Consider the following 144,179-nt stretch of genomic DNA (forward strand, 5'->3'; position numbering starts at 1 on the left):
TTTTTTTTTCCTCTGCTAGGAATTTGGGAGCACTGGTGGCCTGTGCTACTTGTTGCGTGTTCACTAACCCAGCACTAAGTCATGTCATTGTGTCAGTTAATGAGCAATTGTACGTCAGACAATAATGGTAAGAATAACTGCCATTCGTTGAGTGATCGTCTTGTGCCAGGCACTGTTCCAAAGCTTCTCATGAATTAACTTATATCATCCTCACCTCAGGGTGAGGAGAGGACTGGTACTCTTGCCATTTTATAGAGGAGGAAATGGAAGCCCAGAGTCACCTGCCCAAGGTCATTACTAGAGAGGGAACCTCAACAGGTGTCCTTTCAACTCAAACAAAGGCAGCTGCAGAGCGGCATGGGGTGTTGGCGTCACTTTGAGTTGTGGTGATGTGGCGCTCACCCAGGTAGGGATAACCTCATACAGGGATCACTTGGATTTCTTTGTTTGTCTTACTGGGCCCTAGAGTCTGGCATTCAACATGATCACCTGTTGAGAGAGGCTCATTTGACCGCACAAGAAATGGTTCCCCGACCCAGAGCAGAAAGGAGTGTGCTCTGAATCGAGGTTTTCACACCAGTGGTTGAGTTCTTCATCTCTTTCTCCGCAATGGCTCCAAACATCCTTACTTGCTGAATTCTATAGCTCTGGGTTCCTCTGATAGCTACTACGTAGGTCCGTGTGGTGAGACAGCAATGAGATCCCTTCCCTGCCCCTTCCCCTCCTGCCCTTCTCCTCCTCCCCTTTCTTCTCCTTCAGGATGCTTTCTGTTAAAGGACAAGTCACTTCTGAATTAGGTTCTTGGACCGAATTTCCACATGTGTACATGTGTAGGGGGTCTTTCCATACAACACCAAGCACTTCTTGGATTCCAGCTGGTGTCCTACAATGCAACTCAATTATCTACCCAGAGACAGCATCAGATTCCACAGGTTAAGGGTTCAGTCCTACAAGACTGCCCCCAGCCCCCTGCCAACTTCAGATGCCAATTGCAAGCCCAGGTTCTTACCTGTGCTTCTGACCGACTGCTACAATTTGGAGTTTCCTATGACCTCCTTTTTTGGACTTCAGACACTAGTTGCAAGCCCAAGTTGTTACCTGTACTTCTGCCGACTGGCTATAAATCAGAGGTTCCTATGACCCACTCCTCAGGTTCAGCTAATTTGCCAGAGTGGCTCACAGAACTCAAAGAAACATTTTACTTACTAAATCACTGGTTTATTATAGAAGGATGTAATGCAGGAATAGCTAGATGGAAAGGATGCATAAGGCAGGGTACGGGGCAAGGAGTTCCCATGACCTCTCTGAGTATGCCACTCTTTGCACATCTCCATGTGTTCACCAACCTGGAAGTTCTCTGAATCTGTCCTCTTGGGTTTTTATGGAGGCTCTACTACATACTCATGGGTGATTAAATCAATGGCCATTGGCGATTGATTCATAGTCTGGGTCTTCTCCAACAGAGGTGAGGTGTGAGGGATGGGGAGGTGGGACTGAGAGTTAACCCTCTAGTCACATGGTTGGCTCCCTTGTCAACCAGGGTGGGGTCCAAAAGTCATCTTATTAACACAACAAGAGACACCTTTATCACTCTCCACACTGAGGAAATTCCAAGGGTTTTGGAACTGTGAGTCTATGAAACTGTAGACAAAGACTAAATATATATGACAAATGTGTTTTGGTCATCTGAATGACCACATGTATATTTTTCTTTTATTTTTTTATTTTATTTTTTTTTTTATTTAAAAAAAAATTTTTTTTTCAATGTTTTTTATTTATTTTTTGGGACAGAGAGAGACAGAGCATGAACGGGGGAGGGGCAGAGAGAGAGGGAGACACAGAATGAGAAACAGGCTCCAGGCTCCGAGCCATCAGCCCAGAGCCTGACGCGGGGCTCGAACTCACGGACCGCGAGATCGTGACCTGGCTGAAGTCGGACGCTTAACCGACTGCGCCACCCAGGCGCCCCTATTTTTCTTTTAAATCACAATGTCGCAACCTCTGAGCAGTGTCTTATGGATTTTGCCCTTCACTTGGTCCATGCTTTTTGCTGTGAAGCCAGGAGTCCACCAATGCTTTTTCTGAGGGAAGATGGCTGCCAACTTGATTACAATCTGAGAAAGGTTGCCACCTGCCCCCAAGTTGCTGAATCTATGATATTCTCTGTTATAAAGAAACATCTCCCTGTCCTTATTTGTTTCTTTTCCTCCCTCAAGTTATCTTCAGCAACCCTAAAGTTTTGCTATTAACCATTTTCTGTCTGCACTGTGTGGGTGACTCCATAGGAGAGCAAAGCTACTACAATTTCTCGATTCTGAAGTGCATGTCCCCCCCCCCCCCCATTTTAATATCTCTGAAATTGAGTGGTATCTTCCAATCAATGGCACACAAGCTTTAAATGGTAGCATTTCCCCCCTTAGAGATACATAAACTAGTATTGTATAATTGATGGACACTTAGATTCAATGAAATGCAATATTATGTATTAGGACACCAGGGGAAAAATCTCTTTTCTAATAAGTATTTGTCAAATACCTGCTAGATGCCAGGCTTTTGCTAAATGTTGGGGATACATACATGAAGAAGGCATAGCTCCTATGCCAAAGGAGAGCATAACCTCCAATTTGATGAAAGTTTAAGAAGTGAGGGCTGGGATGCATTCACACAACCAAAAGGGCTTGTGAAGTCTAAAACAATTGATCGGTATAAGGTATTATTATGATTTCCTGAGTTTTATAATATTAAAAATGTCTTCAGAATTACAGTCAGGACTATCACTCTTGAAGGCTGTCAGTGCGCTTCCTTGAAGGAACATTTTTCTGACAGGAATCTGACAGAAGTCAATGTGTCCTCAGAGCTTTTAGTCTTAGAGTTTCTCTCAGCCTAACGAGGAATCCTTTATCTTAATTAGGTTTAAATATATCTTCTTTTGACCCTAATCAACCTCTAGTGGAGAGCTGTGAATTTCTTAGACTATTTTTTGGTCCTCTTTTGATTGGTTTTTCTTAGCAACTTCTTTCAAAAATGCATAAGTGGTAGGGTAGAGGAGAGAGAGAAAAACAAACTTGCATGGAATGTGCTTTGCATTAGCCATTCTCCTCAGTGTCCTAAATTCTTGCTACTCTCAAGTGTGGTCCAGGGACCAGCGGCTTCAGGATTGCCTGGGAGCTTTGTCAAAATGCTGCATCTCAGGCCCTGCCCTGGACTTACCGAGTCAGAAGCTACATTGGAACAAGAATCCCAAGGAAATTCACATACACATTTAAGTTTGAAAATCACAACCCTACATCATTATTATGTTTAATTTGAAGAGCTACCTGATGATGGAGATTTTGCTATTCCAGTTTTGGGCTGAGGAAACAGATGCTTGGAAAGGGTAAGTGACTTATTTAACATACAAGGTTGAAAAGTAGAGGAGGCAGGACTCATATTCTAGTTTTTTCGGACCCACATTATGTCTTTCTACACTGATTCTTCTGTGTCCCCTAGTGTCGATGAACAGCAAATGATATATTATTATCTTTACCTTTTTATAAGTTTTCTACACCCCCAGACATAACAAAGAACTTATTAAACTCAAATAGTAAAGATAAGCATTTATATCCTGATGATTGCCTTCAAGCACCATATCTCATGTGCTCAAAGGTCCAGAGGGCTCAGGATTATTCCAGAAACTGGACCGGGATGAAGCATGTCAGTTAGGTGGACAAGACCTAATTATGACCGTGATTGTCAAAACAGCTCTGTTTAGAGCTTTGAACTTCATGTTCTGTCCTTCCAATTGTGGGAGGTGATAAGGAGGATGGAAAGGCCTGAATGGGAAGGGGGAGGAGGCCAGGAAGAGAGACATTCCCATGCTGGCTGGCCAGCTGGTGAGTGCACTGGAGAGAATTGTGATGGAGAGAAGGGAAAATTTAGTGTTATGACAATATTATTTATTATTAGTCTAAAGTCTTAATTCTAATTTCACCTATTGTCCCCCAAATTATTCATGTGGAATTTTTAAAGATTCCAATCAAGATCTATACAATTCATGCATTACATTAGGTTTCTGTGACTCTTTATCTTCATTCACGTGCAACATTTCCTCAGCCTTTTTCTGCTTCTCTGGACATTGATATGTTTGAAGAGCACAGGTTCCTTATTTGGTGGAACACACATCAATTTTGGTTTGTCTGATGTTACCTCATGATTTGATTTAGGATATGCATTTTTGGCAGGAACGCCATAGCAGTGATTCTGGGTCCTTCTCAATGCAGCAGTTTCTTTTCAAATACTGACCTTCATGAAGAGGAGTGAGGCCTCCTTAGAGAAAGTCTGATTCTAAGGAAGATTCAGATGATCCTGGAGCATGTTGTTGCCCAGAAAACAAGGAAATGCTTACAAGGTTTCAGGATCCAGCTCTGAAAGCTACCTCTGGTCAAACATGGGACAAGGTGATCATTAAAAGTCAAGGATAGTGATCAACTGGTCATCTGTTGAATGACATCAATATCAATTATCAATGGGAGAACGCTTACAGTAAAATCCCCATAAATATATAGAGAAAGGAACAAGGAAGAAATTACATATCCCAACTTTTAGATATAGAAGAAGGAAATAAATGCCAACTAATAAAAATGTAGAAGTTAGAAAACCACCATTTTGCAACCATGAGTATGATCACTGTTTCAGACAAGGCTCATCCACATGGATGCGAAATCATCCACATGGATGATAAAAAGTTTAATGAGGAACAGGTATTTACATAATCTCAAAGTACCTCCCCACATTGTTTATTGTAACCAAATATGTTTTTTATGAAAAATGACTTTAAGACTAAAATGTGTTAGCTAAAAATGAATATTTCAAGACTGCCATGCCAGACTCAGACTCATCAAATCAGAATGTCTGCTGGGATTAGATCCTGAGAATCAGTTGTTGTTGTTTTTTTTTTCTTTAAGTGGGCTTCACACACAACACAGAGCCCAGCCTGGGGCCTGAACTCAGGACCCTGAGATCAGGACCTGTGCTGAGATCAAGAGTTGGACATGTAACTAACTGAACCACCCAGGCACCCTAGAGAACCAGCTTTTTAATAAGTCCATTTAAATGTTGTCACCACTGACTAAGGACTTCCAATCTCTGCGTTGATGGAAATTCCACTCTTTTCCTCTTACTCCATCCTGGTGGCTTGAAGGGTGATGACAGGTAGCAGAATCACCCATTTCATTTCCTTTTGATTCTGATTTTGATCTGATCATTTCAGACCAGAGTGAAACGCTCTTTATTGACTCGGAGCCCTTGTGTCCACTGCAAAGCATCGTCTTCCTTTTTTTGCCAATCCAGCAACAAAGAATTCACATTACTAAACATACAGTGCTCTTTTTTGTTATCCATGTGGTTTTAATTAAGTTTTAACTAATTTCCTTTATCTTGTCATAATTATTATGATCTTCCAAGTCATGTCACATTAATATGTGAAAACAGCTCCCTGGCATGTCTGGCCAAGGAACAAAGCCATTATGACCTGTCTTACTAAATTAAAGTGGGGAGACCAATCAACTTGCATTTTGTTGCTTTCTTTGATAATTTATGTTAAAGGTAAGCGAAGGTTCAAAGGAGACAACACATTGCAGCCTATCGTCCCCATCACATATACAGCAAATAAAAGTATTGCAGACTTTAAAAATGTACATACATCACCAGAGAAATGAAAAACAAGACAGCATATATCAAGGAAGCTACTGGTAGTGATCAAATTGATCTGTTGCAACCCAAACTTTCAGGTTTATAGAAGTCTCTGTAATGACCATATTTTTGCTAATATAAAGTTGGCAACATATCATTAGACAATGGATTTTATTTTTCTGATTCATGAATTTGTTTAAAAGGAAGGTTTGCAAAGGTAAATGCATGCAATCCCATTTATCTGAATGCTATTTATTGAAAAGAATGAAATGGAAACTCATCTGGGAAAATCTGGGAATAGAGTCACTGCAGGTGGAAACTACATTTTGGGTAAAACAAGACAAGGTAGGTTGGAGAGGATAGTACCTGTTCTCGCTGCTGGTGCAAACAGATGCTGACTACTCTGGGTGTGTTTAATGCAAGCACTTTTGAAGGCTCTTGCTGTGCAAACTCTCAAGTTACTGCACAGGACAGGACTGCTAAGCCTCATTAAATCTTTTTGCTGATAGATATTTTGGCACTTACCAAGTGGCCTGTGTGTGTGCAGTTTAAGAGATCCTTATTTTTTTAAATACAATTCTCATTGATTAATCTTTATATAGCTATCATTTCTTGAGCACCTGCCATAGGCCATGTACCATGCTGAGTCCTATTCCCCACACTAATTTAATTCAAATAGCAGGCCTGGAAGGTAAGCATTACTGTCCCTATACACGTCTAAGGCGCTGAGCTCCCCAAGGTTAAGTAACTTGCTCAGCTTGTCAGTTAATAGAACCAGATTTGAACCCAGGAATCTGACTTCCAAACCCATAGTGTCTGGCTGGCCCTCTCTAGTGCACTTATGAGATGCTTGCAGGAATGATGAGTTCTGGTCATGCTCTCAACCTATCTGTTCTGGGTTCCTGCTAGTTTGCCTTTTTGCTCTGTGAGCAGGACTTTATTTTCTGGTCCCCAGACTAGGTCAGCCATGGTTCTTCCCTGTTATGTTCCCATGGCCCATTTATTTTCTTTATCATAACAAAGAAACATCACAGCTTTTTCTACTACACATTTAATGTTTCTATTTGCCACTAGATTGTAAGCTCCATGAGGGCAGGAACCGAGTCTCTGTTGGTCACAACTATATCTAGCATATCTCATGGCACATGATGGGTGTCCAGAGAATATTGAAAATACAAGTGAGTGAGTGTTGTACTAAAATCATCACAGCGGAGTCTTTTCTCCTTCGGACCTGAGATTGCTCCCTTATATTCGTTACACCTTTTCCTTCTCTTTTACCTTTTTGTCTCATCAGAATATGTAGCAAGTGGAGCAGCCAAGGCCCAGATGTGGGTCTTTCTTATTTCCTTCACCTTATACCACATTTAAAAGTGGAAAGGAGGCTTCTGGCTGCGGGTCTTATCAAACCACCAGCCGATTCTTCTTTTGTTTCTTATTTGCTATCCCTAACACTAATTTTTAACTGGCTGAAGCATCAGAGCCAGAAAGCGCCACCCTTGAATGTCTTGCTTGCTCAGCTGAAAGCAGCAGCTGTTCCAATAAGCAATTTGAGGTTCGGCACCTGAGATTGGCTCCCTCTTTTAAGCAAGACTGCAAGCTCAACAGAATGTAGGAAAGCATGAAAAAGTTTCCTAGCCTGTTTCTCTTAATGTAGCAAGGAAAGCAGCACAGGTTGAGGAAGGATATTTGCATTCTGGACAAGGAGAACTGGCTCCAACATGTACAATTTCAGCTGAACTTCTTTTGATGGGGTCCTGGGAATCACGAATGATTTGTTCATCAAGGGTTATGAAGAAATGACTGTCTGAAAGATGGTTTTGTTATTATCCCTATTGTGTGTCCTAAGTGGTGTACTGGTAAACGTGGCTTTCCCTTCAGCAAAGCCCTGACGTGTGGTGTTTGCCAATTTCTATAGTGTAAATAGTCCCTTTGTGGCTATTTCTTTCTTTTTTTTTTTTAAAGTGAAATATGGTTATTTATTTATTTATTTATTTCAATATATGAAATTTATTGTCAAATTGGTTTCCATACAACACCCAGTGCTCATCCCAAAAGGTTCCCTCCTCAATACCCATCACCCACCCTCCTCTCCCTCCCACCCCCTATCAACCCTCAGTTTGTTCTCAGTTTTTAACAGTCTCCTATGCTTTGGCTCTCTCCTTTGTGGCTATTTCAAACTAGTAACATGATGTCATTAAATGTATAATAGAGAGGTACTGTACATGACCTGTTCGCATATAGTGCTCTAAGTAGATCTAGCACACCCCTGTCTGTCTTAATCCCATTAGCTCCTACTTGGAAACAGAATGGTGGTTTAGGGCCTGAGCCCACCATGGGAGATAATGATGGGTGGTGAGGCAAAGGGCCAAGCTGGTGCTTGAAGCTGACAGACAAGGCCCATGAGCTAGAGAGGACACAGGCAAACATCCCATCTGGTGGGCAGGGGTGAAGGTGTAGAGAGAGTCAAGGTGAGGGTATCGAACCCAAAAGTTTAGCACCAGAGGCTGATAGATTTAGAGTGGAAACATCGATGACATCAATGACATCTGGTTGACCTTGATTATGTTGCTGAAAGTCTCCACGCTTCAGTTTCTTTAGCTATAAAATAGGGATATGTAATAATAGTTCTCATCTTAAAGAGTTTTTGCTGGATGACGGATTATTATAATAGATGTTAAGTGCTTAGCATGGTGCCTGGTGCAGAACAAGGGCTCAATTCATAGTCGCTACTACAGGTAGGTGGGCATGCATGTGAGCAGGTGGGGCTTCCAGAGAAATGGAACATGAGGAGGAACCTTTAAGGAACCTTAAACACGAGGAGATGTTTGCTGCTTATCTTCATGGGCTGGCAGTAGGTCTGCGTGGGTTAGCTGTCCTATAGGGTCAGGCCGGAGGTGGGTTGCTCAGCCTAACTGTTGGTGAGACAAAGAATCAAAACCCTCTTGAAAAATTTTTAGAGCGAGAGAGACAGAACACAAGTGGGGGAAGGGCAGAGAGAAAGGGAGACACAGAATTTGAAGAAAGCTCGAGGCTCTGAGCTGTCAGCACAAAGCCCAATGCAGAGACTGAGCTCACAAACTGTGAGATCATGACCTGAGCTGAAGTTGGATAGAGTTGGAGCCAAAGTCTGACTGAGCCATCCACACTCCCCAAAAGCCTCTTTGATAATTGGTGGTGTGTGTGTGTGTGTGTGTGTGTGTGTGTGTGTGTTTTAATTAATTTATTTTTGTGTGCCTGTTTTCTAAACCGTTGAAAGAAAAATCTCATTCTTCTCTTTGTGGCAGGTTGCACAAAAAATCCTTACATTGAATTTTGGCTCACAAAGAACCCAAGAGTGCATTCTCACATTGGAATCCTGTCAAAGAAGAGATCGGGAGCTCTATGTATAGAGAGGCAGAAGAGGTGAGAGAATTATTGTTCCTGGAACACATGCTTCCCAGTGGGTAAGAAGGAAATATGTGGACATATATGGATGGAATGTGTTACATAGCCCTCACCGCACATGCCAGTTCCTTATGAGAATGCTGTCCTCTCTGTTCTGCTGTTGTTGCTGTTTTTGTTGCTAAATTCCAGTAGATTGCCACATGAAGTACCCATGGCCGTCAGTCTTTCTGATTTTCCAAAGTCTGTAAACTTGAGAAAATCAACCACTGGGAATGTATTGTGCCTTTTCCAAGAAGTGCATCATGCCCTTCTAATAGGACTGGACTTTGACTTCTGCTCTCATTCTTTCTCCAAACAGCAGCACAAGTGATCTTAACATGTACATTGGAACGCTTTGGGAGTTGAACCAAACTCTATGGTGGACTACCTCGAACAGTCTGATTCCAACATCAACTTCAGGCTCCGCCCTGCTTCTGCTGTCTTAGTTCAGCTGCTTCCTCTTTTCTGCCTTTTGCACATGACCTTCCCTTGGCCTGGGTTGATCTCTCGCCCTCTTGCCAGAGATGGCTCCTTCTCTCACTACCCGTTGCTTCCTCAGCCTTCCCAGGTGGCAATTTCTAAAGCAGATTTCATCCCTGTTTGTCTCTCTCTCAGTTTCTTTTTTTGCTTCTCTAACTGGCATTGGAACAAGCTATATTTGGTAAGATAAGATGAGGAAATAACTTTATTTTTCACCTACCACAGCTTCAAACCTGCTTGGGAAGGATTTGCCAAGGATGATATTACAAGCAAATCCCATGGCTTTTATGGTGAATTTTGAGTATTAAGATCATCTTGTTTTTAGATATGAAATAGTCCAGTCCAATTTAATGTCAAAACTTCAGTTCCTTGTCCAGTTTAAGGTGTCTTCCATTCTTTGAGGCTGAAGTTTGACTTAAGGCCCTGTTGACCAGTGTCCCAGTGTACAGAGGCCAGAAGAAAAAGTGGTCAGGGTCTTAATCTTCCATTTTTCACCTTTTTCTACTCCACACTGGACTCCCACTATCATTTTCAGAGTCAGACCGAGAGAGGAATGACAGGCACAAGAAGATCTTTTTAGGTAGCTGGTACCATTTGTAGTTCTTCCTTGATGGTCAAGGGTCTGATGTCAAGGTGGATAAGCAGCTGTTGTTTCTTTCTTGGGACAAGACTCCACTGGTGGCCTCCCTCCTGCCATTCTTACCCCAGAGGATGTTCTCCCGTTCCCCTCTCAGGAATTCCCATCCCTTCAGTCCCTTCTCAACGATTTACCTCACACCACCTCTGTCTGCTGGGGTGGGCACTCCTCTGGGCCGTCCTCTCGAGACAACTTGGACCAGAAGGCTTTCCATGGTGTCCACTCTGCCCACCAGAAGCATTAGGCACCTTGCCCTGTGGCACTCCAGAAGTCCAGGCCACCCCCAAGGCAGCCAGCCTCTCTTTTGCACTTTTTCCCTGGGCACGGGGATACTTGAGAGCTCCCCCCACACTCTGTTATCATGCTCTGTTCTGGTGCCACGGCAGCTCTGGGGACCAGAGAGCTCCCTCACTACCTACCTGCAGCTCTATTCCTTAATCTCTAGGTTCCCCTCATACACCCAGTTTGGGGAAAACAAGTGGACTGTGGGTCACAGGACCAAAGACTGGTTTTAGCTTCCTCTTAGAAAATCCTGAATGGCTGGTCTATACCTTTATACCATTCATTAGAATTTGCTGGGGGAGTGGAGTGGGTTTTCTTTATCATCCATTGTTCACAGTTTGGCACTTTGGCCGAAATCTTGAGAAAACACCAAAAATTCTATCTGATATTTTATTATATTCTATGTAATTATTTTATTTATTGATTTTTGTCAGGGGCTCAGCCTAAGGAGGGAGTGCTAAACTGCCACATATAGGAACAGCTGATTAAAGCATCAAAGAACCAAAATGAAAGCAACAGTGAAGCCTTAGAGATGGCATCTGCAAGAAGCTAAGCCAGAGCAGGTGCTGCCCCCCCTTAATCCACTCCCCCCATGGAATGGTGTCCTGGTGGAGGGTCGGCTGAATCGACACTGATGGGGAGGTGGTCTGGTCCTGGAGGGAGCCCTTAACAAAAGGTTCTTGCAGTTTTATGAATGCTGGTGGAAGAAGAGGGATGCTGAGGGGGAGGGGGAGGAGTAGAAAACTCCTGGGTACTGTGTCAGAGTAGAAAAACTTGTCTTCAGGCTTTTCCCTTTTCTCCCCCCCATGAGGAAGGCGTGGCAGAAGTACCTGAAGACCTTGGATAAAGAGACCTAGGAATGAAGATGCGTAGCTAGGAAAGCAAATATACAGAGTATGGCCAGAGCAGCCAGAGTCCTTGACTACGTCTCCTTTCAGAGGCTGCCCGGTGGTGTTGGCTGTACCCAGGCAGGTGTGAGGAGGACAGCTTTCCTCCATGAGGCCTGCCAGGTAGGGCTGTTGTAATTGCCTGTGGTTGGTTCTGAAAAATCACAGACACTTTTTTAGCCAGGAGCCAGACTCCTCAATTTTATTTATATAGTTATTATCTTTTTTCTCTAGAACGATGCTGGTTTCCCTAGTGCAAAACACAGTGCCTGGCACACGGTAGGTATTGATGAGTGCCGGATGAGTAAGTGGAGGAATGAAGGGTCTGTGGCCTACAGAGAGAAGACCCCTGGTGGCCTTCTGGGAGTGACACCTGTCAAAGTCACAGTGCCTCACCGGGCAGCCCATTCTTAACCTCCAAGAGTCATTGATTATTATTAAAGGAAAGGAAGATGGCAGTGATGGGGGTCCGGGGCGGGGGGGGGGCTTCAAAGGTGGGACATGGCTTGAGTTACTGGGTCTGTTATGGATGGGATTTGGAGAGGGGGAACTCGGAAAACGCCATTTGGCTCATAAACTTGACGTCAGACTCGCCCACACTTACTAGAGCCATCTGTCTCGATATCTCCCACTTCCCCAGCGGAACACTTAGAGCATGCAAATATCTGCTGGCAGCACACTGCTCCCCACCAGCACCAAACAGGGAGGGAAGCGGGAGGGTGGTATTTCGGGACCCAAATCCTGAATCTCATTTAGTCCACTCCTTTTTCTGGCGTGGACATTTCATTTCCTTGGGCTGTAGATCAGTGCTTGTATATTTTTTCCCCCTCTAAATCATTTTTACTCTCTTTCATCCTCTGTCACTGCTTCATGCTTCTACTGGATTTTAAGCTTGTGTTTATTGAATGGGGATGAGCATATATTTGGGTTTGTACAAATGCACAAAGAAAGGAGATTTGCAAATGCGTGACAGTCATCATTGTGTTCTAGGAAACTTTGATTCACACAACCTATGAACTCTAGCCCTCCTGTCCTTGACTGTGGGGGTGGCTAGTGCTCCTTGTTTCTTAAACATTTAGCCATTTGAAAAGAAATCAAGTGAAGCCACAGAATTATAGAATCCTGGCTGCAAAGAACCTTTAAAGTCTACCACATGTTAAAGGCAAAATTTATCTCTTGGGTAGAAAGGATGATGCCTTTGTAGGCCTTTCAGTTGAAGAAGGCAAGCCCCCTCCTACCCCCACCCCACCCCATCCCCACCCTAGGCAGGCACTGGATGGCTAAGGATAAGGTCAGTGGACCTGGGAACATACTTGTATAGTAAACTAAGACAGCATTTTGATTATCCAATTGCAGACAAGACAAGAAGTTGTCAGGGACCCAAGAACCTCGTGCGGGGGCGGGGAGAAGCCTGAGTGACTCTGTAGACTGCCGAACCACAGGGAGGAGCCCCAAAGTCAGGAGGCATTCTCTGTGGCAGGGAAAGGAAAATATATTTCTAGGGTTTAGTGCCTGATTTATAATTTGAAGTTGTTTTCTGCTCTATAAAATGCAGAGCAGAGTTCTGTGAGCCACAGGGTCCAGGGGGTGCAGGCGACAATTCAGGCTTTAGGGTGAAGAGACTCAGAGGCAGATGCAAATGGAGAAGAAAACCACAGTGATGCTTCGTCTTTAGGAGGAAGGTGGCATTCAAAGGAGTAAGACAAACCTGATTTTGAGTTCACCTTACCTGTGAAGTCCATCTTCAAAACACCCATACACTTGATGAGATGCTTTCTTGATTGTCATCCAAATCATTGATACAGAGCAGCAACAGGCCTGAAGAGGCTGGTGTTGCCTGGGGTTACGACATCAGAGGCAGCCTTGGGAGACCTCCAGCCATGTGCCAATCAGAACTCTTAGGGTCTTGGAAATCATCTAGCTACAAACTGCCCGAGCTGTGCCTTCACCAGGCCACACTTGTCCAGTTTCCCCAGAGGGACATTTTGATGTCTTTTTTTCAGATGTATCTGGAAGCCAGAAAGTCCAGGTCTGATGAGTTTCCTCAATTAGGAACCTCATTTGAAATGAAATAGATCAATCAGATATGACCGATTTCTCATCAACATGTTACGTCCCTTTGGCTGTATTTGGTGTTCTAAATGATCACAAACCTGATATCTAATAGACTTCTCATCTGTCAGGGCTGGAAGTGAGTGCAATGATGGATTGTCTAATCCCACAGTCTCATTTTGTAGAATGCCCTGAACTTCGACTTGGCTAAGGTCACACAGCTGGTAAAAAGGAGGGGATTGAACTGAGTTTGTAATAAACATGTTCTTCCCCAGTTTTCTACTACCTGCTTTTTTGAGGGAGAAGATATGCATGTACTTTGCAGCTCAACTGAAATCTTTTTATTTTAGCTTTTGAAATGTGCATGTGCTGTTAAACCAATTGGAGAGTAAATTTGTCTAAGGACAGGTATTTCTACTGTTCATACCAGAGGCTGGGGGTGCTGCTGACCATCCCATAATGCACAGGGCTGGGCCCCAAAGCAAAGAATTATCCAGCCCCAAACTCCTCGAAGAACAGGTCTCTTATCATTTGTATCATGTTCCTTCTTTGTGAGCCTGTACTAAAGAACTTTGAAGAGAACATTCAGTTCTATGTATCTATATTCAACTGAAATTATTTAAGATTTTGCTTCCAACTGATTATAATTCTTCAGATCTACAGTGATGAAATAAGTCATTTTAGACACGCTGTTCGGGCTGAGAACTAGAAAAGCAAACAAATACCTGTAAAAAGGTCCTGGAGGAGCTCTCAGGGAGAGAGAAAGTGTGGGTCCAGGGTTTGTGAGAGGAGGGCCAGGAGAGGTAAGAGACCTGTTGAGAGCAGCTTTCTTCCTCATCCCAGAGAGGCAACAAACAGGCAGAGAAGTGAGTGGACTTTGACAGTCTCAGGGGCTTGGACTTTTGGTGGGGATCCTGTAGGGTTACATCCTAGGACAATGGCTCTCAATGGGGGCACTTTTGCTCCTTCAGGGGGCATTAGACTATGTTTGGAGACGTTTTTGGTTGTCACGACTGAAAGAGTGTTACTTGCTTCTAGTGGGTAGAATCCCACAACAAAGAAATATCTGGTCTAAAATAGTGCTGAGGTGGGGAAGCCCCAGGAAGAAGCCCTTGCTAGAAGTAAAGAAGAACTAGAAACAAACCAGTCCTCATAAAGACGGAAGACTGAGCACAGCTGGACCTCTGAGAATCTCTGGTTGGATTTTCACCTAGGTTCCTGATGGAAGCCAATATGAATCCTCCCTGGAGGAGGACAACACTACCCAGAGCTTCAAATACACACCAATAACTGAACATAAGGTGTGTGTGGGGAGTTGGGGGGGACAGGAGCCAAGGTAAAAGGGGTTTACGTTCCTGGTATTGTCCACTGGTGACATGTTCATTTAGTTAGACTTCAACAAGTTAGGGATGTGTGCGGTAGTCTTTAGAGTAACCCCTGAAAGAATGGTGCTATGTATGCTAGAAATTTTATGTGTATGATATAGATTATAAATTATGTATACAAATTAGATATATTTAAAAGATACATTATAAATCATGTATGTAAAAATACATTTAAAAAATAAGGAAATTGAGTACTTACAATATCCAAAGAAGAGGCAGGAATTCAAAAGAAATAGAAAAAAAGTAACAATAGGTAGGATCAAGCCCAACTGTATCAGTAGTATATTAAGTAATATCTACTATTCCCAGTAGAATGTAAAGATAATCAAACGGAGTGAAGGAAATAAAAGACTGTGATGTTTTTCAAGCTTCCTGACTCTGAACAGCAAATTGTCATGGAAGAATAATATTTATAATGGCTAACATCATACGGAGTAATTTCTGTTTAAACCCTTTACATGTCATCTAACCCTTGGGGTTGGTTCTATTATTTTCATCTTTTTATAGTAGAGGAAACCGTGGCACATTTGCTCAGTGTCACATGGCCAGTATGTGGCAGAATGAGGATTTAAATCAGGCTCTCTGGACTCATGTTCTTATCAACGCTGCTGAATCAATTGAGATGTTAGCCAGGACTATCCTGTATTTTATGGCATTTCTGGGAGAGTTTCAACTGATGGTATTTTGTCCCATAAGTAATTAAATGGTGTTTTTCATAACATATTCCCTTATTATTTTGTTCAGATAATATGACACCTCTCACCATCTCTTTTTTTTAAACACAGTAATATTGCATGTATTTTTCTCACAAGTCTACAGGCCACCTGGGTCATCCTGCTGCTATGGGAGGGACCTAGTTGATCTTGGCTGGACTCACTCCTTGGATCTGCAGTCACAGGAAGTTTAGCCAGGGGTTGTTTGGTCTAGCATGGCGTCAGGATATGTCTTGTCTGATTCATGTAGTTCTCCAATCGAACAGACAATCCTAGATGTGTTCTTGTAGAGCAGACTGGGATTCAAGAGAGTTGAGTAGAAGCACCCAAGGCCTTGGGGCCCAGGCTCAGAATGGGCACATATTAATTTCTTTTTTTGAATGTGTATTTATTTATTTTGAGAGACAGATAGAGCATGAGTGGGTGGAGGGACAGAGAGAGAGAGAGAGAGAGAGAGAGAGAGAAACCCAAGCAGGCTCCACATTGTCAGCGTAGAGCCTGACACAGGGTTCAGACTCACCAACATGAGGTCATGACCTGAGCCAAAATCAGGAGTTGGACACTTAACTGACTGAGCCACCCAGGTGTCCCCATCTTCATTTCTGCTGCATTTTATTGGCCAAAGCAAGTCTCAAGGCCAGCCTAATTCAAGCATGGAGAAATAGACTCTCTCTCCTTAGAGGAGGTGCTAAAATGTCACATTGCCAGCGGCATGCTTACATGGAGGTGTGAAAAATCAGGGCCTTTAGGACAACCAATTTACTGTATCAGCATCCTGGCATAAGAGACTGGTTCTGTGACTAAATTAAAGGAACTTGGTGTACAAGGATGTGGTATCCTGGGAGGACAGCAATGCTTGCTAAGTGATAGCAGGGAAGTTGGCAGATTTTTCCTTGTATCCTGGTTCCTATGCTCTTTTTGGCCACATTTTCACAGGGGGTTCTTTGGTTGCAAACAGCAGAAATGGATTCTTCTTGCTTGAAGCAAAAAGTAAATTTGCTGAAAGGGCACGGGGTCATGCCCTTCTAGTCCTAGCATTGACTAGAAGTTTGGAGAAGGGGGTTGAGGTATAGAAGTGGCAAGAACAACAGAAAAAGTCTTATTTGGAAATTGCACTGTGATGCGTGAGTTTCAACCTTTTTCATTTTTTTTCCCCCCACTTTAGTCAAGGTTCAAATTTCAGCAAGGCAGCATCTGATTGGTCTAACTTGGGTCAGATTCCCTCCTCATGGTTAGGGGCACACAGGACATTCCAAGTGACATTCCCACCAGGTATAGTCAATGGAAAAGTAATACCCAAAAGATATGGGCACAGTTATCAAAGGAAGGCAAAACAGATGTTCGGCAGCCAAAAATAGCATCCATCTACTATATCCTTTTAAAAAGAATTGCAAGTAGCTGTACTCTGATAGTTTTTCAGGAAAGAAATTTAAAAATGGAAGAGTACGTATGTAGGGACAAAAGGACTGGGAAGAATTATAAAAAGATATAAATAATTTTCTGTGAGTTGTGGGACTAGGGTTAGTTCCTCTTTTCTTTTGTTTTTTGTTCCAGTACAGTGTGTATTTATTACTTAATTTTCTTAAAGTTTATTTATTTATTTTGAGAGAGGAAAGCACACGGGAGGGGCAGAGAGAGAGGGAGAGAGAGGGAAAATCCCAGGCAGACTCCACTCTGTCATAGTGTGGAGCCTGACGTGGGGCTTAAACTCACAAAGTGTGAAATCATGACCTGAGCTGAAATCAAAAGTCAGTCGCTTAACTGACTGAGCCACCCAGGCACCCCTTATTACTTTTTAAATAAAAAAGAAACTTTATTTTTGAAGATAAATGGAATGAAGAAGGGGAGTCCCTTTTGATGGTCTGAGGACACAATCACTAGCTACTCTATATTAATAATAGGACCATACGTTTCACTTAAAATGCAACAACCAACTTATATTAAACTCTAAACAGAAACAAAAAGACAAAAACGAAACAAAACAAAACACCCAAAAAGCTCAACACCAAAAGAACACCCAATTTGGAAAAGACTTTGCGTGTGGGTCGGATACAGAAGGAAGAGATTTCCCTCCATTTTCTGCCTGAGCAGTCCTTTTGCACTTTGATATTTGTTTTGCCAATAAGGTGTTTCATTATTCCTCCTACCCAAAAGCCCGTGCTGTTATGAAATGCTGTTGAAGCCTCTGGTTTGCCCAGACGCGTCTCAGTGAATGGGACCTCTGGGGAGACAGGATCCTTTCTCAGGGTTGGAAAAGAGAACAAAAAAAATACAGCCTTTGCCCTGGAGGGATGTTAGAACACACTCTTTCCTAGTCAGAGGGGCACTCACCTCGGTGCTGTGTTGGGGAGAATCATCATCTAATTCCAAGCCTAAGGCTGGGTCATCAGACACACTGTCTTCTCCCGGCCCGTCTTCCAGCTTCTTGCACCAGTTTTCGTGATCCAATTTCTCTGCTCCCTCAGACAGGCTGAGAAGGAAGTTATGAGCTCTCTCCATCATTTGCCACTCTCCTAGGCCCTTCCTCCTTGGTGGTTTTCCCATTTGGGGTCTTTTTTCTCTTCTCTCACTGTTTCTCCTCCTCTCCCCACAACCTCTGTATCTCTTGGGGGGAGTCCTGTCTGTGCCTCTGGGCCTTTCTCTTTCTATTTAGTTCTCAGAGCCCATTCTGGGATTCTATTTTCGTCCATCCATCCATCCAGCTGATCAGGGTTGAAACCAGAAGTGCAATCAGTCCAAGCCGCTGGAGGCACTGGCTGCGGTTCTGCCCCATGTTGCCTTGTTTGTGGGCTATTTTCTGTTTCCCGTCATGCTCTAGGAGAACTGCTTGTCAGAGCGGGGTTGTGCTTTTTTCTCCTCCTGCCAGTGGGCCCTGCCTCTGAAACCCAGATTAGAAAAGATGGGACATTAAAAAAAAAAAAGGATTCTGCCCGATCTTGGCATTTCCTTTTTCAATAGCAGATTTCTTATGCTTTGATAATTCCAGAGTGAGAACACAAATTGGTAAGTGGGCTGTGGGGGGAGGGTTCTAGTCAGAGATAAAGTTCTCCTTTGGGCCTCTTCCTGTGCTCTGAATCCTGTTCCTGGCTTTTTTCACTTAGTACTTATATGGTGCATGTATACACCACCTTCTACCTCCAGCCAGGGGGTCCTGGAGGCCAGGGACTCTGTCTCCCAGGCTTTTGTGCCCAGGAGGTGATCAGCCCCAATATGGATTAAAGAAATTTTTCTCCTCCTGGAGATTTGTCTTCAAGCCCAGCCACCCATCGAATATGTCCTGATATCCTGGGTGGTTGCAACTGAGTCCAGCTGAGAAGACAATGATGGGGGGGGGCAGGGAGGCAAGAAGAGGTGCAGGCTAGAAGGAGGAGAGCAATGCAGGGCCCCAGAGGTCAGGGCCTGAGTTAACGCTGCTGAAGCAGAAAGAGTACAAGAGCCCATTGGTCCTCTCATCTCAGAGGACCTGATCCATTCCTTCAAATCTCACCACATTCAGGGATAATGAAAAGGAAATAATACTGTTAATAGTAATTCATAATTGATGCTAATACCACCATGCAGGGCCTGTTCTAAAGGCTTTACATTTACTTCTTTTTGTCCTCATCACAATCCTAAAATGTGTGTTCTGTTCTTGCCATCTCCACTGTACACGAGGCAACAGAGGCCGAGAAGTTTGCCCGCGGTCACATGGTTGGCGCATGTAGGATGGAAATCGTGAGTCCGGGCAGGTGCTCCAGAGCTCAGTCTTGGTAACCATCAAACCTCTAGTGATTCCCAAGTGTTTATCTCCAGGACCGGCTTGTCTCCTGAGGGTCCACTGACTGCAGCCTTCCTGGGATGACTGCAGACCTGGACACTTGGTCCTACCTTTGTGCTCCCCATGGTCATCTAGAACCGCCCAGGGAGGAAACTGAAGAAGGGTCTGGTGAGCCCGCAGGAGGGAAAGAAGGAATGGGGAGGCCCCACACATGAGCCTATTTCTTCTCCTTCCCACCTCCCCAACAGCACTTCATTCCAAACAACCTGGGACCCAAGGACCCTATGAATTTCCTTGTGCTTCTGTCTCCTGTGCTCTCACTTCTCTGTTACCATGACTTGCTCCTCAATCTCAATTAGGCTCCACACTCAGCATGGAGCCCAACGCGGGGCTTGAACTCACCACCCTGAGATCATGACCTCAGCTGAAATCAAGAGTCGGATGCTCAACTGACTGAGCCACCCAGGCACCCTGCTCCTCTGTCTTCTTAATGCTGTTCACGTCCTCCTCCAGCAGGGACGATCACTGCCCAAATTTCTGGTCCCTTCCTCACTTTCTGGGCCCACTGAGGCAGTGTCCTTTGGGTGTCTCCATCAACTAGAGCAGTATCTAACCCACGCTGGATAAAACACAGACTGCTGGGCCCCTGCCCAGATTCTGACTCACTGGGCCTGGAGCAGGGCCTGGGAACGTGCCTAATGCCACGTCACAGTGCCTGCGTCATTTACCTCACTTCATCTCATCACATGGGCATTTGTTATCTCAAATCATCAGCATCAGCATCATCGGAATGGTGAGTAAGGTACAATGTGGTATTTTGAGGGAGACAGAGACCTCATTCATCTAAGTTATGTTACAGTATATTGTTATAATTGTTCTATTTATTATTGGTTATTGTTATTCATCTCTTACTGTTCCTTATTATAAATTAAGCATTACCATAGGTGTGTATGCATAGGAAAAAACATAGTATGCATAGAATTTGGTACTATTCACGATTTCAAGCATCCCTGGGGATCCTGGAACGTGTCCCCTTCAGAGTAGCGGGGGACAGCTGTATGTGGTAGCATTGTTATTGTAGGGTCAGCACTGATGTCTGCAGGGGTCCTCTTGGGGGCAAGGTCTGACTTTTCTTTAGGTTACAGCCTCGAGAGCCTGTGCAGGGCCTGGCTGCTGCGAGTCCCTCCCACAAACAGAGCTTGCTCCTTGGTCTCACCCTCCCTCTTGCCCAGACTGGGCCAGCCTCTCTCTTTCCCTCTGGATCTAGCTTCTTTAGAAGTGCATGGGGCCATCTGAGACATGAAACACCAGTGTCGTACTGGGCAGCTTCTTTCACGGACTCCCACTAACAATGCTGTTGATCCAACAGTAATCTTGGCTAGACAGGAACTGTGTCTCTCGTCCCTGCAGCTTGTGTCCCGGTGCCTTCTAGGGGGACACTTCCTGCTAGTTGCCCAAGTAATTATTACTGTCACTGTCTGTGTGCTTTTTTTCCTGCCAAACCAGTAGGAGAAGGGAGTGCAGAACTGTGACAAAGAACTCACGGTGCATTCAAAGAAACTGCAGTTGCAGAATTGTTTCCTGACTTGCTCTTATCTGAATATTCAGGTAAATATTCCACACTTTCGAATGGAATTCAAATTTCCGAAGAAGCCTGCATGTGGTCACTGATTAAATCCCCCACCCCCACTGTAAGCCAGTGGACAAGTCCTTGGGTGTCCCCTGAGGCTCCTGCTCCCTCTTCCATGGAATAAGAACTTTAGAGTACATGAACTCTGAGGATTTGTCCTTAGAAGTCCTGAATCCTGTCATTATGGGAATTTTGGCTGTTCCTAATTAACCTTGACCTTGTTCTCTCTGTAGCCTCAGGCTAAGCCTGCCTGCAAGAGAGCTGAAAAAACCTCAGGATACATTACTGCTGGGTAAGAGGGAGAGGAGTCAGCTCTTAGGAAAATCAATTTGGATTCAGCAAATATTTGTTGAGCTTCCTACTCTTATGCCATTTCCTGTGCTAGATTTACCTGCAGATACACAGAGTCTTCAGGAAGGCCTGTCTTGCATCAAGATGGCCCTGTAAATAAGTAAATAAGTAAAGCGACCAGATAGACAACTAGACTCCATTTGTCCACGTGACCATCTGTAACCAGTTGCTTTCTTTGCTGTATTTAAGTTGAATTTGCATGTTTGATTTAGTTTCTTGAGCCTTTGGTTTCCTCCGATCTCGCAATTTAAACATTTGCTTTTAGATTGAAGACATTTCACAAGATGGTCTCTTATTTAAGTATCTTGATATGACCTAGGGAAGAGGCCCAAATAACAGAAAATCCAGACTCTACCCGCAGAGCCTCAGCTCAAGTCCATTGTAAAGCCAGTTGTATGCAGGACTTTCTGCAGCACAGTAGGGCTCCCTGGGGAAGAAAGGAGATCCTGTAGTCTTTGGTGGATCATTGCTGGGCAGAAAGTCAATACTCTGTAAAGTCTGTTGAATTTAGGGTCTTTCTTTTCCACCCAGAGCATCTCTTGGAGAATATAACACTGAGGGGTGAGGTGTTCCCCCACCTCACTTCTCATAGCACCAGGTTCCTCCCTCCCTCCCTCCCCATCCTATACAGCAGCCTTGCTGTCCTTCCCACTGTGGGTTTGGTGGGGCAACTTCCCTTGTTATCGGCCCTCTGTTTTGTGTGCCAAGCACCTGTTCAATGTCTCTAGCTTTTAAAACATAGACAATTAGGGCTTGAAGAAAGATCATAAACTTGGAATTCTTGATTGAGACTTTTGGATTCTGATGGTAGTCAACCATAGGAATTTAGGAGTGAACTGTTTAGTAGAATTTAACCTTGACAGCGGATAGCTGTTTGGGCTGTTATTTAATGTTATTAATATGGCCCCAATTCAACAGAGGAGCCTCTTTTCCCAACCTTATCTTATTATCACTCTCAATGTCCTCTAGGGAGGGTAAACGGAAAAGTGGGTTTATAATGAACATGATGTTTTATATTACAGTTCGTGGTACATAGTAGGCACTTAACAAATGTTAGTTCTCTTGTCTAGCTAAAATGGCATTATCCTGAAATACGGTCTTTCTATAGAGTTTCTGAAACCGAGGTTCCAACCTTTGTTCATGAGTGTGGATGAAAAAGAACAGCACTATTATTTTCACTTATTGCTAACTGAAATTCGGGATGTCTTTTGGTGATGAATGTGAATAACAAACCATAGTAGTATCAGCTTTCATATTCTACTACAGTTGTGGAAGATATGATGAAATATCATTTGTGCTTATTTATTATTATTATACTATTTATTATGACTTATTTATTATTAGGCCCACCACTTACTATTTCAGGCATCAATAAGGAAGCACACATATCACTTAGTCTCGAATTTGTGTGCTTTAACATTTTGTTAGCTTTATTTCAATATAATTTGTTTCTTTTGTAAGCATATGCATTTATTTTGTATACTCAGAACTTTATTCTGAGAAGGGCTCCATAGGACTCACCAGATGGCCTTAATCTTGGCACAAAGATCAAGGACTTGTTTTCTTATGATATTCTCCTGGTCTTTATATGGCTTATATGTTTCTTGTTCCATCCCTTCCTCTTTAATGTTGCTTAGGATACTTAAATACTTCCTTCTTTTCCTGATTACCCCCACCTTCTCTTTCTTGGTAGAAATAATACATGCACTTTAAAGTTTCAGGGAATAGAGAAAAATGACCATTACCTAACTATATTCACTGTCAACATCTTGGTAAATTCTGAGAAATATTTATTTTTTTAACGTATTTGTAATTAAATGGTTAATCCCAATTTTGCAATATGCTTCATCTATTTTTTAAAAAAAACTAGTGAAATACTCTGTGTCATTTTAGTTTGTGCTTGCCCCCTACACCCCCGCCCTGTTAACAAGGTTAAGGATTATACTGTTGCTTATTTTTTCTGAGTTATAGATGACTCTTCTTTGCTTTTTGAAAGTAGGTAGGTATGCTGTCCTCGAATGTATTTGGCTTCCTTTGGATCAATCTATTCTTGGTTTATATGTATTTTTGGATCTTGCATATTCAACACCACTTTTAGTAATGTCTTCATCATTCTAATAAGATAGACTTTGGGAGAATTATAGTGGGAAATTTAAATCCCTAACAGTTTAATTGGTGGAGTCAATAGTTTTTTAAATATGCCATCCGATGCCTTCTCTCAGATAACCAGGCTCCAGGGTTCTGATATTGTGGGAATTTATATCAGCCATTGGGGGGATATGAGGCATCTCCCTCCTGAAGCTGCACTATACAGAGCTTAGAGATAGAGGTGGAAGACAGCATTTGAGGGAGATGGCAAATCAAAACCAGATAAACTGCTGGCATGAAAGGCCAGTCCCCAAGAAGCTAGGCCAAGAGGGGGTAGGGGTGGAAAATTCACATACTTTTGAACCCAAAGACTTTCGCTTAAATCCATTCACTCACATAGTGACCCTGAGAGAGCCAAAGATTATGAGCTCAATTTTTCCATCTGTAAAAACAGAGCAATGTTAACACCCATATTTCAGAGCTGGTTGTGTGGATCAAATGGAATAGTATACATACTAGTAATGTGTTGGTGTTATTTTATGACTATTCCTGGTTGATATACCAAAAAAATGTGATGGTATTTGGATGAGATATTACAGACTATTCAAATAACTCCCCTTTCCATGAAGACTTTCAAATCCCCCCAGTGGTTAGTTGTTCCTTGTCTTTGTCCTCAAACTACTTTGTTCATGTCACTGTAGTAGTACTTGCCACTGTATTGTCATATCTGATCCGTGTCTTTCTCTCCCTCCACCAGACTCTGAGGACAGACATCTGTGTCATTTATTATTCTGACCTTAGCACCTAGCACAGTACCTGGCACATAAAGGTCCTCAATAAGTCCATGAGTATGGCACCTGGTGGCTCAGTCAGTTGAGCATCTGACTCTTGATTTCAGCTCAGGTCATGATCCCAGAGTCATGGGTTTGAGCCCCACATCGGACCCCACACTGAGTGTGGAATCTGCTTAAGATTCTCTCTCTCTCTCCTTCTGCTCCTCCCCCCTGCTCTCACCCTCTCTCTCTCTCTCTCTCTCTCTAAAAAAATAAGCCAATGAGTGAAGAGACATCAGTGTATAAACTGGCAGAAGAGAGAAGTTGTACACAGATGCCTATCCAGGAAAGTGGAGGACACTTAGGGAGACCGATTGCATAACAGGGCTGCACAAAGAGAGACTGGTTAGTGTTGTAGGAAGAGTTCAGGGAAGACTTCTTGGGGAAGGCAGATTTTGAGCTAAAACATGAATGTCATTTGCATATCAACTGTGCTATAACAGATAGATATATAGATATAATTTGTATATATTTTCATAAGAGCCTCAAAATGCATCTAAATTCAATGTGCATGAAATTCAACATGTGTGCCTTTGCCTGGTTAAGTGAGTCCCAAGGGAGCACTGTTAGGATTACTATATGGTATTAAGAGAAAACACACATTCTGGAAGTTCCTTGTTGCTTTACACATCCAATGATTTGAAAACCCAGCTCTACACATTTGATGTGGAAAACAAAGAAACAAGCCCAGAATCTGTTAATTGGGATAATGGCTAACCTGCTGTAACAAAGATACCCTCAATACCATGACTTAAGGAAGAGGAGTTTATTGTACTCTCATGAAACATCCCTGAGGTGAATAATAAGGGTTGATGTGCTGCTCTACTTCATGTGGCCATTCGTGGACCCAGTTTCCTTTCTTTCGTGTTATTGGTGTGCATTCCTTAAGGCTTTGTCCTCATTTGCATGGTCCCCCTGTGATGCTGTTCATGGTAAAGGAATTAGAAACTCTCTAGGACCAGTGACTTGGCGATGGTGCAGAAGGTCCACATGTCACTGCCATTCACATCCCATTGGTCTAAACTTAGTCGTGCACTTAGCATGCATAGCTAGCTGTAAGGAGGTCTGGGAAATGTGGGCATAACCTAGAAATGCCCATGCTTAAATTTTATTCCTATGGAAGAAGGAATACATGGATTCTGGTGGATAGCCACTAGTGTTTGCCAAAGGAGGACTACAAACAAAATGATCAGCCCTTTATGAGCATATACAGGGAATTTGGGCAAACATTTAGATCAGTGTTTTATTGCAGGCCTAAGCAATACAAATATTCTAAACCATCCAGAATCCACAAGGGGGTAGGTGTTCTGATGGCTTCTCTAGTCCAATTCTAGATGGGGGATTTAGTTGGAGTCTCTTAGGACACACCCAGAACTTCTTCCTTTCCCTCTCTTCCCACACGAGCCTTTGCCCATTTTCATCCATTACTCTTTTCTTAAATCTGCCTGCTTCCAGTGTCTTACCTTAAACTTGTGTCATTCCCTGCTCCACGTGGTCCCACTGCTGGGAAGGGGCATGGGGCAGACGGAGGATTTCACGTGTTGCCATTAAAAGGAAGGGAAAAGGTAGAGAAGTCCTCACCAAGGTCTGGCTTCAAGACCTTAAAGACATTTAACCTCTTACACTTTAAGGGTCGACTTCTGGTAGGTGATACTCTCAAAGAGTCTGTGAGTCTTTCTCCTCTCTGAGTTCAAGGCATAGTCCTTTCTTGTAGGCAGTAGCAGAGAGCAGGTGATGGAAAGAGGAGAGAAATGCCCACTCTACCACAATGGAAAGAGCTGATGAATGAATGAGTGAGTGAGTGGATGAATAAATGGGATTCCTGCCTTGCTTCTGATTCCTCATTGTGTAGGGATATAGCAGGACGCAAGTGAGAGGTGGTCCCCTCTCCCATGGGGGTTCAGTCTGGAGGTGAAGAGAGCCCTGAATGAGTCATTCGGAGTGTCCTGAATTTTACAAGGGGATTTGACACCCATAATTGGGTGACCTTGGTTGGCATATAAGGTAAGGACAGACTCATCCTCAAGGCGAGATTCAGACTAAGATTTAAATGGCCTGAAAGAGTTAACCAGATGAGGAATGAGTGAGTGAGTGAGTGTGGTGGAGGATGGGCAGGAAAGAAGAACATTCCAGGAACAGAGAAAAATATCATGAGAACCCTGAGGCAAGGGTGAGTGTGGCCCCTTAATGGAACCAAGAGACGTTCACTCTGGCTGGAGAGCCGGAAATGATGGGGTGAGGGCACCCTGGCTGTGTAATTCTCTCCAAGGAGTTTGAACTGATTCTGAGGGCAAGAGGAAACGACTGGAGAATTTTAAGTAGGCAAGTGATATGAATAGATTTGCACTTTAAAAGAAATCCATCTGGAATCCGAGTGGAGAATAAATTGGTGGAGGGAAGGGAGAAGGGCAAAGCAGAAGGCCATTGCCACGAACTCAGAATGAGAGGGTGACCAGGAAAGATGGTGGAGAGATTGGAGGGAGGGAGGTTCAAGAGCCTTTGGGTTCTAGTCAGAGGATGCACTGGAAACCAGGGAGAGGACAGAGGATTTGCCCCGGGGAATCTCGTTCATGGGCAGGGGAGCCCTAAGACCCTAAGCTTTAACTGCACTGTCCCTGTCAACCAGTGGCTGGTGAGAACAAATCTTCTGACCAAGTGGCAATGGGTGGTTATTGATGAGGAAACCGAGGCTGTGAACGGCTACCTAATTAGACTAACGTCAAATAGGCAAAAGTGGTTGATCGGGACTCAAACCCACCCAGGTGGACTCACAAAGCCCACGTCCTTCTCCATTGTAGCTGCGTCTGGGGAGAAACCCCAGTGCTGCTCTGCCTCTGAGTCTGCTTTCTCTGCACACATCCTCTCTTGCACCATGAATATTAACTCCTGCCATGTGTTATACTCAACAACATTGTGGCTCCTTCTCTCTGAGTTATAGAGCACGGTACTCTCTTACAGCTTTAGTCTCCTAAGGTAGCAGAAAAAGAGTGATGGAAAGAGGAGAGATGTGACCACTTCACCAAAATTGAAACTGTGGCCATCCTGGGGTTTGGGAGTGGAGAAAGAAATTAGAAATAGAGGGAATGTAACAAGAGAGCTAAGAGTGGGAGAAATCTCACCCTGAGTCTAGAGAACCATGACCTTTCTCATTTCCTAATCTTCCCCATGATCCAACCACATGGCAGCATAGAAAGTGCAGGGCTTTGGATTCAGGCAGTCTGGGACATGAGTCTAGTTTTACTTATTAGTGGCTCTGAGGTTTTCAGCCATTTGTATCAACTTACTGAGCCTCAATTTCTTTATCTGGACAATGGGGATAATAACATTCATATTAAGGGTTCTGAGGTAGATTGAAAAAGAACATGCATGGAGAATGGCTGATCGAGGCATCTGGTGCATGGTCAGTACTGAAAACACTAAGTTCCCTCATTCCTGGGTGACCATTTAACTTATCATCCCATGGGGACCCTTGTGAGGAAAAAAGGAGATGCTATAATAATTTCACTAGGACAATAGACAAAAACTGGAACTGTCCCAGCAAACTGGGAAATATGGGCAGCCTGTTCACATCCAACTCTGTCACCAGGAGCCATAAAATCACTGCTATACCAATTCTTCCTGGGTCCAGATTTCTGCTCTGGGGTTGCTGGAACTCTTCATTCCTTCAGATCATTCATTCATACATTCAGCAAAATAATGCTGAGTGAAAAGGAGGCAGTAGCCAACAAGATCCACTGCACGATACATCTCTTGCAGGAGCTCAGAGTTTCATGGAGGAGCCAGGCAGTGACACCACACTATGATCATTGCAAGCTTATGTGTGATGGCAGTGTGTCTGGAGGTGGGGCATGGATGCATGGAATTCAGTCTTGGAAGAGTCCCTTGAGACTTAGTGCATTTCTTTCATTTTACAATTAAAGATACCAAGGCCCAGAGAGGTAAACTGACTTGATTAAAATCACCCAGCTAATTAGTATCCACATGGCTGACTAGAGCCCACAAGGTTTATTTTAATGCATGACACCCAGGATATTGGTGACACAACAGCTCTGGCCGGCCAGACATCCTCTCTGGGCTCTGTCTTATCTTATCCCCCATTGGGCTCATCTCTGAACCATCTCTTCTCTTCTCACTCCCTCTCTTCCTTTTCTCTCTTCTATGTATTCAGTTAGATATTGTGGGAGATGCAGACATGAACGAATGAGGTTGTAGCCCTTTGGGAGATGAATGAATGAAAGGTAAATGAAAAAAATTGTTCATTGGAGATAAAAGTGATGTGCACTGGTAATTTAAGAAGATTAATTCTGGTGGTGGGATTGGAGAAAGCTTCTTTTGAAAGGTGGCATTGACACTGAGTTGGACATTTATTAGGAACTTTTTCCATAGGTAGAGAGATGGGAAAGGCAGACTGAGACCAATGTGATCAGGAGCATGAAAATGGAAACACATTTCCTATTTATGTGATTGTTGATAGGGGCCCAGGAAGACATTAGGTTTGAGGAACAATGAGGTAAATAGGTCATAAGGAATCTGAAATGCCTTTTGAAGTTTTTTTTTGAAATGACAATAACAAGTAACACCACCACCACCACCACCAATAATAATTCAGTGACTGCCAAAGGCAGCCATGCTCGTGACTGTATTTAGATGTATACCTCATGGCAAATACTTGCGTTGGACATTGTAGCCCCATTGTACAGATGAGGAAATATAAGCTCACAGAAGCTCCCTGTTCGTCTGAGTTCATGACAAGCAGATGAGCTATTTGAATGCAGGCCCCGTTGGAATAGGCAGAGGCCTCAGAGAAATGTGGAGTGAGGTGTGGGGATGGGCTTTGCCACCAAAGTGACCTGGGTTTGAATCTTGCTGATGCCACTTCCCAACCATGTGGCCTTGGCTGTGTCACCTTACCTCTCTCAGCCTCACCTTTCCCATCTCGTAGGCAGGCATAATTATAGTGTGCATTCCAGGAGTGATACTAAAAGTATATAGGAACTGGTTGGCATGAATGGCACTGACCCATCAGGATGGATACAATTCATATATGAGCACCAGCTCCGCCCACTTCATCAGGCTGTTGTGAAAATTAAGTGATTTTAAATCATTGGGAACAGTACTTAGCACATTGTGAGCACTCAAATCTTGGCAAGTTAGAGAGCTTAGGGTAGAAAGAGCCGAGTTTGGAAAGGAGAGGTCAGATGGGGAGACACTGTGGAGTGGATTCTGAAGGACCCGCACTGGGACATATCTCTATACAGGAACAAGAGGTTAGGAGTTAGGCTTTAACAAAGCCAAGTTTGAATTTCTGCTTCTTGCTTGGTAACTAATTTGTGATATGACTCTAGGCATATCACTTAACTGCTTTGAGCTGAAGAGTCCTCACACGTAAACAAGATGAAAACAACCTTCCTTATAGAGTGATTGCAAAGACCACATGTTATGGACTGAGTATATGTGTCTGCTCCAAATTCACATGTTAAAATCCTAACTGGATGGGATAGTATTAAGAAGCGGGGTCTTTGGGAGGTGCTAGATCTGTGAGTGGTGTCCTCATGGATGAGTATTTGGTCTCTTTCTCTCTGCTCTCTGCTCTGTGAGGCTACCCCAGAACATGACTATCTGCAAACCAGGGAGAGGGCTGTCATCAGACACGGGACCTGCCAGCACCCTGATCTTGGACTTACCAATCTCCACAACTGTGAGAAATAAACGTTGTTGTTTAAGCCAGCCACTCTGTGGTAATTTGTTACAGCAGCCTGAGCTAAGATACCATGTTAATGAAACCTGGAAGGGGCTGACTTCATGGCTTCACACATAGTCACAGAAGGTGACTTCTCTCACTATGCAGTAGCCCATCACTCATTGGCAAGGGGGATGTTCACTTTCTCTTCCCTGCCATGGGAGGAAATATTTCCCAAATGGTGGTTGAATATATCTTGATGTATCATAGTAACGTAGGTCATTGTGATATTACATTTTTTTTCTTGTTTTACTGGGTTCAAGATGTTGAATGTTCGGTTCAGTTGGCATTTTCCATATGTTATTATAAATTGACACAGATGAGAAGTTTAGGTGGGGCAATGCATGGGGTGGCTACTGATTTGTTTCTGACTTAAAATTGCACCAAGAAGTAGAAAGAACAAAGGCCAATTGGCAGAATGAAGCTTGAGCTTCTTCTTTTTTCCCAGAGCTGCTGGTTGCCTAGCAAGGTGTGGGTGGGATGCGTGGATGCTGGGCTCCCAGGATAGTTAAAAGTCAAGGAGACAGATTCTAGTGGGGGAGGCAAGGGGATGTGGGCAGCTTGATCTTGGCTGAGCGGAGGCTTTGAAATGATAGAGATTTCAGTTTGAATCCAGGCTCTGAAACATGGATGCCCTTGGGCAGGTGGCTTTGTATGTGTCAGTAACTAAGCATAAACATAGCACAGGGTGGGAGGGAAAGAATGAGGCAGTGTGGGATAAAACATGCTGCCTCAACATGCAGAAGTCATGTCTGCATCCCAACGTCATGTTTCAACATCCCGGAGGAAAGAGTCCTTTGTGCCTTCTAAGAAGATGTTTGAATTGGCTTAATCAGCTAGTGTTTGAAACTGAGTCTTTCAGTTTGCAAAGCCCAAGTTCTGGGTTTCATTTTCTGAACTATTTTGTGCTTTATCATTTTGGCATGTTTATTCATGAGTTCCCTTTCTAGGGATGCCTTCATCTTTGCAAGTCTAAATCTTACCAATATTTCAAAACCAGCTCAAATGTTACCTTCTCAAAAAAAAAACCTCATCTTTTTCTCTCTTTAAGTACTTGTATATTTTTACATTTTGTTAGATTACATGAATTAGCTCCCCTGATACACTATAAACTCTCAGATAAGCTCAGCTCTGGATCTTACATAGCACCTAGGACAGTGTAATGTCCATGATAGGTGTTTTATGCTTGTTTGTTGTATTGCTGAATATTTCCAGAGAGACAGGCTATTTGTTGAAAGGACTCAGGAAGCAAAGAAATGCAGGACATAGAAAGGCAGTGGAATTCTGGAAAAGTAGGTTTTATGATGCTTCCCATCCAAATATTTGCCCATTAAGGCTTCTTAGATTTCTCATTTTCGTAATGTTTGAAGGGGAGATCATGCTTCTGCACAATGATTCTATTTGTCTTAATATTTGTTTTTCTCACTGCCAAGGCAAAGTAGATCTCCATTAGATGTATTTCCTCATAACAAGCTCCTACACTGTTACTGGCTTCTTATTGTGGTGATCAGAAATTCTCTATACTTGAATAATTTGAAATGAAACAAGAAGGAAAGGAGAATAGGACCAGTGTTAGAGATATTTGCCATGAATTTCTGAAGCTTTTTTTCTTGATTTGTTAGAGTGATTAAAATTCTTAGCTAAAACAAAGGCCAGAATTAAGAATTAAAGAAAACAGATTTGGATCGAAACCAACCTTATGAGATGGATATTGAAAGTAAAACTACAACCAAAAGAAAAGATATGTTGTATATTGTAGATGATGAAAATATTCAAGATGCATTGCTGGAGGCAGCCATTAACTCATGAGTTTAATGAAAACACTTTTGGTTTTGCAAATAGTCTTCTGGTTTGTACACACATACGCATTGCTAAAAAACATGTATGTGTTAACCTTAAATGTGTGAAAGATACAGACATTCGTGTCGTGGTGAGAGCCCCATTCCAGAGAGCTTGAAATATCATAAAATCCCTAATTACATCTTTAGTTTTAGTCATAATCTTCAACAATACATTATTGATGATATTTTGTACGTTAATCTTTCACTTCTTTCCCTTCGCAATTAATCACATGTCTGGTTGGCCCATGATACGTTCATTAAACATTGAATTGAAATGAAGCTCGGCTGCTCTGGGTGATCTTAAAGATTTCCATCTTAATTTTGATTGTAATATGTTTATGAGGCTTATGTTTTCTCTCACTTGTGTCAAGACCGTTTTCCAATTTCCTATTTTTATTAAGAAAAGGACAAAATGTAATAACACAGTGGTTTGGTGGAAAAACACAAGCAAACAAACAATGGAATTCTCTTCAAATAAAGTCTTCCCAGGATCCCAGTCTGTAAAACATACAGAAATGGAGTGATCTCGATTGGAAAGGGGAGAGGAACACAGGATCTCAGAGGCCCCCCTGGGGGCTCTCCAGAACCCGTTTGAAGATCTTTGCAATATTGCACTCATATTTATGCATTAAACACTACTGTACAGCCCAAGGTGGTGACATTGTTAGAATGGACCTTGGCAAGTGCTAGTATTAAATAGTTCAAAGTGTTCATTTGTCAGCTCATGGAGGAAAGTCTTTCCTGGGTAGATCAAAGGCAGTTATGGTGTTGGTGTGTGCTCTATGAACAGGAAGGTTGTCTGAAAATACAACTTTTAGAAGTGGACGACTGTCTGCATTTCACTGGTCTAGAACCACCTGTCTAGCTGTAGTCCTGGACAGCTCTGCCCTCTTCTCTCCTCTGATGGGTGAGCCCTTGCCCTGAGCTCCATCCTTGTACTCACCTGTCCTTCAACCCAAGACCATGTCCCTCTGCTCTGTACTCTCTGGGCACCATGCTGCTTCACAGGTATAGAATGAGGAGGCTGACTTTTCAAGGCTTTGAAGTTCTTAAGGCCTGTGCAGTATGTGGCCAGTTTGACCTTCGACACCAACCCTACACAATTTTTTGTGTTGGAATTGCTGTGATGTCAGGTGTTTCCTTAAGTCTTCACTCTGCTCATTTGGAAAATTAGTTCTTTGTTCACGTGTGTTAGCTTTTTATTCAACACACATTTGCTAGTGCCCGATATAGGTAAAGCACTGTGCTAAACGTTGTGGGTCCCCTTCCTCTTTCAAAAGCCTATGCAGACAGCACCTCCTCTGTGAACTTTTCCCATCTTTAGTCTGTAAAATTAGTGTTCCTGGCTCTGGATGGTGCTTTGTATATAACTACATGCAGGCATTTATTACAAGCTACAATTTAGCCATTCCCAGGACTGTGTTTTCCACTTGTATATGTCCTTCTTGAGGATAGGGGCTTGCCTTAATCATTTTTGTTTCACTCATCATGGTGTGATTTATACATATCAGGCCATCTACATATTGAAGGAAGGAGGGAAGCCTACATACAGTGGACATGCCCAAAGGGGGCCCCCAATGAATACACCTTTGTATATCCCCTCCCCTGGAGTGTGGGTGACACCTGTGACTTCTTCAGACAACAGAATATGTTAAGGCTGGTATATGCAGAATATGGTAATCATTTCCACCATTGTGTTAAGTTATATAAAACTCTGAGCAGATTGGAGTGAGAGATACTTCTTCTGGTTTTGAAGAAGCGATGTGCAGTTTGTGGGAGGGCCTATAGAGGACCCATGTGGCAAGGAACTGAGGGTGGCTGAGGACCAGTCCCGGCCCCTGGATGACAGAAAGCAAGAAAACATGGACCTGAATCATACACCTGCAAGGAAATGAATTTTTGTGAAAACTTGAGTAGGTTTGCAAGGAGATTCTTCCCCAGTCAAGCCTCCAGATACAAATAGAGCTGAGCTGATGGCTTTATTGTAGCCTTCTGAAAGCCTGAGTGGAGGTCCAAGATAAACTGTGCCTGGACTCCTGACCCATGGAAACTGTGAGATGGTGGATGTATGTTATTTCAAGCCTAGGATTTGTAACAATCTGTTACGCAGTAGTAGAAGATTTATACTGTGGGAGAGGATATTGAGCAGGACTTCATCCTGTGGCTGTAGAAGAACTACCTCAAGTCCAGAGTAGAGGGCAAAGAGGCAGCGGTTCCATCAACCTAAAAAGAGCTGCTAGCACTCCTCACAGGGGACAAGACAGACCTCACCAAAACCCCTCCCTGGTTCCTCACCCAGACTATAAAGGAGAGGATGGGGAGGTAGAAGAGAGAGAGCCTATGGGTTGTGCTGATGGAGAGTGTTCAGGTGAGAAGTGACTATCCCCACCTTCCCCCTCAAAGTCAAATGATAGGAATCACCAGAGTCCCTTGTAGGATTGGGGCTAGCCATAAGAGGTGGTAATGGTCATCTTGGTCCTTAGTTAGATCTGTTCTTTGGTAGTGGGTCTGCCTCTTGAGTAGAAGAAAAAGGAATGGGAATGAGTCGGCAAGGCTTAGGAAAGGCTGACAACCAGGCAATCAGCACTCTCATCATTGGCATGCCCCATGTTGTAGTTTTCCTGGAGATTGAGAAGATGCTGCACAGCAAGCTGGGATGGATCAACTCAGGCTGTTTACTGATAGGGAGACTGCAACACCAGTGGGAGCTGAGTGGGGGGCCAGAGAGGCAATCCATGTTTCCCATGGAAGAGATCTGTGCTTCACAGAAGGGGAGACTTCACAGGGCCCTGGAGGGAGCCACTTAGGAGAGTCAGCACATAAACACCCTCCACATAAAGGGTGGTTTTCTGGTTAAAAGCAGCAAATCAAATGAGAGGATTCAACCATGTTAGTTGAGTAAGGAAACCTTTACCCCTTTCCTGTTCCTCCCATGTCTTCTCTAGTCCCAACTATTGAAGAGCTAAGGGTCTGTCTTGAGGGAGAAGAGGGAGGAAGTGAAAAATTAGATCAAACACCCTCTCCCTCAATTTCTTTCAAACCGTGTGTCCATCCCATAGGATGGAGGAGGGTAGTTTTGCATTTGAGATGAAATTGAAATTTTAAAGTAGAAAGGACTTTTAATTACTGAAAGTAACCACGAAGTGATGTATTCTACCCAATCATCATCAAGGGATGGAAGACAGGGCTTCAACAGAGTATGGCTGAAAGCAGTGATTGGAAAAGAGAATGATCATTTCATGTATGTGACCCCAATGAGTTAAGAGTCCCTAATACACTTAGGCTTTGCCTTCAGTGAGCTCACAGGTGAGTAGGGGAGATTTAATAAAGTTAGAAATAATTTAACACGTACTAGAGAGGATGAGAATGAATGTACCATATCAAGTGTTCTGGGAATTCAGAGGATAGATGGAATTTTCTGATTGGGAGACCAAAGGAGGTATCACATGTTGTCCATAAATTTTCTTTTAACATCATCTCAATAATTATGACATATGTTTGAAAGCAAAAAGTTCTCCATGGCTAACATCCCCAAATCATAAAAGATGTTGGACTCTCTTTGTTTCATTTATTTTATATATTGATGGATTTTTTTACAGGATTGGACTCTGCACAATTGGCTGAGTATCAAGCTAAAAAACCCTGAGCTATGTTCTACCTTTTCTTCCACTGCTAAGAAATGGCCAATTAAAGTAACAGCTTAAACTGTCTTTTCTTCCTCCTTGTCCTCTCAAATGTAACCTTAGTGAGGATAGAAAAAGCAGAAATGAAGTATGTTCTTGGTATTATGGTAATTCAAAATGATAATGAACTCAATCCCTTTCTGATAGCTGTGTTTTAATGCTGAGTCCTGGAAAATAAGGAAATAGGAGTCAAAGCATCATATAAAGTTGAGTTGGCAAGGATATTAGAGTTTATTTCACATGACCTAACTGAGAGAGTGACAATGAGAATTGAGAGGAGGGATGGATTTTCAAGTTCTTCAGGGCTTGGAGAAATGTAGGAGAAATATGTTGCACTGCTTTGAGTTCCTGTGAAGGTTTGTTGAAATCAGGAAAGACGGGTTCTATGAGCTCAGTGACCGCCTCCCAAGGTCATGGTTATCAAAGTGCTTTAGTTTTGGTGGGTTTTTCTGATTGTCAAGTTGAATACCAAACTACCACAAAGGGTACAAAGGCAGAACAGGTACGTACATGGGTACATTCATGCATGTGCTCATTCAATAATATTCTTTGTGTGCCACTATGTGTCAGGCATTTTTCTGGTGCCAGGAATAGCCTTGTGAGGCAATGGTCAACACCTTTGTCCTCCTGCAGCTTACATTTGCATGGGTGTATGAGATAATAAATGAATAAGTGGACAAGAGAAATATGAGATTGAACTCAGTTCCATATAGAAATGAAAAGCTTCCTTGTGCTAAAGAGTGAGTGCCTGGGGCTATGTAACATTGGATGTTGTAGTCACTACTGAATGTCCTTTACTTATTTATTTATTTATTTATTTATCTTTTAAAATTAATTAATTAATTAATTAATTTTTAAATCTAGATCCAAGTTAGTATATAGTGCAACAATGATTTCAGGAGTAGATTCCAGTGATTCATCCCCTCTGATTGTCTTTTAATAGCCATTCCTGCTCCAACCCCAGCCTTCCTCCTTGTTCTTGCTGGCACAACTTTGATTTTCTCTGGGTGCTTACCCTCTGGTCATCATAAGAATATGACCTTGCCCCAGAGCCCTCCCAATGTCTGTCATGGTTGTCTCTTCCTTCTTGCCAGTGATTAGTTTGAGTAAAACTAAGTCCTGGCCAGTATGGTCAGAGAGTTGGCAGTTGGGAGGCCTCCAATATAGATTTTTCTTGCTCATCAGAACTGCATAGAGAAAAATGTCTATCTTCTTCAGTGAACACAATTGTGTCCTCATGATGTATAGAACTTGTGACCCCAAAGGGAGCGTTTTTGGCATCTTGAAGTCTCAGAGTGGAAAGTTGGAAAGGACCTAGGTCTTTGATGAAGTCCCAATGCCAATGACTTATCCAACCACAGAACTATCCTTCCCTTGTGCTATATGTTGTGTGAAGCTTTGTTTTCACTATTTCTGGCTGGGTCTTCTTTGTTACTTGTTGCTGAAAATATCTTAAATGATACATGTGGGTCAAGGAAGGACTTGTTGAGAAGGTGAATTTCAATCTGATATATGACTTCATGAAGGAATGAAGTTTTGTGAAGTCCTTGGGGTAGGGGAGGGGGGAAGAGAGCATCCTAGGCAGTGGGAACAGCAAATGCAGAGTCCTAGAGTTGGAAGCAGGCATGATGGGTTCGAAACAATGAGAGCTGACCACTAAGGCGGTATGTTGAGTGATGGGAACATACGTGGAAATAAGGTCAGAGAGGTAGGACATCGCCCACCCACACAAGGAGCTTGGTCTTCCCCCTCTCCCCCCAAACTTTTCTTATTGTAGTAAAATAGAGGAGCATTAATCTACATGCAGTGGAAGCCACTGGAAGGGCAGTTCCATTTCTTTCATTTCTCTATCCTCTGCACCCAGCACGTAGTTGAACTAAATTCTAGCTTACAGGTTTTTAGTTTGATCAAAATAATTCCAATAACAGAAAGATCACTTGAAAGTGAATATTTTTCTCTAATGCTCCAGTGTAAAGAGATAAGACCTTTTCCTTGACAACAGGCAAAGGGGTTTCTCACAATTCTTTGATCAGACACAACTTCAGAAACTAAGTTTACAGGTAAAGAAAGTCAGGAGCACGTGCAAAACTGCAGATATGATGACTGCTAATTAGCTGCATCAAATGACTCTTGGCATTCCTAATTTTCACCTTTTTGTAACAATTCAATTCATTCCAAGGTTTTACCAGAGTAGACAGGCATGAAATGAATTCTCCACGGTAGGTTACCAATGGCAGAGAAATTGCGAGCTCTGAAATGGCTGGAAGAAATCATATGAGCTCTGGCTCTTGCTTTTCCCTAAACTCTGTGGATTCTGTCAACATTAATTCTGTGAAATATGTAGGCTGCACTATTTGGGAGAAATGAACAGTTTTTATTTTCTCTAAGCCTTATCTGTATTCCATCTTTTCCCCAAGCACCCCTGTCTTGGGGAGGGTATTCACTAGTGGGCACGTAGAGTAGTGGATGAGAACTAGGAATCAGGATGGCTGGGTGCTAGTTGGGTCTGGATGTGGGGAAAAGATAGAGACAGGGGGTTTCAGCTGACAGTGTGCTCTCTGGAAATCAGTAGTGTGATGGGGCTGCCATTATCTGACCTGCTGAGTTTTTCCCCTGCTCTCATTCTCTGATACTTCCCCATATGCCAGCCGCATGTTACTGTTTGCACTCCATTAAAAGGTCATACTATTTCCTCCCATTGGGTCTTAAAATTTTTTTAAATTATTTATTTTTGAGAGAGAGAGAAGAGAAAAAGAGAGAGAGAGATAATCAGAGAGAGAGGGGGACAGAGAATTCCAAGCAGGCTCCACGCTGACAGCAGAGAGCCCCATGTGGAGCTCCAACTCAGGAACTGTGAGAGCATGACCTGAGCCAAAGTTGGTTGCTTAACTGACTGAGCCACCCAGTTTATCATGTTTATCTCCCTCCTCCTCCCATTGGGTCTTTTAAAATGCACCATTCCTTCTACCTGGAACATCCTTACTTCGATTCTCTGTCCTTTAAAATGCAAAGCTTTCTCTGTCAAGCTTCCTGTGTTGGGCATAAACCTTCTGTGCCTTCTCAGATTCTCTTGAGCACCTCCTTCTTTCCCATGTGGTTGCACACTTTCTGGATAATGTCATCCCCTCCTTCGCTGGCATCCTTATGAGATCCCTGAGCTGGTTGGAGTCTGAACTGAAGCCCCAGACTTGCATCACCTTTATGCATCACATGCTAAGCCCCTCTCCTTTCAAGCTTCTGAGGCTGAGGCTGAAAAGTCCTACTGTTTGGATATGGGATCTGGTTTCTTGATTGGATGCTGAGGGGCTGGAAGATGCACTTGAGGTATAGAGGAATCAAGTCACTGTGGGGTGACCCTGCACTAGTGGAAGCCAGCAGATTAGAGAGAGGAGCAGGGTCAATAAATTTCAACTCCTTTTGCCCTTTTTTGGGTTGCCCAGAGATGTAGTTTGTCTTCGCGAACTTTCCAGATAAATCTTGCAAGGTGAGTAAACCTGCCTCTTGAGTTGCCAGCTATGTGCTGCACTGTACTGTGATGTTCAGTATCTTTCTTTATTTCACATCCCCTTTCTCCCCTAACCCTTAATACCCTGGGCTTGCACCTCCTAAGTGGCAAGACTTTAATTCTTTTGGGACATCCTTCTTCTTCTTCTTTTTTTTTTTTTTAGAAAGAATCTTAAGGATTTTTTTTTCATGTTTATTTATTTGAGAGAGAGAGAAAGAGAGAGAGAGAGAAGGGAAGGGGCAGAGAGAGGACGATGAGGATCCAAAGCAGGTTCCGTGCTGACAGCAGTGAGCTCATTACAGGGCTTGAACTCACGAGTTGTGAGATCAGTACCTGAGCCGAAGTTGGTCGCTCAACCGACTGAACCACACAGGTGCCCCTTGTCTTAGGATCTTCTTGACCTCTTCCCACATGGCTTTGTTCCTTTACTGTAGGACAGAGAAGCTCTCTTAACCCTTATCTTCTTAACCTACTCTTGGATTGCCCAATGCTTTCCATTTCTTCTGCAAACCACGCTCTGAATGCTCATTGCCAGTAGACCTCTTGCTGGAGTCTAGATGCACTAATTCTCCCACCTGAGTTGTATGCTTATCAAGAGTCAGTTGGGAGCACTTGGGTGGCTCAGTTGGTTACATATCCAACTCTTAGTTTTGGCTCAGGTCATGATCTCATGACTCCTGAGTTTGAACCCTGCATTGAGCTCTGCGCTGACAGCGGGGAGCCTGCTTGGGATTCTCTGTCACCCTCTCCTTCTACCCCTCCCCCACCTCACACCCTCTGTCTCAAAAATAAATAAGTAAACATTGAAAAAAGGAGTCAGTTATACTTTCTCTAATTTTGTGTACACGATGTCCACTTATTATTATCATTGAATGATGTAATTAAATGTTACATAAGCTAATACATTATGGGTGTGAAAATAAGAAAAAGGGTTGTTTCTATGAAAATCCAGTTGAATAATTTAGATTTTAGGGAATGCTGCTTAAGAAGGAACTAGAATCAAATGACATGTGGTAAGATAATTGTAAAAGTTTAGGGGAACTCTGTAGCATCTAGAAGGACTCTAATCATATGGCTTTCCAAGTATGTTTAAATTCTTATTCTACTTTAAAAACAAATCCTAAAACTAATTATCAGAGCCGATATATTATTGGTGTTTTCTCATGCAAGAAAAAATACACAGAATGCCGATTTGTGGACCAATAGTTACAGAAAAGGCCTTGGCCCTGCACCAAAAGATTGGCCTCTCTGAAAGCTTTACAGCAGTTGATGGATGACTTCTACGTAGAAAAAAGCCATGCTACCCAGGCATTGGGCCCTGGAGTGCACAAATTACCTGTGGATCAATCTGCTGCTTGAAAATTTACAGAGGAGTTGAAGTCACTTATCAATAGGGAAAATTTTCTTAGGGAAAAACTCTCCAATAGAGTTGAAACAGTTCTAAATTATAAGGTGTTTTCCAGAAACCATGGTAGAAAAGGTGAAGCGAGTGCCAGTATGTATGAAGTCCCAGCAAAGATTCTCAGCAGCTGCCCGTGGCAATGCTTCTGGAATTCCAAATTCTGACTTTTTATTAGTGGCAAAAGTAAAAGTCTCCAAGATTTAAGAGATATAAATTGTTTTTTTCGAGATAGGAACTCTTCACAAAAATCAGTGTTGACAGACCCTGAATTATTCTATAAATTGATAGTTTTTGCCCCATGAATTTATTCATTCTGTGAGGAAACACTTGAAGAAAATAGACATCTGGGGGTGCCTGGGTGGCGTCCGACGTCAGCTCAGGTCATAATCTCACAGTTCGTGAGTTCGTGCCCTGTACCAGGCTGTCAGTATAAGGCCCACTTCGGATTCTGTGTCTCCCTCTCTCTATGCCCCTCCCCTGCTTGTGCTCTCTCTCTCTCTCTCTTTCAAAAATAAATAAACATTAAAAAGAGTTTAAAAAAAAGACAACAGACATCTGGAAACCTAATTCTTTATCAATGTTTTTCAAATTGTGGGTCTTGATTCTAGTGGGGGAGGATCATAAAATTTACTGGGAGAAAGATTTTAAAAAATGAAATAGAATAAAGCAGAATGGAAAATATCAGTGTGCATTGTGTGCTGTGAAGGCATTTCATGAGAATTGTTCTTATAGGTATGTACGTGTGAGTGTGGCATGTATGTTATACGTGATAGGAAATTTCTAACTGTTGTAAAATTTCTCTTGCCTTGTATTACTGGCAAAAACTTTGAGAGCCTGTGTTATAGAATGTTTTGGTTATGAATAAAGAAAGTGATTTAAATAAGCGCCAGGTTTTTATAACAGAATGCATTTCTTTGTTCCAAGGTAGGGATCAAGGGCTATGAAATGTTTTTAAAAATAATATTGGAGTCTCATTTTAGGAGAAACAAAAGACAAGAATAGAGATTACATACAATCATTAAAAATTGTTAACGTTAAAGGAGATTTTTTTCTTTTTTTCCCCAAAGTAGCAGTTAGTGGGGAGTGAAACTCCCAGTTCGACATTTACTAAATCTCAGAGAAGGGAAAAATGTTGCCTGAGGTTGACAGTATTGGAAAAACTCTGAACTACAAGACAATAATTAAGAACATGGTTTAGTAACCTATCCCAGACAAATTGGCGGTTCCAATGATTTACAGACAGATGATACATAACAATGAACTAATGATTCCTATTTATTGCAGTATAAACTTAGCATCAGGGAAGAAGTCCTTCAGGCTATGACAGAAACAGACAAGTCAAAAAAACGAAGAATACAGGGAAAAGGACGTGTGATATCAAATCTAGAGGCCAAATCTCATCATTCAGAAGCCAAAGCGGCCCTGGGAGGAGTTTGTTATATTGAATTGCTAGTCAACTATGTTATGACATACAAAAAATGTACATGCTTCAAAAATATGCTCCAAAACCTGTGTTTCTTTTTCTAATCAACTTTCAAACATTGATTTTATTAAATGAATTAATATTATGTATATTAAGTGAAAGTAAAAATATGTACAGTTTACATGTATCATTTTTTTTTTTTTTTTTTAAATTTTTTTTTTTTTTTTTTAACGTTTATTTATTTTTGAGACAGAGAGAGAGAGACAGAGCATGAACGGGGGAGGAGCAGAGAGAGAGGGAGACACAGAATCGGAAGCAGGCTCCAGGCTCTGGGCCATCAGCCCAGAGCCCGACGCGGGGCTCGAACTCACGGACCGCGAGATCGTGACCTGGCTGAAGTCGGACGCTTAACCGACTGCGCCACCCAGGCGCCCCTACATGTATCATTTTGATGATTCTCCATTTTAATTGACTTTCCATTGATATGATCAATACAAGGTTTTCCATTGGCCTTGTTGATCTTTCTGCCTTTCATGCTAGGGCCTGATGTCACTGAAATGGGCAGATTCTGGATTCAGACCTCCTGGTGGGACCCTACCTCCCCAAACCACCCACTGATGAGACCTTGGACACGTAACTCAGTCTCTCTGAGCCCGGGTTCTCCTTTTGGAAGGATGGGGCTGGGATATCATTCAACTTCATTGGATTAAAGCCCAGGTAATGTATGTATGTACAGCTCTAAGCATAGGGTCAGGTACACAGTAGATACTCAATCAATGATAGTTTTCCCCACTATGATGTCTTAAATTTACCATAAATGTAATCAGTATTATCTTGTATAATTTCAAAACATTTTTTCCAGCATAAGTTTTAGAGTGCCTGGCATGGGCTAAACATCATTCTCATTGCTCCCAGAATCTCAGGATTTTTCTCAGAATAGTAACAGTCAAAAATGATAACATTAGCTTATGTTTTCATGGCATTTTATAACTTTTAAATTCCACATGAGTGACACAATAGGCCTGATTTTCCAGGTTTCATAGTTCAGGATGACAAGACTCAGAGAGGTTAATTTACTCACCCAAGGTCACCCAGCTTGTGGATGGGGAGAGAGGACTGACCCCAGATCCCCTGATACCAAGGCTGGTTCCTTCCAACCAATGTTGTCCTGTGTATAGTCCCGTGTGTGAGCCAACGATGTGCCGCATGGAAAAAGCAGCCTTCCCTGAGAACCTGGAAACTGGTCCAACTTGGAGAAATCTCATTATCACTTTTTGAAGCTTTACCCTGACGGCATGTTAAGTTGTATAATTTTTCTGGATTTGGATCTCGGTTGGGACGCTGGTGATTGGCACGTACTGTGTCTCAATCGGGAAAAATTTCCCTCAACTTATATTAAAAGACTGGAAAAGAAAAACAAAACAAAACCCCTTTGAATAAAAGGCATTTAGGGACTGTACTGCTATTTGACCTACAAAGAGAATGACAATGATTCAGTAAGTTTATTATCTAATTTTTTGTTTTTAAGACCTAAGGATTTATGCCATCTGGACCCCTTGATTGGTCTCTGTTCAGTTTCTCCATGAAGCCCCTTACTCCTTTTAGCCATAGCGGAAATAAAGCCCACAGCTGGGCTTCTCTTATTGTCCACATATACAACAGTTGCTGACTTTTTTTATTATTATTATTATTTCAGTTTATTATTTCGGATTTCAGTTGCTTGGAAATTTGTGACGTTAGTGATGTTTGCTACTTTTTATCTTGATATATATTTTTTAATCCCATCTAAATTTTCTACATTGTTGGCTGGGGTCAAATCATCCTGCATTTTTGCTGCTTTGTTTGCTTTCCCAGGCCTTCCTAGATTTGGAAAGCTTAATTTATTCTTTTCTCTGTTTTTATTATGCTCACTTTCACCCTTAAAAGAATCAAAATCTCATCCAGAAACAACTTGCTGGCTCCCTCCTAGAATTTATATGGTTTTAGGAGAGCAGCAAACTGATTTAATAAAAAGGAAGTTCTTTTATGAAAGTGTTTTTGCCATTGTCTGTGTTCATTTCTGTTCTGGTGTTTTCACCCCGTCACACTACAGCATGAACCCAGCTAGACCTGGGTTTGAGTCCCCAGCTCCTTTTCCATTCTTGTGTGTTTTTAGGGTCCTGGAAGGAATGTTTCTAGGAAGGAATTTCCCATGTCCTCTCCGTTGTTTAGGGTGGCCTGCTCTCTTCACTCATGTTCTAGAATGATCCCTTGCATATGGCCATTTAGGGAGTGGTGAGGGAAAGTCAGGGTCAAGAGAAACACAAGGAGGAAAGAGTAGGAGCATTTAGGAAAGACTGTTTCCCTCAACAGCACACAATCAGGTTAAACACAGAGGCAAGTGGGGAGGATTTGGGTGCGCCTCAAGTCCACAAGAGAGGTGGTTAGAGCTTAAAGTTAAAAGCCCTGTTTTTCCAGAATAAAGACTCCCCCAGATCTTAAGGACCCAAACCATTTGGGGTCTACCTATCTTCACTTGTAACTTAGAATTAACATTTGTCTTGAAAATGCACAACGCAGCCTTTTCTGGAGGATGAGATGTTTAGGAATTTTTCTGCAGTGGTAGACATTAGTGACTCTTTTTGTATATATAGAGCCTTTGAACACCCTTCATCTATTTGGAAGATTCCACTCTGTACAGTTTATTCCTCCTAAGGTAGAAACCAGAAGTCTCTTCCCCAGACTCCCTTATAGCTTTGGTACATTCACGTTAGCAAAAATCTCTCTGCAGGGGTGCCTGGATGGCTCTGTCAGTTAAGTTTCTGACTCTTGGTTTTGGCTCAGGTCATGATTTCATGGTTCGTGAGTTCAAGCCCCACATCGGTGCAGAGCCTGCTTGGGGTTCTCCCTCTCCTTCTTTCTCTGTCCCTCCCCTGCTTGCTCTCTCTGTCTCTCAAAATAAATAAATAAACTTCAAAAAAAATTAATAAAATCTATCTGCAGACGGCCTGTCAATTAGAAGCCAGTGATACCCAAAATGTGGGGTCCCAAAGAATCCGTGCTGTGAGGATGGCACAGATGTATCCAGGATCCAGGGACCGCAGGGGCCGCAGGGGTGGAGTTCCTGGTGGTGTTAGAGGCTGGGGGCCAGTATTGCAAATTATAGTGCTCTTTCTGCAGGTTTCCAGCTGCAGTGGGGTTACAAAGTGATTTGGGTTTATTCCTGGGGGTGTCACCTTTACTTGGTTTCCACAGTGATAAGAACAGAGCTGCTCATGGAAACTCCTAGAATCAGTAGCTAGTTGTCCCATGACTTTAAGTCCTGAGCTGATCAGACAAGATTCTGCCAGATGTAAGTCCCCAGTTCTATGGCAACACAAAGGAGGAGCATTCTAGCAGCCAAAGGGGTAAAGACAAAAGGGCAGGGAAAGAGGCTTCTAGGTGGAGGCGCTGGGGGGGGCGGGCAGCAACAAGAGTGAAGAGTAAGCTCCAAACCATCTGGCCAGGAGAAAGGTGAGAACCAGGAATGCAAGCTGGTGGCCTGGAGGGCTTCGCATGGGCTTCGGGCTGTTCTCTTGCGGTCTGTTTTGGTGTTGCATAATTGCTGACATGGAAAGTTGTTTACAGTATGTTCTTAAATGATAAAAGCAGGTTACAGAGCAGTAAATGCAATATGAAATGGTTTTTGTGTAGTATAGATGTACATACACATGCATGCATAAATGTGTGTATTATGTGTATGTATGGATAGTTATGGTATATACACACATAAAAATACTTAATATTGGGTTGTTATATTACAAGCGACATTTAAAAAGAATCTTTTTAATTACCTAGAGTTGATGATTTGCCTTAAATGAATCTAGATTATTTGTGTAATAAAAATAAAAGTTAAAAGAGAGAAAAATATCATGTTCCTAAGTTGTCCTCAAACACATGACACTTTATTTCACTGAGGTCTGTTGTTGGATATTGGGTGGTGTTCAGGTTTCCCTATTCTAAAAAATGCTGGCTTTAATCAACTGGCATTTTGTTGGTTTATTCTCTCTCTTTTTTTTTTTTTGGAGGTATCTTTGAGGGGCCCCTGGGTGTCTCAGTCACTTAAGTGTCCGGCTTTGGCTCAGGTCATGATCTCACGGTTCATGGGCTTGAGCCGTGAATTGGGCTCTGTGCTGACAGCTCAGCGCCTGGAGCCTGCTTCAGATTCTGGGTCTCCCTCTCTCTCTCTGCCTCTCCCCACTCACACTCTGTCTCTCACTCTCTCAAAAATAAATAAACAACAAAATAAAAGAAAGGTATCTTTGATTACTTAAGTGACTTGGTTTGGCTGTTCTATATCTTTTTCAATATATTTTGAAGGAAGGAATTTTTTTTTTTTTTTTACATTCCCTCTCTCCTGCTTCTTTATAAAATGTCCTTGAATTTCCAGAATAGATGAAGCTCCAAGGTAAACTGGAACTCTAATTTTCTGGACATTCATGAAACGAGATAATACATGCCAAATTGCAAACGGAGCATAAGTGTTGCAAGGTGCTCTCTCCATCCTTAAGAAAAGAGAACACTTAACACAGAAACTAAAGATGAAATACCCAAACTGAAAAGGCTCTTTAAAATAGCAGACATTCTACATTTTCTCACTTGATCATCAAAACAAAACCAAACTAAACCAGAAAGAATATTTCTTTACTACACGTTCGTTTTGCCAACACATTCCTTTATATTAAAAATGAAAAGACCTTAAAATACCCTAACAGATAGCAAAGCCTTGGAGAGCAAGTTTACATGCAGGGCTGGAGATATTCATTAAAATTGTAATTAGACTCACAATTAAATTCATTCACAGTAGAAACTTTGCTTGTAAGTGTTGCTACAGGAAGAAACCTCCGTCTGAAAATTAGTTCAGCAGTCTGAGCGATTTTAATTATGCAGAGTTGATTATCGCTAGAGAAGGAAACCTTTATTGCAGCCACAGAATGAAGACCTTCCCCCCCACACTTTTTTTTTTTTTTTTTTTTTTTTGGTTTCCTGAGCTAATATGAGGTCCATATTTTGATATCCAAATGTTTCTCTAGGCAAAGAAAATGTGAGAAAATTTCCACAGCAGGACAGGAGAAATTCCAACATGGTCCCCGGCTAAATAAGATATGCAACACTACACCCTGCATCTTTTTTTCATTATACGCCTCGAACCTCGTCATTTGGTGAAGGGAAAGGCAAGGAGACAGAAATAGCATTTATTTGACATTTACTATGTGCCATCCTCTGTGCAGTTTCTTTTCCCAGGTCCCCCCTTTGGATCATTGTTCCATTTCACAGATGGAGAAACTGGTGAAGGGGAGGTGAAGTGAGTGTCCTAGAAGGGGAGCTGCATTTCAGCACTTCTCTTCCTCATTCGGAGCCTGCTCTCACATGCTGTGTTACCCTTCCCGCAGTCACACGCTATCTTAGCAAGTGCTTGCACGCCAGCCCTGCTTTGAGCCGTGAGTCCGGGTGAGGCTGAGGGCAGCACTTCTACAGGCCCAGCCCCACTCCTCACTCCCCCAAACCTCAGAGGCTGCAGGACTGTGCTGGGTAGAGTGGAAATGGGGTGGAGGAGGCAGCGGGAAGATTGCCCACGTGATTTGGGAAAGTCACTTTGTCTGTCTGGAGTTCCATTTGTCCTCTGTAAAATGCTTGCTTGGTATGGGAGGCCCTCAGGGCAGCGAGATTCCAGGATTCCCTGATGTAGGAGTGTTGGCAACACTGACTCCATCTTTGGCCTTCCATCTTGTTCGTGCCAGAGCAGTGACCTCCCCTGGGGCTACACGTTCCAGACCCCTTGGAGGTAAATGTGTGCCTTGACGGGAACCCAGGGAGGCTTGTTCTCATCTTTCCTACAGTTATTCAGATATCTAGTAGAGATGACATAGTTTCTGCCCCTCCCCCGCTCTGGCACACGGATGGCACCATGAGGTCTGTTACATATTAAACTCTTTGACCTCACTACAGTGACTTCTGCACCTCCCCTTGTTCTACAAAATCTGTGGACTAAGTTCCTGACTTTGGGGAGAATAGCTGGATTGTCACCTGCCCCACCCCCTCGGTCCGTAAGTTAACTTGAAAAACTTTTGAATGTTTTATTTATTTTTAAGAGAAAGGGTGCAAGTGGGGTGCAAGTGGGGGAGGAAGAGAGTAGAGAGAGAGGGACGGAAGATCTGAAGTGGGCTCTGTGCCGACAGGAGCAAGCCGGACGCGGGGCTCAAATTCACGAACCTTGAGATCGTGACCTGAGCCGAAGTCGGACACTCAACCGACTGAGCCACCCAGGCGCCCCAGTAAGTTATCTTAAGTAAAACTCTGTAAATGGAATGGAGTTGCCTGCTTCGTTTTCAGGTCTCAAAGTGACTTCTCAGTTTGGAAGATACTTTATGGTCCCTCCTCCACCTTCTGATATGTGTCCGTTGAACTTTCAAAGCAACCGCAGGCAGAATCTTGCTGAAACTCGAGTGCCTCTCCTCCAGAACCCAAAGCCCTGCGGAGTGCTCCTATTTCTAAAAATAGGCTAGTTCAGTCTGTAGAGCATGCAATTCCTGATCTCAGGGTCCTGAGTTCAAGTCTCACTTTGGGCATAGAGCTTACTTAAAAAAAATATTTATGAAAGTGTGAAGCAGTAGAGAGGAGGAAGTTTAATGAACCCTCATATACCCATTATGTGGATTTAACAACTGTTTACATTTCCCACATATACCCACCACATTGGTTGTAAGTATAACGTTGTGCTGAAATCTAAAGGAAATTACAGACACAGTATCATTTCAACCACAAATACTTCAGCATACATCTCTAAAAAGCAAAGGTCATTTTTCTACATAATAGTCACAGAATTTTCACACCTAATATAATTAATAATAATTTCTTCAGATCATCAAATAGCCAGTTCACTCTCAGATTTCTCTAATTGCCCCCAGATATTACAGCTGGTTTGTTTCAAGGAGGATCCCATCAATGCCCCTACATTACATTGTTTCTTGTGTTTCTTAAGTCGTTTTTAATCGCGTATAGTCTCCCTCTATTTTTTTTTCCCCAGGACATTGACTTGTGGAGGAGTTTCAGGAAACTGGGGCTCATTGTCCGCTTGAAAGTTTCTCTTTCTGAATTGTCTGATTGCTTCCTCATGGTGTTAGCTTTCTTGTTCTGCTGTAAGTCCTGCCTAAACTGAAAATTAGAACTAAACACTGAGTGGATCCAAGATCAACATTTTGTCGAGAACATGTCATGGACGATGCTGTGTCCTGCATATTTAATCACTTCAGGAGACAAGTGAGGCAGTGGTAGCTTGGCCCCACCTCTGGAAAGTTACATTCCCTTTGTCACCAGCTTGTAGCCTGTGAGTGATACTTTGCCATCAGGTCAATATCTAATTCCCCATCAATCTTTCGGCTACACGTCTTAGCATCATTGATAATCCTTGCCCTTATCAGCTGACCAATGGTGATTATCCAATTCTGTATTTCCTTTTGATTTATTAGCTGACATTGTTCCATGCAAAAGTGTTTTCTGGAAACTCATCTTGACAAAAGCATGGTCTAGAACCCCAAGGCTGGGCTCCTTGGCTTCTTGCATTAAGTCTTAAACTGGGTTTTAACTTAATTGGCCTTAATTTGGATTTGAGAAGAATGTTTCTCAGGATTGCTGGATTCAGGATCCCTGTTTCCATAAGCTTGGCTTCCAAGGAAACAAAGGCAAGCCTGGCTTATATAATTGGAAGAATTTCCTTTTTCTCTTGAAAACCAAAGAAACACTAGGAAACAGACAATGCAGTGCCTGCAGAATATTTTGAAAGTATACATTGTCAACGAAGCTCACATAGAATTGTAAAAAATTGTCTTCCCCAGAACAACTTTCTTCTTCAAGTTGAACTGTTAACTTCTGACATACCACATGCAGATGTGTTAGCCATATTCTTAGGAGACACAGACTAAATCAGCTTGTCTCTGCCATCTTTGATGTTAGCTGGAGGCTGTCTTCTTGTCTTTTCCTTGTGAGTTATAGGCATCTTGCCTCACTCTGCCCCAAAGCTCCAAAAGATGTGAAAATTTATAGGCAACCAGGGCTTGAGTCTGTGGCCCATGATGATATGAATTCCAACCTTTCGGAGCTTCCATGAAACAACCAGTGGGAAAGACAAAAGCTTCTGTAAAGTGGTGCATATGTAGGACATCAATTCAGTGGATGCCTCCGCTTGATTGATGATGTGCAAGCAAGAAATCAGTGAGAACATGTATTCCTGAATTATCTGGGCTTCAGACCTCCAAATCTTGAATGGAGAGCCTAGATTGAACTCTGAGATATACTCTGAAGGTCAGAAGGAAAATAGAACTTTGATACAACCAAAGACTCTTTGAAGGGGTGCCACATAAACTGTTCAGTGCATTCTCTGAGATGGTGTGGCTTGAAGTTAGGCAGATCTGAGGTTCCAATTTCCAATCTTTACCAGCTGGGTCAATTTATTAGCCTTTAAAAGGTGAGTTGCTTCATTTGTCTGTAGCTGGAGCCCCATGTGAGCAAAAGTTGGAACTCAGAGATGTCTTTGTGTATCTGATGAAATCATGGGCCTGTCATGCTAGGAATCACTTGGCATGAGGCATTTTGGCCCAAGGAAAATGAGAGCAGAGGGTTTTACAGATGCTTGAGTATGGAGAAGGGAAAGTGAGGTTTATAAGGAGTCTGGGTCAGATGAGTCTTTAAGCTTAGCCTCAAGGCTGTGTCTAATCTCAAGGTGGCAGTGGTCACAAATTGAAGGGGATGCTTGCACTGTGGCTCTGAAGGTTAATTTTGGTGCCCAGGAGTCAAAGTGAGACACACGGGGTGGACCTCCGTGGTCCTTACCCACACTCTGCATGGAGCTCAGCATGCTCACAATACAGTGAGGACAACAGAAAACAAGTCCTTTTCTTTTCTTTTCTTTTCTTTTCTTTTCTTCTTTTCCTTTCCCTTTCTTTTCCTTTCTTTTCTTTTCTTTCTTTCTTTCTTTCTTTCTTTTTTTTTTTTTTTTGCAATTTAAGGTCTGATGACTTTGGGAGCCTCATAGGGTGAGATGCTTGTTAGGATTACCAGTTTTCTTGTGGAGAGAGCCAGTAGACGGGAACTGAGGTGAGTTTCCAACTTCAAGGGTTTTCATGGGCAACAGGCCTCATGGAGTAAGTGCCCAGAGCTTGAGAAGGGTGGCTGTGAGTCAGGTGAAGCACTCCTGCATCTTAGAGATCCTGTAGAAAGGATGCAGGGAGCCTGCAAGATTTATATTTCAAGTGTTAATGTTGGTTTGAACCTACTGCATTTACAGACTTGTGTGATAATCTTGCTAGGGCTAGATTTAGAGGAGTTAGCCCTACTGCAAAGAATTGCCTTCGGGCTGAAATAAAGAAAGTGTGTAACACAATACTTGGCACAAAGCAGCAGTTTCAGAACTGTTAGCTCCCTCATGTTTTATTTTTATCCCCATCTCCATGGAGATACATAAGGTCTTCTTTTGAGGTCTAACTTCTGGGTAGGTATTGTCATTGTTATGTTCATTGGTTTATTTATTTTGCTGAGTTTTCTATACAAGAACACATTTTCTCATTGCCCTTTTGATTCCTTTCCACTGTTCTTAGAAACAATGGCAATAACAACCAAACATGGGTGGCCTTCCATTAAAATCCCACAACTGTAAATGGAACTGGTAAAAAAAGAAAAAAAAAAGGATAGGTCCAAATTAAAGCGATAAATGTATTCCCGTATTCTTGTTAATGCACAGATATCCAACCTGCATAACTTTTTCTTCTAGTCATGCAAGAGGCAAAGATAATTTAGAAACACTCATGCTCTCTTTGTCACGCTATTGACAAAAAGGCTCAGAGAAAACATAATACACCCTTGTTGAAAATAAACATGAAAAAGCCCTTAAGACATGCAAAGGAAGGTCTATAATTTAGAGCAAATTTTTTAGCCTGAATAAATCACATCTGTTATTTCCTTAGTGCCAAAGAAAGGCTAGGCTGTTCCTGGAACAGGGCGATTCCTTCTACATATGTTTCCCAAAGGGCCTTGATGATGTCAGGAAGTAGTACCCTCTGTGATATGGTCAGGCAGAAACTGGCCAGTAATATTAATTATGGAAAAGGATCATTTCTTATGGATCTGAGTCCAGTCATTTGGCTTGAATGATACAACTGAATCTCCTGAAAACACATTACAAATATAGTTTCAGAATTTTAGTAAGTTCTCTCTTATTTAGAATCTCTCATGTCTTCTTCCCATCCTCTGCTGTCCTTTAGAGGCAGATTCCATCACCTCCCACCATCTCCAGTGGACTTTACCACCCATTTTCCATGATGCTTCTGCACTCTGTATTTACTTCTGTTGGGGCATCTGTCAGGCATGTTACAGATGCACCCCAACTTACCGTGATTCGACTTGTAATTTTTAAAAATATTTTTTTGTTTTCAGGCAGGTGCAAGCAGGGGAGGGGCAGACAGAGGGGGACAGAGGATCCAAAGTGGGCTCTGCGCTGACAGACTGTCAGCAGCAAGCCCCACGTGGGGCTTGAACTCATGAACTGAGAGATCAGGACCTGAGCCAAAGTCAGACGCTCAGATGACTGAGCCACCCAGGTGCCCCTTGACTTATAATTTTTTGACTTTATCATGGTGTGAAAGCTACGCCCAGTGGAAACCATACTTCAGATTTTGAATCTGATCTTTTCCTGGGCTAGTGACATGCAGTGCATGCTCTCTTGTGATGCTGGGCAGAGGCAGCCACACGATCACGAGGGTCAGCTGGATCCTACACTGACAACCATTCTGTGCCCATGCAACCATTCTGTTTTTCACTTTCATACAGTATTCAATAAATGATACGAACTGTTCAACACGGTGTTATCAAATAGGCTTTGTGTTAGACGATTTTGCCTAACTATGGGCTAATGTAAGTGCTCTGAGCATGTTTGAGGTAGGCTAGGCTAAGCTATGATGTTCAGTAGGTTAGATGTAGTAAACGCATTGTCGACTTATGATATTTTCAACTTAGAGTACGTTTATCAGGATATAACCCCATCATAAGTCAAAGAAGAGCTGCATGGATTTTTGTTTTTATGACTGTGTCTCTCACTAAAGAGTTATTTCCTTGAGGGACATCTGGGTGGCTCAGTTGGTTAGGAGTCCGACTCAGGCTCAGATCACGATCTCGTGGTTTGTGGGTTCAAGCCCCATGTCAGACTCTGTGCTGACAGCTCAGAGCCTGGAGCCTTGTTTCAGATTCTGTGTCTCCCTCTCCCTGCCCCTCCCTCACTTGCACTCTGTCTCTCTCTCCCTCTAAAAAATAAAGAAACATTAAAAAAAAGAGTTATTTCCTTGAGGAGAGGGCCTCATTTTTCTATTATTTTGCCCCCAGAAATGAACTCAGTTCCTACCTGCAGCGTAATGTTCAATGAATATTTGCTGGAGGGGTTCATAGAGTCTTGGGTTTGGAAGGAAACCTTTTGGTCATTTTAGGAAACAGAATAGTGGAGCAGATAACATCCGAGCCATGCCCTCCCCTCATTTAGCAGAGGGAGGCGTGGGACTGGATCAGGATCGCACAGTGAGCTAGAGGCAAGCGGAAGCCAGAATTCAGAAGTCCCGTATCAGTTCACGGACATAACGTTCTGTGGAACATTTGGATGTTATCAGTTACTTTGAGAAAACAAATGGGCTGTATATTCCAGTTAGTTGGCCAGCTTTATTCATTGTAAAACTTCCTTGTGATGTTTCTAGACTGAGCTATGGTTTATAGCGCTTCATAAACATATTTCCTCATGAACCCTTTCCTCATGTACCGTCTCACTGAACTGATGTTCCCCAAAATGCACTTTGGAAAACCCAATTGTGGTAGGCAGAATAATGCCCCCTCCCCAATGTTCAAGTTATAGAACCTATATATATGTTAGGTTACAAGGTTATAGAACCTGTAGGCACGTTAGGTTACAAAACAAAGGGGAATTTAAGGTATTGGATGGAATTAAATTTACAAATCAGCTGATCTTCAGCCACGGAGATTATCCTGGGCTATTGGGGTGGATCCAACATAATCAGATCCTTAAAAGTGGAAGAGGGAGACAGAAGAGGAGGTCAGAGTGATGCATTGTGGGAAGTAGTCCCTGAGCCATTGCTGGCTTTCAAGTTTCAGGAAGGGACCAGGAGCCAAGGAATGCAGGTGGCCTTTAGAAGCTGGAAAGCATGGAATGGATTATCCCTTAGAATCTTGAGAATGAAAATGTAGTGCTGCTCCGTAGTGGCTATCATCATTTTAGCCAAGTCTATAGCCGAACTATGCCAGACTTCTGACCTCCAGAACTATTAGGTAATAAATTTGTGTTCTTTCAAGCCACTAAGAGTGTGGTAATCTGTTATAGCAGCAATAGAAATTTAATGCAATTTTGCTGATGTCGTAAACTGCATGTTTAACATGCTCCCAGATAAGCTTGGAAATTGTTTATATTCATGAGTATATTGTTTGTATTGATGTCTCTATGGTGAGTTGGAATGATTCGCCTAATTGGCTGCAAACTGATCCCAAAAAACCATATTTTATTCAATTTTTATAACTTTTGCTAAATTCAATTTTTTAGAAGAAAGGAACTAGGTCCAGCTACATTCTAAGGGAGGAAATGACCAACCACCTGAGTACCAAGAGACAGGGATCATTGGGAGTCATTCTAGAAGCTGCCTACTGTAGACAGAAAGGGATTAGTGGATTTGTTTTTCAAGTTTATATTTCTATTCTTACCAGTGAGTTTGGAAGTTTCTTAAAGTTCTACTACAGCTGAGGTGACCATGTAAGTTATCATCCAAGCCAGAAATCTTTTGAGATAATGGAATGCACAGTGCTGTAAACAACCACACTGGGATAGTCAGTATAGACTGTCCCCAGAACTGCAGATGTACGGTCCCCCCAGTTGAAGGTCACATTTCTGGGCCTCTTTCTTAGCCATTAGCATAATACCAACACATAACAAATATTTAGCACATTCCTGCTTATGGAATGGCAAAATGATTCGAAGATACACAAGGGCACTAGGACCACTAAATGTACAGTTCTTATGTGTCAGTCTTATTAGGGAAGCTAAGAAACCCTCCTACCCTATTTAATCTTACTTTATTTTTTATCTTTTATTTTTTAATGTTATTTATTTATTTATATATTTATTTTAATGTGTATTTATTTATTTATTTATTATTTTTTTTTGAGAGAGAGAGAGACAGAGTGTGAGCAGGGGAGGGGCAGAGAGAGGGAGACACAGAGAATTCAAAGCAGCTCCGGGCTCAGAGCTGTCAGCTCAGAGCCCAAAGTGGGGCTTGAACCCACAAACCATGAGATCATGACCTGAGCTGAAGTTGGACGTTCAACTGACTGAGCCACCCAGGGGCCCTTAATCCTACTTTTTAGTTAAAAAATAAATCTATGACAACAGAGATTACACTCTAGGAATAAATACCGAGAGAAGGGTGAGTGTTGGATTACAGAGGTATTGGCTTTAGCATTTGCTCTCATGAATACAAGGACATACAGTGTATGGTGAGGACCAGCTGGGTCTTTAGCATCATAGACTTGGGAGTTAGGAAAAAAAAAAAAAGGAAAACATTGTTTTTTTTGTCTTGTGATGAGAGCTTCTAGGATTTCCTCTCTTAGCAACCTTCACGAAATATGCCATACGGCAGGGTTAACTATAGTCGTCATGCTGGACATTACATTTCCAGTGCTTACTTACCTTGTAACTGAAGTTTGTGTCTTTTGATCACCTTCATTTAATTCTCCCAGCCCTATCTGTTCTAGAATATATTTAAGATATGTATGTTGCTACACAATCTGAGGTTTACCAGAGTCCTTAACAAAGTCTATTAGAATTCCTAAACTTACAGTAATTTATCATTTTAACTGTCAGAGATAGTAGAAACTGAAAGCCATAACCAATTGAAGACAATGCTGATACGCCACGGATGAAAACAGTTGGTCCTTTCAAATTACAGGAATTTCAATTATTTACATAAGTTCTTTCAGAGAACTTTCTTTCTCTGAAAGAACTTATAAGTTTTGTACCCAGATGGCATGAGAGAGTAATAAATTCAAGTTTTCGGTACAAAAATGTTGCCATTTCTGGTTTATAAAAAACAAGTTTTTGTAATCCTTAAATAACTCATAGTTACTAATAATTAATTCTTAATTATACATGAACATGGAGTTTTAAACAATTTTGCCTCTTAGAGAAGAAATCTGAATTTTAAATAAACATGGAATAATTTTTTAGTGTCAGTATGTCCCATGCAATATTTGGGACACACTTAAACTAAAAACTATTCTGTATTTATCTGAAATTTAATTTTAACTGGAAGATCTCTTGGTTAATTTTATTCCTAGGAATTTTATTCTTTTTGATGCTATTATAAATGGAATTGTTTTCTTAATTTCCTTTCCAGATTATCCATTGTTAGTAGATAGAAACATAACTGATTTTTGTATGTTTACTTTGCATCCAGCAATTTTTTTGTGGAACCTTTGGGGTTTTCTAATTATAAGATCATGTCATCTGAAAACAGAGGCTATTTTACTTCTTCCTTTCCAGTTTGCATATCTTTTATTCCTTTTTTTTGCTTAACGGTGCTGGCTGAGACTTCCCGTAGTATGTTGAATAGCAGGGACAAAATATTCTTCTGTATCTTATTCCTGATCTTGGAGGAAAAGATTTTACGACTGAGTGTGATGTTAGCTATGGGTTTTCATACATGGCTTTTATAATTTTGAAGTAGTTTCTTTCTGTGCCTAGTTTACTGTTTTTTTTTCTTTTTTATCGTGAAAAGGTGTTGAATTTTGTCAAATGCTTTTTCCTCCCCCCTTTTCTGTTAATGTGGTGTATTACATTTATTGGTTTTAATACATTGAACCATTCTTGCATTCCAGGAATAAATCTCATTTGGTTATGGTCTATAGTCTTTTAAATGTCTGTTAACTTCTATTTGCTAGTATTTTGTTGAGGAATTTTGCATTAATATTCATCAGGGATATTGGTTTGTAGTTTTTTTTTCTTTCTGGGAGTATCTTTGGCTCTGGTACAGGGTAATGCTGGCCTTATAAGAGAGTTTGGAAGCATTCCTTCCTCTTTAATTTTTTGGGAGAGTTTGAAGAGGATTGGTGTTAATTTTTCTTTAGATGTTTGGCTAGAATTCATCAATGAAGCCATCTGGTCCTGAGCTTTTCTTTGTTGGAAGGTATTTGGTTACTAGTTCAATTTCCTTACTCATTATAAGTCTGTTCAGATTTTCTATTTCTTCATGATTTAGTCTGGTAGGTTGTGTGTTTCTAGGACACTGTCCGTTTCATCTAGGTTATCAAAACTGTTGGTATACAATTGTTCATGGTATTCTCTGATAATTTTTTATTTCTATAAAATTGGTTGAAAGGTCCTGTCCTTCATTTCTGATTTGAGTCTTCTATTTTTCTTAAACTAGCTAAAGTTTTGTAATTTTGTTAATCATTTTGAAGAATCCACTATTCATTCTGTTGTCTTTTCCTTTTGTTTTTCTATTCTTTTATTCCACTGATTTCTGCTCTAACCCTTATTATTTTCTTCCTTCTGCTAGTTTTGGGTTTAGTTCTTCTTTTCCTAGTTCTGAGATCATTCCTCTATTTTAATGCACACATATACAGCTATAAATTTCCCTCTTAGCACTGCTTTGGGTGTCATGTATTTTATTTGTTAAATATGGCAACTCTACCCATAAAGAACTGTGGCTTCTGTCTTATGTGTACTCCCTCTTACACCCACTTCCTCACTCTGGTAAAACCAGCTGCCTGGCCGTGAGCTGCACTCTAGAAGTCACACAAGGACTAAGGGAGGTCCCAGTGCAACAACTAATGAGAAACCAACTCTTGTCAACAACTACCTGAATGAGCTTAAAAACAGATCAGGGTGCATATGTCCCTTCAAAACAGCACACTTGTATCCCTTGGATAAATGCCTAGTAGTGCAATTGCTGGGTCATAGGGTAGTTCGATTTTTAGTTTTTTGAGGAACCTCCAAACTGTTTTCCAGAGTGGCTGCACCAGCTTGCATTCCCACCAACAGTGCAAAAGAGATCCTCTTTCTCCGCATCCTCGCCAACATCTGTTGTTGCCTGAGTTGTTAATGTTAGCCATTCTGACAGGTGTAAGGTGGTATCTCATTGTGGTTTTGATTTGTATTTCCCTGATGATGAGTGATGTTGAGCATTTTTTTCATGTGTCAGTTGGCCATCTGGATGTTTTCATTGGAGAAGTGTCTATTCATGTCTTTTGCCCATTTCTTCACCCGATGTTTATAGCCAAAGTATGGAAAGGCACCAAATGTCCATCGATGGATGAATGGATAAAGAAGATGTAGTATATATATACACAATGGAGTATTACTTGGCAATCAAAAAGAATGAAATCTTGCCATTTGCAACTACATGGATGGAACTGGAGGGTATTAAGCTAAGCGAAATTAGTCAGTCAGAGAAAGACAAATATCATATGACTTCACTCATATGAGGACTTTAAGAGACAAAACAGATGAACATAAGGGAAGGGAAGCAAAAATAATATAAAAACAGGGAGGGGGACAAAACGTAACAGACCCTTAAATATGGAGAACAAATAGAGGGTTCCTGGAGGGGGTGTGGGAGGGGGGATGGGCTAAATGGGTAAAAGGCATTAAGGAATCTACTCCTGAAATCATTGCTGTAATATACACTAACTAATTTGGGTGTAAATTAAAAAAAAAAATACAAAGACGGATCGGCCTCTCAGTTGAGTTTTGAGATTACTTCAAACCTGGCCCACACCTTGACTACAGCCTCGTAAGAGATCCGAGCCAGAGGAACTTGCTGAGCCAAGGCTGAGTCCTGACCCGCAGAAATTATGCGATAGTAAATGTTTGTTGCATTAAGCCACTAAATTTTAAGATAATTTGTTATGTGGCAGTAGGTAACTAACTGACACAATGTCTTAACATTTTCTTAAGGTTTACCAAGATAGTCTACATGACTTTACTTTCCTATATATATTTTTACAACCTTGAGAAATGTACCTTGCACATACATCTGGTAGGTGGGTTACTCAGGGACACAATTAGAGAATCTGGCATAAAAATAGGTCATTTAAATGACAGTCTAGATACAATAAAAATGCCTTGTGAGGAGGCATTTTATTGGTAATAAAACAAATAAAGCTATGCGTTTTGTTGGAACTGCTGGAGAGGGTACTCCTGAGAGATTCAGTAAGCAGAAAATAAAAGTAAAACAGACAGTATTTATGGTGTCTGTTTAGTTTGCTCTTTTCATTTTAGTGAACATAATACAGAGCTTATGTAACATAATTTTTAAATCCTGTGTATATTGATTAAACTAATTATGGTGCATTCATCAATGGAAGACTCTAGTCCTTCAAGATAAGGGTCCAGAGATATATCAATAGGATGGAGATTTGTTCACAGCAAAACGTCAGGTAAAAAGGTGGGTTGCTTGCAAATGTTTGCTATTATAAACAATACTGTGGGGGTGCCTGGGTGGTTCAGCTGGTTAAGTGTCCGACTTCAGCTCAGGTCATGATCTCATGGCTCGTGGGTTTGAGCCCCTCACCAGGCTCTGTGCTAACAGCTCAGAGCCTGGAGCCTGCTTCGGATTCTGTGTCTCCCTATCTCTTTGTCCCTCCCCCACTGATGCTCTGTCCCTCTCTCTCACTTGAAAATAAATAAACATTAAAAAAATTAATAAACAATACTGTGATGAACATCTCTGTAGGAAAATCTCTGCACACATCCATGATTTTATTAGTCTTGGTTCTCTAGAGAAACAGAACCAACAGGAAATACACATATATTTATTGTAAGCAATTCTGTCATGTGGTTATGGGGGCTGGGACGTCCAAGATCTGCAGGTAGTAAACTGAGGACTAGGAGACTGATACAGTTCCAGTCTAGGTCCAAAGGCCTGAGAACCAGGACAGCCAAAGGTGTTCTAGAGTCTGAGTCTGAAGGCAGGTGGAGACTGATGTCCCAGCTCAGAGACAGACAGAGAGAAAGAATTCTTTTTTTTTTTTTTTTTTTTTTTTTTTAATTTTTAACATTTATTTGAGAGAGAGAGAGAGACCTAGCACGAGTGGGGGAGGGACAGAGAGAGGGAGACAGAGGATCTGAAGCAGGGCCTGTGTTGTGAGTGGAGAGCCCGATGTGGGGCTCAAACCCCTGAACCATGAGATCATGACCTGAGCTGAAATCAAGAGTTGGACGTTTAACCGACTGAGCCGCCCAAAGAATGAATTCTTTCTTATTCCGCCTTTTATTCTATTCAGGTCTTCAACTGATTGAATAAGGCTCACCCAACTGGGGAGAACAACCTACTCTACTTAGTCTAAGAATTCAAAAGTTAAATCTCATCCAGAAGCACCCTCACAGACACACTCTGAAATAAAGTTTCAACTAATATCTGGGCACCCTGTGGTTCAGTCAGGTTGACACCCCCAAATGTAGCCATCACAGTGGTTATTTACCTAGAATGAATCCTTAGGAGTAAAATTGCTAGATTCAGTGTATGCCACTTTTTAAGGGTTGTGTTTTGGTTCAATCCGTTTCTGTTCATTCCAGGTGACCATGCTAATGGGTTTTATCCTTGTCTCCAGTGTCTACTTGAACGTTTGCACATTGCTAATGTGGGCCACATAGGAGGGACTCATCAAGCCTCTTGCCTCCAACCTCCCTACTCACTTCTCTCATGGAGTGGTTTACTGGCTAAGTCTCCATCATTCTACTGCTCTGTTAAATCTATTTCTAGGTGCTAGGTGGTCTTTTTTTTTTTTTTTTTTTTAAGATATTATGTTACTGACAGGTTCTGCATGAAATATATGTTTACCAGATACTCTCTTTGGCTAAGAATCTGCCAATTTTTCCTTGTGCGTGTGTAAAAACAGAACGTAACTGTTTATCTTCAGAGGGAAACTAACCTGACTTTATCTGTAACTTAATTACCATGAAGTCCCACGTGTGGTCTGCAGAGCTGCATAAATTAATAACGCTGTAATTGTGGAGTTCACATACCAGGAATCCTTACTGCCCTCTCTAGAGAGCCAGGCTAGCAAACAGGCTTTGCATTCACATGTATTCTCTGAGCGGACTTTTTTTTTTTTTCCCCTCCCTGAACATTTCCACCCCTTCCCTGCCCGCCCCCCCCCCTTTTTTTATGTCCCTTTTACTCTCCTTGGAAGCAGTCTGTGGCATGCTTATAGCCACTGCCTCTCCTCTGGGTGGCTATTGAAATATCCCCCTAATATTTCTCCATTATAATGCGAGCCGTCAATAGCACAATGCCTTGTTGGCCTGCCTTTCCAGGACAAAGTACGGAGCGATTCCATGACTCTGGCATCCATCAGGACAATAAGCCACAAATCTTTTTCAGTGCAGCTCCAGACGTGGCTGCCTTTGGGCTGGAAGGCAGGGAGAGGCAGGAATGTTTCCCCAGCGTGGAGAGAAATCAAACGCGTGTATTCTGGTTTCTTCTGCATGTGCTCTTTGGAATGAGTCACCGCGTACTTTTAACGAGATTGGAAGGAGGGAAAAGTTTTCTTTGGTGAAATGATTCAGTCAGAGAGATTGCAGGAGTCCACTGGGGACAAGATTCCAATATGTGCTTAATTTTCTTTGGAGGATTTGCTAATGATTGGTGGGAGCCCCAGTTCCTATTTATTACTTACTTTTCTTAATAATGAAAAAGACACCATATGCTGGGTGTGCAGCTTGCTGATAAACTCACTTAGAGCAATGACTGGCAAGTGTGTGTATTTTGTACGCTGTGCTATTAAGGGGGGAAATCCTAAACTCTATTAGGAAATTTGCCACCTTTGAAGCTGGTACCACTTGGCCTTCAAGGTTTATGCTAATATCAGCTAAACATGTGAGGCATTAAGTGTTTTATTTTTTAGAAGAATTTTGAACATTTCTTACCTCACTAGGAACATCAGAATAAATTCCAGATGGATTAAAGAGTTAAATATTTAAAAACCTTAACTGTTAGAAAATCTGGAAGAAAATAGATGTGAATATTTATCAAGCCTCCTAAGGGGGAGAGTTTTCTAAGCTTAGAATTGATGGAATAAATCACTAAGGATGTGATTGATAGATGTGACTACATAAAAATTTAAAACTTTTATACATCAAAAAAAAAATCACCAAGATTAAAAAGCAATCAACAAAACTAGAGATGATGCTGTAGGAAGTTTGACAAAGGGTAACTTCTTGTAATAAATGTAAAACTCATATGAATTCAATAACACAAATACCAGGACCCTAGGAAATACACGGAGAAAGGATATAAACAGGCAAAACACAAATATCAAGTATGTTGGTAAATGACGGCACACATTTTTTTTTAAAACTTCCCTGAGTAACCAAATAAATGCAAATGAAAACAATAGTGAGGGCTTATTTTCCCCTTTCAAAAATTCCCCATCCAAACAGCTGGTGTTTAAAACAAAATAATGGTCCCTAATGTTGATAAGGTATAGTAAAATAATCACTTTCATTCATTGATTAAGAGAAAGTTAACAGATAACATCCAGCTTTAAAAAAAAATCCCTTAAAATAAAAATTTATATTGCAAATAATTGGTGGGCTGACTTTACGTGATGAGACTTCAGAGTGGTTTAAAAAATGTCTGTTTTTCAATTTTTTTCCTACTTTAAATTTTTTTTAATATTTATTTATTTTTTGAGAGAGAGAGAGAGAGAGAGAGAGAGCATGAGTGGGGGAAGGGCAGAGACAGAGGGAGACACAGAATCCGAAGCAGGCTCCAGGCTCTGAGCTGTCAGCACAGAGCCCGATGTGGGCTCAAACCCATGAACTGCGAGATCATGACCTGAGCCGAAGTCAGACACTTAACTGACTGAGCCACCCAGGTGCCCCTACATTTTATAGAACATCGTCATATATTGCTTTTACTCTAAAGGAAGTCATAGTCTCATCAACTTCAGCTCTGTGATGCCATGGAACCCTCAACCAGCTTTTTTTTTTTTTTTTTTTTTGTGAATGCCAGTTCTAATGCAGTTATATCATTTTTTCTTTCTTAGAATCAAAGCTCTAGATCCTTCTATGCATTGTACTATAACCCTCCTTTCTTGCCATCACTATGGACAGTCTTTGCTGACAATTAATAGTCACACCCAAGAAAGAAAGAACACAAAGAGCCTTATGTTAGTTTAGATCAACTTGTGCTGCCAAATATATAGGAGGAAACTGGGTTTTAGAGATGATTGAATTTTGAAATCAAGGGTAAGAAATTGTGTGTAAGAAGGGTAGTCAGTTTTTTTGTTTCGTTTTGTTTTAATAGTGAAGGCAATAGGTAGTCATTGAGAGATTCTGTTCGAGGAAGTGATACCATCTTACCGGGTGGTAGAAAAAAATTTGTGCCACCTTTGTAGAGGGTGAATTAGGGGAAGGAGCCAAAAGCTTCTTTGATTTTCCCTGAACCCTCCTTCTGACCCTATTGCTGTTTTTGAACCTCCTTTTGACAGTTTTTACTCTTTTTATCACCATCTGGAGCTCTCCTTCCTGATCTGTACCTTGCTCTCTTTGTAGGCACACTGGTCCTCCTTCCCAGGGGAGTGAGTTTCCATTCATCTTAAGTCCAATTTGCCCCAGAGACTTCCCCTGCGTGCACTGAGAAGCCCCTGCCTTTCTTCCTCAGTGTCCACACTTCTCGTTCATACTGCCGGCCATCTGCCTGTGGCATTCAGAGCTTTAGTTTTCTCTAAGAGAGAGAAGAGGTCGTCTGCAGGTGAGGAAATGATGGCCCAGAGAGGGGTGTGAAAGAGCAAGTTGGCATCCAAGATGGTTCTAGAACCCAGCTGCTATGGATTGAATTCTTGTGTTCCTCCACAATCCACACATTGAAGCCTAGTCCCCAGTGTAACATTATTTGGAAGCAGGGCTTTTGGGAACTAATTAGGTCATGCGGGTGGAGCCCTCATGAAAGAGATTAGTGCCCTTAAAAGAAAAGTCAGAAGAGACATGGTTACTCTCTATGCCTTGTGAGGAAGATGGCTATTTGCAAACCAGGAAGAGTTCTTACCAGAACCTGCCCATGCTGGCACACTGATCTCAGACTTCCAGCTTCTAGAACTGTTATAAATCCATGTCTGTTTAAGTCCTGTGGTCTGCAGTATTTATCGTAGCAGCCTGAACTGACCAAAACACCAGGTCTCCTGGACCCTCCTTTGGAATCCTTTCCCCTGCCCTGCTGTTGGTGGGCTATGGCATTCTAAGAGTTTGGTGTGTATCTTGGCTGTCTTTTCTTTTTGAGGGACAATTTGAAGGCAGAATTTGGTGGTTTCTTTTTTATATTATTCTTTCCAATGCTTGACAAGATGCCGAAGAAATGATGATTTAGATTCTAGGTTAGCCTTTTATACTGGATCAGTATTTAAGAGCTAGAGTCACTATTTCATTCTTAACCAAGGATGTTTTTGATAGACAATAGTATGGTTATTGTTGTTTTGGGTTAATTATTTTACAACTTCCAATTGCATTTTACCAGCCAAAGAGAAGATGGCTGACATAATAGGAACTGACCGCCGAGGAAATGCAACCTAGCTCTTTATTATTTTTCAAACTATGATCCTGAATCTTCCTTTCCTTTAACCATGCGAAGAAGACAGTAGGAAGAAAGCTTGTGTGATGCTTACAAAACAGCATATTACCTAAAGAGCATTATTTAAATAAGATATTCCTTTTTGCCAAGCGTTTTAATAAACATTCAGTGACTTGATGGAGATGTTAAAAAGAGGAAAGAGAAAAATGCCAATCTATAAACAGATTTCAAACACCCTAAGCAGTATACTTCTTTCCCCCCCACCCCCAACTATTTTATTCTCTTTTACCCCCTCAATTTTCCCTGGGCATTGAAAAAGGAATTACTCCCACAATACTTTGCAACGGATACATATGAGCTATTCTGAAGTATATTTCAGGTGGTCTATAAATAGCCCACTGGAGCAGCATGGTGCTGCTGCTGGGAGACAGGTCAGGAAGGCAAAATCCAGAAATTAACAAAGCCTGTCAGAATGTTTCAGGGGGAGAAGTTTGATCCATTTAGGCCTTGTGGTCTTTCATGTTGGACCTGACTGTTGGGGTTTGCTGGTGTGGCTGTTGGGGCTCGCTGGATGCCTGACTTATGATCACAGATGGTTTCTCTGGATGTGGAAGACTGGATCTTAGTGCTGCCACATGACCTTGGGCATGTAAGCCACAGTTTCTTCACATGGCAAACGTACACACTTGCATCAAAAGATTGTTCCAAAGTCTAAACCAGATGAAATGGAACTATATAGTGATATACCCAGCACATAGAAAGAAATTCTCAACAGATCTTGGCCTAATGAGGCCTCATACCTAGTGGGAAAGCGTGGTCTTTGGACTCAAGAGTCTTGGATGCAAATCCTGCTCCCTCTCATTTACTCAAGGGGTAAACCAGAGTAAGTTACTTAATATTTTTCTGGACTCAGTTTCCTCATCTATAAAATAATGATAGCAAGTTGATGACATAATGATGCTAAGGGTTCAACTTTATTTATTAAAGAAATGTTAAGTTCATAGTGTCAACTAAGTACTGTTCTGGGCTCTGGGGATAAAATACAACTTATTCCTTGACCTTAAGGTACTCAGATACTCACTCTGGGGGCAGATAATTGCAATACAGATATTGCACCAACTATAATTATATTATATTATATAATTATATAGTTATAATTATAATATAATATAATATAATATAATATTATATAATATAATATATAATTATATTAGAGTGTGATAAGCACCCTGTTGGGTAAGGACAAGATTCAAATGGGAACACTTATTGAGGAAACTAATCTAGAGTTTGGGAGTTATAGAGAGCTTTTTAAAAGAAGTGGTGTCTCAGAACCTTCACTGAAAAAAAGAGTGAGCTGGTCGACATGTGCCTGGAAAGAGCTGATTATGCATAATCATTATCTAAAATATTTTATATTTCTCACTTCATCCTCACGGCGATCCTAAGAAGAAGGTCCTACTATTACCCCAATTTTACAGAGGAGGAAACTAAGGACTAGAGAGCCATGTACAGATTTACTCTAGAAGGCACTTTTTGGAGTCTTTGTAGAGTTCACCATATTCTCTTTCCTCTAGAAATGCCCTCTCTTCACTCCCTGTGCACACAGAGGTGTCTCTAGCAATGCGTCTCCACCATATATACCCATTCTGATCCACAGTCTATTAGACCAAAGATGAATCTGACCAAAGGTTGGCCACATACATTACCTTACGATTCTATGATGCCAATACTATTATTATGCTTAATAAGATAAGTGAGGCAATATACATATTAGCTTGAAACATAACCTCAAAAAAATAATGTATTTAAAATATGTGCAATAGCTGGCACATAATAGATAAAATGAAAGCCAGTTCTTTTTTGCTCATATCCTTTGTTCAGTAGAGTCACAAATGACATGCTGACCTCAGTCTAACACCAATATGCTCAACATGTTAGGGTCATGTTTTTCCTCACTCATGCTCCCCATTCAGATTTAAGCTCTTTACGTTCCAAAATATCTCCCCCCAAAACAATTCTTCCTTTATTCAATAAGCCACTCACATGGAACTAGTTGATTAAATAATAGCTTCTAGAATTTTCCATGGATGACAATGGAAGTTCCAGATGACCATCTCTTGTCTATTTCTGTGTACAGTTAGAGAAGAGTGAGAAGGAAAATTTATTTTACCAAGAAAATAATAACTTGGTAATGCAAATTCAAAAAGGCCCTAAATTATACTTGAACTAAATTAATCTATATGAATTAGACAGATATTTTTTTTTTTCAACGTTTTTAATTTGTTTTTGGGACAGAGAGAGACAGAGCATGAACGGGGGAGGGGCAGAGAGAGAGGGAGACACAGAATCGGAAACAGGCTCCAGGCTCCGAGCCGTCAGCCCAGAGCCCGACGCGGGGCTCCAATTCACGGACCGCGAGATCGTGACCCGGCTGAAGTCGGACGCTTAACCGACTGCGCCACCCAGGCGCCCCTAGACAGATATTTAAATTGTTTCCTTTGTATGAATTTCATCATAGTCACCCTAAACATCCTGCTGTGTGGGGTGTCAAGTGGTTCATGAATAAAGCCGAAATGCCAAAATTAATAGCACAGCTGTGTGTAGAGCAGAATCTGAGCTTTAACTTCTTTATGATTTTCCTTCTTGCAGATGAATATTGTCACACATATTTTACATTTGAGCAAAGGATTTGAGGAAGATGAACCTTCAGATATACAGCAAGTGGTGCAGTAGGTGCCAAGGTAAGATTAGCATAGGTGGGAGAACGTTATCAGCTTCCAGATTGAATGGAGACCATCTTTCCTTCACAGCCCGCTCAGCCCCACTGCTCTGAGCATGCTCTGTTGTATCCTGTTATTGGCAAAGCTGCATGTGAACTTCAAGCTCCAACAGGCAGCCATGGAGCTAGAGACCGCATGGCTCCATGCAGTGTCTAGATTCTTTGACAGTACAAAGACATCTGGGTTAGTCCACACGAGGGTATCAAAACCTCGCCCCAAATGAAGGCCTCAGTGGGCCTGATACAGTGAAAGTCCCTGAGTGGACTTTCAATCCCTGGGGAGCTGTGTACAAAGCCCATAGTATCATTTCTTCCAGGCCTATGTCCTTGTAGCTTCCTCAGAACAATAATACAATGTCTTTCCCCTACGGGGTGCGGGAGCTGGCATAAGGCTTCTATCACTTTGGTTTTTAAGATTAAAGCTCTCTACAGCACCCAAATATCCAGATTAATAGAACAGCCAATACCCCCTCCTTTACTACCCTGAATTATCCAAGAATTTTAGGGTTTACATAGTTCAAAAGATCCCATCCTGCCCCAAAATGGTTCTTGAAGGGGAAACTTGGCAATCTCATAAACCCATCCTCAGCCCCTGTTTTCTCTTCTCATTGCTTTTGTAGCTGTCATGTAGCCTTGATCTTGAAAACAGAAGACTATGCCCTGTTATGTGCCCTCTAGGGGTCATACTTTTCTTCCTGAATCTCCTGTGCCGCTCTGGGCATCAGGCCATTTCATCCGGTGATAGGGCATCTCCAGGAGGAAAGGGGAATCTCTCCCCAAAATGGTGTCTCTGGGCTCCTGAGTTCCCAGCAGTGTAACAGAATGTGGACAAGATGCTCCAGCAGTGAGTGGGAAAGGACCTTTCAGCCACCTCAGAGTTGCATCAGCCAAGGATTCTCTGAGTCAGCACTGGCCTGGACTCTGACATTATAACTCTCGATTGTCTCCAATCTGACACCAGCCCATCCCCAGGATGGCTGTGTAAGACACTGGTTCTGGAGCCCGTGACCTCAGGGGCCCTGACACTATTCCCCTTCTACCTTCACACTTCTGCCTTGGAAGCAATGCCTTGAAGTCCTTCCTCCTTTCTTTCCAAGCCTCCATCCATTTCCTGTCACAGAAGGAATGACAACTGCTTTCAAGAGGCCAACACTGTTCAGTCACATGCCAATAGCAATGGAAAGAATGATCCCGAACATAGTGGTCCATGCATACAGTAGGTTTTCTTAGTGTAATTTTATAGATGAGGACACTGAGGCTTAGAGAGGCTAAGTGACTCGCTCAAGGACACACAGCTGAGCCAGAGATAGATCCCAGGTCTGTCTGATTCCCAACTAATGAATCTATAGGTATGAACATTATTTTGGGAATCATCAGCTGGAACAGAAAGGACGGGAAGGAATGCATTTGGGTGCACAGGTTGTGATACTAGTGACTCCATCAGGGACGACCCAGAACCCAGGCAAAAATCCATCCAGAACAATTTATGGAACTGCATTTTCTAGGAACCCTCTGTCTGTCTAGGTCCTTCTATTTACTTCCTCCCTTGGTTCCCTTCCTGTCACGCATAAGGCCAAGATATCAGGTCCCTGTGATACATTAGGTGGGGTCTCTGTCCTTGTAGATGCTGCCACTGATTGGACCCTGAGGGGCAGAAATGGGAACTTCCTGGGGTCCAGAGCTTAGTAGGTACCAGCCCGTTATAGTCTCTTACTGTTTTTTACATGGATGTTCACTAGACATGTTCAACATGACACCTGCTATTCACCACTACCTTTGAAGGCTATCAGTCCCACCCACAACAGGTCACTCTGACATAGTTCCTTAAATAAAGAGTTGCTACTTACTAGATTGGTAGTAAATATTTGACTTGAAGGCAGCCAATTCGTAGGCTGGCCACTGAGCCATAATGAAGATTGGCCTGAAAAGTAAGGGCAATGGTAATCAGCTAGAATAGCCAGATTTTCTCCTTTTGGAATGTCACTCAGAAAATACAGAAAGCAAGCCAGTTTGTCAGAGAACAAGAAGACATAAATAGAAGGAGAGAACAAACGGAAAAATCCCAGCATTGGTGATGCCTTGAACTGAAGACAACAAACTGGCTTCTTTTGTGATCCAGTCTCTTTTGTTGACTGTGTGTCCTGACAATAAACGTTTATTTTTTGAGACAGCTTAACAGAGTCTCTGTTTCTAGCAAACCCCAAAGAACTCTTTCTGAGGTGGGTAAGAGACAGTTCTGTTTTGGGGGTGCTGGCTTCTCACTAACACATAATTTACTGCTCCTACCTTGGCCTCGCCTGACTCTGTGCTTGGTTCTGGGTCAGGTTGGTGTATTTTCTTTCCAGAGCCCCTTGTGCTGTTCTTGGCCTCTTCCCATAGGGCAGGTAGCTCCATAGCCTCCTTCAGCATGGAGGCCTGCCAGGTCCTAACGTGTGGGCACCACGCTCCAGGGATGGATGCTGCATCACTGGACAGTGGAGAATGTTAATAAGAGCCACTTCCTACCACCTGCTCTGTCATGGTTTTCTCTTTACAACGCCTCCTCTGACAGCCTGAGTTTGTTTCTTCCTCTGGGGCTGCTGCTCCGGAAGTCACCTATCTGTCTCAGGTCTGGGGCCCTCTTGTGTATTTGGGTTTCTCTCTGGGTCTCACCTGGCTTCCAGTTTCCTGTGTCATCCTTTGGTCCATCCAAGATCTCCCTGGGGAGACCAGCCACATCAGCAAAAAGAAAATGAAGTGAGCAGGGAGACTGACCCCCTAAAACTGCATGATAAAGGGATTTGCAGGCCTTGTGCATTTTGGAAGATTCTATTCCTAGAGACTGGCGTAACTCTCTGATTAATTTAAAACCAAAGTAGGAGGTGAAGACTATTTTCTAGAGCATTCTGTTCTTCATGGATGAGGAAACTGAGGATCATAAAAGCCAAACCCCTTGCCTAAAGTCACACAGGAGGGTAGTTTCAGATCCTCTAAAGAACCCTGAAATCCTGACCCCTGCTACATTGCCTCTCTATCACAGACCTTTCCTGAAGTGTTTTATTGAAGGTGTAAGTAAGCCACAAAAAGAATCAGTTTAGTGAGGTTGTTAAGGAGGGAGGAAAGGGAGGTGTGTTTGTACAAACTGTGTGCCACATGTGTTATTGATACTTCCTCATGTAATCACCTCATGATATGCTTATTATTGTGCCCACTTAATAAAAAATAAAACTGAGGCTCAGGGAGGTTGGGTAATGACAACGATCACGGCTATCACTTACTGAGCACCTGCTATATGCTAGTTCCCAGTGATGTGCAGATACTACTCAACCCTGCTCACAACAGCCCTTTCAGGTAAATACTATCACTAAGTGAATTCCCTAAGGACACACAGCTTGGGTTTGAATCAGGTCCTATCACCCTGACAGCTGCCTTTGAGCTGAAGCAGATGTTCTTAGAGAAAATCAAACTTTTATGTAAAAATGTGTGGGAAACTTTACTGAACTAGCATCAAGTATGCAAACATGTTAACTGCATTTGTATCTTAGGAAAACAGACAAAAATCTCTATAGGTGGATTGGCAAGGTTTATTTCATGTTTGTTTCCCTGGTCCAGTTAGCTGGTAGGGTTTAGCAAGTGTTATTGAACAGATAAATGAATGAATATCAGGTATTTCTATTGCACTGTCATGAACTGAGTTTGTGACTTTGAGCAATGACTGGGTTTCTCTGAGCCTTTACTTCCTACTTGCAAAATGCAGGGGAGAAAAAGAAAGAGGCATGAAGTCCTAACCAGTCAGCTTAACTTCTGTGCTGAATTTTTGGGAGGGCCTTGAACCACCACCTTGGGGCTTTCAGAGTGCCGGGGGAAGAGTGCAAGGTCTGAGCCCACTCTTTCAGAGTAATATTCCCTTTTACACCAGGTCTTGTCAGGAATCACTCCTTAGGAGTCAAGCTAGTCTTAACTAGGTGGGACCATGATCTTTATTCCCTGGTAATTGGCCTACAAATATGTTATGGCACATTGCAAAACGAACTTTGTAGTTGGAGTTAAAGTTGCTAATCAGCTGATCCTAAAATTGAAATATTGTTCTGGATTATTCAAGTGGCCCAGATATAGTCCCATGGGTCTTTATAGTCAGAGGAATAAAATGAAACAGTTAGTTAGAACTTGTAAAAGATAAGGAGGCAGAAGAGATAGAAAGGATACACCTTGATGAGGACCACACCCACTGTTGCTGGCTTTCAAGATGGAAGAAGGGGCCATGGGCCAAGGTATACAGGCAGTCTCTAGAAGTTGTGAGCAGCTCCTGGAAGGTAGCCAGCAGGGAAATGGAAAGCTCAGGTCTACAACTGCACAGAACTAAATTCTGCCAATAACTGAATATCCTAAGATACAGATTCTCCCTTGGCCTCCAGAAGGGAATACAGGTCAGCAAGAAGACCAAATGGGACATCCCTCACAGCTATCTTACCCTTAACAAGAGCAATTTGGCCTCCACCTATGGACAAAAGTGCCTTTGTGGGAGGTTTGGGATTCAGGTAAGAGACGGCGAAACTTTGGTGCAGTCCAAGACCGAGAAGAGCCACTTTGGGAAGGCAGGCCTGCACCCAGGTGGCTAACTCACTGATTATGGTCTGGGCTGCAGATCCAGAAATAGCTTCATACCCCTGAGGACTCAGCTAAAACCCTATTTGGCTTTGGTTCTGTCATCAGCAGCATTTGTCAAGGGAAAAGTCATGCCATGCATTGGGTGATAGACATACAGACCTCAGTCTCAGCTGTGGACTCTCAAGTGACCCATAAACCAGTTGTAGCCCCTCTTGGTCACAGTCTGGGAATCCCTGAAGGTATGCCTGCTAAACTTGTTCAGGATATGGATTCTGAAAGGGTCCTATAACTGAACTCCCACCCATCCCAGTCACAGTTCATGAACAGTCCTGCTGGCACAGAGACCCTGCAGGTGACACTCCTATCTGCACCCCCAGAGATGCTGAAGAGGCCCTCTACTTGACTCCAATCCCCTTAGAGCTGCAGGATATGAGCAGGACTAGCACTAGTCCTGAAGGCCCTGAAAAGACCCTAAACTTGACTCTCGCCCTTTTTGCCACGGTCAGGGACAAGTCCGGTCCACTCAGGGGACCTGGCAAGAGACATGGCCATCCATTCTGCCAGATGAGATGAAAGCAGTAATCAAAACCCTTCCAACAAAGAAAAGCCCAGGACCAGATGGTTTCATGGGTGAATTCCACCAACCATTTAAAGAAGAATTAATGCCAACCCTTCTTAAACTCTTCCAAAAAATTGAAGAAACACTTCCAAATTCATTTTACAAGGCCAGTTCACCCTAATACGAAGTCAGATAAGGACACGACAAGAAAAGGAAACTACAGGCCAATGTTCCTGATGAATACAGAGGCCAAAATTCTCAGCACGATACCAGAAAACTGAATTCAATAACACATTAAAAAGACCATACACCACGACAGTGGGATTTATCCCTTGTATCATATGCAGGGATGGTCCGACATATGCAAATCAATAGACGTGATACGCACATTAATAGGATGAAGGGTAAAAATTGTAAGATCCTCTCAATAAATGCAGACAAAGCATTTGACAAAATTCAACACCACTTTATGATAATTCAATAAATTGGGTATAAAGTAACATACCTCAACATAATAAAGCCTATGAACAACCCACAGCTAACATCATTCCCAATGGTAGAAAACTGGAAGCTTTTCCTTTAGAATCAGGAATAAGACAGGGGTGATCACTCTCACCATTCTTGTTCAACAGAAGACTGGAAATCCAAGCTAGAGCCAATTCAATGGCAAAAACCAAATAATCTGAAGTAAAACAAACAATCCAATTTATGGACAGAGGATCTAAATAGACATTTTTGCAAAGAAGAACTACAAATGACTAACAGGTACATGGAAAGGTGCTCAACATCACTAATTGTTAGGGAATGCAAATGAAAAATATGTCCTCACACCTGTTAGAATAAGCATTATAAAAAAGACAAGATATAGTAAGTGCTGGTGAGGATATGGAACAAAGGGAATCCTTGTGTGTTCTTGGTGGGAATGTATATTGTTATAACCACTGTGGAAAACAGTATGGAGATTTCTCAAGAAATTAAAATTAGAGCTACTGTATGATCCAGCAATCCCAGCCCTGGGTATATATTCAAAAGAAATGAAATCACTACCTCAAAGAGATATCTGTACTCCAATGCTTATTTCAGCATGATTCACAATAGTCAGTACATGGAAACAACCTAAGTATCCATCAACAGATGAACACACACACACACACACACACACACACACAATGGAATATTACACATGTGTGGATCTTGGTGGCATTGTGCTAAGTGATGTAAGTCAGAAAGGAAAAGACAATGACTCCATGATCGCACTTACATGTAGAACCTTAAAAAAAAAGAAGCTAAATCCATATAAACAGGAAATAGAGTAGTGGTTTGCCATGGACTGTGGGGTAGGGGAAATGGGAAGATGTTGATGGACTGGGGGGTAAGGGAAATGGGAAGATGTTGGTCAAAGGCCACAAACGTCTGGTTATAAGATGAATAAGTTTTGGGGATCTAATATACATCGTGATGACTATAATTAACACCACCGTACTGTATACTTGAAAGTTGCTAGGAGAGTAAACCATATATTTCTCACTACAGGAAAGTTGTAATTATGTGAAGTGATGGATGTGTTAACTAACCTTTTTGTGGTAATCATTTTCACAGTATATACGTGTATCAGATCATCACATTGTGCACCTTAAACTTACACAGTGTTATATGTCAATTATATCTCCATAAAGCTGGAAGAAACGAGAAAGGAAGTGGCCCTACTGACACCTGGATTTCAGCCCTTATGAAACTCAGAGCAGAGGCACCAGCCAAGCCCACTGGGTTCCTGACCCATACGACCATGAGATAATAAATCCATGTGGTTTTAAGCCGCTTAATTTGTGGCGATTTGCTATGGAAAAAATAGAATACTAATGACGAGGCTAACCATGAAAACAGGAACCACTCTGAGTATTTGCAACAAAATAAACTGTAGGCATATACTTGGTTACCCTTGTGGCGGAAGAGCCAAAAAGCAGAAGAGGAAACGAGGAAAATTTAGACACTGGGAATAGCAGGAATAAAGGGAGGCTAGATGACTAGAATGTTGGGCAGGATAAGCAGGTGGGATCTGGACCGGAGTGCAGATGCTGCTGTTGCCACGGAAACGACGTTTGGTAAAGAAAGAGAGAAGTGCGTTCCCATTGGCCAATCCAGCCGGAATCCAGCTGCGGGGGTGGGCGGAGCTGGAGCTCAGGTAATAGGTCTAATATTGACAGAACAGGTTTCTGAAGGTGAGATGGGACGTAGCTTTGATCTTTATCATGGATTGGGTTTGGGTTTTTTTTTTTTTTTTTTTTTGGTATATTTTGAGGCCATACTATTAGGTCATAGTAGTTTATAGTTATATTTTTGAAGTAAACTAAAACATTGCTGTGATGTAGTGCTTTTCTTTAACTGTAATGTTTTTGGCTTTAAAGTATATTTTCTTCCTGATGTCATGAAAGCGTTTTTTTTTTGTTTGTTTGTTTAATATATTCTGGGTGTATAGTGTTTTTTCCCTTTTACTTTGAACCTGTGTTCTTCTATTTAAGATGTGCTCATACACAGCATTCAGCTGGGTTTTTTTTGTTTTTTGTTTTGTTTTGTTTTTATGCTTACCTAATGGTCTTTATCTTTTTTTTTTTAAAGGTTTGTTTTACTTATTTTTATTTTTGAGAGAGAGAGAAAGGGAGGGAGAGAGAGAGTATGAGCAGGGGAGGGGGCAGAGGGAGGCAAAATCTTAAGCAGGCTCCACACTCAGTGTAAAGCCTGATGAGGGGATTGATCCCATGACTTTGGGATCATGACCTGAGCTAAAATCAAGAGTTGGCCGCTCAACCGAGTCAACCAGTGCCCCCTAATGGTCTTTATATTTTAATGAGTGAGTATAGTCAGTTATATTCGTTGTGCTTGCTGATTATTTGGCTTAATTTCTACATCTTATTTGGTATTTTTTATCAGTTCTACTATTTTTATGTTTTATTTTTCTTTCCTGACTTCTGGTTTGAATGTCCTTCTGTTGTTTCATTTATTCTTAATTGTTACCCACGCTATTTTAACATGCTTATCTAGCTTAAAGTCTCATAGTAATCAGACTTGCTCTGTACATTATAAGGATCCTAGAAATACCTTAATTCAGGTAACCTACTTCCAACCTTACTTGTTATTATTTTCTAGTATTTTATACCTATCTCACTTTGTCTTCTTGTAATCTATTTTAAATATTTGATACATATAAAATAATATATGCAAACTATAAAGCAGAATAATATAATGGAGACTACAACCCCATCACCAAATGTTTGGCTTAAACATTAACCATAACTCAGTTTCAGCTTCTCCTTTATTTCATCCCCCTTCATTCCCTCCTCAGAGGGAACCACTGTTCTGATTTTGCATTTATTATGTAACTGTATTTAAAAAAATCTGTTTAGTTGCAATAACAAGAGAAAACTTTTAAAATAAGCTAAATTTGTTAAACACATTTGTGGAACAAATTTGGGGTGTTTAATATGTACATTTTCTAGGTTGTGCCCGTAAAAGGAAAGTATCTTGTTCTTCCCACTCCCTTCTCCATGATTCCATTGGATGAAATGTGGTCATGCTGACAAGCCATCTTGGATCAGGTGAATAAAGGTCTTTCGAACTTGATGCTTATTTATAAGAGGAAAATAAGCTTCTAATTTTAAGGCACTGCCATTTTAGTTTCTGTCATGGTATCCAAACCTATATCCTAACTCAGAAATCAAAAGATAACGTCTGAAGTTGAACCGAGAATGAGTGCTATAAGGATGTTATTTAGAAATATTGAATCATATGCCAGAAGAAATAGCTAAAAGACTTGAAAAATGTTGCCCCTGGGAGTCTTGATTTTCTAGAGAGGAATGGAGTAGGCAACCACTATTTGTCCTTTTAAATTGTGTACATGCATTATTTCCATTAAAATTACTTTAAAATAAGTCTTTCTAAAAAAAAAATAAAATAAAATAAGTCTTTCTCACACCAAATTTGTAATTTGTGGTTGCTGTCACTTTGAATGAAATATGTTTTTGCACAGGAGATTGAGATTTAAGGTATTGGACAAAACACTTAGTTATCACGCATCTTATTTGAAACTGTACCACTGCCGACAAAAGCTTGATCAACGACATCACTCTCATATTTGAAATCCCACAGTATAAATATATTATAAGACTACAGGATTGTTTCAAAACAGCCAAACTATTACATGACAGTCAAGAAATTTGAAAAGAAAAAAGAAATGATTCGAGGAGACCATGGGTCACCATTTCAGGGGTAACTGAAACAATGACTGCTGAGGACACTGTAAAGCCGCAAACCTACTTTCCTGAAGTATGACCATGATTTAAGAAAAATATATGTGGTCTGCTTGTGACGTGGACTGAAGGTGCTGTCCTGGTCTCAGCAATGGTGTAAGAATGTGAACAAGACAGTTTGCTGATGGTACCATTTGGGGATCCAGGGGTAGGGCCGTGCCTCATCATGTTTTGGTCTCACTTGAAAACATTACTAAGGGATCCATAGTTCTTTTATGAGCTGGTAGATAGACAAGACATTTAGGAATTCAAAACTTATCCCGTCCCTGTGGACAAACGAATTGGTGTTTGCCTCAGAGAAAGGAAAGCTGAGATCTTGCCGTAGTAGATATGGAGGTCACTTACTGCAATAGTCTCACTTTTTGTGAGGAAAATGAGGCCCAGTGAGCTTTGTTAATGGTCCATACACATTCTGGGTTAAGGGCACTTCTCTCAGATGAAGGGAGTGAAACACAGAAGCCACAGAGCGAGGGTCAAGTAGAGAGAGTGAGAAGACCATATTGTCTCCCAACCTTGGCATAGGTCCCTGGTTCATGGGGCAGGACTGACCTTAAGCCGGTTAGGAAGAAGAGGTGGGGGTGGGGGAAAGAAGATTTAAATTGGGTGAGAAATTGAAGTTGTGACTTAAAAAACACTGAACTTGAAAGTGAGTTACAGAGAGCTCAGTGTGATTGCTCTTGTATTTGAAAAAGGTGCAAAAAATGGTCACGGTGCTTGAAATGTGCTCTGAGGAAGGGCCAAGAAAGGAGGCATAAGCGGGAGTGGTTGATTTCAGTGATGGAGCAAAAATGAAACAGTGGTCTCATTGTATCTGACTTAGCCCTGTTCAGCAAGTTATATTTGTCTACACCCCATCTCATCTGTAGGCCTCTTGGAGAACACTGGGTGGTCTATTCTGGCTTTTATGGAACAAAGAAGAACAAGAGGAGGAGAGAGTAGTAGAGACAGTTGAGTTGAATTTGCTGTTGTCGAGTTGGATGGACTTCAGAAATGCCCCTGTGCAAATGATGAGTAGAGGGTATCCTTTTTTTTTTTTTTTTTTATCATAAGACTGTAGCTTAGGAGAAAGATCTGGAATGGAGATGGAATTTGGGAGACATTAGATTTTAGATGGTGGTTGAAATAATGGAAGGTAATGCCATTATCTACTGAGAGGTGAAAGAGAAGTGTCTGAAGGTAAGGCGTAGGGGACCCAGACATTTGAAGGTATAGCTGAGGAACAGGAGTCTACAAAGGGAAATGTAAGGAAAACCAGAAAGACAAACATCATGGAGGATGTGGCAAGAGTTTTAAGAATGAGTTGTTAAGGAGTCAACAGTCAAATGAAGCAAAGAAGTCAAAATGGAAGGCTACTTTTGTCCTTTGGCTTTAGTAAAATGAAAGTCATTTGTGATCTTGGTAAGAGAATTTGGGAGAAATGATGAGGGTAGAACACGATACTGGAAAGAGAGAGAGAGAGAGAGAGAGAGAGAGAGAGTGTGTGTGTGTGTGTGTGTGTGTGTGATAAGAGACTGAGCATGTTTAAAGCTACTGGGAAGGGACTTTAGGCAGGAAGAATTTGCATAGAAAGTAAGCGAGGTTGTAGGTGATGGTATAAAATCCTTGGAAAGGCAGAATGAGATAGGGTTAAAAGTCCAAGGGGGAGGAATTGATTTTAATAATGTGAGGAATGACTCTTCTTCAGATAGGAAATTGGGAAAGAGTGGGTATGGGGATGTCAGTTGAGTAGCTACTGAAAAAGCTGATACACTTTGGCCTCATTAGCAGAGGTATGGCATCAAAATCAAAGGAGGTGACAACCTCCCTGAACTGTGGTCTGGGCAGACATTCCAGGCAATGCTGTGTGCATTTCTTGGGAGGCACAGCTTAAGTGGGAGATTGAGCACCTGTAGAGTGTGCTTATAAGAGTTAAGCCCTAATGAATGTCTGAAAATGATTGAAGAACAGGGAAATATTAGCCCAAAGACATGAAGATTTGCCAGAGAAATAATCGCAGTCTTCAAATATCTGGAAGAGAGACCAGGGTTATTCTGTTTGGTATTAGAGGGCCGATGTAGGCAATGAAGGGAATTATAGGAGACAAACTTTTTTGGCGATATATTGTGTCTTGAATTTAAGTGTAGACTGACTTTTTGGTAAGGGATGTAGGAAAAGTAGTTCACAGGGAAATATCCACTTAGCCAAGGTTTCACAGAGAGCTTAGGACTACATAAATGTTTCATTCCAAAAGTATTGAGTTTTTATACTGTGCCAGATACTATGCTGGCTCTGGCCACACAATCTGAATCACACAATTAGCCTGGAATGAAGTGTGGGAAACAGACATATAAAAAGATACTTATAATACAACCAGCTGCACTTGGCATAGGACACACCATTCTAGAAGACGCTCGTAGCTATTAATACAGTATTAATGTGTTCCATCTATTTATTCATATATTTCATTGCAAACACAATTAAGAATCTTATTCTTCTCAGATGCAACATTTTGTGAGTCCAGTGACCGAACTCCTTAAAGAAAACACACAGTTGTCCATAACTAACATTAGGTTTTCAAAGGTAGAAGCAAAATTACTGTTCTCCTGTGAGAGGATCAGAAAGATCACAGGTGCACTGATTTCAAAATAATCCACTGAGTTAAAAAAGAGATAGAGTAATTGGTGCCTAGAAACGTACAAACATTGTCTAAATATCCCTAACTACCTGTCACTTGTCTGTGTCAATATTTATAAGTTAATATAGTTTTCGCATGATACCTGCATGTCCATTGGTTCAATGATCGGGAGAAACCAGGTCCAGTGGAATCTGGGAAACCCATGCAAGGGTTTTAGGTAATGTGCCTGAGTTTAGTGCAGAGACAACAGATATGTGGAGACACGAGATCTGAGATTAGAGGATCCTAACCCAAGACTGGGTGTGGGGTGTGGAAGGAAGGGGAGTGGTCATGGGAGGTAACAATGGCATAGAATGGAACCAGCCAGATGGATGGGAAGAAGAATCCAGCCTAGGCGGACCGCAAAACTAAAGTCCTGCTGAGTGAACCAGCATGAGGTGTGTGCACATATGTGCATGCCTGACTGTTAGTGGTACAGCAAAGAGGTCAGGTGGGTGCCAGTGATGGGCTAGAGAAGAAGGCCTTTGAGCAGGGCTGAAAAATCGGAGAGGAGTATGGAGCCATCCAAGTGACCACACTGGAATCCCCGAGACCAGCAGATCCTGCAGCTGGTGTCCAGAAAGAGGTGATACGTGTCTGGACCCTGCAGTGGCTCAGAGTCAGGGAAGGAGATGCCCTGAGACATCCCTAAGACTTGATTTTGAAAATGATGTAGGATTTTGTCATCTGAAGTAGAGGAGAGAGCCTTGATCAGAGATTGGGGAAATAAATACAGATGCCTATGTCTTATGTGACCAAGTATGTACCTTCAGGAAACCCATCAGTTTTTAGGCATCAGTTTCTACATCTGCAAAATGGAGCTAAAGGAGATAACGGCAAAGGTAACTTCAGGCACAACAGCTTATGATTCTTTTGTTTTTAGCCCAGGATGAACAGAGCATGATGATACTGTCATTCATACATTCAAGAAATGTTTGCGACTGAAGAGGAGGAAGACATTGTTTCCTTCCTTCACAGGGAAGGATTAGGTCCTGGTCCCCAGAGCAAGTGTATTCTCCTCCCTGCTCAAGAGGTTTTCACCTTCATTGTTATTCTCTTGGGAACCAGGCCCATTAAGCATGATTAAAAACGGGTCTCATCTAGAGTCAAAGCTGTGCTGAGATGAAAATCCTGGGTGCCGTGAACTAAATTTCCTGTAAGAATAAAAGAACCCGCCGAATACTGGCCTTGCTCTAGCTAGTTGTCTATGCTCAAAGCGTAGTATTAAGACTCATCGTTTATCTTCATTGTGGGAATTTGTCCTTATGAAAGAATTTTTTTTGGATGTGCATTTTACCACTCTTAGAAAGCTGGTAGTTTTGACAAATCCACAAAATATGTTTCTAATTCCATTCTGTTCCTATTGCGTCCCGGTAATTCTCACATTATTTCTGGAAGATTAGCAGACATGCAGTGGTAGTGACATAATTAGTATTCGGTGGAGATAATAATGTCAAGGGATTTTGTTGTTCTTGGAAACTACATGGAAATAGAAGGAGAGCAAAAGTTGGATTTGTGATAATTTTTTGGCATATGTTGGTGTTTGTTCAGGAAAATTTTAATGCCGTAAATGAGATTGTTTAATGAAAACATGTTGAATAAGACACTTAGAAGAAAGTAGATTTTGTATTCTTTGTTTTACCCACAGCTTCCTCTCTGTAAGGAAAAAGGATTTCTCTTTCTGCAGAATTCCCTTTCTGATATGAAATGGTTAATCCTGAGAAGTGTTTCAGGCAATAAAACACTGACTGGAATCTTTCCGACAATACTTTCCTTCTTGATCTTTTTTTATGACTAATTGAAATGAAAGCCCAGGGAAGCTTAATGTTAAGGAAACACTGTGTGTTCTGTGATGTGATTCTGCAAAGGGGGTGTCTGTGTGGTGGGGAGCTCTCTGCTCTGGAATTTTAAGTTAGAGACCTAACTGAAGAATCAATATTTCAATTAGATGCTGTAGTGGGTTTGGGATTACTGCTACTATAGCTGGAAGATTGCTGGGTCTTTTCTTGGGAGGGGTCATTACTATGAGCTGTTTTTTATTTTCTTTTTAATCCTAGCTCTCAGAGTTTGTCTGCTTGGTCTGCACTTGAACCACCGGGGTTACCAACTAGAAAAGAACAAAAAATGTAAATTATTCGTACTTCCCTAAAGGCTACTAATGGCATGCTCTTCAGTAGCCATCCGAGATGAAACAACCAGTATTTCTTATTTTGTAGACTCCTAGGAGCAGTGACCCTTTGAATTGACAGGACCAGTTTTCAAATCGTGCTTCAGTGATCAATCACCTGGAGGCATAGTCAGTAAAGAGGTCCTGGGGACACAATGTGCATGCGCCTCCTGTCCCCCACCCTGGATTTAGTCAACTAACGTTGTTCTACTTTGATCTATTTTATATACCAGCATGCCTCATTTCATGGTGCTTTGCTTTATTGTGCTTTGCAGATACTGCATTTTTGCAAATTAAAGTTGAATGGCAACCCTGCATCAAACAAGTCTACTGGCACCATTTATTCCAAAATCATTTGCTCCCATCATGTCTTTGGGCCATATTTTGGTAATTCTTGCATATTTCAAAGTCTCCCATTATTATTATATTTGAATTGCTGCAATCTCATGATAAAGTTTTAATGGATGAGGAGTTGCTTCTTATGGTCGAACAAAGGAGGTGGTCTCTTGATATGGAATATATTCCTGGCGAAGATGCTGTGAAGATCGATGAGATGACACCAAAGAATGTAGATGATCACATCAACTTAGTTGATAAAGCAACAGAAGGGTTTTGAAGAATTGACTCCGATTTTGAAAAAGTTCCACTGTGGGTGAAATTCTATCAGACAGCATCCCATGCTACAGAGAAATTGTTCATGAAATGAAGAGTCCATTGGTGTGGCAGCCTTCACTGTTGTCTATTTTAAGAATAGACACAGCTGCCCCCAACTGTCAGCAGCCACCACCCTGATCAGTCAGTAGCCATCCACATTGAGGCAAGACCCTCCTGCAGCAAAAAGATTATGAGTCCCTGAAAGATTAAATGATGTCTAGCATCTTTCAGTAATAACGTGTTTTTATTTTTCATTTTTTAAAGCGTATTTATTTTGAGAGAGAGAGAGGCACGTGTGAGTGGGCAGAGAGAGAGGGAGAATCCCAAGCAGACTCTGCCCTGACAGCACAGAGCCCCATGCGAGGCTTGATCCCACAATGGTGAGATCATGACCTGAGCCAAAATCAAGAGTGGGTCGCTCAACTGACCAAGCCACCCAGGAGCCCCAGCAAAAAAGTATTATTAATTTAAGGAATGCACATTGGTTTTTTTAGGCACAATGCTGTTGCACACTTAACAGACTACTGTGTAGTATAAAACACAAATTTTATATGCACTGGGAAAACAAAAAATTCATTTGGCTTGCTTTATTGTGGTGGTCTGGAACCAAACCTGCCGTATCTTCAAGGTGATACCTATATTGAGTTTCATGTGAAGTTCGATCTGAAAAATGGTTTTGTTATTTACAAAGCATGAGTGAAAGTGACTGATCATAGGTCAAACATCCTGGACTTCCTCGCAGTCATCTGTTTTCCACTGAACCATTTCTAGGGCAGAGCAGTCATGACTTCGTCATTTTACATAAAATTATCACCAGCACCAGTATGGATTGAAAATATTTGGGCCACGATATTCCCACCTGCTTTTGAAATCTTTCTTCATCAGGATGACATTTTGTCACCAAATGCTGTTTCACAGTATGGCCAAGAATAGTTATCATAATCCTGGGAATAAATGGAATACCTTTCCCTCTTCCTTCTGGTTTTTCCAAAAGAGGCACGGCAGCTCTATGAAGTGATTATTTCTCCAGTCCTTTTTGTCTGTGTTTCTGTCAACACTTGCAACATCTTTATTTAAAATCATGTCATATAATATAGAATACGATCTGGAAGAGACAGCAGAAATATTTAGTCTTATCCAACAGTCTTATATTCCCAAACTATCTCCTCCACACCTACTGGTATTGCACCAGTATAATGAAAGCAAAGAGTGATGGCTAAGTTAGAGAAAATTACGTGTTATCTGTTTTTCCTACTAACTTTTTGAGAACAGGGATTACATTTTATTCAACTATCCTCAGGCCCAAGAGCACTGCCTAGCACCCAATGGATACTTAACAAATGCATTTTGTTAATCTGGAATCAGAACACCTGTGTTTGAGTTCCTTCCAAGTCATTTACTGGCTGACCTTCAGCAAAACATTTCACTCTTCTGAGCTTCCACTTCTTCAAACGTAATTTGTGGGAATTAGAACATTATCTCAGGTTGTTGAAAGAATTGAATGAAAGACTATGAAACACTATCAAAAGCCCGAGTGAAGAAATAAACAGATTATTTGAAGGATTTACAGTCTAAGCATTTATCAAGACACTTAAAACTTTGTCTTAGGATCAAATTAAATCCTAAGACTGATCACATACTATCTTATTTGGCACCTCATAGAATCTCCATCAAATTACTTTTAATTATAGTTTTTCAATTATTTCAATGTGTATGAACTATACGAAACAGTTACAAGGATCTTACAGTTCTATTCCCTATAAAATGTTGACAAGGAAGACATTTTACCACAGTGCTCAGAACTCCCTATATACTCATTTAACACTTAGTACCATGAAGAGATTTAATTCTTTTAAAGGACTGGTATATTTTGATATTAGAGAATACTGTAACTGACTATGTTACCATTTTTCCTTTGGCTGTTGGGAAGCTCAGAGCAAAATTTGAGGCTAAATTAGAGGCAATTAAATTACCAAAAACAGCAGCAAGAGTAACTGATCTCGTCATTCTTTTTGGTTTGTATTACATAGTCTTGATTTGTTTCTTAACCTATACATATATCTATCCAGCAGCCGATTCACATTCATGTTTTAAATTTTAAAATTGTTTTATTGACTGTGTTTCTCAAGTTACTTATGGAATAATTAACTACACAGGTAAATAAAATACCTGCATATAAAAGAATATTTTGTGAAATTTAAACATCTATTGTGTAAGTGGCTAGTACTTAGTTCATCTTTGGAAAACTTCAGAACAATATTGAAATGGACCCTAACAGATATTGTACTGTTAGAATCTGGGGTGAATTTTTCCTTAGCAATAAGATTTATTGAGTTGGATTAAGGAAAACAATTAGAGACATAATCATGGATTATTAAGGAAAACAATTAGAGACATAATCTCTGCCTGCCTGATGAATTTAAATCCACTATTGCATTCTTAGAGATTAGTTTCCCCAAATAAGGTGCTGAGTTTGGGAGCAGAGGCTGGAAGAACTTGTATTTCATTGGCTCAGAGTGCCAGAGGTTCAGGTGTGGATAACTTCCTTGAAGCGAGCATTGTGGGAGGGAAGAGAGGTGATATTCAGTATCCATCCTTTCTTCCTCTTAAGGGATATTTCTCATTATGTATGTAGATTTGGTGGGATGCAGAACCCACTTAACACAATGTGAAGGAGGAAATCTGGGCGATTCTTGTGATAGTCCCTAGCAGCCTGGGGCATGAGTATGTAACTGAAGTTGATCCAAAACAAGTGCAGTCTGGGACCTTAGTTTTATAATTTTGAGGGAAAAAAAACCTCTCAGAGCTTTTCAGTATAGTGAAGTGTATAGAACTTTCAAAGCCACAAACAAAATCCAGCTGAAGATAAAGTCGATACAGAGAAGTGGGAAGTGTGGAGAGAAAGGCAGAAAATGAGTCTAGAGCTGTGATCCTACTACATCTGAAACCTGCTCATCTTTGAAATTTCCAATTATTGTTTAAATTAATTTAAGTTAGATTTTGTATTCCTTGCAACCAAAACCCTCTAACTGGTATAACACTCACCCCCCCCCCCCCAAGTCTAATAATTAATCTATGTATCTACGTTTATGAAGGTCTAATAGATGCTGGGAATAGCTCAGAAGCTGTATAATATTAACTGTGCTCCATCAGGAAATCCAAAAGCACCAATTCCAGAAAATCCATTATAAGGGGGGAAAAAGTGGAAAGTGGAAACAACACAGGTCCTGTGAAAATTTATTGTAAACTAAATAGCACTCAAAACTCAGAGGAAATATGGTTGTTGGAAAACGACTTACACTGGATCCAAAAGAACATTTTAGGAATTTTTTTTTGTAACCTCAATAATGTCAGAAGAACATGGCCTCTATGGGAGAAGAAAAACTAATACATGAAAGCTAATTGAATAAGAAATAATGTGACAGTATAAATTCAAAAGTCAAAAGGATAAGATGTAAAGGCAACAAAATAAAGTGAAGAGGGATCTGGGTGAGGAAAAGGATGATTAAAAGGAAGTGATTATTGCAATCAGAGAATTAAAATCTGTATTTGAGGAAGTAAAGAGTAAATTTGACCTTAGAAAATCAAATTACATGAAAATTAAACTTCAGAAGCATTCTGAGAGAGACAGAGGTTATATATAAACAGACGAAAATCATCACCTCTAATTAGTTAGGTGATAGGTGATTTCTCTTCCCTTTGTTTATTAGTTTTTAAGAACATTTCTTCTATAATCAGTATGTATCAATTTTTAAAGAAAAAGGTTTGTTTTCAAATTGTGTTTTTAATTTGTATTCCACTCCTGGATATCTACCCAACCTGAAATTCCTCAGGATACAAAAAAAAAAAAAATCATAATCCTAATTTTCATAGGAAAGAACAATAAAAAGATCCATACATTGTGGTGATACAGATGTTGGAATTATCTAATAGCATTTTAACACAGTTATTGTAAAAATGTTTCAAGAATGAATGCAACACCACTAAAATGAATAGAATAGCAGTCTTGGCAAAGTATAAGGTAAAAAGAAGAACAAATGAAAATTTAGAATGGGGAGGTACAAAAAAAATTAACTGGATGGATTCATAGCAGAATATGACAGAAGAGAAAGTCAATGAACTTGAAGATAGCTCAATAGAAAACATCCAATATGAACAGTATAGGCAGACTATACCAAGAAGTCTAACATTTGTGTTTCTAAGTTCAAGAAGAGAAAGTGCAATGCTCATAAAATACTTGAAGAAATGTGACTGGAAATGTGGCAGAGTTGACAAAAGAAACAAAGTATAGTGAGTCCTGAACAGTATAAACCCAAAGAAATTGATGCCCAGATACATTATAATAAAATTGATGAAAACTAAAAACAGAAAAAAATTTGAGAGCAGTTGGAGAAAATTGATACATTACTTAGAAGAAACCAATGATTCAAAACTTTATGGTTTTCTCACTGAAAACCATAAAGTTGAGAAGGAAGTGACACAACACTTTTATTTTATTTTTTTAATTTTATTTATTTATTTATTTATTTATTTTTTAACGTTTTATTTATTTTTGAGACAGAGAGAGACAGAGCATGAACGGGGGAGGGGCAGAGAGAGAGGGAGACACAGAATTGGAAGCAGGCTCCAGGCTCTGAGCCATCAGCCCAGAGCCCGACGCGGGGCTCGAACTTACGGACCGCGAGATCGTGACCTGAGCCCAAGTCGGCCGCCTAACCGACTGAGCCACCCAGGCGCCCCAACACAACACTTTTAAACTGCTGAAGAAAAAAAAAAGAAATTCTATATTCAGTGAAAACATCCTTCAGCGATTAAAATGAAATAAAGACATGCTTGGATAAAGGATATCTGAGAGAAGTCATTCCCAGTGGACCTGCTCTAAAAGAATTGCTAGAGGGAATTTCTATAGACAGAAAGATAAATGATAGCAGAAGGAAATTTGGAACTTCAGGAATAAAGGAGGTACAACAGAAATGGGAATTATCTGGGTAAATATAATAGACTATCCTTCTCCTGTTGGGTTATTTGAAATGTTTGTTGGTTAAAGTAAAAATTATAACTGTCTGATGGGATATTCAATGAAAGGACATGTAAAAATAAGTCAACAGCATTATAAAAAGGAGAGGGTGAAGGCATTTATAGAGTAATGAAGTTTCCTCATTCTACATGAAATGATAAAATATTGATTTTAAGTGAAGTGTTCAAAGTTAAGTATGGATATTGTAATCCTTAGAGAAACCATTAAAAATATACAAAGAGGTATATGAAAACACATTAGATAAATTAAAATAGAGTACTAAAAATGCTTATATAATATAAAAGAAAGTAGGAACTGGGAAATAGAGAAAAAGAAAAATTGAGGAAAGAAACAGAAAACAAATACTAAAATGGACATATTAAATCCAAACATATAAATACTTATTACAATTGTAAATGGTCTAAACATGCCAACTGAAAGGCAGAGATTGTCAGAATGGATTCAAAAGCAATATTTAACTGTATGAGGTCTATAAGAAACTCACTTTAACATACTTATATAGGTTTGCTAAAGAGTATAACGACGGAAATATATATACCATGGAAAACACTAATCAAAAGAAAACTAGAGAGGCTGTATTGATATCCGACAAAGTAGACTTCAGAGCAAAGAAAATTGCTGGGGATGAAAAAGGGCTATATATTGATAAAGGTGTCAGTTTCCAAGAAGATATAAAAATTCTAAATATGTGTGACTAAAGAATAGAGCTTTACAATATTGCAAAGCAACAACCATCACAACTGAAAGGGGAAATAGATACTTCTATAATTATAATTATAGACTTAAAAACCCCTTTGTCTGTGCCTGACAAAGTAAGTAGAGAGAAAAACTTTCAAGTATAAAGGACTAAACACTATCAGCAACCAATTAGATCTAATGGATGTTTATGAAACACTTCACTGAACAACAGCAGCACACACCCTTCTTTCCAATTTCACATGGAATATTCCTCAAGATAGATCATAAGAGGCAAAAGAATTTAGATCATATATAGTACATTCTTGGACTTTGACATAATTAAAATAGAAATGAATAACCCAAAGGTAATGGGAAAAAATCCAAACACCATGGGCCAAAGAGGAAGTTTTTAAGAAAATTATAAAATATATTGAACTAAATGAAAATGAAAACACAACATATCAAAATTTCTGGGAGGCAGATAAGCAGTGCTGAGAGGGAAATTTATAGCATTCAATGGTTTTGTTAAAAAGTCTTAAGTTTTTAATCTAAATTAGTAAGTTTCCACCTTAAGAAACTAGAAAAAAGAGGAGCAGAATTAATACAAACAAAGCAGAAGGAAGGAAATTATAAGGATAAGAGCAGAAATCAGTGAAATCCAAAAGATGAAGACAAAAAAAGGGAGTAAAAATCATAGAGAAAATTGATTATGCCAGAAATGACTCTTTAAAACCATCAGTAAAGTTGAGATATCTCTAGCAAGTTTGACAGAAAAAAAGAGGAGGAGGGGGAAGAGAGACCCAAATTACCAATATTAAAAATGAAAGATAGGATATCATTACAGACTCTGTAGACATTAAAACCACAAACAACTCTATACATATACATTTGATAATTTAAATAAAATGGATCAATTCTTTGAAAACCACAAACTACTGAAATTCATCCTAATTGAAATAACTAATCTGAATAGCCTTGTAACTATTACAGAAATTGAATTCATAGTTAAACATCTTCTGAAATGAAATATCCAGGCGTGGATAGTTTTACTGGCCAATTCTACCAAACATTTACAGAACAAATAACACCAATTTTACATAATCTCTTCCAGAAAACAAAAGATGAGGGAATAATTTCCAACTTGTTTTACAAGACCGCCATTACCCTAATATTAAAACCAGACAAATACAGTACAAGAAAAGAAAACTACAGACTAAGACCTTCAGCAAAAACCTTCAGCAAAAACCTTCAGCAAAAATATTAGACAATGGAATCCATGACCAAATAGAGTAAATCCTGAGAATGTAAAGCTGTTTCAATATTCGAAATCAATCATTGTAGTTGTGATGATTAATTTCATGTGTCAATTTAACTGGGCCACAGTGTGCCCAGACATTTGGCTTAACATTATCTAAGTATTTCCGTGAAGGTGTTTTGGATAAGATTAACATTTGAATCATTAGAATAAGGAAGGAGATTACCATCCATTATGTAAGTGGGCCTCATCCAATAACTTGAAGACCTGAAAAAACAAACAGTTAACCCTTTCCTGGATGAGAGACTTCTTCTGCCTCATAGTCTTTGATCTGGAACTTCAGCTTTTCCTAGTTTTTCAGCAGCCTGCCAGCCTTCAGACTCAAACTGGGGCATTGGCTTTCAAATGATGGACTTGCCAGCTTCTCTAATCACATGAGCCAGTTACTTATAATAAATATATTTATTTATTATTTTTGGTTCTATTTCTCTGAAAACCCCTGACATGCAGTAATGCATCATATTAACCCTCTATAGGAGGAAAAACATAATTTAACATCAATTGATACAGAAAAATCATTTGACAAAATTTAGAATTCATTCAAGACAAAATCTCTCAGTAAAGACAGAACTTCCTCAATAATAATAACTTCCTGATGACCAACTACAGAAAACCTACTGGTAACATTATTAGTGGTGAAACACTGAATGCTTCTTGCTAAACTGAGGAACAGGCACTAACCACTTGTGTTCAACATCAGATTGAAAATTGTATCCAGTGCAATAAGGCAAGAAAAAGACATAAAAACCATGTAAACTAGGAAGGAAGAAGTGAGACTATTCTTATTTGTAGATGACATGATTGCCTATGTTGAAAATCCTAAGGCATAAACAAAAACACTCTTTGGACTAATAAATGAGTTCAGCAAAGTTGCAAGATACAAGATCAACACAAAAGAAACCAATTTCACATCTATACACTAACAATAAACCTATGGAAACCAAAAGACAATTGCAAAGACAATAAAAAATGAAATACTTAGTAATACACTTAACAAAACATGTACGGAATCTGTATGCTAAAAACTACAAAACACTAATGAAAGAAACAAAAACTATGTAAATAAATGGATATATCATGTTCCTGAATTGGAAGACTCAACAAAGATATCAGTTCTCCCCAAAGTGATCTATAAAATGAATGCAATCCCAATCAAAATCCAAGCAAAATATTCAATATACACACACACACACACACACACACACACACACACACACACAAACTGGTTTTAAAATTTATATGAAAACTTTCTATGAAAAAGCAAATGACTTATGATAGTCAAAACAACTTTGAAAAGAAAAAAAAACAAAAAACAATGTTGTGGGAATCACACTACTTGATTTTAAGAATTACTATAAAGCTATATAGTAATTTGTCAATGGGAATCATAGGGTAGAGAGAAATGAACATCAGTAAGATGTTAGAAAATTCTGAAGGGGTAGGAAACCTAAGTTGACAATGCAATGAGCTGAAAGGAACCTTCCATTTAGATTTTTAATAATAAAATAATACATCTTTGTAGGAGATGTAAGCCAGAAGACCTGGGGACACCCAGGGGCTCTATAAGTTACTATCATATTTCTTTCTTCATACTTAAAATATTATCTAAAACAAACATACATTTAATATTTTACACATCAGCTTAAAATGATTACTAAGCCCAATTGGTAACTTTTCTCCATCTATCCTAGTCTTACTGAAATAACAGAAGAAATGTAAAAATAGGGTGAATTTTAAGAGTACTGGAAAGCCAGGAGCAATGACTTCAGCAGACCAGCAACACAGAAATTTCTGGGAGATATACAGAAAAAAAACCAAATCTATGATGAAGCAGTTAACGGGCAATGGATAACACAATGCAGGTTATAAAAAGAAGACCTCTGAAAGAGTAAAGTTCCCTAAAAGAACCCTGGAAAAACCACAATATCTGCCAATGGCTGGAAGTGAGAAGAGGTCTTGAGAGAACTGGCAGGGTTACTAATTAAAATGCTGCTCCATAGCTGAGCCTGTCCAGTGCTTTCAGAGTGGTTAGCTTTAGAATTTGCCCTCAGCATAAATCTATGAGAACCATTCCTCATACAATGGTTGATTTGCCTGGGTTTCCTTAACTTGTGCCTTAGAGATGGAGAGAAGTGCAGGATCATACCCCATATGAAGTCCGCTGGCTGCCAGTGGCAGGGCCCCCACACCCCAAAGGCACAGACACTCTTCATGTACTGCAAAATGAGGCCCCAGACTCTTTCACGTGAACCCTTGCAATTACAATCCACTGTCAGTTGTGCTGAGAACAACCTCCCCTCCTACCAGGACCAATTTCTCCATTAGGTGCAATAGGCGTGTGCCTGGGCCCGTGACGTTGTTAGGAGCCCAAGAAAATGTTCTAATTATTTTTTAAGACCAGAATTTATAAAAATGAGTATAATCCATCCTGGATTATGTTTATTTTAGAGCAATGAAGAAATAAACTATAATTTAAAATATTTTTTTACAGAGGAAGTGGCCCATGAAAGTTATAATGTTGCTGTGCTCAATACTAATATTAATCATTATGTATCCTCTTTCGTAGCATAAAAAGGAAGTCAAGAGTCACCAAATATTTGAAAAAATGCACAAATAAAATAGCAAACCAATCTGAAAAAATAGAGGGAAAATTCCAAGGAAATAGAGTTAATGGAGAAAAGGCATATAAAATTTTGAAAATTCTAATCACTATTTTCAAAGAGGGTTGAGAGCACTTCACAGATGAAAAAATAAAAAGAAGACTCTCTGGAAGCTAATTACTATTGAGCATTTCATTTTAAGCCTTTTCCATGTACTGCCTTTTTTATGCCTGACCTTATTTAATTCTCTAAAAATCCTATGGGCTAGGTACTATTAAGAGGTGTATTTTATCGAAAAGGAAACGAAGGCACAGAGAGGCTAAATAACTTGCCCTAGGTCACAGAGGCTATAAGTGGCAGAAGACTGAATTTGAAGTCGTTTTTTAGAATTTCAAAATAGGATTGCTGAAATAAAAGACTCCATAGACACACCTAATAATAAAATAATCACGTATATGGCTGAAGATCATGAAAGACTGAGTGAAGGGATTCTTCCAGAATGAATGGAAAAGGACAGTGGTATAAAAATTTTAAGATTGAAGTTAGGAAACAGAGGGAGTGGAGCCGACCAGCCAAGAGTGATTCAACAGGAAAGAATAAGGAAGAAGACCAAGGCACTCACCAAACAGTTTCCCTGGGCCAGAGATAGACAGTTATTTGTGACAGAAAGAACTTCCTCTGAGAAAGTCATTTGTCATAGACATGGTGAAATTTTGGAGTACCAAACAGGAGGAAAAAGGGTTATGACCTTCTTGAAAGAAAAAAAAGGTTGCTGTATTAATCAGGGTTTTCCAGAGAGATAGAACTAACAGGATGTGTCTGTTTCTTTGTTTATTTGTTGGTTGGTTGGCTGGTTGGTTGGTTGTCAGTCAGTTGGTTGGTTGATTTTAAGGATTGGCAGGTCCAAAATCTGCAAGGTGGGTGGGCAGGTTGGATACCCAGAGAAGCAGTCTGCTGACAGAACCACTACTTGGTTGAAACAAATGAACAATGACAAAAGAGACAACAAAAAAACAGACTCAATATAGAGAACAAACTGGTGATCGTCAGAGGAGAGGTGGGTGGCGGGGGGAGGGGAAAATAGGTGAAGGAGATCAAGAGTACATTTCTGTGGTGAGCACTAAGTAATGTATAGAATTGTTAAATCATTATAATGTATGCTTGAAACCAATATAACACTGTATATTAATTATATTTGAATAAAAAAATAAATAAGAATTAAAAAAAGGAATTCTTCCTTGTTTGCAGGAGGTCAGTCTTTGTTCTATTCAGGACTTCAACGGGTTGGATAAAGCTTATCATGGAAGGCAGGGTGATTCGCTTTACTAAAAGTCTGATATTAAATGTTAGTCTCATCCAAAAAAACCAGCCTCACAGAAACATCCAGAATAGTGTTTGACCAAATATCTGGGCATAGTAAGTTGACACGTAAAACTAACCATCATGGTTGCTTGCCAAGAAACTGGAATCCAACTGGAGTTAGACTTGTTATTAAAATATAATTAAATAAAAATAAATGTAGAAAACACACAAAAACCTTCTTGTGGGGAATTTCAAGCATGTGTATAACATTGGTGGAAGAGTGTTACTGCCCATCAAACACCCATCATCACCCAGTTTAAACAACTATTGCCAACCTTATTCCATCTAGCTCCTCCTGACTTTCTTCTCACCAACTTATTTTGAAACAAATCTCAGGCATGGTATCATTTCAGCTATAAATGTTTCATCATATATCTTGGAAATATAAAGATTCACTTTAAAAGAAATACCCTTAACTTTAAAAATCAACAATTCCTTAATATCATTAAATATCCAATCAAAGTTCAAATTTCCCTGATTGTCTCATAATGTCTCAAATGTATAGTTTATTTGTTTGAATAAGAATCAAATAAGGTCTGTATTCCGCAATTTGCTCAGTGTTTCTGAAGTCTTAATCTACCACTTCTTTCTTTCTCTTCTTTCATTCACTGCCATCTATTTGTAGAAGAAACTGCATTGTCTGTTTCATGGAGCTTCCCACTACCTGTATTTTGCTGATTATTGTCCCATGGTACCATTTACCTTGTTCCTTTGTTCCCTGTGTTTCCTGTAAATTGGTAGTTTGACTAATTTAAAAAATTTTTTTTTCAACGTTTTTTATTTATTTTTGGGACAGAGAGAGACAGAGCATGAACGGGGGAGGGGCAGAGAGAGAGGGAGACACAGAATCGGAAACAGGCTCCAGGCTCCGAGCCATCAGCCCAGAGCCTGACGCGGGGCTCGAACTCACGGACCGTGAGATCGTGACCTGGCTGAAGTCGGACGCTTAACCGACTGCGCCACCCAGGCGCCCCTGACTAATTTTAGAAGGTTGATTAAATTCAAGTATAAGTTTTTGGCAAGAATACTTCACGGACCTTTCTATCAGGAGGCATTAACGTCTGGTTCTCATTTTGTGATGTGAGGCAACCATTGATGGTCAACGTCAGGTCCATTATCGCCTCTTGTAAAACGGTGATCCTCCAACTCAGTCATTCTTTCCTCATCTACAAGCTGAAATATTTCTGTAATACAAGCTTTCCCTCATCAACCTTTGGGTTAGCCTGAGTACCAAAAAGACAAAATGAATGCTTTTTTCTTTTTTAATTACTAATTTTTAGAGTAAATGGTCTGTGCTCTAGCTACTTCCAATGATGATCAACCAAAATGTTTTTGCTTGTTTATTTTTATTTTGTTTTTAAGCATCATAGTGAACTGACAGATTCTAATATATCAATGTGTTACAATACAGTGCATTCTTGTTCAAATTATTCCATCCTTGGCCAGTAGGAGCCTCTTCAGTTCCTTTCAATATGATCCTAATAGTCTTTAATTTCCCCTTTGCTTTCTCATTTGACAAAATGTTTTGGGCTTGTCCTTTCTGTTTCTGTTTCAGCCCAGGAGTGAGCTATTTCTTCAGGCATCCTTGGTTGCTATGAGAGGGAATGGGTTTGAGATACCCCGATATGAACTGTTATTCCCCCCACCCTCCCGTGTTTTTAAAAGCTCTCTTGTGTCTGATATTTGCAACTTGCTTCTCCATTTTGTCATGTATCTTTTATATTGCATATGATGTTTCTATTCCATATGTATTTGTTTTCATGTAGACCTCTCATTTTAAAGATGCTGGCTCAAAATTGGATCACTGATGAAACATATACCACGTGAAAGTATTGATAGCCAAGACTGACTTAGCTATCCAAAGCATCATTCAATTTTGAGGATTAAAATATTTTCTTTTAAAAAAACTTTTTTAATGTTTATATTTTAAGAGAGAAACAGAGACAAAGCATGAGCGGGGGAGGGTCAGAGAGAGAAGGAGACTGAATTTGAATCAGTATCCAGGCCAAGCTGTTAGCACAGTGCCTGACAAGGGGCTTGAAGTCATGAATCACGAGATCATGACCCGAGCCTAAGTTGGACACCTAACTGACTGAGCCATCCAGGCACCCAAAGGATTAAGATATTTTCTAAAATAAAAAAAAAAAATCCTAGTAAGTTCACCATCTCTGCATCTTTTTTTGAGGAAATACAACATAACAAATGCAAAAAATTGGAGTGTATTATAGCAGACACATTAAGTTAACAGTCATTCTCCCCTTCTTTCTTGCTGAAAGGAACCCAGACTTTTTGTAAGTCCCAGACAGGCACACACAGAGGAGACTGGCCCCTCGTCAGCCGCAAGGGATGAATTGTGGGTGGCCTAAGCCAATCATCGTGGTCTCATGCTCCTTGCCCGTAATGGGAGAGGGGACTTGTGCTGGTGTGCTTCTGGAAAAAGTTTTCCTTGAGCCCTATTGGAGAAGACATCTTTTGTGTCCTAGATGCTGTTTATCTACAAGTGACACCGGAAAATGCTATTGCCACTTGAAAACCCTAAAAGGCCTCATTAGTGTGCTGAGACTGGCAGAGCAGAAAGATGGGGGACATCTGGCACCTTGATGACACGGGAGAGCTGCTAAATTAGCCCACCCTGGCTATGTCCATGCTCCTGGTTGTGAGATACGAATGCCCCCACTCTGCAAACAACTGCTTGTGTGTGTGTGTGTGGGGGGGGGAGGGGGTCTGCTCCTTGTGGCTGAAATCATCTTGATTGGCGTGTAAACTCCACAGAAGGGAAGATGAATATAAGACCCACTGATGAGCAAAGGAACCAGCTGAGCTCATAATTATGCCTAAATAATTGTTATTAATGAGGCTGAAATTAAGTGGAAAAGATTCCCAGAACATAAGAAGCATAATGTAAAAAAAAAATCCGAAAGAAATATAATTCCAGGTGTTTTCAACAAAACCTGGGGGAAATGGTGGTGCAGAGGAGGCATAAATCTACGCTAAATATTCTGCCCAGTGGGTAGGAAACAGGAGAGCTCTAGCCCAGCACTACTCAACCCTGGATGTACATTAAAGCTGCATCGTACATTTGGTGCTGACATTCAGGCCCCACCGTAGATGAAGGAAATCTGGCCTCCGTGCCTGGTTATCATGTGTTTTTAAATATACATCACCTTACATGCTTCTTAAAACAAGGGTAACAAATTTATATCAGGCCAATGCTAACAAAAGAGCGGCAGAGTAACAATGGCACTCAAAGTAGTTTCAAGATCAAGAGTATTAAATGCGATATAGAAAGATCTTTTCTTTTGATGTAGCAGGTTAAGAACTACTCTACAGTTCACAGAGTGGAAACATTCTTATTAATCCAAATTACTTTAATCCCATCTGTCTGGTTGACAAGAAGACCGGTGAGCTCCCTTGGGGGGTTGGGAGAACGTTGGGAGACTGGACAGCCTATAGAGGTTGTCCATTCTGCTTTGACCCCCAAGCAAGAAGAGCCTGCTCTCCATACCTCTTCCCTGCAGTTATCACCCACTACCGTGCAATAAGTCCAGGGCCCTCACCATCCTAGCAACACTGCTAGACCACAACTGGAGCAAAGTCTTTTTCACATAGGCTGCTGATCTCTCTCACTGGCCCAGCTACCACACATAAGCCTAGTGGTCTTTGAAGGAAAGCATTCCTACCTACTCAGGGCTACACTTTATCCTTTCAGACATATACGTGTCTTTTTGGAAGTTTTATGCCCCAAATCTATCCATCTGCCTGATGTGAAACTCAAACGGCAATACTCTTTATAGCTTAGAATTCATCGTGGGAGTAACAGATTTTGCTACATAAACAAACACCCCAAATCTTACTGGCTAAAACAACAACCATTAGTTATTGTTCCTAAATCAATGAGCAGGGTGGTTCCTCTGAATAGGTGGCTGCCTACTCATGCCTCCATGGTCAGCTGGAAGACCGATGGGGTTTGTCTGGTCTAGGATGGCCTCTGTTGGAATAGCTTGTCTGTGTTCCCGGTAGCCCAGAAAGCTGTTTGAACTTTTTCATGTCATAGTGACAGGGTTCTAGGAGCAAGAGGGGAAGTGTGCAAGGGCTCTTGAGGTGTAGGTTTGGAATTGGCATGACATCACTGGGAGACATTCTGTTGGTGAAAGCAAGTCCTGAGGTCAGCCCAGATTCATAGACTGAAGAAACAGACCCCTCCTTTTGGTGGAAAAATCTGCAAAGTCTCATTGCAAAGGTGCATGGGTGCAGAGAGGAGTGGTCAATTTCCATCTTTGGAAGCATCAAAACTTAATCCCTGTCCCTTTCTTGGGCCAGGGGTCACCAAAATTAGTTGCAAGTCTGCAGATTACAGAATTCCAGGAGGCAGGATTCACACTGTAATTTTGTTCTACAAGGAACAAATCCCATCACTCTTTCTTAAGATGCCCTTCAGATACCAGATGAGATCTGTGCCCTCATCACACACACACACACACACACACACACACACACACCCCTTGTTTCCAAGGGCAGCTTAGTCTGCTATAAAATAGGTTCCTGGGAAATGAAAATAAAATCTGCTATTCTAAAATGCAGTCAACAGTCCTCATATATTACAGGTTTAAATGTACCAATTATCTTTAACTTCAGTTATTTTACAGGGTGGTATTAAACTTGCTTAGGCAACAGAAAACTTACCCTGTTGATCCTTTAAAATAAATATTTATAAGTTCCATTTTCAGAAGGAATTTTTGTAATGTCTATTGGTTTGTACTATCTACAGCTAAATACATTCTGTAGGTAGTTTAACATTAAAATTTCCAACAAATAGTCCCCAGGCTTAAATATACATTTCTGGTGAAGCTATGACATCATTCATGTAAATGGAGAGTCTTGCCTTTGTTGCCTCATTTTTTTATTTTAGTGAAAAAGAGGACTTTCATTAGGGCAGAGCTTTCATTTTGAAAAGATTATTCCATTAAGGTTGTTGCATTGCTGGGAGAGTAGATGAGTATCTATTTCTGTACATTAAGATCCAAATTCCATGTAAGCGCCTCCTTGAAACTAACGATGCTATTAATAGGTTCCTCCAGTGTTCTGTTCAGCGTGGAAAGTAGGAATAAGCCTGCGTCTTTAATTTACCCGGGAATGGAGCACCTTTCTACAACTATTATTTTTGGAAGTAACCTTTACCTTTCTGAATGATCTATTTGTGCAATACAACGGATGTTACAGGTTTGAGTTACCAGAGGTTAGAAATCATTCATTTCTGTAATATCTCTGGCAGGCTGATTGCAAATACATTTTTTTTCCTTTGGTTCTTTATTGGATTGAACTTGGGGGTTTGTTAATAATCTCTATTTTTAAACATACTGCATTTACATTGACCAAATCTCACTGCATATATTTATAGCAAAAACTTGTTAATTTGGCCATATTCATTAGGAATCTGTGATTACTTGGATAAGGCCTAGCTGAAGTTTATCCTTTACCGTATCTGAAAGATGGATTAATAACCCATAAAGTGGTTTGAACCCAATTTCAAGGAGATTGTGCATCTTCTAAAGAGTGTAATCTGCTCATAAATCCTTAGGAACACCTATTTGCCTCCAAACAACATAAGCAAAGGCCATCTTCACTGAAGCTGATATTTGAGTGTACTAATTATGAGACATTTTTGCCTATTTAATGAAGTAAAGCCTTGATATATTTGAAGGAGATAAACCCAGAGCTCTGTAGAAATATTGTGTCATTTAGATCACTGCTGAATGATATCGTATGCATGAGGGTCAATTCAGGAAAAAAAATAAAATATTTGCAAACTATGTTTCGTTACTTCTTTTTTATTCAAAATAGGATAAATCCAATGAGAAAAATTCATTGGTTTCAGCCACCAAAATATTAATATTAGGGGAGCATGAAAAATAACAGTATTTTATGGGTTTCTACCTTCTGTGCCATACGTTTTGAGACCTTGTAGAGTTTAATGAGATATGTTCCTGTGTAGTACTTCCTTTTGCACTCAAGTAATATCCTGAATTAGCCGCTCATGTTATAGATGATGTACTGAGAAGCCCTCACTTGCCAATTAACACAGAGGGATGGCCACAGTGCTGGTATGAAATTGACTCATTTCAAGCGGGGTGCACCCGTCACTGTGCTAGACAGAGATGCTTCAGATGCACACCATAGAATCTCTAGTCCCCCACACCTTGATCCTAAGTGAGCCTGTCTCCAGTCCCTGTAAATTCTCATCTGTAAATTCTGCATGAAACCGAGAATGACCTTTAATTTTCTGAGCTTCACTTTCCTCATTCATAAAGGAGCCACTTAGGCTTGATCAGTGTTTCCAAAACATCATTTTTCCATGTACCATCTGTGCAATTTTGAGCTATGGCGATCATTCATCAGTATCGTTTGCCTGATATTTCTCTATAATTCAGCGGACTTTGCCTTCCTAAATTTGTTTATTTAAAAGGAAACTTTCTATCATGGCCTTAAAATGGAAAACCAGCATCACTCACCATACAGGAAACCAAAAAAAAATGAATACCAAGAAACAAAACATTGACAATCAATCCTTGTACACTCTGCTGCCTGCTTAATGCTCTGCCGCTGAAGCCTTCTCTCTTCTGTTCAAAAGGGAGATTGGCAAGGGTTAGACAGTTGAGAAAGACAGCACCTCAGGGAGACTTTCTCCTTGACATGACCAAGTGATGAAAGAGAATCGAAAAGGGAGTACCTTTACGCCTTTGCGATCCAAAGTCACATAACTCTATGTGGCACCAAAACATCTTCTCTTCTAGCGGCGGGCTGGAGTCCCGTACTTTGAGAAACACTGGCAGGGGATGGGTCTCTCAATATGCTAAGAGTCTATCATTTATCTGATTTTAAAGATCCGAACGGTAAGAATCTAGCAGGGCTCAATGACAATCACTGCCTGTCCTGTACAGCTGCTGGGTACGGGAATTCTTTTTCTACTTCAACCCCTCCCGCTCTTCAGGAAGCTCAGGTTATATTAGCCAAGCCTCCGTGGAAAAGAGAACAGCTGTTCAGCATCTTCTCCCAAACTCCATCTTGTGCTTGAAGACTTGTTAGTGAGTTACCGCTTGAACTTGACTTCTCTAAGCCAATTTATGTCAGGCCCTTAGATTTCTCCTCTTTTGTCTTCTCATTTCCTAATTATGTTTGTAGCTCTGCGATTTCCAACAAATTCTGTGGCCATCTTTTGGCCTCATGAATTTTTCCTAGTCTCAGGCCAGGGTATAAGAACTTATCTGGACCTCTGATAGCTAACCCTTGCCTTATTTTGTAGCACATTTTCCAAGAGAAGCACTTAAGGGCTTATGGGATGACAGTCTCAGTTCCAGGATCAGAGTTTGTTCGGATGTCTCCTGTTTCCAGTTCTTTCCTCTAAATTTCTAGACCCGAGGTGCCAAACAGGCTGCCTGAATGCTGGAACTGGTACTGCATGGTCCCCACCAGGATTAATGCACTTAGGATATTGTGAGAAATACACATTTTCAGATTCCACAGAGACCTACAGACTGGAAACTCTTGAGTGGGCCCCTAGAACCTGTTTTAACAAGATTTCTAGATGATGGTTAAGTCCAGTAAAATTCAAGATTTAGCTGGAGCCCTCATAATCCTGTTAGCATTTTTGCATAATCTTCTCACTTTAAAAATCAGATGATTTACTTACCGATACAACTTTCCAGATTCCTTTAAAAAGTATATTATCTAGAAATACTGGGCTCCACCTCCCTTCTGGAATTTAGCGTGTCAATGCCTCTACTGGTCCTGCCCTCTGATAGTCTTCATGTGGAGGCTCAGTATGAACTACCTTTTTCCATCACGCATACACTCTTTTCCTGTAGGGGAGGTGAATGTAAAATACTTCTTACACATATCAGAAGTAGTCAAACGGACATTAGACCCAGAGGACCATGAGACTCAGTAGAAGTGAAAAAGAGAAGATTGCTTAGTGGAAGCTGTCTGGCTTGCTTTAATTCTCTGGCCCTTTGAACAACTGAATATGTGGCTCCTACTCTAGATTCTAGATTTTAAGACTTATTTGCCTTTTCCAGCTATTGCGCCCTTCTTTTACCCTGCATGTTGTCTTTCTGACCTCTGATTCCTGTTCAGAGCCTCCTAATCTACACAAACCCTTGGTCCTGCTCTCCTTCAACCCACCCAGTCCCTTTGCTATCCAAGTGTAGCATGGAATCCAGGCTACAAATCACTCTCCAATTTATTAACAACCACTCGGCTTTTAGCATAGTATGTGGACTTGTCCAGCTTGTGCTGTACAACATTACATAGAAGAAAAGCCTGGATTTTGGAGACGGGAGAACTGGTTTGATTTCGGGCTCTGGACTTACTGAGTTCTTATGAGAATTAAGTGAGAAATACGTGGAAAGTTCCCATTACGGTTTCTGGCACATAGTAAACACCGAGTAGTGTTTATGAAGAAGAGTTTAGTACTTGTTTATTTGGTCGTAATGAGAACTATGTATTTAGCACCTATGTCAGGTCAAGGCTGTGCTAAGCAGACATAGAGGGCAAAGATGGCACGAGAAAGTCAGATACATAAGTCCTGGCAATAAGGGGGTAGGCGCCAAGTACTCCGGGATCGTGTGAAGAGAAGATTGTGAAAGACTTTCAGTAGGCTTTGTGTAGGAGATGTACACTACCTCCATAGTTAAAGTAGAGCAAAAATGTTCTAAAGAAAGAAGAGAATGGAGGACTTCCAAGGGCCTCCCTGTGTATAAATACTCAGTGATAAGAAAGAAAATGGTGTGTTCCAGGAACGTCCCAAAAGTGATGATGGCCATGTTCCTGGAGTATAGGGCATGTGGAGAGAAAGAGAATATGCGATCAGAGAGGTAGATTAGGGTGAAGACTGCAGGCAGTTTCCCAAACTAGAAGAGTTTAGGTTTCTATCTTGCAGTTGGATTTGTGTTTTGGAAAGTCCACTCTAGCACCTGAATCATCCAGAAATGCTTCAACTAAATTAGGCTTCATCGATTATGTGAGGGAAGATGTAGATACAAGAAAAGAATTCTAGAGAAATTTCCATCCAAAGTGGACAGAATTTTTTAAGGATTAAAGTGTCAGATTTGTTGGAAACTAAGAGAATTTATTCCTCATGCATTCCAGTGAGTTACGGTTTTGCTGCATCAGACCTTCAGCCAAGTCAATATGAAGTTTGTGATTGAAACTAAAAATTACCAAAGTGGTAAGAGTTGTTGTTGCCTTGGCAACATTGACCAAGATCCAGTGAAGCATTCTGGGTAACAGGCTAGGCTGTAGGTAAATTACTATTTGGTCGTCTTTGAGCCAGTAAGTTAACACCACAGAAAAGCCTAGCTTGGCATTTCCTGACTTGGAAGTGCTTTAATTTGCTCCTTTCGGCAAAATATACCCATGGGCTTTGCTCTGGGCTGGCCCTTTGAGAGGCAGATGTGTGACTCAATGGGCTTTGACAGGACTGCCTAGCCAAAAAATGTCTTGCCAGGCCCAACATTCCCACTCTGAATTTTTTTTTTTTCTCCTGGTTAACACATTATTTCCAGAAAGCTCTGTCAAAATGTAAATGCGTTACTGGAGAAATATGACACATGAGGCACACAGCAGAGAAAAATGCAGGTGGTGTAGAAGAGAGAAACTAGACCAGCATGCAGGTGATCTGGGCTCTAGCCCTAAACTAACTCCAACGTAGCACTCTGAATTTGGGCAAGACAGTTACTATTATTATTATTACTACTACTACTACAATTATTTAAATCTTGCTTTCATTATATATATGAATGTAATAATATTTGTTTCCCTCCACTGGGCAGTTTCTACGGGTCAAATGATGTGGTGAAGGTGTTTTGTACACTACGAGGTGTTTTATAGAAGCGGATAGGCTGCCATTTTAAATGTTTCCAGGACTGAGACCTAAGGCAGTGATAATCTGAGTGGAGTGAGGAGGGAGGGTACAATGGCAAATGGAAAGTAAGACTGTGGAAGAGGGGAGAAGAGGGAGGTGGGTGACAGCATGTTGTGATGGTGCCTTCCAAGCCTCATCTCCATGATCTCAGCCATCCACCTGACAGACTGTAACTGTTCTATGTTTTTGTTTAGTATAGACTGTGTCCCTCTGCCTGGATTTCCCTGCTTTGTTCCCCCCACCTGAATAACTTCCTCTCTTCTTTTAAGGTGCTCCTGGACAGATTAGAAGCTCCAGCCCAGAAATACATGATACCTTATGGCAACTGCCTGTACATACATGACTTTTCCACACAGATGGTGGTATGGACAGAATTGTGTCCTCTTCGAAATTCATGTTGAAGTTCTAATAGCCAGTGTGACTGTATTTGGAAAGAGGGTCTTAAAGAGGTAATTAAAGTAAAATGAGGTCATAAGGGACCCTAAACCAATAGGACTTGTGTGCTTATAAGAGGAAGAGACACCAGGAGCATGCACACACTGAGGAAAGGCCATGTGAGGATACAGCGAGGTGGTGGCCATCTGTAAACTGAGAAGCCTCACCAGACATCAATCACGCCGGCACCTTAGTCTTGGATTTCTAGCCTCCAGGACTGTGAGAAAATAAATTTCTGTTGTTGAAGCCACCAGTCTGTGGTATTTTGTTATGGCAGCCCAACCAGACTAATACAGATGGTAAGCATCTTAAGGACAAAGACTGTATTTTATTCATTTTTGTACAGCCAGGGACTGGCGAATAGTAAATGCTGAGTAGGTAATTCTTGAATGAATGAACAAATTAATTAATGGAGCCCACCTGGGCCCAACTGAGAGATCAGACGAGGTCCGGGACTAAGACTAGCTGTTTACTCTGGGCCAGTGACCATGACCATGGACAGCTGGAGAATGGACGATGGATGAAACTTAAGTGTGGGCCATAAGGAGAGCCAGGGCAAGCTGATGGAGAATGAGGGAGAGCCACAGAAGGCCACAGGCAGATGTTAGACTGGCCCTAGAATAGATGTCAAGGAAGTCCAGTATCGGAGGAGCCCGGCATGTGGGGTGTGGGTAACACTTACATAAAAATCTCTAAGAGGACTGCCATCTGCTGTGTAAAGCCCAAGCTTTCAACATGGTCCACAGGCACTTTGTGAAATAACTGCAATGTCTGCACCCACAACAGCCTGTGGATAGCAGAGTAGGTATTCACCTAACGTTTGCCCCTCAGAGGTAAGGACTATGTCTCTACTTTTGCTGTCATGCAGCACCTAGAAGAAGACCTGCTATGTTGCAGGTGCTCAGTAAATGTTTGTCTGATGAATGGGATGGGATCTAAATAGACAGGCCACCGGCTTCTGTGACACTTGCTGCAAAGAGTGTTTCTTAGTGACTGAGAGAAGGCTCAGAACAGGGCTCCTTAGTAGGGTCCTGTATAGTTTCTTATGGCTGTTATACCAAATTACCAAAGATCTGGTGTTGTAAAACAACAGAATATTTTTCCTTAAATGAATCCTTCCTTTTCTCTTCTAGCTACCGGCAACTCCATCGTCTGCCTCTGACCACACATGGCCTTCTGCTCTGCGTGTTTTTCTTTTCTGCCTTCTCTCCTTCTCTCCTAAGGACACTTGTTATGGGACTTGGGTCCCTCCTCTGCAATCCAGGACGATCTCAGGCCAGAATCCTTAATTACCTTGCAGAGACCCTTTTCTCAAATAAAAGTCATGTTCACAGGTTCAGTGTGGACATACCTTTTGGGGGACCACTATCCAACCCCCACAGGCCTGAAAACAGAAGATTTCTCACCAGGGAATATGCTAGAGGAGACATGGGTGGACCTTCGGTGTAACATGAAAGGTTAGACTCGTGGTTCAGTCACAGAGAGCGACAGGAAGCAAAGTAAGATCAACAGAACAGCCTGATTTGATGCCAAATTGTTGAGACACTGACCCAGGGCTCCTTAAATTTGCTTCAGACGAGGACAGGAAAGTAGAACCTGGGGAAAAGACACGAGGACTAAGTAGCCCCATTGTGGAGTTTGGAAGGCTACAAAGTGGAAGCAATTTTCCTTCCCATTACATTAAAACTGAGTTTAAAAAATACAGAGAGTGATATTACTTTGTTTTTAAGGGGGTGGAAGGAAATGCACTTTCACAAACTAAATACACAGCAGGGGAGCTGATGGAGTAAATCTCATCAGGTATGGGAGAAGAGGTAATGCCCAACTCAAGCAATGAGACAGGGAAAAAAAGGGACAAACTTCTCCTTCCTCTAGCTTTTGTTCTGTTTAGGCCCTTAGTGGATTGGATGATGTCCACCCACATTAGGGAGCACCAGCTACTTTACTGAGTCACTGATTCCCATGGTTATCTCATCTGGAAACACCCTCACAAACACACCCAGAAATAATGTTTAATCTGGGCATCTCTTGGCCAGTCATTTTGATGTATCGCAGATGGAGAGGATGAATTTGGTACATTTTGAGCTCCATGTGTCAAAAGTTGTAAAGAAATGTGCAGTTTGTGAGTCAAGCCCCCCAGCTCGGAGCCCGCAGCCTGCTTCGGATTCTGTGTCTTCCCTTTCCTCTCTCTGCACCTCTCCCGCTTGCACTCTCTCTCTTTTTTTCTCTCAAAAATAGATAAACATCAAAAAATTAAAAAAAAAAAAGAAATGTACAGACCCTTTGATCTAGCAGTTCCTTAACTAACGCGCAGATTTAGCCAGAAGCACTTACTTTGTGATTGGAAAAAAACCTGATATTTCCAATAATAGGTGATGATTTGAATACATAATGGTTATCCCTATGATAAAAAACCGTGTTCCTACTAAAAAACGGTATTGTTGAAATGTACTCCTTGACCTGGAGTGATGATCATACCTTGTTGGATGAAAAAAGCAGATTAAAAAGTGTGCGTCTACCATAATCCAGTTTTTGTTAAAGCGGTTCTACTTCGCAAAAAGACAGGGAGATAGGGACTCACATGTGAATAGTAATTATCTCCATTTGGGGCAATTATTAGTAATTTTTTTTGTCATTTAAATCTTGGCTTTTTTTATCATGAGCATGTATTATATGATAAAAGGAAATTATCTTAAAATATGAAAAATGTGGTCTCCTAGAGTTAACTTTTTCTAGACTGTGCATATCAGCTATCACTACTATATTTATCTCGGCATATTGATCTCTGATCTAATTTGCATGGTAACGTCAAAAAACAGCATTTCTCCTTGCATTCCTACAAACAAGAGCAGATAAGCTGGCTTGAGGATTCTACAACTCATCCTCTTGCTCTATCAGAGTATTTGGCTGTGGAGTCTTCTGGATTGTCCACACTCTGTGGCAGTAAAAGCTGGAAGTGTAACTCCTTGTCACTTTTGATCTCTCATTTAAAATGGGTGCTAGATTACATGAAAGGGAAGGTCTGAAAGTACTTTACAAATTATGTGCAGCTATTCAGGCAAGGGGTTTACCATCGACGGGCCCCAATGTGCAGGGAAGGCTGTGGTTCTGGGGACACAAAGTCCCTTTCTTGAAGCCCCCATTGTTTTGGGAGTGAGGAGGTAGCCTAAGAGGGGGAGGATTTGGGCCCCACCAGTTCAACCTGAGGGACTCCAACGATGCACATTGTGTCCTGTGTGTCACTGATACACAATGAGGACTCTGAGGATCCGGGTCAAACTGGAAACCTCTGATTTAGCTCAGTCTCCTCATTTTAGAGAGGCACAAACCAAGGCCCGGGGAGGGGAAGTGACTTTTTCAAGTCACTTAATGGCACAGCTGGGACTAAAAGAGTCTTTTGGTTTCTAATACTGTGTCATGCTGTCGCCGCACTTCACAGTCTCCTCATAATAAAGCAAACCCCTGAAACCTCTCATAGAAAACAATGGCCGTTCCTGATCTGGTGAAAGATACCCAGTGGTAACGATGGCAGCTATGCTCGCCCACTTTCCCCCTTGTCTTCCCGTGAATGGAGTTTGGTCATCAGCATTCCCAAGCTCTAGTCCTCTTCTGAGACCTCAGACCCATATGGCAAGTGTTCCCAGGCACAGAGCAATGGTCCCCTGGAGGGATGCAGTCATTGGTGCGGAGCACGGTTCTCCCACAGCATCCAGCTGCAGGATTAGGGCCGCAGCAGCACTTGCTTCTAATTTAGTAAAGGAGGAGGACTTTCTCGATAGTCAGTTTTGCAGCAAGGTGCTGTAAAGGAGCAGTTCTGCACAGTCCTTGTTCCCCAGTCTTACACTCTACTACACACGTGAAGACAACTCATTTTATTACCGTGCAGAATGGAACAAGCATTTAAGAGAGATTCAAGCAAAATTCTGTGGAAGCAATGAAGGCAGAGTAGGTCATTCTTTCACCACTAACAAATGTGTGCTGAGCATCTACCCGTGTGGGACACAGAGCTAAGTGCTTCACTTGGGAGGCGCCCTACGAAGAATTGTTCATTTGTGATGTGGTATCTATCTCTGATTGCTTAGAAGACTAGAGCGCTTTCTAATTACATGTGGACCTGTAAATATATTTATCTTTTTTTCTACATGCTAGTGGCAGTCTTGTAGAGAGCATATCACCAGGGCTTGTAAAACCATTTATTATTTTTATTTGAGTTTTCCCACTGAATATTGGCTTTTTTAGTGCAAGGGCCTATTTTATTAACTTTTTATTTCTTTCTCCTACCCAGCATGGTTCTTTACACATGGTAGACACTCAGTAAATGCCAGTTAAATCAATCGAGGTAAAATGGATTGAATTGGCCGGGATCACCCAATGCACAAGGTTGGACTGAACAGACCAATCCTCTCCATTTCCATTGTACCCCACACTCAGCTTATTCCCTCCATCGCCCCTGGAGTTGGCTTTCAAACACACACAAAACTTGGTTGTCAGACATCTACTCCGACTATTCCAATGTCTTTCACTGTATTTAAAATAAAATCCAAACTCTTAATGAGTTAGGAATGTTTATATCTAAATTTTGCCTAACAGTTCCACATATATGGCCAGACACATTCATGAAGGTATTACAGAAATTACAGATGATAATCTGCATGTAACTAGATTTCGCTTTTTAGTTTGGTCTACACAGCCTTGTACAGGTTGATCTCCGACACTTCTTCAGCTTCATCTCAACCACTCTCTACTCTCTTACCACATTGCAACCGCCCTGCTCTTATATCTTAAGCACACCAAACCTAATTCCATTTCGTGGCCTTTTGCATTTGGTGTTTCCTCTGTTGGAAATAGTTCTCCCTACAATTCTCACATGAGAGACGATAATACAGGCACAGCTCAGAGATACTGTGGATTTGGCTCCCGACCACCGCAGTAAAGTGAACGCTGCAATTTGGCTGTGACAATCTCTTAGATTAAGACAACAATGAAGTTTGCTGCATCAACGAACTCTTCCTTTCATGAACAATATCTCTGTAGCACGCAGTGCTGTTGATAGCATTTTACCCACAGGAGAACGTCTTTTAAAATTGGAGTCAATCCTTTAAGACCCTGCTGCTGCTTTATCAACTAAGTTTCCGCGATAGTCTAAATCCTCTCTTGTCATTTCAACAATCTTCACATCCTCTTCACCAGGAGTAGCTTCCATCTCAAGAATCTACTTTCTTTGCTCATCCATAAGAAGCGACTCCTCATCCCTGAAAGTTTCATCGTTTGATAGCAGCCATGCAGTCCCATCTTCAGGCCTCTCTCCTGATTCTAGTTCTGCTATTTCCACCACATCTGACATTGCTGCTTCCACTGAAGTCTCGAGTCCCTCAAAGCCATCTATCGGGGCTGGAATCAACTTCCAAACTCCTGTTCATTTGATATTTTGATTTCTTCTCGTGAATGACAAATGTTCATAATGGCATCTAGAATGGTGAATCCTTTCTAGAAGTTTTCCAGTTTACTTTGCCCAGATTCATCAGAGGAATCACTATCTAGGACATCTGGAGCCTTACGAAATGTATTTCTTCAGTAATAAGACTTGAACGTTGAAATTACTCTCTCATCCGTGAGCCGCAGAATGTTGTGTTAGCAGACACGAAAACAGTGTTAATCCTGTTGTACGTCTCCATCAGAGCTCTGGGGTGACCAATGTGCATTGTCAATGAGCAGGAATATTTTGAAAGGAATCTTTTTTTTTTCTGGAGTAGTAGGTCTCAACAGTGGGCTTAAAATTTCAGTAAACCATGTTGTAAACAGATGTGCTGTCATTCAGACTTTGTTGTCCCATTCATTTAGCACAGGCAGAGTAGATGCAGCATAATTCTTAAGGGCCCTACAATTTTCAGAATGATAAATGAGCACTGGCTTCAATTTAGTCACCAGCTGCATTAGCCATTCACAAGAGAGTAAGCCTGCCCTTTAAAGCTTTGAAGCCAGGCATTGACTTCTCTTCTCTAGCTATGGAGGTTCTAGATGGCATCTTCTTCCAATAGAAGGCTGTTTCATTGACATTGAAAATCTGCTGTTTAACAAAAATCTGTTGTTTAGTGTGGCCACCTTCATGAATTAACTAGATCTCTGGGCAACTTGCTGCAGCTTCTAGTTCAGCACTTGCTGCTTCAACTTGCATTTGATGTTATGGAGGTGGTTCCTTTCTTTAAACCTCATGAACCAATCTCTGCTGGCTTTCAGCTTTTCTTCTGCAACGTCCTTGCCTCTTTCCGCCTTCACAGAACTGAAGTGAGTTAGGGCCTTGCTGGGGATTAGGCTTTGGCTTCACAGTAGCTGGTTTGATCTTCTGTCGAGACCACTGACCTTTCTCCATATCAGCAATATGTCTGCTTTGCTTTCTTATCATTTGTGTGCGCAGCAGAGCAGCACTTTTAATTTCCTTCGAGAACATTTCCTTTGCATTGACAACTTGGCTAACTGGCCCAAAAGGGCTAGCTTTTGGCCTGCCTGGGCTTTTGATATGCCTTCCTCACTGAGCTTAATCATTTCTAGCTTTTGATTTAAAGTGAGAGGTGTGTGACTCTTCCCTATACTTTAACACTTCGAGGCCATCATAGGGTTATTAACTGGCTCACATTCAATATTGTTGTGTCTCAGGGAATAGGGAAGCCTGGGGGGAGGGAGAGAGATGGGGAGACAACCAGTCGGTGGGGCAGTCAGAACACACCCAGCATTTACTGATTAAGTTTGCCACCTTATATGGGTGCTGATGGGGGAAGCCAAAATAATTCCAACAGTAACGCCAAAGATCACTGGCGACAGATCACCATGACGCCCAGAACGATGAGGAAAATGTTTGAAATACTGTGAGAATTACTGAGATGTAACACAGAGACACAACATGAGAAAACGCTGCTGGAAAAACCCCACTGATAGACTTGGGGTTGCCGCAAACTTTCCACATGTAATAGCCTGGTGTCTGTGGAGCACAACAGAGTGAAGTGCAATCAGACTAGGTGTCGCCTGTAATTCAGGGCTACCACACGTGTCACTTCTTAGAGAAGAATTTCCCAACAAATTCATCCCCACTTCACACTGCTTTATTTTTACATACCACTCATCACTACTTACACACACCTTGTTCATTGAGTCGTTCCCTGGCATATTGTCTTGTTTCTGTGCGTGAGAATGTAATAATGATAGCTAACACCTATGTAGTTCCTACCGCATGCTGCACGCAATTCTGAGCGCTTTCCTCTATATTTATCCACGTAATCTTTCTAAGAGCCAAAGAAGAAGGAACTATTTTAACCTCATCTTAAAACTGAAGAGACTGAGGAACAGAGAGTTTAGGTAAAGTGCCCAATGTCTCACAGCTGGTGCATGAATATGTGAAGATTTAAACCCAGGTTGTTGGCTCCAGAGTCAGTCACCTTAACCACTGTCTTATGCTGCTTTATGTGTGGATGCAGATCTCATAGATGCTGTTCATTGTTGTATCCTTCATCCTAAAAATACTGTTTATGCCCCCAACGACCTAGAAAATAACTGAAAGAATACAGTATTAAATGCGTTAACTCTCTTTGTTTTACTGGTACTGCAGTAAATGGCACTACATTTCACTGGAATGAATCATGAGGAGGCAAAGTCAAACGCTTCTCGGTTTAAGTAAAGGATCTTCACTCTGATCTTCTGGCTATATTTTTGCAGACACAAACCTGAGGCCCCACCCACCCCCCACGCCCCCCATCCCCAAACACCACCACTACCACCACGGCCACCAACAACCACACCTTTGTTTAAGCCAGAGGAATGGTGGAAAGGTTCACTGTATTCCTGGGAAGACATAAAATCTCACTTGCTATGGTCCATAAAGTATCCAGAATAATTCTATGCATAGTCATTAAAGAACTCTATAAAAGGCACTGAATATTGAGACCACTCAAGCAATCTGATTGCTTAATTAAATCTCTAGGAATGCTCAATATGTGCCAATTGAAACTGTATCACCCATAAAAAAGAACTACGTGCCTTCTCTTTTTCTTTTCATTTTTAGTTTGTAATAGCAATAACGACCTTGGCTCTGGGCACTTCCTGGAGATTAATGACTGGCTAGGCTTAATGGCCCTCAACTGCCCCTCCAGTGGACTACAACTCCTCCCAGCTTGTCATTCACACCCTGAAAAGTACCCGGAGTCTCATTCTGGTTTGCTAAGAAGCGTCCGTACCTGTTAAAGTTGGTGGGATTGGCTCGTGAATATGATTTGTGGACTCTTGAGAACTTTGTGACAATATTGACAACTCTGAAGAGGACAGCTTCCTAACTACCTCGGAGGTGAAGTTTGATACACTCAGTGTATACACTGGAACTTGCTTTTCTTCATGCCACGTCGCAGCGCTGTGGTTTGAAGGAGCTTACGACGAATTTCACTGCTTTTGAAGTTTTTCTCTTGTCTTCTGCTATGTAACTTTCTTAAATCTGTGTATAGACATGAAGTGCTTCGGAAGCAGAGCAGCTTGTTTGGAAATCAAAGGTGATTCTGGCTGTATCTAAGGAAGTAATTCTGAATACAGTATAATGCAAATAGGTTTAATTTCCTTTACCTCTACGTGGTGAGGCTGCCACTAGTCTGGAAGGACCACAAGTGGTTGCAATTCTAATTATGTTTTCTTTGCTTCCCAACTGTCAAGAGACTTAAAAAAAAATTACTCTCTTTCGTTCCAGAATGTCAATATGGCAAATCCTTAGCTACTGCTTCTCATCCGTCCATAGGCATGTCACAGATTTGTAAGCTTCTGTTATTAGTGTGTCCTTGAATCACTTTGTCTATGGTAATAATGATATTAGCAATGAACATTTGAATAGCACTTTAGAATTGACAGAGTGCTTTCTAGGGGCACACGATTAATCTTCCTTTACAGAAGAGGAAGCTGGGTTCAAGAGATAAAGTGACTTGCCCAAGATCATATATCTTGTAAGTAGGGGAGGCATTCCAGATTTTCTGCCTCCACGTTCAGTCTTTTTCTTTATTCTTTCAATTTCCCATCTTCTGAAAAGAACTCAGCATCTACTTTTTTTAATCCCTTAAATCATTTCTTTCTTGATGTGTCAGAGCAAGCAAGGGAGCCTTAAACAATAATAATTGCTGCTATTCATTGAATGTTAACTATGGACATACATTTCACAGACATCATTTCCTTTTATCTTCCCACCTCAGTGAGGCAGGAACTATTTTCATATTTCAGAGGAGGCGACTATAGTTCAAAGAGGGCAAGTATCCATTGGAGTTCATGCTCTGGTAGATCTGACTCCCAAACCTGAGCACGTCGGCTGTGCTGCTGTGCCACTCAAAGGGGACTTGTTCTCTGTAGGATTTTTATGGCTTGGCAACTTTTTCCTTTTGCACAGTATCGAACATGGCTGATCAGTGAGCCAAGAATGAAATCCTTGAGAGTTCTAGACAAATAATGCTGCTGACCACAACAAGGTGAAAATATCCCCAGGTGGATGGCAGCCAGAATGGAGATATTTTTAGTGGTGGTAGAGAGTGGGCCTTGGTATTGCCTTAAATATGACAGAAATACTTAATCTGACAAATGTCTTCACATTTTTTAATTTTTCCCAACTGTGACTTCAAGTGATGTATATAAGGAACAGGTGGCTGGTTGTCATATCTCTGGACACACGTCTGTATATTGTGTGAGGAGTATTTTATAACTTCAGGGGGCTATGTGGTACCAGAGAAATTGTTTACTTCATCCCTTACATTTTTGGTAGTGGCAAAACTAAAATCCAAGAAGGCTGGATGAGTTGCTCAAAGTCTTTAAGCAAATAATGGTTTTGTTTTGTTCTTCTGTGGTAAGTGGTTGATGGGTCACATTTTTGCCTTTTGCCAGGCACACAGAGACTGGGAACATATATGAGGAATAAGACAGACCAGGCCCTGCCCTCAGTGAGCTTGGGGTCTAGCAGACAGAGATGTGGGTCTTTGATCTGGCATCATTCTGTAATCAACTGAACACTGTTACTCATTTGGGAGCTATGTGCATGCATTTCCTCATCTGGAATCCTTGCTTGGTCATGTACCAGCACATTCTTGCAACACAGCACAGGGCATGTCAGCTACACACACACTATTCCTAGCCAGAGTTTTTTTTCCTTCTAACTTGATGAACCGGAACGGGATAAGAACCAGACCTCAAAGGTGCCCTTCACATAATTCGAGACTGAACTCAGTTTTGTGTATGCCTGCTTTCTTTTCCCTTCAAGCCTGACTCTAGTGTTAATCTTCTGCCTGGTAAGAAGATAAGAAAGGAAAGGGGTCACTATTTCCTTTGAAGACTCTACATCCCTCTCCTGCCTGCCCTGCTTGTATCATTTCCTTATGCGACTTTCATTCCATGGTGGTGGTCCCACGGGGCCATTTTGTTCTTCTTTTGTCCTCTGTAGGGGTCAGAGCTCCCCCTTCAGATTAGAGTGAGGAAGGCAAGGATGTGGTCAAAAGTATCTACCAGCAAGAATTGAAGAAAATCTTGAGAAAAAAGATTGTTCCATCAGTTTTTCAGGTTGTTCATTTATGTGATGTTATTACATAGCCTCGGGAGAACACAAAAACAAAACCAAACAGAAACAAAATTAAAAAAAAGTAGAACCTTGGAACTCCAAAGTCCATGGAAATTTATTTTCTTTAGAAAGCTTTCTCCTTTGGTTCTTCACCCTGGAGAACTTGATCTGCCATCAATATTTAAAATGAAAATAAAGTAGTTCTTAAAAAATGAAGATCACTTAAAACATAGTGCTACTTTGAATGTCAAGAAGCCATTATGTTTAATGGCATTTTTTAAACTATTAAAGTTGAGTGGTTACTTTTTATTTTGCATTTAGTCACTCATGGGAGACATTTATTTAGTCTTATATGCTACAAATAGTGATGCTGTTAGTAGAGAAGATTCTCATTTTGAATAATGGTCTCATTTATATAATATCTCTTAGTATAATATATTCATATCTTACGGAGGAATGAAATGCACAAACTGTTAAGAGAGCAAAAATACTGTGAAACGTATGCCCTTGAAGCTATAGAACTGGGAAATCAAGAAATGTGATTAGTATTTTGAGTTGGTCAAATCGCATATGTATATACACACATATACATATACATATACATACATTTATACATTTCTACTACCTTTGGGGAAAAACAAAAAGATTTTCAACTTTTTTTTTTTTGCCAAGTTTAGGGTATAGTACCCCCAGTCCACTTTTGTGATATATTCCAAAAGCACAAGAATGGGAAAAAAAAATGCAGTATTAATGAGATTTTTTTTTTACTCCTAAATGTTATTTTATGAAGCAATTTTTATTTATTTTTATTTATTTATTTATTTATTTATTTATTTATTTTTGTGAAGCAATTTTTAAATTGTCATCCTGGTTTGCATGGACAGACTGGTAGTCACTTTTAAAGTCTTAGTAATTTTTGTAAAAAACTTACACATTTTTTTCTTTTAATTTTTTGGTCTCCTAACAGATACATGGACTTCTTGATAACATGAGATCTAATCAGAGAAAAATTGCAAATTCTGGACAAAAATGGCATTATCTGTTGGATCTATAGGTTTTGTTTTCCCAGTACAGATCAGAAATGTGTACTGCGTGGAGAACACAGTGGAGGGCATAGGCGCATGTATGGGGACTAAAACACGTAATCCTTATGTAGATAGCATCGGATCCATGAACATTTGATTACAAACAGGTGTGTTATTCTGGATTCCCCCAATCCTGGTTCTCACATGAGTGATAACCTGTAACGAAAACACCAACCACTTATTGGGTGCCTACTGTAAGTCACACATGATGTTCCATACTTACCGATTTTATTAAGAGTTTTTTGAATGTAAGTGATGGAAAATCGTGTTCATTGTGAATTAATCCAGATTTTAAACAGTATCTCCAGGAGTCGCTTTTTCTCCATTTCTCGACTCTGCTTTTGTGATGTTGTCATGTAGCCATATAATTAGAGCAGGGGTTTTTAACCTCAGCACTACTGACCTCTGGGGACAGAAAACTTTTCACTGTGGGGAGCCATCCTGTGCACTGTAGGATGTTGAGAGGAATTTCTGGCCTTTATCCACTAGATGAGACTAGTAACCCCCACATGCTCCCAGAGTTGTGACAACGAAAAATGTTCCCAGATATTGGCAAATGTCCCCTGTGAGGGGGCCGGGGCAGGATGGGAAGCTTCCCCTTCCCTCTCCTTTGGTCAGAACCACTGGGATAAATGGAGATGACTGCCGAGTGTTCCTGAAGCATATCTTTCCAGATTTAAACCTAGCAGAGAAGGTGAAGTACTTCTGTCCCAGAATCCCCAGGAAAAATACATTCATCCTTTTTAAAAAAATATTATTTATTTATATTTTCAGTAACTTCTACACCCAACATGGGGCTCGAATTCATGATCCTGAGGTTCATTCTTATTGGACCTGCTCACATGGCTGGCTCACTCTTGAAGCAGTCACTCGGAAGTCACCCCCGAAGCCAGCTCTCATCGGCAGGCTCCGGTCATGTGTTCCACTCTAAGGATGAGGTAGAGACCCATTCACACCGTCTGGGGTGAGAATTGGGTGGAGAGAATTTTCCAGTGAAAACCAGGGATACAGCTTGAAGAGGAGAGGTACAAACTGGGTGAGTAAATGTCTACCGAAGAATTATCTCATCCATTTTCACAAAAAACCCCTGAGGCACAGAGAGAGTAAGTAAATTGTCCAAGGTCACACAGCTAATGAGTAGTGAGCTATATAATCATTTTATTATCTGACTCAAAATAAATGAGAAATGAATAACAGAAAAAAATGCCTATCCTGCAATTGTAGAATTGCAAAGAGTCAACAAATTCTTCCGGGTAGAGTGTTGTAACTTCCTGATGTTCAATAATTTGTCACTGCTTTATGGGAGCAAAGATATCAACTCTCACTAATCTGGCTTAAAAATTAAAATTTATTTCTCCCCAATTACAGTATCATAAGCGGTCAAACAATATATTTAAAACAATGCTACTTTAGTATTAACACCTCTTTCTGGTTCCTGATGAGTTAAATCGATTTTTTTTTAACTGAGGAAACCGGCCACAATAGATGAAACTGATCTATAGGAAAATGCATTCTGAATGCTAAACCATTGGCTTCCCAGCGAACTTTTGGAGTGCAGCCCATTTCTAAGCTGGGGGCTGCCAGGGTTATGAAACTGACACTATACTTTTAGGTTATTCATTTCTTCCAGGAGACTGGAAGTATTTGTTCAAAGTTTCTACCTGGTGGTTGACTTTCTAATAATAATGAAATCTACACAAGTTCCCATGTTACATACAGACCAGAAAATGACCTGAATCTAAGAATATATGAAACAATGGAAACTTGCACACCGAACTTGAGGGATTTACCTGTCACAAACCATCTATGTTCCCATTTTTAATCAAAGGTCTTTGTTAATCATATCTGGACAGGTTATAAGTCACTACATCTTAAGAGATTTCAACTCAATATTGAGCTCAAAGTTGATTTACTTGCATTCGGTGGAAAGGAAACATGATTGTTTTTACTTGTGAAATGCACTGACTTTATTTTAAAGCTGCTCAAATCCATGAAAGCGGAGATCTCCGCTCTCTCTAGGGACAGCATCTGGATGTCTCTTTGGAAGGGTGGTGGTACTCATTGAAAAATTTTCTCACTTGCCTCCCGTGAATATCTTCAACAATTTAACAAACTCCCTTAAAATAGGCTGTCATTTTGTACCATCGCCATCTATTTCTCAACTTTTAAGCTACTCTTTTGCATAATGTGATGTTAATTATTAGGGGGAAATCCCATTACTTAAAATTAGTCAACGTTTAGCTCACTCAAGGGGCCTGTGGTGAGTTATTCTAAGATACGATGTGAGAATATCTATTTAAAACAAAGTGAAGAAGAGCATTACTGCAGTAATTTTTACTTTTACAAGCAGGTACATTCAGAAACACTTATATCAAGAATATTCAAGAATTGCAGAAAACAGCTGCACAGAATCTTGAGAGAAATAGCTTCTGCTTTCTATAATTTCTGCACTGTTTAAGGACTGCACTGAAGGAATTTGAAATCAAGATGATTGACATTACTAAGCTTTTTTTTATGCTGCACACATGGTCTTTTTTTAAAAAGAGTACTCTGTGCGCAAAACATAATTGCTCTCGGCTTCTGCAAAGGTTTCCCTTCAATAGAATTGCATTTTCCTGATATAACTGATTAAAATAAATTAAATGAGCCACTCACTTATTCTTCCAGTTTGCAAACTTTGAAATTTTTAACAGGGTTTTTATACAGGCATACATTGTGCAACTCCACATACTATTTAGGAAAGTGTGTTCTAAGTGCACTGTTGAAATCCTAGATAACAATGTTCTCAATAAAGAGAAAAGATGACAAAATGCTTAGCCCAGCGACCATCAAGCCACGGCTTGCCCCTTGGCCATCCAGCAGGTGACAGTTCGTCCACCAGTTCTTGCCAGTTCTGCCTACACCCTCCCTAAGACGGGGGCTGCTTTGGGTTAAATGTTTTAGTCCTTCCCACTTTTAGCAACATCATTTGGCAAATGTTGGTGAGCTGGGCTGGGCTACTTCCATGTCTTCCGTGATTATTAGCTTTACTCCTTAAAAGAAAAAGAGATATGTATCCGTATATGTGTACCTATATATGAGTAATCGATACATCACATTATTAATTACATTATATTATGTACGTGTGTGTGTGTGTGTGTGTGTGTGTGTGTGTGTGTATGTTACAAAGATAACGTTGCTTCAAGATTTTTTGTAAAGGAATCACAACCAAACTTTCTTGTGTTATACAACAAAATTCAACTGAGTAAATTTTAAAGATTTTATTGACTTTATTCCTTGATTCATGAATTGGGGAGCAACCAATGTAGCCAACAGAAAGAAACCAATGTACAGCCAGGCAGCTGTACCGAATGAAAGACTTTTATAGGCAGCAGGGAGCAGGGAAAAAGGAAGTTACCTTGGATGAAAAAGCAGATTGGTTATGACAAGATCATTTTTCTTTAGGGGAGGGGAGGAGCTTATCAGGCAGATTACCTAACTATGCCAATTAGGCAATTCCTGATAGACTGGTTTAAGATTCTATTTCTGGGAAAGGCTGAAACTGTAATTAAGTGTCAGTTTGGTTACATGGGGTATAGCATGAGTGACTCCATTTTGGACCTGTTGTCTTGTTTATAACACTTGTGATTTATACCATGCATGAATGCATGTACTATTTTAGAGGTAAATCGATGTCACTTGCACTATAGAAAATACATCTGAGTTTATAAAAATGTTGCAAAATAACAGCTACTTAGCTTTACATAACTTCTTGAGTATCTGGCAGTTGTTTTAAAAAAAGTTGATGCATTGATCAATCTGACGACTGCAGAGTGGCTTATAGACCAAAACAAGAAAGAAGAGAGAGCAGAAATCGTCGTGAAAGATGGAGTAGCAGAAGAAAAATAGGAAATAATCTACCTATTTTCAGTTTTCTGTTGTCACCAGGTATTACAGACCTTAAATAAATGGTTTATTATGTTTTTTTCTCTGAGACATTTGGGGGGAGTTAAGGAGAAGGAGCTAGTCGAGTCTTTAAACATTCTGATCAGGTTTCCTCCAGGGTCTTGCTGCTGGAAGAATGTCTTATGGGTAAATTTCCACTCTCTCAGCGGGGAGTGTTTTGCATGAAGCAACTCCCAGGAGAAAATGTTATTCCATAGAACAAAGCCCAGGCAGTGACTCATATTAAACTGCCCAGGGTGGGGGAGGGGAAGCATTGACCTGGAGGGAGGGAAAGGGTAGAGGACACAATTTACTTTCTAAAAACTGACTGTGGCTCTCTGGGAAATGAAAAACCTCTGAAGTCTCTGTGCTTCCCTGTGATGCTTTTATATAAAAAAATATTTGCAATGTGTCACAAGGATTTTCTAGGATGAAATGAAGATTCTCAGTCAAGGGAAGAAAAACCGAGTCTCTTGTAGAAAAAGTAACCAAACTGTCTTCCTCACCTACATCTCTTAGTTATAGTATCAACTATAATTGATAGGATGGACATGGCTAATTTAATAAAGCCATTTACTGCTCACCGTCAGAAACAAGACTTAAAAAAGACACTGACTTTAAAGGAGAGCCATTTCTTGCCTGAATTTGCATGTTTCAATACGACATAACCGAGAAATGGATTCTTCTCACATTAGCTAAAACAACTTGAATTTCAAACACCTTTCTTTTCCACAAAAGTTAGAGATTCACAGACCATCACTGCCCTGATGTTTCCTGTTTTTATAGGCTGCCTCTTGATAAAATGATACAGTTCTGCAATCCGATCCTTTTAATTATCTCTCTCTCTTTTTTTTTTTACCATTATTACAACACGCACCAGGGTCCTAAACTTCCGAGGATTTATTGATAAGGGCGTCTTCCACTTGTACTGCCTCATTTTATTGCTGTTTTTATAATGGTTTCTAACTAATAAAATGTTATCTTATTCATTTTGTTTATGTGTAATAAATCAGAAGCCTTTCCCCTTCTGCTATGCAGATATGGGTGTGCCAGTGGGGGAGGTTCTATCCATGTGTTAAACCCATGATGTCTTTTGCATACAAATAGAAATTAGTACAAAAGCATTTCATTAAAGAAAGTATCGCTGGTTTCTGCATGACCTAGGGAAAATTAATATTCTAAATACAAAATCACGTGACCCGGGGTTTTTGCCTCTTTCCAGCAACCGAGGCTGTGAAAATATGTCTGGAATAAAGCCTAGATCTCTTCTCTGTTCCTATGAGCAATATTATTTCCTTGACAAACGAAATAGATATGATGGAAAAAAATAGCGTATGCGGTTTTCAGGCAGTTTTAAACCCTGGATGTTCTACTCATTCAACAGATATTTATTAAACCTTTCTTGGAACGTGTCAGACTCTGATAGGTGCCAAGGTGAACAAGAGACATGGTCCTGACCCCCACAAAGCTTACATTTTTATAGGGAAATAGACACCAAGCGAATGATTACATCAATGCATTTGTAATTTCAATTGTGATAAGGGTTGGAAAGGAAAAGTTTGGAGGCTGAGAGAGTGTATCACATCAAGATTCATTCACTCCTTATCTTCAGACTCACGCCGCCTACTTTCCAGGCTCTGGGCCTGGACCCCAGGTGAAGAGGAGTGATGGAGGTCGACCTGCGCAGACGGTCTCACAGCGCCCCGCGATGGACATACTGGGGAATTGCATCTCTGGTAGGACCCGCCTGAGGGGAGTGGGGTAGGCGGTAGTGCAGAGAGAAGCGGTCCTGCCAGAGCCGCCATCTTCACTGAGTGTTGAAAAGCTTTCCAGGCACCGGATGGCATAGGCAAAGGAGTGAGCAGAGCTGTGCTTTTAGAGACGTGTGACTAGTTCTAGGAGGAGAGGCTATGGAACATGCAGTGGCTGAAGGTGAGCCTGGACAGGCAGGTTGAAAGTAAATGGCGAATGAAGGAGGTTGTATGCCTGGCCAAGACATTTGGACTTTGTTCTGACAAGTGTAGGGAGTCCTTGTGGAATTCTAAAGAGGAGGGGTTGTAGTGGACGTAGTCGCCTACGGGGCATCCACCTTGTCTATTACCCCTTCCTGAGACTACCTTAACTTACCTTCGGGTATTTACCCGTCTCCCAACACCTGCCTGCTCCAGGAAAAGTTGAATCTACCTCCATGTGCAGGGCTTGGCCCTATTAAGATGGGGTCCTCCACTCCCCCTTGATACATCCCTAAGTCTGGTTTGACTGGCCACTCTGGTCAAAGTCTATTAACTCACCCTTTACTTTGGCCACAGGGATCAGTTTAGGAATGGGCATATGACAATTCCTACCAGTTAGCTGCAAAGAGGGGGGTATGCCTGGGAGTTCTGGGAGAGATGTTTCTTGTCTTTTCAGACAAAGCCGCTGAAAAGGATGCCCCCCCCCCTCTTCCTGTGGATGTTGTGCTGTGCAGATGTGAAGACCTATATAGGCAGCAATGCTCCCTGGAGCAAAGTCAACCTCAAAATGAAACCCTTACTCTTGAAGAAGATGGGCACCCTTATGAGGCAGGCTGCATGGATTTGTACCCAAACTGTGCCCCCTACTTGCATGTGATCCAAGGCAAGGTCCCTCTCAGCCACAGTGTTCACAATAGAGATAATAATAGTACTTATCTGGTAAGGGCTTGACAGAGTGCTTGGCTCATGGTAAGTGCTTAATAAATATTAGTTATTCTTATCCCTTCATTAAATATTTACTGAGAGCCTACTATGGGCCAAGTACTCTGAGGCGCTGAGGATATCACGTGAACAAGAAAGACACAATCCTTGTTCTCAAGGGATTTTCAGGGTGTGACTGATCTTGTATCTGTCTCTTGCAAGTATCTCATTATCCTCCATATTGTAGTTAGAAACTGACATATGCTTTACTCACACTAGTATCTGCTTCACAATACCTATGATGATGGCTTCTATGCACTAAACACTCACTGAAGGAATGTCTGCTGAAAAGAAGCACCAAAACAGCCATGTATCATACTTGGTAAAGGCAAGCCCTGATCCAGGCCACCATGGCAATGTTCATAGAAAGGCAGTGCAGTTTAGTGGTCAGGACTAGTAGGTTAGCTTCAGGAAGGCCTTCCTTTGAATTCTGCCTCTGGTGTTTACTAGCTGTGTGACCTTGGGTGAATACTCTTTCCTCGCCCCCGATGTGGGGAAAATAATATTTATCTCCTTAGGGCTGTATGAGGAATGAAATGACACAAAAGAGATTATGTCTAGAGCCCGGTGTGTTGCTGAAAGAAAGTAGCCATTAAATAAATTTTATTTATTTGTTATCGGGGTATTTCACTAACATGAAATTCACTTTGTAATTGTTTGAGCATTTTATTTTAACAGGTGTCGTGGGTGTCATTGCTGCCTACCTCCTGAACTCTTTCCCATTGGAACAGAAGACCAAGGAGGGGCAGGTATTTAATGGCTGGATACTGGACCAAAATGTTGAGTGTCACTAATCTAAGACTTTCATTCATGAGGAAATGATAAAAGAGACAGGGAGAGTTAGAAGATTATTACAACAGCTATGTTGAAATCAGGAGCTTATTGGTACAGGGGTGAGGTCCCAGGGCAACTGAGTCCAGCATTGCGGTGGTGGGGGGTGGCTATGGCCTGTGGTGATGAGGCAGGATCCTGGCTGTATTTTGTACTTCCTGAGCCTAGTTCTCCAGCCGTTGGATCCATTCCTTGAATGTCTCAATGCCCTGTTGTAAATTCCCTTCGTATCTGCATCAGTTAGAGCTGACTTCTGTTGTCTGCAACCGGGACCCTGGTAGGACAACAAATGTTAGAATTTCTAAATGATGAATTTAAATTTTATACATTTTTTATAGATTCTTTTTCTTTTTAAGTTTACTCATTTATTTTTAGAGAGAGCGTTGGGAGGGGCAGAGAGAGAGAGGGAGAGAGAGGAAATCTCAAGCAGGCTCTGCACCGACAGTGCAGAGCCCGTCATGGGGCTCGAACTCATGAACCGTGAGATCATAACCTGAGCTGAAATCAAGAGTCAGACACTTAACTGAGCCCTCCAGAGTCCCCCTAAGTTTTCTATTTTTATGGTATTGGTGGAATACCTCATGCAGTACTGAAGGTTATTTGTGTTATTAAAAAGTTATTGGAAAAAAAATCAATATGAAATCCTCTCTTTTACTCTTCCTAAACCACTAACAGCCAGATACCCAGGTGTGAGGCTACCATAAAAAACAACTTTATTTTATACTCCTTGAGCTTGGCTAAAATCCAGATGTGATACTGCTCAGATAATGTTATTTTCAATGTGTCATCTTATTTCATGGCAATCTTCACTGTATGTGTAACTCAAGAAAATGTTGACTACAAGCCAATCCATGAAGCCAATACTTTAACTCTAAAATCTGTCCCATGTGTTAACTTTAGCTTGCTTTTGCAATACAGTATTGTAATAGGTGTTGTCTTAGTCTTAGAAAAGGGAATATTTTTATCCACAATATTTAGATGATTTGTAGTTAAGACATTTTTTCTCTATCTGGAAAGTAGTTTGAAGAGAGGACTGTATAAGGATAAACCCAGAGTCTCGAGGCTACCTGGTTTTTATATTACTGCTTTCAGGGAAGATTGCAAGCTTTCATTGTTCGTGGTGTCCCAGTGTACTAAGCAATATACACAACAAGGTAGAAAGAATGATGAATTGATGGACAGAAATAAATTTGAGGGACATCAGAGATGATCTAATCAAGAGAAGTAAAACAGTCTTTCTCAGGCATGCCAACTTTAATCAGTGGTTGCCTAGACTGCTGTCAAGAATCTTCATAAAGGTGCATCCAAGTTCATTGAGGAGGAATGCTGTGATCGATGATTAATGTCTGCTATAGGAGCTGCAACAGAGAACGGTGCCACATATGTTGATTCCTTGCGCTCCAGTCCAGTCTAACCCCTTCGCTCACTGGTGAAGAACAGAAACCCAGAAAAGGCAAGGGGCACTCCAGAGCTTGCTAGCTTGAGGTGCTCCTTCTCTCAGATAAATGCCTCGGTTCCTCAGTGAGTCTTTATAGAATGTGATTTCTGGTTACCTGTGCATCCTGTCCTCCGCAGACGTTCCGGTTTGTAATGCAAGGGTGGCATTGCATCCTGAAAGGCATCAGCTGTGGAGTCAGGACACATGTGGGTCCGAACCTAGCTTGTCTGCTCCTTAACATCTTGGAACATTAACCTCTTCATTTTAGAAAAAGATTGATAATTATTACACTCCTGTTTGAGTTGTAAAGATTCATTCATTCATTTCACAAGTATTTATTGTGCATTTACTACGTACAAGGCGTTGGGGATAGAACAGTGAATAAAGGGGGCAGATCTCTGGCTCTCTTGGAACCTTTTACTAGGTTAAAGGACATATTGTGTGTGTTTGTGTGTGTGTGTGTGTGTGTGTACTCTGTTGCCATGAACAGGTGTCAGATATCTTGCAACACTCAGAATTACTAGCTCCCTTCCACCCCTTGCTGGCTCTCAACTCTGAACTGCTCCTGTGTGGTCTGAGGAGGACAGAGCAGCTGGGCCTGACAATAATCTTGTTCACTAGGGACATAAACTAAATTTGGTTAAGAGCAGCCTAAGTTCACAAGAGCTTTTAGGAGATAGTTCTTTTGCAGTGGGAGTCCTTCTTGGCTTGAGTAGGGCATCACTGGCATCCAGGGATGGCTATCGACAATTGCTGCCCTCTCCTCAAATGGTGAGTCTGGCCCGAGTCTTCTCCTACACATACACTGAACATTGATTTCTTTGTTTCTCCCTCTCCTTCCCCTGCCACCTTCCTCATCCCCTGCTCTTTCCCAACACACACACACACACACACACACACACACACACACACACCCCAAGGGAGAAATGAAACTCATGAAGGATAAAGCCTGTCAGCTCTCAAAAAACAACTCTCTCTTTCATTTGCAGAGGGAGGAAGAACTCTAAAATCTAGCTGTTCACATCCCCTTGTTGAGCCTTAATGGGATTCTATTTGGAACAGAAGACTAGCAGCCTCCCACACTCACCTGCCCATCTTGTCATGATTTATACATCTCCTTCCAATTCCCATCCTGTAAACTTTAGGAAAATCAAAAGTAGCTATTCATCAAGAAAAGACTACATAGTTAACAGATTCAGTTCTTGTTGAAAAAAAAAAAAAGAAACCTAAATACAATGAATTAAATGTCAAAAGATTTCAGTGGATGATTCCTAGAATCTGGAGAAATATATAGTTATAGAAACAGTTCTGGTAATATAACCCAGAATTGGATCTGTCTCCTTCTGTCCTAATACAATTATTTTCCCCAGGTGGCCCACGCTCTTACGACGTAATGAAGCACTAAATGCCAAGGGAATTTTTTGGTTCCCTCTCTTTCCTGCTTGGTTTTGGGTGTGCCATGGAAAACGGTTCCTGTGGAAAATTCTGTTGTGTTCTGTTACCTACCCGTTCACAGTCCAAGAGAAGCCAATTGGAAATTAGATTTCTGTTCTGGAATATGTGTAGATATCTTTTCATCCAGTGCAAAGATAATGATGCTCTTGGTGTGAGTAAGAGTTGGAAGAAGTTTCCTGGGCTTAAGAATTTGGGAGCAGGCATGTTGTCTGGAAGCTGCTTCCACATCTGCATTTCCCTCCCAGGCATGTAAGCAAAGAAAGTAGTAGGGTAGATACCTTTAACACGCACAGAATCTTGCATATGTGGAAACGTTAACAAGCTTTCCACATGTTTCACTGCCATCTGTATATTTTGAGCCCTACAGTGACATGTGATGCCAGCCAGAGAGACCTTATTTTCCTTACTAATATTTGAGAAAATCGCCACAAAGCAGAACAACGTACCTTGCTCATGCTCATGGAGCAAGACAGGGCAGGACCAGGACTAGACACATCTTCTGCTCCTGGATCGGGTCTCATTTGGCCACACTTATCCAGAGCCCAGAGCCCATGGCACTTCTTGACAGTGAACACTTGACTGCTCCAGTCCTGGATAATCTGCCACCCAGTTGAAGGGCTCAAAATCTGCAGCTGTTGCCAGTGCCGAAAACCTGGACGTCTTCGCGTCCTCCCAAGCTCCCCAAACAAAAGATGTCATTTGGGCTTTAAGCCACCCATTGATCATGGAATCATAAGATCTGGCTCTTCCATTCACTAACTGGTGATGCCATGGGAGTCAATTTGTTGGAGTTACAGTTTTGTCAGATACAAAGCAGGGATGAGAATTGTTTGCCTCATGGGGTTGTCGTGATAACTAATGGAGAAAATTAATGTGAAAGTGCTTTGCAAAAGATAAAACGTTGCCTAAGTGTAGTGTATTCATGTATTACATAGCAGTTACTGTGAGCCACGCTCTGTTTCAAAAGCCTTGCAAAATATTAACTCAAATAATCTTCGCACTAACCCTATGAGGTAAGTTTTATTATAATAATAATCCTCGTCTTACTGATGTGGAAACTGCTTGTCCATGCACACAGCTGGCAAAGGTGGAACTGGGTTATGCACGCAGGCAGTTGGCACCAAAACCAGAGTCTACATCATTGGTCATGACTCCATGCTGCCTGTGATATGTGATTATTAATATTATGATTAGAGATGGAGCTAGATTGGTGTGAACCCAAAGGCACAAACAGACCTCACTTTTTTCTCTCTTAAACGCCTGTGAAAATAAAATTAAATTAAGCAAAGAACAAATCAAGGGATGCTGAAGATAAAAGGAGAAATTAATAAATTAGAAAAGAAAAAGATGCAGAGATGATAGATACTTCAGGAGCTGGTTCTTTGAAAAGACCCGTAAAAGAAGGATATTTGTTGAAGTCTGTTGAAGAAAAAGAACAAGTAAAAGCCCAACCACAAACACCAGGAATGATGAAAGATATGATCACAGATAGAGAGGGGGCAGAAAGTGGGTAAGAGTACATTATCCACAACGCTATAGCAAGACAAATGAAGACAATGTTCCTAGATCAATTTCCCAAGTTAATTTTGGTAATTTAGATATTCTTAGGAAATTGATCTAGGTATTTTTTTTCACATGTCTTGGCATAGAACATCCACCATAATTCTTAGCTGTAAAACTTAAGAGGGATTTTCCTGAACGTGAATGCATCCATATCATCACGATATTTTGACCTTGATTTGGCAATTGGATAAGGAAAAGAAATGAGACATAATTTTCTGAGGAGACAAAACTATTTGAGATGATGTTCTTAACCATGTAGAATCTCAAACTAAGAAGTAAATTAATAAAAATTGAAGGGGCACCTGGATGGCTTTGACAGTTAGATGACGTTTTTTTAAAATTCAAGTTAGTTAACATATAGTGTAGTATTGATTGCAGGAGTAGAATTTAGTGATTCATCACTTACATATAATACTTAGTGCTCATCCCAACAAGTGCCCTCCTTAATGCCCATCACCCACCTAGCTCATCCCCCTACCCACCTCCCCTCCAGCAGCCCTCAGTTCATTCTCTGTATTTAAGAGTCTTACGGTTTGCCTCCCTCTGTTTTTATCTTATTTTTCCTTCCCTTCCCCTATGTTCATGTTTTGTTTCTTAAATTCCACACAGGAATGAAATCATGTGATTTTTATCTTTCTCTGACTGACTTATTTCGCTTAGCATAATACAGTCTAGTTCCATCCACTTTGTTGCAAATGGCAAGATGTAATTCTTTTTGATCACTAATAGTCCCTTGTATATATATATATACCACAGCTTCTTTATCCATTCATCAGTTGATGGACATTTGGGCTCTTTCTATAATTTGGCTATTGTTGATAACGCCACTATAAACTTTGGGGGTGCATCTGACTCTTGATTTCAGTTTAGGTCATGATCTCACCGTTCATGAGATCGAACCCAGCATCCATCTCTGCTGAGTGCAGAGCCTGCTTGAGATTCTCTCTCTCTCTCTCTCTCTCTCTCGATCTCTCTCTCTGTCTCACCCTCCCTCCTACACTCATACTCTTTTTCTCAAAAAAAAAAAAAGAAAGAAAGAAAAAGAAAAAAGAATTCAATTAGTGGCAGGTTATAAAATAGCCAAAATTTAGTTTTCCTGCATATTGGCTATAATTAATTTTCAAATGACTTGGAAAAGAACACCACCTCACTCAAAATGTCAACCAAAGGTACAGAATAGTTATGGATCAATAAAAAATGAACAAGATTTATGCACTGAACTTTAAAGCTGGCCCATTAAAATTGTTATAACTTTCCCCCATTGTGGTGGCCCGACACCTCTTTCTCAGATCTTTAGAAGCCGAGGCCTGCATCTGCCACACCTTTGGCTCCAGTGCAATTCACCTGGGAAAGGCCAGGCCCCAGACTGCTGCCAGCAAATGAATGTGCCCGGTAGGGTGCTAGTGACACAGCAAGACGATTTTTGCAGAGTGTTAATAGGCTATCACACACTGCTTACATGAGGCTCCCCATCAGACTGGCGAGACTTTCTCAGAGCTGCACAGAAGTCTCCTGTGAGGTCCCTTTCACCCACCCCTCCCTCCATGTCTCCTTTCTCTTTTGTGGGTGTCAGACTTCCATCGGTCTTCTTAGATCCAAGGTGCTTCTGTCTTTTCCTGATCTCTTATCCTTCACAGGTCTCTCTCCTGATGAATCTCTCACCCATTGGATTCTCTTGGTATCTACTTCAAGGAGAACTTGATTGAAAACCACCAACAATGATATTTCATTTATTTTTTCTATTTATTTCTTATTATGTAACACATTCAGTTGTACTTGTTTATCTTGCTCATCGTCTTTCTCGTCTGTCCTTAGAATCTAAGCTTCATGAGGGCAAAGAATGGTTTGTTCTCTGCTGTATCCCCAATCCCTAGAATGATTCCTGGCTCATAGTATGTGCCAAATAAATATTTGAGTGAATTAATGAAGGAAAAGACATTAAATACGACTAGAATACATTTCCTGGAAAAGGTGAAAATCCCATTGAAATTTTTGAAAGTTCACCTTAAAAAATAAAAACTTAAAAACTGGCAAGAAAATGCCAAAACAGAACAGCAATATATGTTATGAGATATTGAAGAGTATAAAGATGTAATACTTAAAGCATACTGGAAAAAAAGCTAAAATTATCTCTAAACTATGATCTCCTATTCTAATACAAAATACACATTAAACCAAACTCTAAAATTCTGTAAAACACACACACACACACACACACACACACACACACACACAAACACCCTGGTACCATTTGGATGTAGACAGATTGGTCAGTAGGACAGAATATGTGTCCAGCCTCAAGTATTTTTGAGAACTTGGTATATGGATACACATGGCATTTAAAATTGTATGGAAAGGAAGGATTATTCAGTAAGCATTGTTAGGAGAACTGGCCATCTGGGGGAAAAAATAGATCTGAATTTTATGCCATATACAACTTATATACCATATGGATCAGAGATTTAAGTATAAAAACAAAATCATAAAGTACTAGAAAAATATGTATTTTTATGTGGGATGAAGATAGTTATGACATGGTGTTAGAAGTAAAAACCATAAAGGAAAGTATTAATAGGTTTGATAACCTGAGAAACAAAACTATCAACACATCTGTACGTTAAAAAATATAAATAGCAGTGGAATATTTCCAATCAAATTAGTAGTTGGAAAAATATTCACAGTGCATATGACAAAGGTTAATTTTTAATGAATGTATGATTGTTTTACTATTGTCAATAATTATACACTTAGCAAATGGAGGGATCTTAAGAGATCAGAAAATGATGAAAAGACAAATCACAAAAGATGAAATACAAATAACCCACACAATTATGAAAAAGCATTTAACTCATAGAATTGTAATTAAAAACCATAGGGTACCATTTTCCCCTTTTAAAGATAGATAGATAGAATATTTATATTAAATAAAGAAATCACCTATTTAATGTCATTGATCATTCTGTCAACAGTTTTTTTTTGGTAGGATGATTAGGCACTATATATATATTTTTCATTATCATTTAATTTATTAATTTTCTTTAAAACTTACGTTTTATATATCATTATATATCCTTTGAACTGACTTTCCTTTTATGATTGCACCTTAAGGAAATAACCACGGATATGAGGAAAATTTTAACTAATGATATGTTCCTTATAATATTGTTTCTAAATTAGAAGTAATTTAAATATCCAATAATAAGAGGCTGGCTGAATATATTATGAAGAAATGTAATTGTATTTTTTTTTTGAGAGAGAGAGAGAGAGAGGGTGCAAGTGAGTGAGGGCAGAGAGAGGGAGAGAGAATCCTACAAGGGGCAGAGAGAGAGAGAGAGAGAGAGCAGGAGAGAGAAGTGGGGCTCACCTGAAGCAGGGCTCGAGCTCACCCGACATGGGGCTCGAACTCATGAACTGTGAGATCATGACCTGAGCCAAAGTCAGATGCTTAACTGACTGAGCCACCCAGGTGCCCAGTCTTTTAATGAGTTTTTAGAATGTTTACTGTTAGAACAATGCTAAAGATTGCATTGGTCAGAACAAGCTACCTTATGCTGCCACAACAGCCCCAAAGTTTTCAGTGTCTTACACAAAGATCCCATAGAGCTGGTGACTCACAAGGGCAGCTCTCTTCATGTGTGGGCAGAGCATTTAAGGCTATTTCCATCTTATGGCAACTTCATGTCACAGCAGAGGAAGCGCAGGTCAGCTAGTCACTACTGGAAATTAAATGCTTCCACCCCAAGGTGACATACATCACTTCCACTCACATCTTATTTGCCAAAGTCAATGGCTACATCCAACCTCAGAGGATAGGGGAGTAAATATGGACATGTAAGAAGAGGAGAGCTGGATATTGGTGAATAGTACTATTGCTTACCACAAAAGTGTATTGTTAAGGATATAAAATGACAATACAATTTGGAAAAATTGTGTGTGTGTGTAGATAGATAAATATAGGCAGATACACATATACGTATGTAGAATCAACAGAGAATGTCTAGTGGCACGACCATAGTTGATTTCAATTTTCTCCTTTTCCCCTTATCTTTGTTTTCTCAATTTTCTACAATGAGCAAAATGTTATTATAGGAAATCAAATATAACCTTAAAACACAGTAACAAAGAACCTGGTTGGATATATTTTCCTTTGTAAATGTACATAATATGTCTGTAACTTAAAAAAAAATCTTTTATTAGTTTATTTATTTTTTGAGAGAAAGAGTTCAGCGGAGGGGCAGAGAGAGAGAGAGAGAGAGAGAGGGAGTAATCCCAAGCAGGCTCCACGCTGTCAGCGCAGAGCCTGATGTGGGCCTTGAACTCACAAACGGTGAGATCATGCCCTGAACTGAAATCAAGAGTCAGATGCTTAACTGACTGAGCCACCCAGGCGCCCCTGTCTGTGACACTTTGAAGCCCAAATTTTATGAGTTTTAAGAAAGTAAAGTTTTTAAAATTTTGCCCTCTGCCATTTCTGATTATCCCTATATCTTTCTGCACTACTTTGCCTACTTTGCTCAGGTCCTTAAGCAGAGGAAATTGTTAAACTTTTGTTTGAGATGATTGCCTTTAATTCCATTCCATTCCAATGAGATGGAATTCATGTGATTGAATTATGATTACAAGAACGTCACTCCTCTTGAGAAGACATGGCAGAAGGAAAGATGGAGTTAAGTGTATTCGGATGGCAAGGGAGCAATTGTCACCAAAAAGATTTAAGATATGACCTTTTTCCTTTTATTCTCAATCACAAGTATTCTTAAAGGGAAAAACAAAAAAGAAAGAAGGAAAAAAGAACTTTGTGCATTTTGAATTTCAGCACCCAACCTCATTTTGCTTGGCAAAGAATTTTGAAGTTTGAAATGGAACCCTGGTTCCTACTTCATTCTTGCCCATTAGAATTCAAGTGTCTGTGTTGGTGAGGGCAAAAGCCCCGCTTGGTGTGGGCATCTATGAGCTACCCCTCCATCTGAAGCGGCCGGCCATCTCCCCACGTTTACAGAACTGCTCTGCCTTCTGAGCGTGGTGCCTGTTGCATACTATTGAGATTAATGACTTGAATCTTCCCGAGATGATAGGGTCTGTGGTATGCATCCGAAGCAGCCTACACACAGGGCCACTCATGGCTGTAAAGTGACTCTTCAGGGAGATATATTTGGACTTCCACCCGTTCTGGTGAAATCCTCACTCTCAGAGGATGGGATCCAGAAGAAGGGTCTTACAGCTTGTATCTCAGTCAATCCCGGAGAATGTTGCCCATCTGTTTACTGTAAATCCTGACTTTAACTCTTTTCTAAACCTTTAAAGTAAACAGACCCCCAAAGAAGACACCCCGATGGCCAACAGACATGAAAAGATGCTCAGCGTTGCTAAGGATCAAGGCGATGCAAATCAAAACCACAATGAAATAACACTTCACACCTGTCAGAATGGCTAATATCAGAAAGACAAGAAATAATAAGTGTTGGCGAGGATGTAGAGCCACATGCTCTGTTGGTGGGAATGCACACTGTTGTAGACACTGTGGAAAACAGGATGGAGTTTCCTCAAAAAATTAAAAAGATAAATACCACACCAGTTAGCAATTCCACTATTGGGTATGAAATGAAAACACTAATTTGAAAAGGTATCTGTACCCCATGTTTATTGCGGCATTATTTACAACAGCCAAGATATGGAAGCAGCCCAAGTATCCATCTGTAGATGAATAGATAAGTAAGATGTGACATTCGTATATAATGGGATATTACTCAAACTTTGAGGGGAATAAAATCTTGCCATTTGTGACAACATGGGTGGACTTAGACGGTATTATGCTAAGTGATAAAAGTTAGGCAGAGAAAAACAAATACCATGTGATTTCACTTATACATGGAATCTAAAAAAACAAAGCAATTGACTAAATAGAATAAAACAGAAACAGACTCATAAATACAGAGAACAAACTGGTAGTTGCCAGAGGGATGGGCAAAATAGAAGGGGACTAAGAGGTGCAAAATTCCAGTTATAAAGTAAATAAATCACAAAAATGTAAAGTACAGCGTCAGAAATACAGTCAATAACACGGTAATAACTTTGTTTAGTGACAGATGATAACTACATTTATTGTGGTGGGCATTTTGTAATGTATATAAATGTCAAATCACTAGGTTATACACCTGAAACTAATATAATAGTGTATGTCAACCACGCGTCAATTAAAAAAATAAAGTAATCAGACCCTCCCTATTTAATTTACCCAAGCAATGTCTGTGCCTGCCAGTCTGTCAATCTGAGCCAACTATTTACATTCATCAATATGGAGGCCATGATGGACCAGAAATACACCTAAGCTCGCTTAAGTGGAAAAGATTTACTTTAAAGATACATACAAAGACATCTAATGTCTGTGTTTCGATTCTGGGAGAGATAATCAGAGCGGTGTTTCTTGTCTCCAGGGACTTAGGACCCCGTGTCCAATAAGCGATGGCCTTGGAATAGTGTAATGAATACAACTGTATCAGCTAATACCCCCAGTGGATGTTGCGAGGCAATGTTCAGTGAAGGGTAATTGTGGATCTCTAGTAAATTATTATACAGTGAGGCATGTTATTGAGAACTCTCTGGAGGCTCCCATGGTAAGTGTATCTGTGTTCATCAATGTCCAATTCTTTTCTCGTTCCCGGTGCATGGAGTACTGCATGCTTCAGCTCCCTTGCAGTTAAGTGAGGCCATGTGTGATTACTTTTGTGGAGATGGAAGGGCAAGGTGTCACTTCTGGGTGGGGGCCATAAAAGGACTCTAGGTCATTATCCAGACTTGCTCTCCCCTGCTGAATTAACCAAGGAGGCTGCACAGAAAGGTGGTGTTTCCAGCAGCCTGGAGTTTCAGGTCACCCCATGGAGAATGGTTGCCCTGAAGAGATACCTGGGCCGGTAGCTGAATTTGTGAAAGTGAGAAATGCAACTTGTGTGCTAAGCCACTCAGATTTTGGGGCTGCTACCATAGCAAAACCACTCCAAATTACTGACTAGTTTACTATGAAGACTGCTTCGAATCCACCTTCAGGCTGGACCCGAGCTCTGCTTTGTATCCTCTTTGGTCAGGCTCCTAGTTCAGGCCACTGATGAGTGCTGACCATTGCCCGAGTTGTCCATTCAACACTGGATCCTCCAAATCACTCTTAGCCACCAAAGGACTGCTTCCCACCTCTGAGATCCTTAACTGAAGAAGGGCTTTGAGGAAGCTAGCCACTGTGCCACTCTTTAGATGTGTCCTTTCTTCCCTTCAATTTTTATTCTATGAAATATTTAAGAGAATGGGCTTTGGATTCAGATGAGCTTGGATACAAATGGAGTCTTGACCATTTATAGCTAAGAGAATGGAAGGAATGAGAAAGTTAACCTATTCACTCCCAAAGCTTTGTTTCCTTATCTGTAAAATAGAGATGGCATTAGCATTTGCTCATAGGACCATTGAGAAGGTAGAAATGAGATAACCTGAGCCAAACACCTGGCAGGAAGAGCTGTCACAAAGCACATGCTGCATAAAAGGTGGTTGCCATTGTTTTTAGCAGCGATTCCCCTATTCAGGGTCACTTTCCTAACTCTTAAGTACTATCCTTCTGAATCACGTTTCAGCCATTATCACCCAATTCTGGAAGATGTGGTGATCTGACCTTGTGCCCCAAAGTCGTCATCAAATAGCCTTTTCTTTGGGGCTTAGAGGCTAGAGATTTTACCTCCTTAAATATAGACTCCTCAAAGGAACAAGTGCTGGGGACTTTGTTCCCTACTTTAGTATGTGTGACCCCAAGTGATCTCTGTGGCTGAAAGAGCTAGGCGGGAAAGAATACGTAATGTACCTCTCCTTACTTTGCTTATTGTTTTGGGCGGATGTGGGTGGGCAGTGCTTCTAAGAAGGAATCCTCTTTATTCTCTGCCCCTCATCCATCCGTCCTCAGTTTCATCCATCTTGCACTCCAGTCATCCTGAACACTTATCAGTTCTTCCAGAACCACGCTCTGCCCACCTCCCCACACTCACACATATTCTTTCCTTGGCCTGGAAGAGCCCGTCTTCCTCTGCACCTTCACGTGGCTGACTCTTACTCAGATTTAAATTTACACTTAGACGGATGTTCTTGGGGACATCTTCCCTGACTTTGCAGGCCCAGAGAAGTCCGCTCCTACTTGCCTCCAGCCCTCTCATATGTATCCTAATGGATCATTTGTTTGCTTCACACTAGAGGTTAAGCAGCCCAAAAGATAGTGGCCCCACGAACCTAGAAATGATGTGGAGCCGTGCACAGGGGTGGGTTGTTGTGAACAGTCATTGGGAAGATGAGAGAATTCTGTAAAGAGGAAAGTCTTGCATGGATGTAAAGTGACAGCAAGGAATCTTTTGAAAGTCTGAATTGGCTTTTCCAGCCCCATAAAAGCACCATTCTTTCTTTCTCAGGCTGGGCCCTGAATAATAAGCTAATATCCCCGTCATCTCCTACAGTGCGGATGTAGACGCAGGGCTCCTTGATGGTGGCCTAGAGCATTCTCCTGCACTTGTTTTCCTCTACTGTCACAGAGCAGGGAAAGCATGTTCTATCTTATTAGATTTCAGAGACGTGGACACAGTACAATACTCCTGATTCCGAACTGTCAGCTAAAAAGAGAGCACGGAAGTCTTGGGTTAGTAATTTGAAAAGATATTGAGTGAAAAGGGAAGAAAATAGTTGTAAGGCCTGGAGAAAGATTCTCTGATCAGAAAGGCCTCTGTACTTCTCACCCATTATCCTTATTAAAAAGTGAATTGATTATGCCTCTTAATATTCTTAATGAGAAGGTCCCTGACACGAGTGATAGGAATGGAAGCAGCTCCGGGGTTTTCCTGAGTCAGGCAAAGACGAAGAGCCAGAGAGGGAGGTTGGGGACGATCACCTGCATTTACATTTGGATAAAAGTAATTTTTTAAACGATGATATGTAAATGGCCAAAAGACATGGATGAAAAATTCGCCCTGGAGGAAATGTAAATAATAAACACACAAGAAAGCGGATCTCTGGTCCTCGGTAGCCCTTACAGCAGCGGGCGCGAAGTTGGTCAAATTGCAAACCCCTAAGCTGTGCAGGCAGGTAGCAGAGTTAATGATGTGCCTGGGGAAGTGCCCCTGGGATCCACTAAAGCTGGGATCCGCGTTTCCTACCTTCTGCCTTTGGAGCCGGGATTACTCTCATCCTGCGACTCCCACTGTTGGGACCCAGAATGTCACTTGGAACTCTCCTTCCAATGCAAGTAAGCTCTGCAGTAGCCACAGCTGTCCTCTGAGGGGTACATACCTTGCATCAGGCATCTCTACACATTCCTGTGTTAACTTGCTTGTGAACACCACCCGGTGCTGCCGGTCTCCTCCCGCTCCCCCTCCATGTTCTTCTACAGGCAAGTAAGCTGAGCCATAGAAAGCGAGTCTTTGCTCAGGGTTATAGAGCTGGGAAGTGCCCTGCTGGGATTCAAAACCAGGCAGGCTGACTTTGGATGCCACACCATATATATCTCTATTTATCCAATCAATCTCTTTACTTTTTCACTGAAGCCTCTTTCTCCCTTCTTACCTTACCTGTTCTTGTCACTTGCCATAGGGTACCTATTTTGTGTTACTAGATATCTCCCCAGGGCAATGGTTCAGTAGCCAAATGAATATAAAACCATTCGGATAAACCGCATTGCTGCTCCACGGAGTTTCCTGAATTTTTTGCATTTGTAACGTGATTCTCCGAGAGGAGGGTATATCACGCAGGATAGCTCAAATGTATCTGGTCATGAAACCTATTATTTTGTGTCCTCTGCTTGTATATTTCTAACATCTGGAGGGGGCGGGGGGGGGCTTCCTGCTGTGAAGGATGCACTGAAGACACCACTTCACCTAAATAGCAGCTGGACCTGAGAGGCCACTTGTTTCTCCTTTGGCTGGAGGCTGAGTTTTCTCCCACACTTCATAGTCTCATGGGGATGTAGGCTTGGGGAAAGTTCTCCTGGCTGCTTCCAGACCATTACTCTTTAATCTTCATGGAAATAAAAGCTTCTTCCTTTGAGGCTAATTACATTCATCCATACCACTCTTTACTACTCCTCATTGTCTTTATTTGCTTAACTTCTGGCCTCTTCCCTTCTTCACTGAAGACTTTGGCAGTTGCATAGCTATTCTCCTCTCCACCCCAGTTCCTTCAATTGTCGTGGGCAACATGTATGGAGAGGAACCACCCAATAGCCACGTCTTGAAGCTCCTTTTTCTCTGTGACTCCCTGTGACCCTTCCTCCCCTTCAACCACCTACACCCATGGTTATTGCCAGGAATCCTATGCTGGTAAGAATGTAAACTCCTGTATCCCACAATGACCTAAATCCTCCTCCATCCAGCTTACTCCTTTCTTTCCAACGTTCCTGATTCTTCACCACATCAACACCACGATACTCCCAAACTGTCCTTTGCCACATGGCCCATCACCCTCCTTTCCAATGCTTCCCTTTCTTTCCTGCCCACCCTAGATCTCATGGTGCGTAACTGGAGCTCTGTTGCTGATGTCTTCAGATTTCTCACCCTCTTATCCTTTTGCTAGATCTTTGTAGTTCTGCTTGGTCAGCCTTTCATTCCTGCTAGCAAAGGTCCTCTTCTTAATCTAGCAAATTCTACTGCTTGGAAGAAAGAAGGAGGAGGATTTTATTTATATATTTAAATAATTTTTATTATTCTCTCTGTCCAAACTGGGGTATGTGTCCACTTCCTCTTCCAGTTATACAAATAATAGTGGTTTACACTCCTCTTTCCCTCTTCATCTTCCTCCATTACTTCCTTCCAGGGTTATCAGGGACCAGCTTCCAGTCATTGTTGTGCCTTCAGATACAATCAGTTTCAGGAGTAAATGTTTATAATAATTTCTTTGTTTAATCAGAATATCACTGATTAGCATTTTCAGGCTTTCTACCTTCTTCAGTAAGGCTTCATATTTTCAACATCACTTTTCATTACAGTTGTCAATAGATCAAGCCCGTCCTTTTCACAAACATCCATATTGCAGAACAATTTCTGTTCCTCTTAACACCTTTTGTTGCAAGCCAATTTAGGCCAAATTAGATTGCTCCTGATTTAATTAAAATTCCTGCTGTTCAGAAGACATTTTGTGATGTGCAGCCAGCATACCCAGGAGAAATCCTTGTGTGTGAGTGTGTGTGTGTGTGTGTGTGTGTGTGTAAGTGTGTAGGGTGCTTTCATGGTTTATACCTTTTGGGTGCTAGGCTCTTGACGTAGCAAAAATCATGTAGAATCCTCCCAGACCCTGCATAACAACGTAGAAATACCTGGACAGGCTCTTTACTCCAGGGTTTTATAAAGATGATAAAAGAATGAATTGAGCAAGATTAGTCCTTTACTATGGAAAGAAAGCCAAATGCGGGTGATCTGACAGAACTACTTACAACAGCCATGAGTACAGTGATGTTCGAATATCAATGTGCAGGTCCTTCTCTGTAAAGAACTAGGGGTAACCCTGAACTAGTTGGAAAAAAGAAAGCATCTTTTATCCAGGCCTGGCCTAGATTCCTTTCTCTGTTTTTCCCTCTCTTCCAGCTCATCTGCACATGTGTGCCTCATATCATCTTGTCCCATTTATTTTATTCTCAGTCATTATTTCTGTGATTAATCACTTCACTTTAAGCAAAGTCTTCATCAATTTATTTTTATTGAAGTTTTGCTTGCCTTTGACATGCTCTGTAAAATTCTAGGTGGTTGCTTTTTTTTTTTTCTTTTTTCTTTTTTCTTTTTTTTGGCCACCTCTGGGTAAGGTTTTGTTTGTTTGCTTGTGTTGTAGCTCTTTCTATATCCTGAGCACTGGGTCCTACCTGAGTTTATCGTTACGTGGGGCTGAAGCAGGTGGGTGTTTATTCTATTTGTTGGGCGAGAGAGCTGTTTGAGATGTGAGCTTAGAATCAACTCCCATGTTGTTCAGAGCCAGGAAAGATACTTGCTGAGCAATAGAATGTAGTAAATATTGTCATGGCCCCACCTATATATCTTCTCCCTCTACTTGCCTGCCAGTATCTGCATCTCTGTCCCTGAGACCTTTTCCCTTCTTCTGCCAGGTTAAGCTGTCAAAGTGAGAGGCAAGCGTGAAGTGTCCAGAAATTAACAACCCCCCAGGTAACCCTTGACCAATGACGTTTTTATGTGGTTGTATAAATACCGCAGTTCACTTCTTGAACAGGATATTTGTGAGGAGCATGTTTTGCATCAATTCCCAGAGTTTCCCCCAGGGATGAAAGTCCAGTCTCCTACTAGGTAAGCTGGCTTAATAGTACAGTATTTGTGGACCTGCCTTCTCATCCATGTATTATATTTCCTGATTCCCCTGCTGGCATTCCCAGCACATCCTAAATGAATGTCTCACTCAAATCCTTGTTTCAGGGTGTGCTTCTGACAAATCCTCATCTCGGGGTCTGCTTCTGAGTTGACCAAATTTGGAACAAGCATTACACATTGAGCAGCAGTAACTCAGGGGCATTCCATTTAACCATTTAACACATTCTACTGTGAGCTATACTTGCCAAGGACTTAAAATTTCATTTTTCCCCATTTTTTATTGTGATAAAATAGACATAGCATAAAAAGTACCCCCTAATCATATTAAGTGTATAGTTTAGTGGTATTAGTACATTCATATTGTTGTACAACCATCATCACCATCTCCAGAACTCTTTTCCTTTTATAAAACTTAAATTCTGTACCCATTAAACAGTAATTCCCCATGACCTCCTTCCCCCAACCCCCAACAACCACCATTCTACTTAAACAAACAAAAAAACAAAAACAAACAACAACAACAACAACAAAAAAGACAATGTCCCCTTTCTCTCACATCCTAGCCTCTGGTAACCACTGCTATGCTCTGTGTTACTATGAATTCAGGTTTTTTTTTTTAAATTATAAGTAAGACATCAAAGATTTAAATTATCTACAAATTAACCTCAGAACAAATCTATCTAAGAAAAGGTTGGATTTCTCTAGAAGTTTCAGGGTCTGCTTACCCTTCTTTAGTGGGTTTCTCAAGCCATGAAATACACGATCATTCCTGGAATAACAATAGTAGGTTTACTATTTGGGAGAAAAAGGGAGCCACAAAGATAATTTCCAATGACACAGAGATTATTAGAAAACAGTAGCAGTGTGAACTTTTTGAAATGTGGTTGGTTAATGCATTATAGATTTAAAACAATTTACTGAGTTATATTCTGAGCAGCCTCTAAGTAAATGTGTTCTGTATGCTTAGAGCAGCTGCTTACCAGTCCAGAAGAATATATTCAAATACTTCCTGCTCATAGAGAACGTCTTCAAATGTAATATATTCATGCAATCATTCATTTATCCATTCTGCCAAAAATATTATTGTGCCCCTACCATGAGAAGCATACTCTGTTAAGAGGTGGAAATATAGAGATAAAGTCCAAGATTTCCTCCCCTCAGGGAGCTAAACATCAAATGTGATAAGCAATAAATAAGTGATTACAGTTGAGAATAGAAAGATGGAAGAGACAAGCAAAGACAGAAGAAGGATCCCTACTCAGATCTGGTGTTCAGATAGAGTCTCTGAGAGCTGTGACTTCCAAGCCCAGTCTTGAGCGATGCATGGGAGATAATGGGGAGTAAAGAAAGCAGAGACACTCCAGGAAGAGGTATTATCAGGAGGACAAGCCTGCAGGTGGCTCATTGTAAGGCCTGCAAGGGCTTCTTTAAGTAAGTTTTGATCCTGTGGTGGAAGGGTGGTGCCGCATGGAAGGTGAGGCTGGAGAATTGGCCAAATAGGTTTGCATGAGATGCCAATGTGTTTTATTTACGTGGTAATGGGAAATCGATGCAAAGTTTCAAGCATGGGGACAATGTATAATTTTATGAAACTATCTCAAGGCGTAGTGTGCTAGTTTTCCACTTTTAAAGTTTGTTCATAACGATGAATATAGCAACAAAGGAAGAAGGTTTTCCTCTTACCATGGAGATTTCAGATTTCCCCTGTGGTATAAAGCATATTGCTCCAAAGAAAGGCAAACCTTAATCGCCAGCTACGCTGTACTTAGCTCCTTCCACTCCAGCTCCGTTGGTCTTGGTTTTTCTCAGATAAGCCAAGCTCGTTGCACTTGCTATTCCTATTTGCTGGGGTATTCTTCCTTCAGATTTCATCAGGGGAAGTACTCCCCATTTATTCAGATCTTCTGTCAGCAAGGCCTCCCCTGAATCAGCACCCCTTTCTCTCTGGCTCCCTATCCTCTTGTTCTGCTTCATTTTCTTCTTTGCACTTACTGTTGCCTGATCCTGTCCATCTGCATAGTTACCTATTTGTTTTCAATCTCACCCACTAGGATGTAAGCACCATGAGGGTGGGCAGGAGCTTTGTATCTTCCATTGCTTTGTCTTCAGAGCCTCTAATAGTGCCTGATGCAGTTCACTATCTGTTGAATCAATATATGAAAAACACCCAAGTTCTTCCGAAGCCCAGAGACATAGAAAACGACTAGACAGAACTGGAAATTCTGGCAAAACATGTCATAATTTCATGACTGTTCTTAGGATAAGCTGGATCAATACTGTTATGTTCACAAAAAATCACTATCAATTTCCATAATAAACCCATTTTTCATGGGCCCATGCCCTTTGCTTTGGTCTTGTGGGCTGGTTACAATAGGCATAATTAAAGCAGTAAATAAAAGTGTCACTGGGGCGCCTGGGTGGCGCAGTCGGTTAAGCGTCCGACTTCAGCCAGGTCACGATCTCACGGTCCGTGAGTTCGAGCCCCGCGTCAGGCTCTGGGCTGATGGCTCAGAGCCTGGAGCCTGTTTCCGATTCTGTGTCTCCCTCTCTCTCTGTCCCTCCCCCGTTCATGCTCTGTCTCTCTGTCCCAAAAATAAATAATAAAACGTTGAAAAAAAAAAAATTAAAAAAAAAAAGTGTCACTAACCACATGGGACCCAGATTTTACTCCTAAGGGGATTCCACAGGTTCTGACCCCTGTTTCACTAAATACACACTTAAATGGAAGAAGAGAAGTGTTCATAAATAATGAACGAGTGGAGATGTGTCCACTGGCTGCTGGCCTCTATGATTCAAGGCCACAACTTTTCTGAGGTGGAGATCCTTCTACCCCGTGCAAGGAAGGTGCTCACAATGCTGTTTTCAGAGACCAGAGCTGTTTGCAACTTGTCTCTTTTGTATGGTTCACTTATAGCAATGGAACTGGTTTATCTCCTGAGTGCTAATGGCTTCAGTGGGTGTTGGGAGACAGTTTTCCAGGGAGCTCTCACATTTCAGCACATCTTGCAAGAAAAAGCATTGACCATTTTTTTTTTTTTTCTGGGCTACCTTTCTGAGAAAATTTATATAACAAAAGGCCTTGGACAATAAAGATAATGGTACCCTTTCAAACAAAGTTGGGCAGGTTTGTTTATATCCCATTATAAAAGATGGGGTTTCCCAATCTTGTGGTTTCTGTTATAAAATGACATCCACTATGAGTTGAAGTATTACCTGGCCCTCTTTATATCTTTCCCCAACTTGGACTTGGGGAACTGGTACAATAAAATGCTGATACTCTGGCCATTGCTGTTGTTGTCCCTGGCTCTGACCCAGAGTTTTGTGTCCTTTGCCTGCATCCATGAAACTGTGATGGGCTAATGTGTTCACTCACAAAGATTGTAAAATCTGACACCTTTACGATCTTGACAGTTGGCATTCGGTACATTCTTGTTGATTAGATGGGATCCATCTGATAATATATACAAAGGTTGGTGACCAGGATGATGAGGTACATAGTCTGAAAACCACATTTCATGAAGAACAGTTGAAGAGACTTGAAGAGTTCAGTGTAGAGAACAAGAAGGCCAAGGGAGGGCCATGGTCTTTTACTATGTGAAGAGTGATATAGAAGAAAGATTGCTCTTTACCTGGGTTGCTACAAAGGACACAGTCCAAACTAGGGTAAGGAAGACCTATCAAAACAGTTTTGAGCCAATGAGATATGCCCTTAACTGCACAAAGCTGCGAGGAATGAACATGAATGAACTAGATTTTATAATAAAGATGTAAATTATTTAGCTCAGACTCTAATTAGGCATGCTCAATAATGGAATGAGTTTCCTCAATGGATCCTGTCCTCATGGATTGGGAAGGTATTTAAACACAACACTGTGATCATGTATAAAACAAGAAATTGTTCCAGGAGTTATCTTAGATTTCTTGAGCAATCTCAGATTCTAGAAATTTTTTTATCATTTTCCTGCTGATGCATCTCCTCTAGATCACAGACCCAAGGAAGTTAGAATACAGTTTTTTGTGTACATGCCTAGAGCTTTAAGCCACTTTAAGGCTCTTTCTATACTGCTCTGTTGACATAGAAGTAAAACTCCAGTCCAGAAAGGAGCTGAAAATGGATATGGGTAAATTGAGGCAGGTGCCAAGTCACAGTACCTGCTTCAGTATGTAATCATTCATTCACTGCACAATTCTGGATCCTGCGTTGGGTGTGGAAAATATGGGGAAAAGCAAAACACTGCTCCTTGTCTTGAGAATTCTCATCTGCTTGGGAACACAGATAAGCAGGTCAACAATTAGAGCATATTTTCTTTAGTGCTAAAATATATGTAAACCTAGAGTCTTATAGGAACTTAGAGAGAGAGGAGGAACATATGAAGCAGACCTAGGGATAGAAAGAGATATGGGGCAGGTCCCAGAAGACCTGAATGGGAGCTAAATGTTAAAGGACAAATAGGGGTTGAGCAGTTGTAGAAGTGAGGCTAGAGTGTAACCTGCGGAAGTAAAAGCATAAGCTGAGGCACGACAGTGGGAAACAGACTGGTGTGTTCAAGGAACTAGAATAGTACGGTCTGTCCAGAGCAAAGGGTGCATGTAGAAGAATGACTGGTCCGGAGAGTTAAGTGAGAGCCAGATCACAAAGGCCTCGTGGGGCAGAAATGAGTAGACATGGACAGAAATAACTAGAATTTCCTTTCGTGCAGATGACTCTGGCTGCAATGAGCAGGATGGACCGGAGGAGGGAAAGACCTAGGGGCAGGAAATCAGTGAGAAGGTGGTTGCAGTAATCCAGGAGAGAGATGTTGAAAACTGCACAGCTGTGATTAAGGGACAC

General features: G+C 41.0%; 1 long non-coding RNA gene across 2 annotated transcripts; it reads left to right on the forward strand.

The window, feature by feature from the left end:
- The first annotated feature begins 19,201 nt into the window (after positions 1-19,201).
- LOC131507785 (uncharacterized) lies at positions 19,202-81,057 on the forward strand. 2 transcript variants are annotated; one of them, XR_009259701.1, is made up of 4 exons: positions 19,202-20,079; positions 42,323-42,499; positions 67,057-67,148; positions 80,173-81,057. It is a non-coding gene; the product is annotated as an uncharacterized LOC131507785 (long non-coding RNA). The 2 variants fall into 2 exon arrangements; XR_009259702.1 differs by lacking the exon at positions 80,173-81,057 and adding an exon at positions 67,807-69,032.
- Positions 81,058-144,179: the final 63,122 nt, after the last annotated feature.

This window comes from Neofelis nebulosa, chromosome 3 (genome assembly GCF_028018385.1).
Source record: "Neofelis nebulosa isolate mNeoNeb1 chromosome 3, mNeoNeb1.pri, whole genome shotgun sequence".
Lineage (NCBI taxonomy): Eukaryota > Metazoa > Chordata > Mammalia > Carnivora > Felidae > Neofelis > Neofelis nebulosa.